We start from the raw sequence: 144,179 nt of genomic DNA, 5'->3' as shown, positions 1-144,179 counted from the left end.
TTTTGGACACAGAAATGTATATAAAAGTGGGTTCAATACATACAACATTACATAGGAAAGTTACAGCAACACATTATGTGTTACATGCAAACAGTTTCCACCCACCAAATACAAAATGGAACATCCCGTGTGGTGAATTTCTTTGAATCAAAATAAATTGCTCAGAATCTGGTGAATTTGAAAAACATCTCAAAGCCTCAGAAGAGAGATTCATAGCCAGACAATATCCAAAGAAATGTATTAGGATGGCTAAACAAAGTATTAATCAGGTCTCAAGAATGGAATTAATTCATAATACAGGATCTTTGCCAAAAAGGGAATCATATGATCAGATACGCTTTATTACCACATATTCCAAAAGTGCTACAGAAATTCAAAAAATCTTAGTAAAACATTGGCCAATTTTACAAATGGATTTATCAGTGAGTGAAATTGTAGGCAATCATCCAAAATTGACTTTTAGGAGGGCAACAAATTTGCGAGATAAAATAACAAGAAGTCATTTCAGTTCTCAAAAAAAGAAAAATTGGATTCAGAAACTTGGATTTTAGGAGTGTGGTAATTGTAAAGCACGTAAAATGGCTAAAAACACAAAAGAATATCCTATTGGTAATGGAGGTGTAAAACGAGTGCAACAACATATCACTTGTAAGAGTCGATTCACAGTCTATGTCATTGAATGCCCTTGTGGTTTGAAATATGCAGGGCAGAGATGAGCACGCAGCAAAGCAGAGAAGCAGTTCCTTGGAACAGTCAGTCCAGGCAGAGTGGCAATCCCTACAGCACAGCAGCCATTATCCCAGCAGAGTTACTCCCAAGTCCAGTAGCGATCTGATTTCGTGGAGTCAGAGCCCCAGTACTTATACCCAAAACCTCCTTTGAAGTGGGGGTGGCTTCAAAACAGCTCCTTGAAATGCACAGCTTCCCCTTTCATGCCAGCCCTGGCCCTAGACTATCAGCTGAGGGTAATCAGCCATTTGTGTGGGGCTCAGGCCACTACCCTTTGAAATGTAAATGTGAGCCCTTCCCATTCTCCCTGCTCAGGACAAACCATCCGTATGGAGATTAATGCAGATGCAGTTGAGTGGCCTCTGTTGTGACTGTCTGGAGGGAATGCACAAATGTAGCTGCTACTTAGCCCATTCCATTAGATTATTGGTGGCAGGTTGTCAGGTACACAGAGCAGTGAGAGCAAAAAAATACCCGCTTTCGAAAAGTGAAATTTCTAAAATAGTAATAAAATTTGACTTCATCAGTAAAGAGGGTTTATCATTACCATTCCAATGATATGAAACATGAAGTAGCTAATCCTTTCTGATCACAAACTACAGCTTAAAAGTATATTAAGGAATCCCCAATGCTGGCCTGTGAGAGTAGTAGACTTCACATTAATGAACAGCTTTGGGACACCAGGACATATAAATTTCAAAAGTACATGCCCTGCCTTTTATTTACGTAGCACCCTGCCCTATGGGCTATCTAGGGCCAAAGCTTAAAGATGACATATGTAAATAAAGGGGAGTTTAATTTCTTGGCAAGAGGTTTTAAATGCAAAGTCATGGCAGTAGTGAAACTCCACACACAGGCTCTGTAGTGCATGCCTGAGACATGTTTACACAACTACTTGGGTAGGTGGCAGGGCCCCTAGTAGCATTTAATTTATAGGCCCTGGGTAAATGGGAACTTAGAGATAAATAAAATATGCCCATTGTGGATACAGTGATGTTACTATGTTTAGGGGAGAGCACATGTACTTAAGCACTGGTTAACAGTGGTAGAGTTTTCAGAGTCCTAAGTCCAACAAACAGATATAGCAAAAACAGGAGGTGAAAGGCAAATAGTCTAGGATAAGCACATCCTAAGGATCCCATGTCGGACACCTGTCTTGCAAGTTAATTAAGCTTGTTGGGTTAAATTACATTGAATGTACCATAGTTCAATAGTATGTACCCAAATATAAGGATTTTTTATGTAATGTTTGATAGTTTCCTTCTAATCAAACAACAGATGTGTGGCCAATTCATCTGTGACTGTAGAGTTTGCATTTCTCATCCACAGGACAAGCCTACACCTAGCCGATCGGTAAAGGCAGAACAGCTGCATCACACTGTCAGTACAGGTTGCAAGCAACATCTGGCACGATCATGCGTACAACATGTTCACAGCCATGTAGTTAGCCTAACTTTTACCTCCCCAGTAGCACATTTAGATTAGACCTGGGCTTTGAACTCCGCTGCACCAGTGGAGTTTGCGGAATTCGGGCACTTCAATACATGAAGTAGCATTGAACTCCCCATTTCCACTCTCGCACATGGAGCAAACTTAGTTGGTGCTCATGAGATAGGGTTTTGGAGCTCTCTCGTGAGTGCGATGATTCTCCAGGACGCTAGCGAGCACATACGAGACCTCGCATTCTCTTGCGATGCTTCCAGCTGCACCAGCAGACAAATCGGACTGCTCATGAGAGTAAACTCACTTTTGAAGGATATTTTCTACTCCAGAGCTGCTAAATCTAGTCAAAAAGATCTTTTTTGGACTAGATGTTCTTCTCCAATGGACCCTTCAATTTGTTTTCCAGATTGAGAAGCCTTTCTTTTTTTTCAGACAGGAAGGAAGTATGTCAGAGACTTCAACTTCCTGTTCCTGTCCCGCAGGCTCCTCCCATGGTCACTTTTCACTTGGATTTCGAGGTGGAAGGATCACTCTCTTTGTTTCCTGGACGTACTTTTGGATTTAAGGATTTTGGCATATATTTATGCTTTTTTGCACCCCATTTGCATAATTTTTTTGACACAAAAGCGGTGCAAACTTACAAAATATAATTGTATATCTTGCCATACCTCCTTGTTATTATTTGCCCCTTGTGGCTGGCAGCCATTTTCTTCATGCAGCCAATGTCCCTTTGCCATAAGCTTACATGTGTTCTCCTTTGCTCTCCTTGCTCCTTCTTGTTGTTGTTTGAGCATGTGGCTGGCTGCCAGCCATTTTGTCCATGCAGCCAGTGGCCCTTGCCATAGGCTTGCATGCGTTCCCTGTTCTCCATGCTTCCTCCTTGTTCCTTGTTGTTGTTATTTGACCATGAGGCTGGCTGGCAGCCATTTTGTCCATCAAGCCAGTGTCCTTTGCCATAGGCTTGCATGTGTTCTTTGCTTGCCATGCCTCCTTATTGTTGTTGTCTGCCCATGTGGCTGGCAGCCATTTTGTGCATGCAGCTAGTGTCCCTTTGCCATAAGCTTACATGTGTTCTCCTTTGTTCTCCTTGCTCCTTGTTGTTTTTTTATCATGTGGCTGGCTGGCAGCCATTTTGTCCATGCATCCAGTGGCCCTTGCCATAGGCTTGGATGCGTTCCTTGTTCTCCATGCTTCCGCCTTGCTCCTTGTTGTTTGACCATGTGGCTGGCAGCCATTTTGTGCATACATTGTGCAGCCAATGTGTCTTTGAATTGACATAGGCTTACATACAAACATTGTTAGTTATTGATCATTTGTTAGTGAATATTCTATTATTAGTTTTTTTCTATTTTATTTTTGACATTTTTATTTTTATTTATAATTTTATTTTAATTTTCAAGCCATTTTTTATTTCTTTTTAATTTCGCTTTTTATATTAATCTTTATATTTTAGTTTTATTTTCCTTTTATAATTGTTTTGCTTCTTTTACTTTTGATTTCTTTTTTATTGTTTTACCTTTTTATCTTTTAATTTTGATGATTTTTTTAATGTTAATATGTTATCTTTTTTTTTACAATTTTATATTTGTCTTCACATTTTTTATTTAATTCTGCATTTTATCTTGATCGATCTATCTGATCCGTTCCATTCCTCCATCCATCCACCAAAGCATTTCCCCTGGACTGCCTTGCCTATATAAATTATTTTATTTAAAGGATTATTCAATTTACCCATGCACCTCTCTCTGACTACCCCAAGTGTCTCCTAAAACAGATGTAACTAAAGCAAAGAGGTAGGTCTGTCTGTTGTGCTGTCTGATTTGAATTGTAATGTTTTTATGGTGTGGTAGTGTGGTTTGCCATTACAATAAATACAAAGTATATTACATAAGTAATCAACCTCACTAAGATTGCATTTCTCTGTACTATTTTGAACCTGCTGCAACAATGGCATGCCACATTTCATTAACTACATGTTTTTCTTGCATGATTGTTATTAAGTGTACACGAGAAGAGACCCCAAATCACGTGCAGTACTGCCCAAAAAAAGCCCCTACAGTTACTTCGGTCCCCAGGCACCAAACTCTTTCATTTGTGTATCTAAGTGCCTCTGCCAACCTAGAGGTAGTTAAGTTGCCCGCAAAGAAAGTTGCTCCCAAGAAAGTGGCCAGTGAGAAGAAGCATCTTCCCACCATTGGCGTGCCAACTGCAACCTTTTTCGGGAGACATGTGCCTGCTGCCACACCGGCCTCCAGGGAGGAACCTAGGAGCATCAACAGCACCACACCAACCCAAGCCGAAGATGATGTCTGTCAGTGAGGCAGCCACGGCAATCATGGTGACCCCAATGAGCAGTGATGTTGAATTGGATTTGTCCCTTTCACAAAGTAGTACCCAATCGGTTAAGGAAACCGAACAAAGTGGACAGCAGCTGCAGCCAGATCTTCCCAAAGTTGGAGCAGAACAGGCGATCAAGATTTCTGTCAAGCAAGAACCTTCTCTTTTAGAATCAAGGGCTTCCAAATCTCCAACAAGAAAAAGGAAGGGTACTACTCTACCGTCTTCTCCAAGCATCACTTCTAATGACGATGAAAGGGACATGGAGTGGACCCTGGCCGAGTGTCGGAGATGCCAGGAGAGGCAAGGGAAAATAAGAAGTTCCAGAAAGCCTTAGAATCATGGAAGGGGGTGATGATGAGGATGATGACAACGAAATAGTACTTGTAGAAGCTGGCACAGAGGAGTCCAACATTACTATCCAACCTGCTCAGAAGGATGTGGCACAGACAGCACCACCCACTCCCAGATACCTTAACCACTCCTACTTCAGTACCAGTATGCACTGCAGAGGCATTCAATGACCACTTACATCCAGTTCTTCTGCAGACATTGACAGTGGCCCAATAAGAAAGTACACCTCCCCAGCTTGAGAATTTTTACAATTAGCAAAGAGGAGAAGAACATTGCCATATGCTCAATTTGCCATGTAAGTGTTCGTCAAGGTAAGCCTAGCTCACATTAGGTATAGGGGGCCACACGACCCATATGAAAAAACCTCACTCAATCCGGTGGGAGCAGCACCTTGAAAAAATGGATCAACATGCTTGAGGTGGTGAAGGTAAGGAGAGCCAAGAAACATCAGCTACACCTGGTCAAATCACGGTGGAAGGTGAGCAAGAAGAGGGTAACATCATCCTCACACAAAGCAGCGATGTCCCCGGCAGTGTGCCAGAATCACCCGCCTCAGCGACCTCACAATGGCACAGGAAGACTAAGAGTTAGATGGACACACCACAGCATATGGTGACTGCAGCACCACAACGCAAATTTACTCTATCACCACCTATGTCAGAAAAGTAATCTGCGTCAGTGGCCAAAGAAGAAAATCCAGACTACAATTACGGGCGGGTTTAGGCAGAAGGGGCAATATGAAATCCTAGCACTGGACCTCCTCCCTTTTTCTTTTGTGGAGGAAGTTGGGTTATTAGAGCTTGTGGCAGCCCTCTGCCCAAAATGGAAGGTTTCAAGCCAGATCTATTTTGATAGAGTTGCTCTTCCACCACTGCATCGCAATATGCTGCAATTGGATGGACAATCTTTGCAGCAAAGTGTTGTCCACACTATACACCTGATGACAGACATGTGGACCAGTTGTCAGGTGACTGATTACATGTGCAGCACTGCACACTGGATCTCTTTTTTGGGGATAAAGCAAAAGCTATCTACAGGTCTTGGCCCTGAAGAAATTTTTAAGAGTGTTAGATGGCATGCAACCATAGCCATGTTCGCCATGGAGAAGTCACACATAGCTGCAAACATTTTGGAGGAATTTTATAATAAGGTGTCTGAATGGCTGTAACACAGACATCTTCAAGTTGGATTTGTTGTCATGGACAATGGCAGTAATATAGTCAAGGCCATGGTAAATGGTGGCTATTTCAGGGTCCTGTGTTTGGAGCTCTGATCAACCTGGTTATGGAAGACGTTCTTAAAAAGGAAGCCATAGGCCCTCATTACAACATTGGCGGTAAATGCCGCTTACCGCCATGCAGAGGACTGCCAACACACTGCCACGGCTGCAGAATTCCACCACAGCTATTACAACCCACAGCTCAGAATCCGCCAAAATCTAGACACCCACACAAGTCCACCACACCAAAGGTCAGTGATAAACTGGCGATAACAAAACCTCCACCATCACACCAACAGGAATACGCCCACACTATCACGACCCAGGAATCCACGTGGCGGTCTCTCAACCGCGGTATTCCATTGGCAGTACACACCGCCGCACTCAAAATACACACACATTTACAAAACACAACCACATTGGACAAATCAAAATACACACATCTGATACACATACACACACCACTCCCACACACCCAATACAATATAAAACACACACCCATATTACCCACAATCCCTTACTACCAAAAATTTTGAAGAAGGCCAGAGAGACAGCAAAACAAAGACAACACCAGCATACAGAGGAACACAACACCATCACACATACACATCCATGCACAAAACACCACATACCCCTAAACATCACCCCACACATTACAACACACACCACCTCACACATCACCCAGACCACCCCATGGCACCGCAAAGACACCCCAGGTTTTCTGAGGAGTAGCTCAGGGTCATGGTGGAGGAAATCATCCGGGTAGATCCACGGCTATTCGGATCAGAGGTGCAGCACACCACCATAGCTAGGAAGATGCAGAATCGTGGACAGGGTCAAAGCAGTGGGACAGCACCCAAGAACACAGGATGACATTAGGAAGGGGGGGAATGACCTACGGGGGAAGGTGCGTTCCGTGTCTCAAGACACCACATTGTGGTTCAGAGGACTGGTGGTGGACTCCCACCTCCTCCCCCACAACTAACAACATTGGAGGAGCAGGTCTTGGCTATACTGCATCCTGAGGGCCTCGCAGGAGTAGCTGGAGTAATGGACTCTGGTAAGTCAAAGCTTTAACTACTTCATCCACCACCCTACCTGCATGCTATCACATACCCCCACCCTCGCCCTCACCATCACCCCATCACTCCAACTCCTCACATATGTCCCACTATCACAAACCACACATCCCAACACCAAGCCTTGCATGCAACAACAGAGCATGGACACCCATCACCAATGCATGTCCACTACACATACCCACACAGACCCCTAAACAATTATCACACAAGGTCCTACATAGGAATGGAAGCACAGGGGTACAGGGTCACCCTCCAATTGCACACCATGGCACACACAGATGCAATAATCATGCCTTTAGACCCCTGCAGGACCACTACCCAACGTCACCGGACTGGAGGTTCCAGACATGTCCACTCCACCCACAGAAGAGGCCCACACTGATGACAGCAGCTCTGTCCAACTGGATCTAGATGACCAGCCCGGACCATCTGGGACCTCGGGACAGTCGGTTCCCCACACACTGGCACATGCCACCACAGAGCCTCCCCCCTCATGAAACACCAGCACAGCACCCACCCAGCGGGCCCATACCTCTGTCCACAGGACATGTCAAGCAGCAGTGTGTCCACCACTACAGGGAACCCAGGCTAACCCACCACCCCAAGAACAGCAGGGACATGGGGGCAGTGGTAGTGGGCACACGGTTCAGGAGACAGAGGCCCAGGAAAACTGGGGAACTGGGAGGGCTGCTGTGCAACAGGGGGAGGACAGGCCCAGGGAACCCACTCTCCACGAGGCCCTCTCCAACATCATTGGAGCCTACCATCATTCCCAGGAGACGATGGCAATGGTACTGGCCAAGTTTCAGGAGTCCCAGCGGCTGCAGGAGGAACAGTATTTGGGGTTCAGGGAGGAACTCAAGTCCATCAATACCACCCTGGGCACCATTGTAGGGGTGATGAAGGACCTCATGAACACCATGAGGGACACTGTGGCACAACAAGGGGCCCCTGACACTAGCCTGGACGATGAACTGCCCACCACCTCCTCTGGCGCTAGTGGACAGGAGGCACCGCCACAGGACCACAACACCAGCACCCCACCCCCTGCAGATGGAGAACCACCCCGCAAGCGGTCCCTGACATCCATGACAAAGACAGAGAAAAATGCCAAATCCCACGCCAAGAAATGAGACCACCCTGAATGTCATCCTTCTGTCCCACTTTGTCACCCTGTCCATCCTTAAACTGCCCTAGCTCCACTTCCTATGCCCCTTTGGACAATGCACCTGTGTGACTAATAGACTGGACTCTGCCATGGACATTCCTCCACCACCACCCCTGACCATTTTACAACCCCCTCCACTATTTAGCACTTAAACAAACACCCTTAAATCACAAAAAAATCTGGAGTCAGTCTGTGCTTTCACAATTGTGTACTTGCAATAACTGAGGGAAATAGCAATGTCCATTGTATTGTCAACATACCTATATCACACAGCTCTAGTCCATGAGGTAACATAGCAGAGGTCACACAGTGGGACCCACAACTGTGAAATTGCAAGGGAAAGTGACAAATCAGGGTCCATACACTGGGTGAAAGTGACAGACAGATGAGAGGTCGAACAATATTATCAGATGTAGGAGGCAGTGATGTCTTCTTACCTGTGTCTCACTGGAAGTATTGATGGATCACGGTGTTTCTGTTGTCTATGTCCTCTTCTTCTGCCTCCTCTTCTTCACTGTCCACAGGCTCCACAGCTGCCACAACACCTCCTTCAGGACCATCCTCCTGCAGAAAAGGCACCTGTTGTCGCAAAGCCAAGTTGTGCAGCATACAGCAGGCCACGATGATCTGGCACACCTTCTTTGGTGAGTAGTATAGGGAACCACCTGTCATATGGAGGCTTCGGAACCTGGCCTTCAGGAGGCCGAAGGTCCTCTCTATAACCCTCCTAGTTCGCCCATGTGCCTCATTGTAGCATTCCTCTGCCCTTGTCCTGGGATTCCTCACTGGGGTCAGTAGCCATGACAGGTTGGGGTAGCCAGAGTCACCTGCAAATGTCGAGGTACAACTGTTAGACACACACTAACCCTTAGGGACAACCCCAGACAACTATTCATACTGCATAGGGTCCATGCCCTGACCTAATAGCAACACACAGTGCCTCTGGAGTTTCCCCATCACATAAGGGATGCTGCTATTCCTCAGAATGTAAGCGTCATGCACTGAGCCAGGAAACTTGGCGTTCACATGGGAGATGTACTGGTCGGCCAAACACACCATCTGCACATTCATAGAATGGTAACTCTTCCGGTTTCTGTACACCTGTTCACTCCTGCGGGGGGGACCAAGGCCACATGTGTCCCATCAATGGCACCTATGATGTTGGGGATATGTCCCAGGGCATAGAAGTCACCTTTCACTGTAGGCAAATCCTCCACCTGAGGGAAAGCGCATGTGTTTCAGCAGGGTAGACAACACTCTGGACAACACGTTAGAGAACATTGTCTGGGACATCCCTGATGTAATGGCCACTGTTGTTTGAAAGGACCCACTTGCCAGCAAGTGGAGTACTGACAGGACCTGCGCTAGAGGGGAGATTCCTGTGGGATGGTGGATAGCTGACATCAGGTCTGGCTCCAACTGGGCACACAGTTCCTGGACTGTTGCACGATCAAGTCTGTAGGTGACTATTACATGTCGCTCTTCCATTGTCGAGAGGTCCACCAGCGGTCTGTACACCGGAGGATGCCGCCATCTCCTTACCTACCCCAGGGGACGTGCTCTATGGATGAGAACAGCGATCAGAGGGTCAGCCAACACTGAGGTACAAAATAAACAACTTTATTGCACACATTTGTCAATCCGCTATGTGCCTGTCTTAGTGTGTATGCAAAGCCTATATATGTGTGACGCATTTAAAATTAATGCCATGTGGCCCCCTGAAATGGCGGCTACCTGACCTGTAATGTGGGACAAGGGGATATGAGATAACTGCACTGGCGCTGTACACCGTCGCGGTAGGTGGTCGAAGACCACGGCGCAATCCTGCATTGGTTAACATTGGACCCTATGGGACCCAGGAGCCAATGACGATGTACGCCTGCGGTGACTGTACGCACCGCTGTGGACGTGACCGCCATTTTCTGTCTGTTCACTCACTTGATGCCTGATCTTCGACAGGAGAGGACCTACACTGCAAGTGCTGCTGTGACCTCAGTCTGGAAGCGACAATGGTTCAAGTGTCTGGGGAAAGGGCCCCTGCCTTCACATCGGAGGAGTTGGAGAAACTAGTGGATGGGGTCCTCCCCCAGAACACGCTATTCTACGGTCTTCCAGACAAACAGGTGAGTACACTGTGAGCATGCTGTATGGGCAATGCCTGTTTGGAGTGGTGTGGATGTGAGATGGGGGGGAATGAGGCGTGCGTGAAATGACGGTGAGTGGATGTGCGTCAGGGCAAGGGTGGGAACGTTGGCCAATGACTGTGATGGTCCGGACGGTTATTGTTTTTCCTTTACCCCTGTACTATTCCTGTAGGTCAGCGCCCAGTATAAGAAGGATATTTGGCGTGCCATCGCCAAGGACGTCCGGGCCCTGGGGGTCCATCACAGACGGAGCATCCACTGCTGGAAAAGATGGGAGGACATTCGCCGCTGGAGCAAGAAGATGGCAGAGGCCCAGATGGGGATGGCCTCCCAACGTGGGAGGGGTGCCCGTCGCACCATGACCCCCCTGATGTTCCGGATCCTGGCGGTGGCATATCCGGAGTTGGATGGGCGCTTGAGGGCATCACAGCAGCCACAAGGGTGTGAGTACACTCACATTCATCTGATTCAGCGCGCATTGGAGGTGTCTGGGTGGGGGAGGTGGGCTGTGGGTTCCCCTAGGCTAGGGCGAGCCTTGTAGGCAAAGACCCTTTGTGAGGCAGGCTCAGTGGCACCCCATCCCCACCATTGGTAAGAGCCATCTACACCTAGTCAGGCTCCTGTAACTTGCATGTGTGCAGCAATCGGGCATAGGCCTTGTACCCCATGTCCCTGTGATCAATTAGGGAACTCAAAGTGCATGGCTGTGTGCAGAGGGCTGCTGTGTCTGTAGTGACCGCCAACGGTAGCGGTATTGCATGCACTGAACATGTCTTTCTACTTTCTTCCACCGCCTCTTTGTGGTCTCCCTGTTCTTGTGTGCATTACCATCATCAGGCGGGGGAGCTGTGCCACCGGAGCAGGAGAGAGCTGTATTCCACATGGCCCTAGAGGGCGAGACTACGGACTCAGAATTCACCAGTGGGACGGAGTGCGACGGGAGCTCCACGGCGGGGACAGGAGCTGAGACCAGCGACACTGATTCCTCCTCTGATGGGAGCTCCCTTGCGGTGGCGGGCCTCTCTGTGCCCACCGCATCTACAGGTACAGCCGCCACCCCCTATACCAGCACCGCCCTCCCAGCAGCCCCTCAGCGTGTGCCCTGTGGCCGTTCACCCAGGAGAGTGAGCATCTCCTTAGCCCCAGGCACCTCAGGCCCTGCCCCAGTCACCCCTGCTGCCTCAGTAAAGAGGCCATTGACCTCCTCAGATCCCTCACTGTTGGGCAGTCTACCATTCTGAATGCCATCCAGGGTGTAGAGAGGCAGTTGCAACAGACAAATGCATACCTGGAGGGCATTCATTCTGGCCAGGCAGCCCAACAGCGAGCATTGCAGACCCTGGCCTCAGCCCTGATGGCAGCCATTGTCCCTGTGTCCAACCTCCCCCCTCCAACTTCCTCCACCCAGACCCAATCACCAGTACCTCAGCCTATCCCAAGCACACCATCAGACCAGCATGCACACACCTCAACACACAAGGGTAGCTCTGGCAAACATAAGCACCACACATCCCACAGGCACACAAGCATCATACCCATGCAGACATACCAACATCCACTGCCTCCACTGTGTCCCCCTCCTCCACATTTCCCTCCTCCCTACCTGTCACGTTTCCACTCACACCTGCATGCACTACGTCTTCAGCCACTACCTCCATCACCAGCACGCCCATCACCACACACCGCTCACGTGCACTCACCACCGCCACTACCATTCACACATCCCCTGTGTCCTCTCTCAGTGTGTCTGTGAGACCTCCTCCCAAAGTACACAAACGCAGTCACACACCCACCCAACAGCCATCCACCTCCAGCCCATGCACCTTCACCCAAAGTCAGCAAACAAACACCTCCTACAACCACTACCTCTTCCTCCACTCCCAAACCCCCTCCATCTACCCATCCCAGTGTGTCTAAAAAACTTTTCCTGTCAAACCTTAACCTCTTCGCTTCACCTCCCCCACCCATTCCGTCCCCTAGGACCCGCCTTTCCAGGTCCCAACCCAGCACCTCAGCCACCACATCACCGGGAACAGTGGTGCCAGCAGTAACCGGCTTCTGGAGTGCGCCAAGCAGCAGGGCAGCCAGTGTCTCAAGGAGCGAGGCCAAGGACATTCCCCTACCTCCAAAACAAAAGAAGTTGCCCACAGCCCGGAGGGAGAAGGGCAAAACACCTGCCACTAAGGGCTCAGCCAAGACAACAGTTGGGAGTGGCAAGACAGCCGCGCCACCATCCAAGGAGGGGAAGGGCCAGTGAAAGAAAGGGAAGTCGCCGCCATCCTGCATGGCGGACAAGACCGGCACCGCCACATGCACCGCCGCTACAGGCACCGCCGCCACCACCCAGGATACTGTGCCCTTCACCTGCACCGCAGACACTGTGCCCTTCAGCAGCAGCAAGCTCAGTGAGGCCGCCACCAGCACCGCCGCTCAGGACACCGTCCCCAGCAGCACGCTCAGTGAGCCCCCCACCAGCACCGCCGCTCAGGACACCGCCGACAGCAGCACGCTCAGTGAGCCCCCCACCAGCACCGCCGCCCAATGAGCGCCGCAAGCACCGCCGCTACTGAGCCAGCCGCCAGCACCGCCAGCGGCCACGCCACATCCTGTGCCAGTGGCACCACCGCAGACATGGCTGCCATCCGCAGTGGTCATTTGTACGAGGCTGGTGGCCAGTTCCAGGGGCCTGGACTGCTTCCATGTTGCCCCACCGTCAGTGGAGTGTCAAATCCACTACCTCAGTCCTTGGCAGGATGAAGCACTCTGGGCACAAAGCCCCCTCCAGAACCAGTGGAGAAAGGCATCCACTACCTCAGTCCTTGGCAGGATGAAGCACTCTGGGCACAAAGCACCCTCCAGAACCAGTGGAGTATCACATCCACTACCTCAGTCCTTGGCAGGATTAAGCACTCTGGGCACAAACCCCCTCCAGTACCAGTGGAGTATCAGATCCACTACCTCTGTCCTTGGCAGGATGAAGCACTCTGGGCACAAAGCCCCCTCCAGAACCAGTGAAGACTGTTGTCCACTTGAGAGACTGTGGCTTTGCACTCCCCAGGATAAAGCAGTGGGCAAACCACCCACTGTAGAGACTTGGGAGACTGTGGCTTTGCACTCCCCAGGATAAAGCAGTGGGCAAACCACCCACTGGAGAGACTTGAGAGACTGTGGCTTTGCACTCCCCAGGATAAAGCAGTGGGCAAACCACCCACTGGAGAGACTTGTGAGACTGTGGCTTTGCACTCCCCAGGATAAAGCAGTGGGCAAACCACCCACTGGAGAGACTTGTGAGAGTGTGGCTTTGCACTCCCCAGGATACATCAATGGGCATGGAGCCCCCCGTGGAGCTGGCGTTGTGCACTCATACGGCTGAGGTGCCCTCCCTTCCTTTTTCCCCGAGGTGCCTGTTTTATTTCGATCTGATGCCCCTGCAGTGTTCTCTCCATTTGGATCGGGTATCTTGTGTGGGCCTCGCCCATGCATTTTGGGCCCAGTGGTCCACGGACTATGTAGGTGCAGTACATGGACTGGAATTTTTGGGGTACATATTTGTTAATAGTGTATATACTTTTTTGAGTAATGGATTTTTCATGATTACAATCGTTCAACTGATTTCCTTTTGTACTTGCTTTTTTCAAGGAGGGGTTGGGGGGAAATGTAACATTTCAACATGTATTGGTGTGTGTGTTGTGTGTGAGGGTGGGGGTGGGGGTGTTGCGTGTGTGTGTCACTCTCTTTTCCCTCCCCCCTCCCCTGTGTTGTAGGTGCATTACTCACAGTGGTTGTCGCCGCAGTCGGTTGTGCTCCCGGTAGAGGAGCAGGAGAACTATCGCAGGGAGAATTTGGAGTTCTGGCTCCATGGCGTCCTGGTTCCTCGTGGGGTGTGTAGAGGTGAGAGTTTTCCCTTCCAAGTCCTGTTTCCACCGTGTTTTTGTTTACGTTGAATCCGCCCCGGAAAAGGTGGCGGATTGGCCTCTCATAATGGTGTGGGCAGTACATTGTCTTCCGCCGGTCTGTTGGCTGTGACGGCCATGCTGTTTGTTTGTACCGCCGTGGCGGTCGGAGTATTAAAGTGGCTGTCTATGTTTGCAGTTTCCGCCGCAGTCATAATTCAATTTTTTTTTACCGCCAGCCTAGTCAGCAACATAGTCAGCAACATACCGACCACCTGCAGATGCATCTGCACTCATTTCAGCCATTCTTTTAAAGCCTGATACAGTTCTAGATTATTCAGCGTCATAACAGAGTAATAGTTGAAGCCCTGATACAGGAGGTGCCAACACATTGGAACTTTAACCTATTATATTTTGTAATGTCTGTTTAAGCCATAAAAATAGATCAGTGACTACGTCATTGATAGAGGAGCTGATGTAATTGGGAGAGCCATGACTATGGATGAGGAAAAATGGGGTCTAGTCAAATGCCTCACACAGAGTCTGCTCCCTTTTGAGATTTTCACATGAGAAGTTAGCAAGGAGGACAGTACAATGGGTCAAGCTATTCCGTCATTGCATCTGCTACAGGAGCAACTAAAGAAGGTGTCTGATAGGTTCACATTTGGGGTTGCAAACGAAACACAGAAGCGCTGCCTTGGTTAGTAGCCTAACCTATCGCTTGACTTGTAATGTAATGCTGCAAAATTACATCATCTCGTCCAAGGAGTACATCTGTGCCAGCCTACTTGATCCATGCTTCAAAAAAATTCTTCTTGCTAGCATTCCTTTTTTCTGAAGGGGATGTTTCACAATACAAGAGGTGGATTGTTGAGCAGAGGAAGAACTGGAAGAAGAATGGCTGGAATTTAGAGTACCACTCCACAATTCTGTGGTGCCACATTCAACTTCCAGAGAGGGCAGCCTTGTATCACATCCACCAACCCCACCAACAAGAAAACTGGGGACAACAGTGACAGCGTTATTAGCTCCAAACTCTGCATTTGCTTGGTTTCAAGTGACAGGCCTCTAGTCCAGTGCATAGGGGAAGGAAAAAACAGCTGAGCAGGTGGCAGCACCAATGACCATCCAGAGGGTGTTCCAGGAGTTTCTGGATGACCCAAAAGAGTTGTTTGAGGATCACAACCCATTGGTGTGTTGGTATGGAAAGATGCGCCAAAGGCCAGAGCTCAGCAGGCTGGCAATAACGTTTCTGGCTTGTCCTGTTGCCAGAGTTCATGCTGAACATGTGTTCAGTGCAGCTGGAAAGTGAGAAGGACCAGTCTCTCTCCTCAAAACGTGAAGAGATTGACCATGATCAAAATGAACCAGCATTTCATATCACCAGATTACACCATTCCTGAAACACCACAGCAGGATAATTGGTCCGAATCAAGGGTGTTAGTTGACCAACTCCTGGGTGAACCACCAGAGTTTGAGGACTCCATTTCTCAGATAAAGTATGCCAGTGCCACCACAGAACTTTTTCATTATTTCTCATTCAGCTTATTCTTCTCTTTCTTTGTTTAAAAAAAAATGCTAGTGCAACAGTATGTTTGTGTTGGATTCATGCTGCCAAACCATTGATGTTATAGTCACATACAAGCCTGGAATGGAGTTGGACCCATGTGCAGTGAAGAAGCCCCACATACCCTTCAGGATGTTGGAGATGCTGCCTGCCTTCCTCACATGCCATTACCTATCTTATACAATCACCTAGCAGAGCTGCCCTAAAAAATTATTGATTAAAAGAGTGCCAGTGCCATTGTCTAATTCCAAAGTGTGAATACCATCAAAGAGGAGGTATCTTGTTCAACCACTGTGCTAGGATTGGAAGAGGTAACTAAGTACCTATTGCACCAATGAGTGACGATATACTGATTGATCCTGATTGGGAATTTTTAAGGGAAAACTGATGTATGTGTGGCTGACAGTGAGGGGGCGAGTTCAACAAAATTGTAAACTTGTTTCTGATGATTTGCAATGTTTAGGGGCTGATGGGTGATCATTTTTTCCTGAAAGTTAATGGCATTACAAAAACTAGCAACATTTACTTGCAGGGTCTACTACTTTTTTCAGGTTCCTCATAACAAACCATCCACTTTACTTACAAACCACAAATCTACACACAAAAAATACTACAGTTCTGTTTCTCTAGTAGTTCTTCAACAGTAATTCACCTCACAAGTCTAGGATTGGGACTGGGATGGAGTTACTCGGAATCTTGAGGAGGAAGATGGAAGGACTCAGGGAGGCACTACATCAACAGCTAGAAAGGAGAAAGTTATGGACTTCCAAGAGAGTGATGGTGAAGACTCTGAGGCCTGCTACTCACTCAGCTCTGTGAACTGGAGAGAGGTGCGAAACTCCTCTTATGTTATTGCTCTGCCTCTGAGTCTTCTTGGTACACTTCTTACTCCACATGAAGCTTACCTTGCTTTCCCTTTTCATCCTTTTCCTTTACTCTATAATACAGCTACTGGTTTTTTTCAATACACAGGCCTTCTTCTAGTTCTCTCCTGCACAAAGAAAACTTGGAAAGCTCAAGACTCCAGCTTACCTACCAGACAGGTTCAGACAAGCACTAGAGTGACGGACATTCCAAGAAGAATGAAGATGCATGACCCAATTTGGCAATACAGTATCATTTTCTTTCTAACAATAATACTTTTTAAAACTAGGTGGTTTACATTCAATCTTCCATATTTCACAACTAGAAGACGTGGTCTCTCTGGGGCAGAAGGACTGTTTCCAATGAATTTACTGAACTATGTCATACTTCCTTACTTATCTCTTTGTTTCCTTCCACAACAGATTGATGATGGTGTGCTGTTCAGCAGCTCAACAAATATTGTTGCGGTTTCTTTTGTGTAGTTTTTGTCTTTGTCACACCTTTCACCAAATCCCCTTTCCCATCGATTAATTGAGCCCCTAACTTTCTTCCCCCAGGCTGTGTGATTTATTGAGGTGTGACCTAATTTTACACCATAAATGAATCGCACACTTGCTGGGGTGGATGTGGTGAAAGCAAGTAAGCAACACCAACTCACTGCATGACCTTCTACTTTCTATTACCTGAGCAATATTCCACGCCGGCCCCATCAACAGTTCATTCATCCCTTGTGTGTGTGTTCTGTAAATGCTCAACCTGGTCCAAACACTCTTGAGTCTGAGCCCACATCTGACTCAATGATCTAATTTCCTAGGGTTAGTTTTAATATACTATAGCTCTCAACCATTACTCAATAGAAATTGATATTCCTACATTTTACTGTCATATCAGGTCTTCTTATTTGCTATGTGTCAATACTGCCATTGTGGTAGTCTGGTCTCAGTCTACTTACAGTTATGATATATGATGATGACTATCTATTTTCTTTCAATCAAGTTGATAGTGATGGATTCATTCTGTAGTTGGAGTTAGCATAAGTGGAGTTGTACTTTCTGTCAAGTTCTGTCTTCCCTGTAAGTGTGCTAGCCTGCTGCTGCTGCTACTACTACTACTACTACTACTACTACTATTACTACTACTACTACTACCTACCTACCACCCCCTAAGATCCCATCCTGGGAAAACCCTGCAATAAGAAGACTCCCTCACTTCATCTAATAAGGTAGAAGAAGTACTATGGATTGAAGTAAACATGTTTAGTTAGTATTCAACTCCTACTGAAAAATATGTTAACTGTGTGTACTGGGTTTTTGTAAGTAAAATAGGCAATGGTAATCATCCCCTTGTGGTCAATAATAGTTGCAGAGGGCAATAGAGAAAGTTCCTAGTAACTGACATACTCTTTTTTATCAGATTGAAAATAGCAGGCTACACTAAAGGCAGCAGTGCAAACTAAAAGTCTAAAACACTAAAATAAAAATTTGAAACACAATTGAAGTACAAAAATAATATTCCCTGTATTCTTTACAAATATAAGATCCTCCCTCTCCACCCACAAAAGACCCACCCCTACCCTTGAACAAATATAGCCCCATCTCCCAAAAGTCCAACAAAAAGTCCAAACTTGAAATCCAGCCTGTTAGAAATGGGGTTTTTGGTTGACAGTCAGGTTACCCCCTGTGCAAGCAAGGACCCTCACTCACTTGGTAGCTTGGCACGAGCAGTAGGCTTAACTTCAGAGTGCTATGTGTGAAATATTTGCACCAACACACACAGTAACTTAATGAAGTCGCTACAAAATGACACCACACAGGTTTAGAAAAATAGAGAATATTTATCTAAACAAAATAAGACCAAAACAACAGAAATCCACAATACACAAGTCAAGTTATCAATTAAAAGCAAAAAGAGTCATAATGTAGTTTTAAACACACACTAACACTGTTAGTGTGAAAATGTACCTTGGTGCATCAAAAAAAAAAAAAACGGGTGAGTGTGCATCAAAAAGGGCTTGCGATGCGTCGATTTCACTCACAAGCGAGACCTTGCGTTTTTTCTCCTTTTATAGAGTCGGTCGCATTGTTTCTTCTCTCCGCAGGAGAGCAATGCATCGATCCGGTCAGCACTCTCGGGTCCAGGCAGTCCTTGCATTGTTTTTACACACCCAGTGGTGCTTGCGTCAGAAATCCAGCCGCGCGATGATCCAAAAACTACGCAGCGTGGGTTGTGATCTCCCAGCCTCCGTCAGAATAGCTGTGCATCATTTCTCCTTCTCCGTGCATTGAGTCTTTGGTCGCGTTGCAGGTGAGTGTCGATTTTCAGCCGCGAAGCCGGCGGCATATCAATTTTTTAGCTGCAGAACAGAGTTGTGTCGATCTTTTCCATGCACGGCGTTCTGTGCGTGGATTTCTTCCTCCTAGGCTGCCAGCTTCTCCTTTCAGGGCCCCAGGAACTGGATGGGCACCACTTGGCAGGGTAGGAGTCTCTCCAGAGACTCCAGGTGCTGGCAGAGAGAAGTCTTTGCTGTCCCTGAGACTTCAAACAACAGGAGGCAAGCTCTAAATCAAGCCCTTGGAGATCTTCAGAAGATGGAAGGCACACAAAGTCAAGTCTTTGCCTTCTTACTCTTGCAGAAGCAGCAACTGCAGGATAGCTCCACAAAGCACAGTCACAGGCAGGGCAGCTCTTCTTCCTCAGCTCTTCAGCTCTTCTCCAGGCAGAGGTTCCTCTTGGTTTCCAGAAGTGTACTAAAGTCTGTGGTTTTGGGTGACCTTCTTTTACCCAATTCCTCCTTTGAAGTACGCCTACTTCAAAGTAAAGTCTCTTTTGAATGTGAAATCCTACCTTGCCCAGGCCAGGCCCCAGACACTCACCAGGGGGTTGGAGACTGCTTTGTGTGAGGGCAGGCACAGCCCTTTCAGATGTGAGTGAACACTCCTCCCCTCCCTCCTAGCACAGATGGTTCATCAGGAAATGCAGACTACACCCCAGCTCCCTTTGTGTTACTGTCTAGTGTGAGGTGCAACCAGCCCAACTATTAAACTGACCCAGACAGGGAATCCACAAACAGGCAGAGTCACAGAAATGGTATAAGCAAGAAAATGCTCGCTTTCGAAAAGTAGCATTTTCAAACACAGAGGCCCTCATTCTGATATTGGCCGCCGAATGACCGCCCCGTGGTCAAAAGACCGCGGCGGGCATTCCAACTTTCCCGCTGGGCCGGTGGGCGCCCTCCAAAAGAGCGCCCGCCGGCCCAGCGGGAAAGCCCCTGCAACAATGAAGCTGGCTCCGAATGGAGCCGGCGAAGTTGCAGGGGTGCGACGGTTGCAGTGGCACCCATCGCGATTTTCACTGTCTGCTAAGCAGACAGTGAAAATCTTTGTGGGGCCCTGTTAGGGGGCCTCTGCACTGCCCATGCCAGTGGCATGGGCAGTGCAGGGGCCCCCAGGGGCCCCATGACACCCGTTCCCGCCATCCTGTTCCTGGCAGTAAAAACTGCCAGGAACAGGCTGGCGGGAAGGGGGTCGGAATCCCCATGGCGGCGCTGCAAGCAGCGCCGCCATGGAGGATTCCCTGGGCCAGGGGAAAACCGGCGGGAAACCGCCGGTTCCCCTTTTCTGACCGCGGCTTTACCGCCGCGGTCAGAATGGCCCTGGAAGCACCGCCAGCCTGTTGGTGGTGCTTCCGTGGTCCCCGGCCCTGGCGGTTTGAAACCGCCAGGGTCGGAATGACCACCACAATCTTAAAATCAACTTAACCAAAAGATGCATTTTTAAATTATGATCTCAGTCCCCAAACTCCACATGCTCATCCGCTCCCAAAGGGAATCTACACTTTAATCAGATTTAAAGGTAGCCCCCATGTTAAGCTATGAGAGGGACAGCCCTTGCAACAGTGAAAAACGAATTTAGCAATATTTCACTTTCAGGACATATAGAACACATTACTATATGTCCTACCTTAACCATACACTGCACCCTTTCCTTGGGGCTACAGAGGGCCTACCTTAGGGGTGTCTGACATGTAAGAAAAGGGAAGGTTTAGGCCTGGCAAGTGGGCACACTTACCAAGTCGAATTTACAGTTAAAACTGCACACACTGACACTGCAGTGGCAGGTCTGAGACATGATTACAGAGCTACTTATGTGGGTGGCACAACCAGTGCTGCAGGCCCACTAGTAGCATTTGATTTACAAGCCCTGGGCTCCTCTAGTGCACTGTACTAGGGACTTACTAATAAGTCAAATAAGCCAATTACATACACATTTTGTAAAGGAGCACTTGCACTTTAGCACTAGTTAGCAGTGGTAAAGTGCCCAGAGTAACTAAAACAGCAAAATCAGAGTCCAGCACACATCAACAAACTGGGAAACAGAGGCAAAAAGTTAAGGAAGACCACGCCAAGGACGAAAAGTGTAATGCAACCCATCTCCCTCCCCATCCTCTCCATCCACAACAAGTCCCTCCAACCAAACAAAAACAAATTTAAAAGGGCTTAAAAAAGGACACTGTCTATATGGGTCCAGAGCTGGTCGATGCTCTGCTCTATCCTGGCAAGCCGGCTCTCCAAATGGTCCCTCTGCTGCAGGATGCATCTTTGAAATGCCATGGTGGAGCGGGAGGGTGCAGCAGCAGATGCAGTCAGGGATCATGACTGCTGGCAGCAGCGATGTAGTGGGTGGTAGGCTGTAGTCTGTCATGCTTCTGTTGGGTTCTGGGTCTGAGGCAGCTGTTTCAGCCTCTTCCTCCTCCAGGATCACCAGGCACTGGTACTTGGCCCAAATGTTCCTCAGCCTCAGCTGCCACAGACAGGCCACTATCTCCTGCCTAGTTGGTGGTGGTCTTCAGGTAGAAGTAGCTATATTGAGAAAAAGAAGAATAACAAAAGACAAATTGAAAACAATGGTCTAAAAGAACACGTATTCAAATGATAGAGAGTGGGTAGCACAGTATCACTACATTGCTGGTCCCTTAGGGACGATGGAGTTTGATGTGATTATTATTTATTATTAGGAGAGTCACAGGGCCAATATTGTATTTGCTTACCTACACATGCCTCACATAAGAAGCACTTAGTCCCATATTTATACTTTTTTTTACCGCCGCATTGCGTCATTTTTTTATGCAAAAGCGACGCAAACTTACAAAATACAATTTTATTTTGCAAGTTTGCACAGTTTTTGCGTCAAAAAATGATGCAAATTCAGTGCTAAAAAAGTATAAATATGGGCCTTACTGTCTGGTAGAAAAGAATTAAGGTAGAATAAGACCAGATTAAAAAGCTGGTGATTACATTTTTTTTTCTTATAATGGCTTTTCTAGTAACTAATTAGACACATTTAGAGGAAAAATAAAAAATAATTACCTCTCATAAGGCATTATGCACTATGGAGTGCAAGTTGCTGTGTCAAATTATTGGAGGCATGCTAGCCAGCGCTTTAAGTATGTTGCTACTGTTTGCAGCTCGGGCAGCTGTAGCTGACAATTCTTTCATTCCAATAGACCTGCTCTTCCCCAAATGCCTTTCACTTAGTTTAGTTTCTACCCTGACTTCAAAGAGGCAGATGAATAGATATAAGATACATCACACTTGTCATGTTTAAAATGCAGTCCTACTTTACTCACTGGTCTTGCCCAATATCACAAATTCTTTCCAGCAAATTGATTTGCTGGGCAGTAAGGAAAGTAAAGTAACTTGACTTACTCTACTGCAGAGTAAGGCAGATGGATTTGGCAGGCAGGTAGAGCTTTCACTATAGAAGAATAGAGCAGCGTCACAGATCTATCTACAAAAGAAGAACTCCCTTCTTTATTCATCAAAGCAATTATTCAATCATCTTTTCATTCTTCCCCATATACAGTATACACCCATAGCCACCATGATTTTAGCTTTACATTACACTATCCGGTCTTCCACCCAAATTCAAATCCTTTATCCATCCATTTTGTACCCATAGTATCTACCCTTTCTTTCAATCAGCCTTTCAATAATCTATCTATTTACACAGTACCAATACTCACCCAGGCATCCTTTTTCATCCACCCACGCATCCTTTCCCTCTTTTCACACATCCTTTTCTTTTAACATTCCGTTCTTTCCTGTTTCCATCAAGCCATCATTTTTAGCATACATTATGGGCCTGATTCTAACTTTGGAGGACGGTCCATTATATCCTATGGAACTCGTAATACGGTAGGTGGTATATCCGCCACTTTTGGGACGGTTTAACACCGTCCTCCAAAGTTAGAATCAGGCCCTATGTGTGCTTTTGCTGAGTTGCAGATAGAAGAGGCCATAATAACCCAACCAGGGCTGTAGCTTTAATGCAGGGGGTTCATGAATCCGATCACGAAAACACTCTTGTAGCTAGTGGGTACGAGTAACTGTCATCATCCAATACTTTATTCAGTTCATATAGACCATAAAAGCCATCCAATATATATATACTTACAAATTTCTTGAACATTTAATAAATAACAATATAAATAAAAGTTTTGAATGCTGAAAGCGGCATACATATAGTTTAACACAGCCTGTATTGTCTCAACGTCTCCCAAGTTATGTAAATAAGAGAAGGCAAGATGGCTAATTCAAATGCCTTTAGCTAAAAAGATAGGGCGTAAAAACCTTTTTCTTGGAGTATTATAAAAAGTGCAAAAGAGAACAAAGTGCAAAGTGCTTTGGGGTGTTTTTCCATCACAACAGCTCGGCGGGAGATTCTTAAACCAAGTTCCGCGGGTAGGAAATGCTACCAAATAATGTAATATATTCAAACACAGCCTGGTGAGTTAGAACCTTTGTCACTCCGAACTAATAGTAGCCAAATATAACATTGGATATGGTTGCTGTGACTGCTTCCTCTACTGAATTCTATCTATAACTGTATTTAACTTTGAATCATGTATTTGGTGCCAGTATATTTCCTTTACCCTTTTTATGTCCCGTTTTGCCAGGAGGTCTGGCGTGAGGAAAAACTCCCCTCCCCCAAGAGAGAGAAAAAGAGAGTGAACATATCTGAGCAAGGGTATGTCCATTGACAGTGATAATGAAAGACAGTCCTGGATCACTGTTCTACACAAGTGGGCTTCGGGATTTAGCCAAATTGTTAACCATAACAATACAGGTTGAATCTTTATATAATCAGATATACCTCTCAAGCCCACTTCTTCGTGACAAAACGTTACTGAGGTTGATTGCGGGACTGCTAATAGCCTCCTTAAAAACTTGTTTTCAAAGACCTGGAGGCTCGAGCCTTTAGCATGGCCCCAGACCAATGCTCCAAATGTCGCGATAGAGAGACATTTACTAATAAAAACAATCATCATCTCTTTGACAGGTTAATGTCCCAATGTTTTCAAAAATCAAAGTAATTGTCAATAAGCAAGCAGTGGGATTTACTAGTGCCCGTCCCTGCAGCCGCGCCTCCCCCTGCTCCATCAGCTTCTGCAGCGTTTAAACTTCAGCCAGGTCCTCCTAGTCTACCTATTCTACTGGTGGTTGGTGTGGCTATAAAACAGTTTAAAGTTTTTGAATGCCAGATCCCAGTCTTAATTTTGAAAATAAAACAATTGCAACCACAATTGTTACAGTTTAGTTAGCACTGCAGTATCTTCTGTCAAAAAGATCACTCTGGGAATTTTTTGGGAATGTTGGAATGCCAGAAAAGCTTCACATGATAGAGGGAGAGACAAGCCAACCAACAGCTTCACATAATAGAGGGGCTGAGCTATAGTCAATGATTGACGACGACTTGGAATCATTGAAGAGCAATGAAGGGGTGGAATACAAAATGGTCAATGAAAGATAGAAAAATATATATATTGCAGGAATGTCAGGAATTAATTAAACCAAAGTTGGATAGAGGAGTTGGAAAAAAGGGAGACAGTATAGAAAAAGTAAGCAAGGCAAAATTAAAGTAGTATAAAAGTGGAGAGAGGAAAAAGTTCGATAAATATTAATAAAAAGAATAATAATATTAAATAATAGGACTTATTGGGAGGAGCAGAGGCATCAGCCTTTGTGCTTGTGGTCGGCACCTCCCCAGCTCCTGCCGGACCCGCCGGTGCAGTGCCCTTCTTCTTGCCCTTGGGTGCTGATACAAAATTAGAAAAAATAAAATAAAATAAGTTAGTGGTACTGTTAATCTCCACAAAATTATTATATAACAGGCAAATGCAATAACATTGTACTTAAATCAGATCGCCTATTGTACTATACTAGTATAAGTTGGCTATTCCAAATTTCCTTAAGAAAATCTACATTTAGAACTAACACATTGCAATGAACCATCTTTCTTTCTATTCTCATTTCACAAGCTCCTTGATGGACCAACTCAGTCTCCCTTTTTTGCATTGCATGCATTCGTCAATGTGAAATTGCTTGGGACTGTACGCGCTACATAAAGTCAGAGAGAACGCTAACTGATATCACTGATTCACTATGGAGTCAGGAGGAGAACAGAGGGGTCTATGTTGCAATGGTTTCTTAAATAATCAGCCAAAGCAAGCGCCTACCTATGAGCATAAAAATCAATGATGCAGCACCGAGCACCTGGCTAGCTTTAACTGGATCACATAATAAATAATAATTTAATGTAAACTAAACATAACTTACCTTTGAGTGGAAGCTGCATGCTATTCACCAACAATGTTAGCATTGTAGAAAACAAACACAATAAAAATATAATACTCACTAAGCCCCGGAATCTCCATGCCTAGCAGGTCAAGCAGGTCATGCTCGCGGTTGGTGATATCCGCCCATCTGTGCGTCACCTGCTTGGTGGTATGCTGGACCTGGGTGGCGACCCTGACCAACCGGCGCACCTTAGCCCAGTGCTGCCGACGCTCCAGCATGTGGTACCCACTTCCAGGCCTGCTGCTAGCATGGAGGGGAGGTGGCACTCCACATAAAAAAACAAGTGCTGCCACCTCCTCCTCACTGAAGATCAGGGAAGGCTGCACCCCTTGACGGCGGCGCTGCTCACAAGGCAGGCGGCCGCTGCTGCTCTGCCATGGTGATGGGAGGGTAGGGTAGGAGAAAAGAAAAAGAAACAGGAGGAAAAAGAGAAATAAACAAAAACAGTCACAAAAAACAAAAAAAATTAAAACAACATAAAAGTTATGAGACAAAAAAAAACACTAATACAATAAATAAAAAAGTAGGGCTAGATGAAGTATAGGGTAGAGGATTGCAAAGATTGAGGGCAGATAGAAGCAGAAGTCCCAGCAACAAAAACAGAGTGAAAAAACAAGATGGCCGAGCCCTTACAAATCACGTGGTGCGGTTTGCACGAGATTTTGAATGCGAGTATGCACTTCACATTGCGTGTCATGTTAGATGCAATGCAAACGGACACAATGGAGAACTCTGCCCGCTAGCGGAACTCTCCGTAGCACTGCAGAGTTTTTTTACCACTTCGCTGAGCTTCCCGTAGCAAGACTCCGCCCACTTACACCAGGCCTAATTTAGATCAACTCATCCTCACATATTGGTGCATGGAAACATGGCACAACATACTGCCAACACAGCAAAAATAAATGAAGAAACAATCTAAAAAAGACATACCTAATGGATTTATCAGGGGATGCTCCTATTTGTTTTAAAAGGCAACGTTTCTAATTTCCCCACGTTTGATTTTTTTTCTTTTTTCTCATTTTTAGTAACATCTTATCACTTACTTATCAATTACTGATTGGTCCGCACAGACAAAGATAGGAGAGGCGGATCAAAAATAACTTTTGTAATAAGTTGGTATTACGACTGTACTACTAGTAAACACACTACAAAATGCAGTTTGTTACCAGAACGTAATATGTCAATGTTCCTTTCATTTACACTGTTCAACGGTTAACTTCCCAATACATACTTGAAACATTTTGTGGTATACAGTTCATGCAGAGGAGTCTTTGCAAAAGTTCAATTGTTGCACAAATAAAACCATTGAACTCATTGCATTAGAAAAATATACTGAAATATTTTAAACCTTCATGAATTTCCCTAATTGCGGGCTGAAGGTATCCAGTTAATCAAGTACTTTTCTATTGAAATAGAACAAAGGCAGAATAATGGTTTTTTTGCTTCAGAAAGAAAGCCCATTTCAGCTTGGCATTAACTCCTATTATTCACGGAAATAAGCCACATTATAGTCAGATTGTTTTCATTTTAAATTCTAGAGTTGTGCACCAGATAGGTTAGTGTGAGCATACGCTGGCATCTGTCAGACACAGCAGCAGAACTAGAATGATGATGACCTTGGAGGCAGAATTTCAATTTCCAGGTACCTGTGCGCCAGTTTAATGACTTTTATAGAAAGCTTAGACAAAGGGATCCAATCATAGAGCGGCGTGGCCCACATGCACAAGCGATGGCGATTCCAATGCAGGCGCTCGCTGTCATTAAAATGAAGGCGCGCGGGCAATTGCTATGCACAAAAGAGTGAGGGAACCAGCGCAGTCCCACAAGTCAGAAATCTTTTCGTCTCCTGCGGTAAATTCATAAAGTTTGCCCTTCATTAAACATGGAGGTAATGCAGAGTGCCTCTGCCAACTTTCAAGATTTGTGCCTTGAGTGACAGGGACAGATGAAATGTTTCTTTGGTAATTAGGACTGCATTTCTTAGTTTTAGGTGGATTATGGGCTTTTGATGTTAATTGAACAAAATTTAGGAACTTCTATACCCTTTTGCACAGTAATATCGTATGCCTGAAGGAACCTAAATCGCTTTCCATTCACTTGGCACCTGTTCGTGTTTAAAAATTGTTCGACTGCACGTCCACATCGCCATCGGTGGAAGCTAGACACTTGGCAAAGCTCTAGGCATGCCCAGGATACAAGGGAACAAACTGTCTTTTTTTTGCAAAAGCTATTACATCTGACAAAGCATGGGGGCAGAGCCATTAAATACCATAACCTTGAGACTTTTTAAACGGATTTGTAACCTGTACACGCGTTCGGCACATTTCCTTCGGGAATTTTGCAGCCGTACTGCTTGCAACTTCAGCAACCTTAAATATCCCAAGGAGAAAGAGTGTGAAACATATGTGTACGCTAACAGAATGTTACAAGCTAATTCCGAAAGGTTTCCAAGCAGCCAGGTGCTTGCTATATTTAGAAATGGCGAACAATTTAAGCCGGCTGCATTGCTTTTCCTTGCTTTGTGCGATCTTTGCAAAATAAAGATCTCTGCTGGTGGGTACTCCAGGATCAGAAGGGACACTTGAACATGTGGGCATTTAATTCTTTTTGGAATAAGGTGAGGGAGGGCTGGCGTCTTCATAAGAACTTTACCACAAGCTTTATATGTGGTATGATGCAAGTAGTGCCCGATACTACACGTGCGTTCGCGCATTCAATTATAAATAGTTACTTTTTATGAACGTTAATATTACAATTGATGCTACTGAATATCGACATAAAAAATGTCGAGAGACAGAAGGCCATATTTACAAAAAAGTCGTGCATCACTAGTGTCACGCCACTTTCCTTGCGCCCCCTAACGCCAGGATGGTAGCGCCGTATTTACAATGCGGTGCAGCATGGCATATGGTAGGGAAAATAGTCATTTTTTTCACACTATTGCAACGCTATACTGGATTAGCGTAAACAAATTATGCTAATCCATTATAGTGATAAGAGGTTCATTGAAATCAATGGGAGCCTCATTTTAATGCCTGCTTTAAGCAGGCGTTAAAAATGACACTAGAAATGGTGCAGTGGAATCTTGAAGATTTCATTACTCCATTTTTAGTGATCCTCTAACGAGGGAATGCCCCCTTTGCCCACATCATGCATTTATTATCCAGGATGTGGCGAAAAGGGTTTACAAAAAGCCACAAACCATATTTGCGCCACCTTGTAAATATGGCACTATGGTAATGGCCCGTTAGTGGCACATTCGTGGCAAAAACATTGTCGCAAACGTGGCACTAAGGGGGGTAAGGGCCGTGTAAATCTGGCCCAAAATGTCGACAGGTAAGTGCATATAGAGAAGTAACGATTTACTATTCCTAACTCCAGATCTACGTACCTTTAAATTGTATGTACCCCTGGGGTACATAAATGTAGAGTTAGGTATAGACAATCTAGGCATACCAGTCAATATTTGTTTTCTATATTCTGTCCTTGATATTTACTTCCATCGATATTTTGACTTAAGTATTTAGTAGGCACATCATTGAATAGTCAGAATACAACCAGGCATATTTACAAGAAACTGGCGCATCTGTGTTGTTGCACCAGTTTTCTTGTGTTGCCCCTGACCCACCTAACGACACCATGTGTGCGCCATAATTACAATCCAGAGCACAATAGCACATGTACGGCCAATAGCATCAACACTTTTGCAGCAAAGTCCAAGGAAGCCCATTGATTACAATGGGTGCGTCAAAATCACTACTTCTTTGAGCAGGCATTAAAAATGATGGCAAAAATGGCACAGTGAAAGCTTGTAGATTTCACTGCACCATTTTTTCAGGCCTCCTTATGCCAGAATGCCCCCCTTGCATACACTATGCCTGACGCAGGCATAATGTGGTGCCAGGAGTCGCAAAGTGACACAATTCATGCAATGCAACACTTTGTAAATATGTCATGGTGACAAATGCCTCCTTGGACCACATTAGCGTAATAAAATGATGCTAGTGTGGTGCAAGGAGGTGCCAGGGCCTTGTAAATCAGGCCCGATGTGTTGGAAGGGGACTGACAGGGCAAGGCAGGTGTAGCAGCATTTCACCATCTACCCCTAATTGTCTAGCCGTTTATCATGTTTATGCTTTGTAGGGGATAACTTACCATGTGAAATCCTGGCAGTGTTGTTGAAGCTGCAGTCAAAGTGTATGAGATTTCAACATTTATAGGTGTTTCAGACTCAAGAGCCGACTCCAAAAAGTAGAAAGTTAATCCACCCTCCTGTAGGGAGGGTAAAATGACCACACAAGGAGGCTGTTGTTCAAAGCTATATGGCATTTTATTGAGCCTGGAGTTCAACATTCAGCCTTACAGCTACCATCTGCCGGGCTTGCAGCACCAAGAATTATACTGTTTGACTGTTTCCATGATGAGTGATACTACAAGAAGTCAGCAGTCTCAACACACCTTCCGCTGAACAAAGACACACATACAAGTTACTTTGGTGAAACACAAATGAAAAAAGAACACAGGAAAATGTATTTCATAACTTAGTGTAAACCACTGTGAGAGCCAATATTGAGTGTTATATGTACAGTAATACAGCTTGATTGAAGGTCGACAATCCCAGACCTCTAATCCCACACCCACTCCACTCCTGTTAACCATATGGTTAACAGGAGTGCAAAGTACTCACCTTTTGACAGTCTTCCAAAACACCACCACGCTCCACCATTTACCCTCACTTCATTGCCTCGCGCTTGTCTCATACACACAGGATCATCACATCTAGTCACCCTTTCCTCATTAACATAAGTTACAAGACCCTGATCCACTCTCTACTCTCCATACTCTACCAATTCCTTTACCTGCATGCACTTTCGCTTCACTTTATACATCATGCACTGACATATCCTCCACTCTTATGGTATGAATCCAAAATGGACTTGATTCTGAAGACACTTTTCTGCCTCTTAGTAATTCAAATGATAGTCATGTGTAGAGCTGATCGATAAGCCAACAATAACTCTTTTAGAGCTGCAAGTCACATCCTTCCATATCCTTCATGCACTTTGAACACACTCTAGCAGTAGCCTAATAAATCTTTTCACCACATCATTATTTTGAGACCTATATAATGGCATTTCTTAATGTGTCACAGCCCGCTATCTTAAAAAATCAGTCATGACCTTGGACATATATTCCACCCCATTGTCAGTAAGAATGATATCTCCCATTCCATCACTCATGAAAAACCATCCTATTTCTTATCTAATCTGCTACATGAATACAATATAAATGTATGCATGTATGCAGATGATGCTGTCCTTGATCTCCAAGACACTGAAAGTAGCTATCAATGTATTCTTGAAAAATACTTGCTCAGGATGGAAAGGAGTTTATGTAAAACTGAATCCTTCAAAAACTGAGATCCTACTCATTATAAAAACACTATCCTTACTATAACTGCAGACTCTGACGCATACCTATTTGCAACTCTACAGCATCTGCTGAAATCTTTTCATCCTTGATTTTGACAGATAACTCCCATCTGTCTTCAAGTCTTGCTTTTATTATCTTTGCCTACTTTAGTATTTCCCCATTTCTCACTTCCCCCATCGCATCAACCTTAATTAACATATTTATGCAGTTACACATTCATTTTGGCAATACAGTGTATCTTGGTCACCCTGCCTCTGACATGTGTTGCTTTCCAGTGATACAAAATACAGCTAAGGATTTCTTTGAGCTAAACAAATGTGAGCAAATCTATGCTCACCTTGAAAAGTATCATAATATGTCTGTAGCAAAGGGTATCACTTTCAAAAGTACATGCATAATGCACAACATTTTCTATGACAATGGTTTTAAGTCCCTGTCCAAGAAATTTGCTGAAGACATTTGTTTATGTAACTTAAGGTATAGGTCTAACTTAGTCCCTGTATCTAGCTGGCGCTCCATCAGGGTCAGCTTCAACTTGCAACGTTGTTGTGGTCTGGTACCACCAGATAAACAAAATTGGAGCTATGTGCTTTTGAGCACTATTTTTATCTCAAACTTGCATATCTCCGGTTCTACTAGTTAGAGTTTTGCCAATTTGGTATCTGTTAGACCTGGCATCCTTGGCGTGGTTTAATCCTTAACTTTTTGTCTTCATCCCTCCTGTTTGCAAACTTTGTTTTTGGTAGCTTTAGGATTCTGCTCACTTTACCACTGCTAACCAGTACTAAAGTGTTTGTGCTCACTCCTTAAAACACAGTAGAATTGGCTTAAATCCAATTGGCATATTTAATATACTTGTAAATCCCCTATAAAGTGACACCACCTATGCCTAGGGCCTGTAAATTAAATAGTGCTAGGGGGCCAGCAGCACTGATTGTGCCACCCACTTAAGGACCACTTTAACATGTCTCAGGCCTGCCATTGTAGCCGGTGTGTGCAGTTTTAAACTGCCAATTCAACCTGGAAAAATGAACCTTTTGCCAGTCCCAACCCTCCCTCCTTAATATACTTCGGTTAGGCCCTGTACATCCCAGAAGGCAGGGTTCACTGAATTAAAAAAGTAGAGAACATCCCGCAATGGTCCACAATAGCCTGCACGTTCATTGAGTGTGTGTGTTTCCTGGTTCTAAATAGGTGTTCCCTAGCAGCACGGTGGACTAGTTGGACATGTGTGCAGTCCATTACACCCAGCACATGTGGGAACCCAGCAATTTGGTAGTATCCTTGTTATGTCTCCTGCTGCAGTTGCTGGGTGTTGGGGACAGGATGTGATGGGGAATGATACGGATGATGGTGTCCAGTGGGATAGGGTGGAAGGCAGAAAGGGATGGTTATGAGGTACCACACACTAGTGATGGAGGAGTATGAAATGATCCAGAGGCCAGCATGTGTAGCACAGCAAGGAGCTTGGTCATGGGTGGTATGGTTGTAGGACTTTCCACTCTTGCCGTGATGTTGGGAACAACGTGGTGTAGCAGCAGTAATATTGACTCCCGCTTGAGACAGTAGAATCTGATGGCCTCTTCTTCCCTGAGGCCACGGATGAATGTGCATTGGTGAAAGGTTCTCTTCCTCCTCCTGCACTGCCTTTGTGGCTGCAGTGGTGTTGGTTGAGGATGCTGCAGTGGTGCTGGTGGCACTTAGAGTCGTCACTGTCACCATCTCTGGGTGCCAAGCTATAGCGGTAACAGATCCGTGTTGCCACTTGTTTGCCAGAGTTCCTTCTGTGTTTGTATCTGTGCATCATTTTAAAACATGGTTGGCTATTCCGAGTTAGCACCATTTTTTTCTGGGTGATCCTAGGCATACATCATTTTTCTATTGGCTTGTAAATATGTCACTGGTGGGTTAGCGTAATTTTTTATTAGGGAATGCCTACCTTGCAAATCTTTGTCGATAAACGATGCAAGGTGAAGCAGTGCGCTTGAAAAAATCTGAAAATTGGAGCTAACCTGCTCTACTGCACTTTATAAATATGGCACTGGGTTTGCGCCTCTTTTGTGTCATTGAAAATGGTGTAAAGGCGAAGCAAACTTTTTGTGAATATAAGCCTTAATATTTTACCTAAAAAGCTAATGGAGTAAAGGTTAGCCTTGGTATCATTGTCGAAGTAAGCCTCAGCAAGGCCTACTAGTGCAAGGGGTTCGCCCTTCTCTGCACAAAGTCCTCAGACCATATAGGAAGAAGTTGGCACAGAAACTGAAATAAAAGACAAAGTTTATTAAACCTCATGAGGTGGTACCACAGTTCAAACAGCACCATTCGGTAATGTTTGAAGTAGCACACTGAACTAAGAGAGCATGGTCCTTTTATACCCACACAGGGGGTAAAAGAAGGTGGTACAATTATTGAAGCAACACTTATATACATATAAGGTCATATGGAAATGCACAGTCGACAGGTAGGAGGGGCTAACAGTTTTCAAGTACTAGTAGACACATTACTGTCGGTTACTAATTACCAACAGCTGCAGACCTTCCTGGGCATGTGCAAAGTGGGAAATGCTAAATATAACTTGTTACTAGACAGATTTTCAAGAGTAGTTAACAGTAAGGTAGGATAGAGCACATGGCGAGCACATGGCAGCACGTGGCAGAGATAATGGCTGCCATGAATACAAAATGGATTCCGCGAAATGTTCACAATAGTTGCTAAATACAAGATGTCTTCTGCTAATGCTTAATCTAATCGCTACAAAATTACAACAGACGACCCTTTCAGCACTAGCTGAAGACATTCGTCTTTCTGGGATAATCTAAATATTCATCTTGTATATTTATGCTCATCATTTCAGCTATTTCCTTATTTAACATGTGTTGTGCTTTCATTTCTGTAATATTTCTTTTGGTAGGCATACAAGCAGTAATACACATGGAGCAGAACATTGGACCACACTGAATACAGATACAGCATGTGAAAAATATTGCAATCATTACACACAGAATAGTCAGTAGTTTTCAGCCCCAAGTGGAAACAAGAGCCCAAAACCATCCAGAAAAAGTCCAAGTACCAGTCTTTGTGTGAATTTCTGCAGCAATTTTATGCAATTTAGATATTGCATCATATACTGAAGGTGAGTGATCTGGAATGAAAACGCAGCAACTACTACCAATGATGCGACATGCACCACCTCGATCAGCTAATATCACATCTAGTACCATACGATTTTGGAGCGCTACAATCCTCACAATTTGCAGCTCCTCTGTAATATTCCCAAGTGCCAGAACTGCCTGATTGGTAAATGCTTCCACAACCCTAGTCAATCATCTCACTTTCCTACTGTTTAACGCAGCACCCACAAAGGAGAACAACCATAAATTAAAATCAACATATTGTTGCAGGCTAGTGTCCGTTTGGTCTACCTTATTTGTACTCATTGTCCTTTTATATCTATTTTTAATGATGTCATTGAACAGTTTAAAATCTCAGTGATATGATGCAGGTGCCAAAAACAGAGGGGGTAATAGAAAAGATACTTAACACATACCTGACCACCCAACAGGTAGTTGGTAATATCCATAGTTACCACAAACAAAATATGTATTATGTGAAGCTGTAAAACGACTATTATTTACACCCTCAATAGTTAAAATCAAGGTACAATCGTTTGTCCCCACTGGAATTCGCCCAATGCTACGTATACATAAATCTGCTTTAGTTTTTGTAACAGAAATCACAAATTGTTCTTTCTTGTCAGAGTCTCTTATATTTGTGAAGACATATGGTATTGAAACATTGTCCGGTTTATACTCTTTCCATTCCCATTTAGTTCCTTTGGCTTGGGGATACCCATCTTTGTCTTGGTAGCATACTTTATTAAGGTGAAAAAGAAGTCCGCCCTCTGTACGTTTTCCAGATGCAAACAAAAGCGTATACTAAGCTTGACAAGAACCATTGTGTGAAAAAGGAAGAGGAAGGAAAGGTGTTCTTTCTTTTGATGTGCAGGTATCATTCCACATACCCAACAGTTAGTAGTATTTGTAGCATTATGAGTATAATGCAACATCTGAATGAAAGTATTATTGAAGTACGATTGACGGTGCTTCTGCTACTGATAGGGAAGCGTAAAGTAATAGTGATCCTCTGGTACTGGAGTAGTGGCAACAAAAAACTCACGAGCAGGAGCCTTCTTTTCAACAAACAAGGTGATTATTGCTATAACCACCAAAACAACAACAAACCCCATAGTACTAATGATCACTTTGTTATTCATTTTAGCAACAGTGATAATCAACCCTTCCAGAAATTAATTAAAAACAATCGTTGGAGCTCTTATCCCTGGGCAGCCGCTGATTTCTTCACCATGGGCCAAGATGGGTGTCACTACTCTAATGCATGACTGATCCCACCCCCCTGCCACATTGGCTCTCCATTTCACTAACCCAGGGCGGTAGCTCAACCAATTTTTTTCAGCACTACATATTCTTTCCTCGGTCTCAAATTCGATCGCGATACTCCAGAAATCGTATGGTCCGGGAAGAACTCCGCAGATTCGTCAGGTGATATAGCACGGCCTTTCTCCGTAGTCAAGATCTCTCGATGATCGGTCAGCACAGCAGGCTCCACCAAGGTAGGTAGCACTCTCTTGCAGTGAGTACTATGGACCCAGTTCTTTCGGTTCCTCACTCGAACTGCTGTCCTTGTCGCAAGGAGCACCTGCTCTGGGCCTCGCCACCTTGGTTCCAAGCTGCTTGATTTTTCAAAGGACTTAATCATCACCTGGTCACCAGGTCGGAGTTCATGGCCTTCACCTGTAGATCTGTCAGGAAGTGCTTCTCGAACCTGTTGATGAATAGAAACCAAATTGTCGGTTAACTGTGCCAAATAATCATTCATCCAGACACAAGGTACATCATATACAGAATTTGGCTTAGGAACTCCTCAAATGTTCATTGGCCTTCCAAATACTATTTCATAGGGGGTAAGGCCTGTTCGAGAGTGTGGCAGTGACCTAATAGACAATAATGCCAACGGTAATGCATCCGGCCAAGTTAAAGATGTGGAAGCCTGTATCTTCGCTAACTTCAGCTTCAAAGTAGCATTAAACCTTTCCACCAACCCTGCTGATTGTGGGTGGAAAACCGCATGGAACTTCTGTTTGATCCCTAATCCTTTTCCAGGATTGTATTGTAAACAGATCAAACAAGACTGTACTACTCTCTTAGCTGTACTGGAAATTTCTGGATGCTCCCAAACTTGCGTAAGCAACTTCGTTATTGTTGAAGCTCCAACATGTGCCAGCCCATGTGCCATCTGAACCATAGATTGTACAAAAGCTATAGGCAATTTCCATTTATCCATCTGCTTATTCCGCCAACAGCCCTCATCATCCAATTCTCCTTCTTCAGACCATTGCTCACGTTCTTTCACAGAAGCAGATTTCTGTATATCTAATACGTCTTGTCTAGCATTATGCCAACGTTCAGCTTGTGACTTCACTACATACATAGAAGTAGTACTTCGCTGCATCGCAGTCTCACGTGCTACGCGGTACGCAAGGGCATTACCTTGCCCTATCTTATCGGTCACTCTCTTGTGTGCACTACATTTCACAATAGCTATTTTCTTTGGATATGTCAATGCAGTCAAGAGGTTATGCACTAATTCTTCGTGCATTATCTGCATCCCGTGGGATGTGAGAAAGCCTCTCTCCTTCCAAAGCAAACCAAAATCATGAGCCACTCCAAAAGCATAGCGGCTGTCTGTATAAAGGTTCACACATAAGTCAGTACTAAGTTCACATGCTTGTGTCAAAGCTATTAGTTCAGCTGCTTGAGCTGACTTCTGTGGTATACGAGCTGTCTCCATTACCGTGTGTATTGTGGTGATTGCATATGCAGCTGAGGTTGTACCATCTGGCAACTTCAAACAAGACCCATCAACCCACAATTCCGCGTCTACATCTGGAAGGGGCGTATCTTGCAAATCAATACGACCCTTTGTCTGTTCTTTGGTAAGGAATATACAATCATGTGTTTCTTGTGACTGAGGCACTGGATATGGCAACAAAGTGGCTGGGTTTAGTGTTGCACATCTCTTCAGTGTAATGTGAGGAGCCAACAATGTCAATTAATATCCTGTCAGGCGAACACTAGTTAAATGTTGCGTCTTTGTTTTATTTAAAAGAGCATCAACCGCATGAGGTATGAACACCAACAGCTTATGTGAAAAAACTATCCCTTCACTCTGACGTATTGACACAGCTGTTGCTGCAACTGAACGAAAACACCCAGGCAACGCTCAAGCGACAGGATCAAGTACTGCTGAAAAATATGCACAGGGACGCTGCTTATCGCCATGTGTCTGTACTAAAACTGACAATGCACATCCATCTTTCTCATGTACGTAAAGTGCAAAAGGCTTTGTGTAATCTGGAGTACCTAACACTGGTGCTGAACAAAGGGCTTTTTGTAGCTGCCGGAAAGCAGTCTCACATTCATCTGTCCATGGGAGGGGCATTGGAGTATCTTTAGTCAAAAGTGGTAACAAAGGTTTGACAATGTGTGAAAACCCTAATATCCATTGCCTACAAAAAGAAGTAAGACCAAGAAATGCACGAACATCTTTCTGATAGAGGGTACTGGTGTGTCTAAAATTGCTTGAATACGATCTGATGTAATTGCACGGCCCTCCTTAGACAAAAGGTGACCTAAATAAGTTACCTTTGGTCTACAATATTGCAATTACTTCGTGAGACTTTATGATGGTGTGAAGCAAGAAAAGAAAGAAAGGACAAAATGCACTTTTCACATTGCTCAGGGGTATCAGCTGCCAACAAAATATAATCGGCATACCGTATGAGAGCCACACCTTCAGGCGAAACAAAAGAATCAAGTTGTCGTTTTAACGCTTGACTATAAATACTAGGACTCTCAGTATAGCCTTGAGGAACTCTGCAAAATCTAAATGATTGTTTATTCAAAGTAAAACCAAACAAATATCGGCTGTCAGGATGAATAGGAATCGAAAAGAAAGCATTCTTCAAGTCTGTCACAGAGAACGTATTTGATGTCGGGGAAACCAAAGTAAGAAGTGTCGTGATGTCAGATACCACAGGATATTGTGGTACCACAATCTTATTCACTTCTCGTAAATCAATAATGAATTGGTAAATCCTAGTATCAGTATCCTATTTCAGAATTGGAAGAATTGGACAGTTACAAACATTATACGGAACTTCCTCAACAACTGCAACTGCAATAAGATCATGCACAATTCTTGTGAGTGCTCCTTTGCTCTCCTGTGAAATTTTGTATTGAGGAAAACGTGGCAATACAGCTCCCTCCTTGGCAGTAATATGTACTGGTGGAATAATCATTTGTCCCACATCAGTATCTGAAGTAGCCCACAAAGTACTAGGGAGTGAAGCTAATGCAATATCCTCTTTAACAAGACAAACTCTTTCCATCACAGGATGATTATCATTCAAAATAACACGCACCCTTTCAGGAGAGCATTGTATTGTAGCCCTGAAATACTTGAGCATATCAAGACCCACAATATTGTCTGGTGTATTTGGAGAATGCATAAACGGACATGGTGCAGTAAATTTATCAACATGGAATGCAAGTGGTTGTGACAATGGGCTAGGGAAGGTGTTCCTTCGAAACCTATCGATGTAATGGTTAAGCCAGAAAGGGGAGCCCTTGGAACCAATTGTTTAGACAAGGCACTACGAGTAGCTCCTGTATCAACCAGAAACTGATCAGTAGAACCCAAAACATGTGCTGTAACATAGGCACCCTTCTGATCTACTGGAACTTCAACTGATTCCTTACCCCATCCTAGGCAATCCTATGCATAAGCAGAATCTTGGAAATCAGGCTGCACATAGTTAGACATCTGGTATTGGTTCAGTCTATCAAAAGTGTTAAACCCATCCTGCCCTCGTACATTAGCATCAACCCTAGCATGATCAATCGTGCTTCTTCTAGGCCCTGAATAGCCTGAGCGATTTCTCATTTGTCCCCGACCACGTGAACACTGCTGAACACATAGTGCTGGACAATCGGCAGCCCAATGCCCAAATTTCTTACAATACGCACACTGATCAACAGACAAATTCTAACGAGTGAAAGAAGAACCATAAGATCCCCGTCCACCTCTATCACAACCTCTAAAAGGCGGACCATAAGCTTGAGCCAACATAACCTTCGTCTTTAATTCTTTAATCTTTTTATCCTCGCTACCTTTTGCTTCTAATTCCTGACGTTCATAATACTGAGCCATAGTCAAAAGAGAAACCGGAGTAGAGGTAGTCCATGAACTTTCACTATCTTTTAGATGACTAGCTATTCCTGGTAACAGATTTGCGACATATTTATCGACGAACAAATGTCTGCCCGTGTCATCTGACAATAACTGGCCGCTAAAATCATGAAATGCTTCTTCAAAGCGTGTAAAGAAATCAGAGACCGAATCCTCTGCCTTTTGCTTACAAGACGCTAAAACAGTCCAATCTATCTTTTTAGGGGGAATAATCGCTTTTAACTTAACTAATATGGCTGCGGGAAGATCTAAAATCAACTGATACAGCTTTTTCGCAGGTCCCTATCCCCATCCATCAGTTCTAATTCTTTCCATGACGCCCCAAAAACTACACGATCATCAACTTTACGAACAGTTCTTCACATGTCTGGCGGTAATATCAATCCGAAAAATAAATCAATGTCAGCCAAAGTCATAGTACAAGAACTAATTGCTCCCTCAACTTCCTCCTAAAAGGCAGCTGGATTTTTCCGCGGGTCAGGTAATGCTGTTTTAAGTGCCATTACATCTGCCCTATTCCAAGGAGTATACACCCAATTATAAATAAAATAACCCTTAGCATCAACAGAAGTTTTATCATCACTTGTACCCAATCCTTTAGGAGGAACATACAAAGGCGTGGCCTCCCGCATTGGTTTCATGTGAACTATCATAGTCTTATCTGTTCTGAAGATGGAAGCTTGCACCCCGCCGGTCTGAGATGTCCGTGCAACTACGTCCACAGCCCTTTTCTCCTCTTGCAAATGGACTGCCGCAAAACATAATTTCACCAAACGCCTGATTGCATCAGCCACCTGGGAGATAAAAAAGACCATCTTGCATTTGCTCATGATCAGCTGCTACATTATCGGGCTCTAACTCATCAGAATATTTCTGAAATAGTTCTATAACCTCTGTGCCAAATGCCTCAGTAAAATATAGCTGCTCCTTTTCCGTCCACTCTTTCATGTTGTCTAAAAGTTCAGAAGCAGAGACAACGCTACGAATTGTTTTACGAGCAGTAGATCTAAGCTCAGACGCACGGTCAGCAGACAACATAGAGCGACTGTCTCGTATCTTCTGTTGCTCCGTACTGGAAACCTCAGCTAACTCATGAGGGGCAGAAGGAACGACATACGGAGGTGGAGGGCGATCTAGTAACAAAAAATCATTGTGCGGTTTATTAAGGATAGGATAGAGAGGTTGCCGAACAGTGTATTAGCCAGTTACCTGTAATTTACGTTCTTTCTCTTCTATCTCCTTTAAATAGTTTATTTCTTTCTTTCTCATTTCCAATGCTTTCACATATACATTCTTCCGCTGCTCTTTCTCAAGCAAGGCTTGCTCACGCTTCACTCGTCCACGCACTTCTTTCTCCCACATTCATACACAGTCAAACATATCTTGCCTAGACCTTCGCTTACACATACATTGTTCCACATGCTCAATATTTTGCAAATCAAATGACCCATGCATAGGCCAATGTAACTCAGGATCCGCATGAGTGTATTTATTCCATAATGTGCTGTACATTATAGAAGAAAGACCATGTTTAACATACATATCTCTATTGGGCGTCCCCTCTGGGGGTGCCGGTTGCGATTCTTCCAGTCTCAAATTGGTACCATTACAAAAGCAACACATCCTACGAAGTGAGCTAAAAACAGGCATACCACAAATAGTGCAGAATATGCAATATTATAATCAAAGTAGCACTTAAGGTGCCGTTCAAATCAAAATTAAATTGGAGAAAATTATCCTCATTACCTGCCTATATAAATTGCAATTTATATATCAATTCAAAGGACACAAATTGACTAGTCACCCAAAACACGAGAGCCACAGTAAGTGGTGAAACAAAGGCATCAAAACCAACAGCATGTGCCGTAAAACGGCTCTTACCAATCACAGGGCGTCCAGGTTCCAACTGCCAAGTTCTAAAATCGACCAAATGGTCACTGCACGACGAATGAACAAAAAGGATCTCAGTCGAGGACCGGCGCCACCTGGATGGTCAAATCAGAAAGAAGGGAAAAACGCTGTGGTTGCCAAAACTCGGGTCTCCTCAGTAATTGATGGTCCGCAGCGAAATCCCAATCCTTCGTCGCGACCAATCCGTCGGGCGTCCGAGTCGCTGATGAGTCCCTGTTCGGACACCAATTTGTCGAAGTAAACCTCAGCAAGGCCAACTAGTGCAAGGAGTTCGCCCTTCTTTACACAAAGTCCTCAGACCATATAGGAAGAAGTTGGCACAGAAACTGAAATAAAAGACAAAGTTTATTAAACCTCATGAGGTCATACCACAGTTCAAACAGCACTCTTTGGTAATGTTTGAAGTAGCACACTGAACTAAGAGAGCATGGGACTTTTATACCCACGCAGGGGCTAAAAGAAGATGGTACAATTATAGAAGCAAGACTTATATACATTTAAGGTCATATGGAAATGCACAGACGACAGGGAGGAGGGGCTAACAGTTTTCAAGGACTAGTAGACACATTACTGTCGGTTACTAATTACTAACAGCTGCAGACCTTACTGGGCATGTGCAAAGTGGGAGATGCTAAATATAACTTGTCACTAGACAGATTTTTCAGAGTAGTTAACAGGAAGGTAGGACAGAGCACATGGTGAGCACATGGCAGCATGTGGCAGAGATAATGGCTGCCATGAATACAAAATGGATTCCGCGAAATGTTCACAATAGTTTCTAAATACAAGGGGGCATATTTATACTACGTCTGCGCCGATTGTGTGTAAAAAAAATTGATGCACAATCAGCGCAAACGTTGCCCCGTATTTAAACTTTGACGCCCGAGCCTGCGGACGACAAAATTCTGGCGTGTGCGTCATTTTTGGGATGCAGCAACCCGCCTTGCTTTAATTATATGCAAGGTAGGCGTTCCCATCCAAAAAATGGCTTAAACGGTCGTGCGTCGTATTTATGCTTTCGGGCAAAAATGACACACGGCCAGGAGGCGGAGCCAGAAAATGACGCACAGCCCGATTTGCATAAAAAATTAACGCCTGGGTCAGGGCAGCCGTTAAAATGTGGCAAACACACCTGTATTATATCAGAACACACAGAACAAACAGCAGAGCAGCAGAGCAGCAACAGGGAGCCATGGAGGTGATACTAATCCAGTGTGCATGCAGTCGCAGAGCCCAGCAGCAACAACAGCAGCTACAACAACACCAGCAGGGACCCCAAAGGCAGCGCAGAAGGCAGGAGAGGATATTCCGCCCAAGAACAACCCTTCAGGGCCTCAGGGAACACAACATCATACAGAGGTACTGGTTGAACTGGCAGGCCATTCAACAGCTGCTGCAAAACATTGAACAGCAGTTGGCCCCCACTTTGGTGACACCCCTCACCATCCCAACAGAAACAAAGCTGCTTGCCGTACTTCATATGCTGGCAAGTGGCTCTTTTCAAACAACTGGTGCCCTGGTTGGCGGAATATCACAACCATCATTCTCCGCCTTTTTGCCCAAAGTACTGGACGCCATCATTCGACTGACACCCGCCACATCTGCTTCCCTAACACACTGCAGAAGCAGCAGGAAACTAAACAGGGGTTCTACGCAATCAGTGGCTTCCCACACGTCCTTGGTGCAATCGACTGAACACATGTACGCCTTGTGCCACCTGCTGCAATGGAGCACCTCTACCGCAACAGGAAGCACACAAATTCAATCAACGTGCAGGCCATAGTCGATCACCAAGGAATGTTCACAAACATCGTGGCTAAATATCCTGGAAGTGTCCATGACTCATTCATCTTCCGTCACTCTACCATCAACCAACACTTCCAGGATGGACGGTGTGGCAATGGACTACTTGTTGGTAAGTACTAAAACCTACTTATTCACACACTGCACAGCAACCCTCTAGGACACACAACACATACACCACAACAGCAACATGTCGACAGGAACACACTGAGGTCGTGACATCGCTAGCCATGTTTCTTAAGTCACCATTGAACCTGTCACACATCGGAATTTACTGTACAGCCTAATGTGAAGACGTCAATGAGTGTGGTTGCCGAAATGTCACCTTGCAAATTGTAAGTGTCCCAATGACCTTTACATTAATACATTGCATAAGTCTAAAGGTATGGGATGTCCAGGGTACTTTGATATGAACGTGTTAACAACACTCTCAATTTTAACTGTGCATGGAACTATCATCTCACCCCCAGTGAAGACACACGGACACCTGTATCACAAGTCACAATGCTAGGGATGGCACACTGTACTACAAATCGCAAAACATACTGCTGACAAACGGTTAGCAAACAAACACTTGTTCAGCCAAGGAAACAACACAATGCATATGGTATAGCCTACAAGCATAGGATGTCACATTAGTACACAAAAGAGTCACAGACAACACAAGACAACTACTGCCATTAAAGGTCTTTTCAATAGTGTCATCTACATCAACATGATCCCATTCATTTTCTCTTGCAGCTGATCAGGGATATGGCATCCAGCCATGGATTATGACACCATTTGGCAACCCGAGTACAGCTGCAGAGCGTGCATACAACGAGGCCCATAGGAGGATACGCAGCATTGTCGAGCAGACCTTCGGCATCCTCAAGTCAAGGATCCGCTGCCTCGACATCACTGGTGGTAGCCTCCTATATTCCCCCGAGATGGTCTGTAGGATCATCCTCACATGTGCAATATTGCACAACATTTGCATCAGAAGAAACATTCCCCTCCTGGAACCAGAGCCACACATGCCTGAAGAGGAGGAAGAGGAGGATGCTGGCCTGCAACAGGAGGGGGAACTACAGAACACAGCTGCTGGTATACGCAGGCGGCAACAGATTGTAAATAATTTCTTCTGAATATGTTCACCTTCACCACTTTAGTTAACTATTCTAAATAAACACCTATTATAATCACCATTTCATGGTCTGGCTATTCCTTTTTACACACCTTCATCTCTACTTATCAAAATAAGAGTGTTGCCTCATGGAGCATTGCTGAGATACTGAGTAGGACACGGAACATCCCAGAGCTTATGTGATGCTTAACATACAATGGTCACATACACACACACTCTTAATGACATATATCATGTACATATCTCCTTTGAAGGCAATAGCAGAGGACCACAACTATTTCACACATACATGTTGAAAGCAAGGTCCAACGCAGCGTATGGCACACAACTATGACACCATCACTCAATAAGGGGAAAACAAGCCTCATACATGAGGCAGTCAATGTGCTTTGGCATCACTAACAGGAATGTCTGACAAGACCCTTGACAGCAGTTAGTCCATCTGCATCCAATATTTGCAAGGAATATCTGTGACTAGAGTTCCATAGAAGCAGAACATAGACAGCACAAGTGCCACACATATGACATTCATTGCGCACATGACATTCCATGCACATGTCAGCCCATTTCCTAACTCCTGACACACCCATGCACCTGGTCACAACCCACCTGTCGGAAGAGGTCCCTGGAATACTAAGATGTGTACCCTGATAATACCTCCTCTACACACACAGACCAACATTAGCAAACCAGTGCGCTACACCCTTTCCTAAGGTATGCCATTGTCATAGAACATCTGACTGCATGGACGTCAGGTCAATTTATACACTGACTTTTAGTTTCAAAGCCCTGTTAGCACTTGTAGATTGCTTCCCCTTGTGAAAATGTCTGTTGGCCCTTAGAATGCAAGTCTCACCTACAGGACTGGTGAGAAACAGATGCAGCCCACACCTGTGATCACCTCCATGCACACCACCCATTTAAAAAAGCACTGCCCCTGATGATGCCTGGAACAGCATAGGAGTCGCCATCATGTCAAATACATCGTCAACCATTGATACTAATTAAGCCGTGTAACACAGCCACTGGGTTCATTTGTCACCTTCAAAAACACAGGACGTAAACAGATTGACATGTCAACTGTCTAGTTTGTCCTCCAAACAGTCTCAGTCAGACCACTGATTATGTAACTTGTCCAGTAGCTGGCTCCTGAATCATCTTGCATTGTGTCAGCCTGACTGGCAACTGTCTGTGCGTCACACTAAAGTATCCCTGTGTTTACATATGTACCACACTTGCGTTAGCAAACCTGCCATTCATCAGGGGGCATTAGGCATGGGCTTCTTCCATGCATACACAAATACATTGCATAGCATCATCTGTCTTTTAACTGTACCATTTGAGTTACATCCTCTTGGAAATGCAAAATTCATGGCCCTTTCCTTGTCTGGGTTGCATATATGCATGAATGACAAAGTGTGACAGTGTCCCAGGGTCATAGGCAGGGATTGGGTACGGGGCTTTCAGCACAACCAGCAACCTCTGATAATGTACATGACGAATACACAAATGTCAGAACCATGACAGTTCACACACAGCATCACAGTGCGCACAACATAGTGATGGGCCGTGTGTGGTGAATAGCTGGGAGAATAAACAGCACAGAGGCTATGATATTCCCAGATGCAGTGGGAAGTGCAGAGGCCAACCTGTGTACAAATGTTGTAATGACACCTGCCGGAACATGACAATTGAGACATTATCTCACTCAGCACACCAAGGTTGCCCTGTTGACTGTCTCATTACACGTCTTTAGTGACAGGGTGGGACCATCCACATGTTGGTTCACATGTCCACATCTACTTTACTCACATTGATCAACAAAGGATACTCAGTAGTTACAGGAATAGCTGCCACTGACTCATGATGAGTCCTGGTCCGAACTGTGACAAATTACACCCCAAACAATCTACAGGATCATCATTGGACCACACACATGAACAAGACACCTATGTGCAATTGATCACTGGAAATATGTGGACACGTGCTGTCTTGTATGCTGGTCCACCACAGCCACTTGATAGTTGGGCCTTACTTCTATGGCCTCAACTGTGGTGTCATCATACATATGAGATTGACCCTTGTCTGTCTGTGCAAACAACATGGTACCCACTTCCTCAATGCATGTGTATGACTCACTGTGGGATTCATCAACTAGTGCCTAGGAAGCTCTTACCAATACTCTAGGACATAGGATGCAGAAATTGTGGACCTTTGACATGACCATGCATCTGCCATCCATCTGGTGCATGCTATGTCACATGTGGTGTCTACGTGACCCTAAAACTTGGAAGTATACTTTGCGGGTGTTGTTACATGTATGACTAACACATGCCCTTGCTCATTCCAATTTTTACTTGCATCTTAGGGTTGGACACATGGACGTCACATTCATACAACCAAATGTACAATAATGCTTCATGTGATGTACACACACACTTGGTCAACCAACAAATTAGTTGCCAAAGCAAACACTTTGAGCCAAAGGCAATTAGGTATTGTACATATGTGCGTCACATTGCTATCCTCTCCTTATGGCAAACATGCACAATTATGCCACACATATATGTAGGGCACACTTATGACCATCTATGACGTCAGCCAACTGTGAACATACTATGAAGGGTGTAGTGGATGATGTTCCGCTGCAGTATGATGTCACACATGTGAACATACACCATCAACACCATACTGTCTTCAATTAGCCAATCTCTGATGTGTTCCAAATGTAAAATAACCAAAAAAGAAGTAAAAATGCCCCAAACCAGTTAATGCACTGTAATTTTGACGTCCCTAGCGGTGTGCGTCATTTTTTGTTTGCCAAAACTGTATTTGCGTAATTTTTTTTGACGCACAGGAGTGAAATTTAGCCCGCATCCAGATATTTGTACAGTCCATGTATCATTATGTGGATGCGGGTTAATATTCACGTCTGTGCGTCCAAAAAAATGACGCAAATACAGTTTTGTGCAACAAAAAATTACGCATAACGCGAAATAATCGGGACTTTTCATACAGGAAGTGATGTAATAGGATATCCGGTTTACAGATCATGTACAGAGGGTGTACTTTCACTTTGAAGTCTATGATCCTTCTAGACTGTGTGGCTGTGTAGAGAGTGTTGTCCAGAGATTTTGTGTTGTATTTGTCCTGTGTGCTATCTGTAAAGTCCTTTTGTGAAATAAATATTGTTTGTGTATACTGTAGTACTGTGTTTTGTCTACATTTGTCCATTTATCTTGTGTATTTCTTGTTTGTGGGAGTCTGTTGTGGGTAGTGTTAGTTTGGGGATAGTTGGGCTCTTGTAGTGTTTAGGTTTACTTTTTGTCTGTCTTTTTACCCCTACTTTCACCCATTTCCCCTTTCTATTTCTTTTACCCCTATTCCTTCTCTTCAATTATAAGTATGTCTGGTAGGCCACGTCTTGGCAGGATGGGGGAAGAGGAGTTGGGGGGCTTCATCTGGCTGGTGACACATTTCTTGCCACTCATGATCCAGGCAGGGGGCAGGGTCATACAGGGGTACCCGACAGAGGCGCGCAGAATCCGGTGGGGAAAGGTGCTGCATCACCTGCAGCCTGTGTATGCCAGCCATGTGTGACCACCAGCTGAAGCACCGGTGGGCTGACCTCATCACCAGGGAGCAGGATCTCTTGGACCACCTGGGAATCATGATTGGTGGCACTGTTGGTGAGTACGACTATTGTTATTGTTCACGATTAAATGCTCTGTAGTGACATAAGTGGATTAGTGCAATGTCTACCAGCTAACTTGATGACTGTGTGTAATTTTGGGGAAATATAAGGGGATCATTGATGCACTATGGCAAGGATCACAATTGCTAGCTGTCAGGTAGCACGTGCTCAGCAAACTTACAGGTAACTTTACCATGAAGGAAATTGGTGCGGCCTTTTTGTCAGCACAGCTAACAAAATAGGAGCCAATCATGTCTATATAGGGTGTTATTGACAGAGAAGTACAGATATACCAACATTTAGGCCAACAATGTTGACACAATTGCTAGACTGACTTTAGAATCACTACATGATGCTGAAAATGAGTGCTGCCTTCACGTCAATTGATAATAGCAATGTGGCTCAAACATTGGTCTCATGTTAGTCTGGTGAGTGTGGAAGGAAAGCGTTCACAGAAGTACTATGAATGTGTGGGATTATTGTGTTTCTTGATCTTTTTGGATACATGTCAGTTAATGATTTTAAAACATCGTGAAAAGGTGTAAGGTGCCCTCAGCTAACATCTTAAGATGTTTGTTGGAATCGGTTGAGCCACAATCCAAATATGGATGGCAGTCCAAGTGTATGCACATGGCTTCACATCTCCATGGTTGGTGCAAATCACCATAGCTGGGCCACATCAATTGACTATACTGTAACAACAGGATGGTTTACAGGAGTCCCTGCCCCTCCCTCTGTACATTGGGCCTATGTGCACTAAATGTGTCATGGCCACAAGGCATGTTTGACTGGTAATGCAGTCCTCAAGTAACCAGGCGTTGGATGTTTCTCTTGGATGCACATGATGAGACGATTACACTCCATATTTTTTAGTGCTCACCAATTATGGGGCAAGTTTGCAACCACATGATAGTTAGGGCCAATGTATGTGTGCAGATATGTGTGTAACTGTCACAGGAGACCCATGCTATGTACAAGTTGGCCGTGAAATATCAGATGCAGTACCATCATGTCTGAATGGCTGCCATGTTCTTATTCAGCCTACACATTGTATATGTGTATGAATTTGTTGCACTGTGCACAGATTTTGAGCACATTTCTTCCTTCCATACCTTACAGGTGGACCGGCGCACTACACTGTGGGAGAGGTGGCGACATTTGAGGACCCCGACCACTACAGTAAGTGTTGATATGTCTGTTATGTGTTGTGTTTGCTGGTTATGGACTCGTGTGAGTTGGACGCATAGCAAGGTGTGATGCGTTGGGAAAGTTTTTCACTTGTTCCATGAGTGGGAATGCAGTTCTCACATGCTTTGAGTTAGCCAATGCGTATCCAATGGTATCATGTAGGGATTGTAGGACATCCCTGTAGGCCCCACTGTGAGTACAGGGGACAGTCATGTCTCTGACACTTGTATCACCAAGAGTCGCAATGGAAGTCAGCCCCTATTTAGTCAGCCTGTCAGACCCACATTCTCTAAGATTGGTGGAGCTAATAGCTTCCCAATAGACATCTGCTTCACTATTTACCTACGTAAGTTTGAAACAGTAGGTAGAACCTCCTAGCAGCATTTCCTTCCACATGTAGTGCATCAAGTCTGTGGAACCTGAGTGTAATGGCCTAGTTGTGCATGCAATTCATGATCATGGGTGTTCTAGCAACCCTGTGTCTGATGTAAGTCAGGCCTCACTGGAAGTATATGTTGTGTACTAAGTTCTGATTTTCCTGACATGTCTGACCCTATGAGTGCTCTAGGGTTTGCTGACTCCAAATTGTAGATAGACCTTACCTGTGGTGTGTCTGTAGAGACAAACATGTGTGGATTAGCCTATACACTCCTCGGTGTACATGTTGTTGGCAAATTATAGTTGTGTATCCACCGCCCCCCCTCAAACACGGCCATGGGTTTGTGAATGGGGCACTTGGTACCATACTGGACAGTCCAGTTACAACTTGCAGACCATGTGGCTTTAGTTTTGCTTTCCGTGCACTGACATTTGTAGCCCAGCTCTTGGTGGAGGATATGCAGCATGATTCTTAGATGTTAACTGTCAGAACTCAGATTGCATGTCAAGGCCAGTTGTTACCCATCTTGTGGGTTATGAATGTGCTTTGTGTGATGTGACCTTTGTTGTCTGTCCTGCCATGTACTTCCTCAGGGACATTCGATGCTCTGTATCGTGATATGAGCTGTTAGAAGTACAGTAGATGTAATGTCTGATTAACTTGCTGTGCCGTTTCACACAATGCAGTTACTAATGTGGCATATCTGCATTTGTCTTCACAGCAGCTAACATGACTCCAGACCAGGTCCGTGAATTTCAGCGTCTGGCCATGCAATACCAGAACATCCTGCTGGTGGAGTTGGGGTTCCGGAGGATGGCCCGGCGATATCGCCATGAACGTGCCTCCGGGGCATGGTGAGCCTTCCCACAGGGTGGGCCTACTGTGCCCACCACAGCCACCACAGAAACAACCACCAATCAGAGCCAGGTGGCCCCACACACAGCTGCCTCTGTTGATTCTACATCTGCTGGACTTCCTGGCCCCAGCATTGCCACTGGTGCAGGACAGCCCACACAGAGCTCCTCCACCGGTACCCAGACTGCCACTGCTCCAGCTGTTGACCCTGCAGCCTTCAATAGACTTGAACACAAGATGGACAAAGTGCTGCGCAAGGTGAGACACCTGAGCCGGGACGTGCAGCACATTAAACGGCGGGTCAAGGATATAAAGAGGACCCTCCGGAGGGCCAACCTCTAGACAGTTGAATTGATGGACATGATACCCTCCCCTCCCTCCTCTTTCCTTGTTCTTATAGTTAGTGGGCTTAGTGGGCTTAGTGTTAGGTTAGTATAGGCTGTTAGTTTAGTCAGTGTTAGTGGGTGGGGGGTAGGGGGTCCTGCTTGTTTCTTTTTTGACTTATTACATGTGTGGGTGGGTGGGTGGGGGGCTATGTTGGGGTTCTTGTGTGTAAAAAAAAAAAAAAAAAAAGCAAAAAAATGTAAACAAAAATTACCAAAACAAAATATATTTGTTTAGGATAGTATAGTATGTGTTTAGGTTAGTATGTGTTGTCCTCAATGTGTCCCGTCTCATAAGGGGGGTGGGGGGTAGATGTTTAGAACGTTTCATTACATGTGATAAGTAAGTGTAGCTTAGGTTAGTTAGGGACAGTTGTGGGTAATGAGAAGTCAGGGTAGATTAGGGTAGGTAAGATTTTTCCTTCAGTTTCCTCAACTATGGTTAGCTTTTAATAAATATTTGGTTACCCCTTAATAGTATGTGTTGAATGGTACTTGATCGTGGGTTTCGATTCCGTGTACATCTCTTTTGTACTATAACATCTGTGTCCAATGCTACAAACAAATCCCAACTGAGCTGTACGATTGGCAGCTAACCCAGAGCTACCTTGCAAAGTGTCTACCCTTTGTTGCAACCACCAATCACAGTTAATATGGTACCCAATGTGTTTCTGTTGATAATTGTGTTTTCAAAGTCACTAACAGTGCTTCCAGACTTGATATTGGGGAAACAGTTTTAGGTCTGACTGCAGTGTGATGATCATGCACACCCTTATAAGATGAGTTCTCATTGGCAATCTTGTAATCTTGTCTTCATGACCCTCATACATCATTTGTGACACAGTTCGGCATGATTACCTATTTGTATGTTAACTCAGACACCTTCAATTGTGCAGTTTTTTTTTTGTATTTACTTAGATTAGTGTGGCATGTTTATAGTGTTATTTCTGCATGTTGACAACATTTAGCAGGCACTTTTTGATGACGTAGTTATCCCCTGAGGAAGCATTCTTCTGTCCTACACAGCATGGTGGTGTATGGTTTCACACTTCATCAGATTATTCCCTCAGGATGGGCAGAGTATGATGCAATCATGGTCACTGTGCAGATTTCTCTAACTACATAATATCTGGACAGTTGTATTGACAAGCTACGTTATTTGACAGTAGGGACATTTCAATTATCTACTGCGCAGTTGATATGTCACATTACCCAGAGACAGATTTGTTGTGTAAGTGCTATTTATTGAAAAGTGCTGTAGTGCTATATGTACATTGTCCATGATTGTGAGTCAATTATAGTGATATCTTCCATTGTGATCCAACACAAGGGTTTACCAAAATGCTTTGGTCATGCTGGGGTTGCTGTTTCAGACAGTGCAGAGGGACAGACTTAGCCAATGAGTAGGAGAGAGACAATCACTGGGCTGGGTGACAAGATATACAGTGGTTAGCAGAACAGTGCTTGAGTACAGTTGTTGTAAGACTGTCATGTTTCAAAACGCAGGACTTTGGTAATAGTTGGCCATGTGGCAGGGACTAGTGCTTCTGGGTCATTTTCCTTGTGAATGTGATCTGTTCCATGTCTTCTTCTTCTGATGTGTGTGTTGCCTGCTTTGTCCTTGTTGTAGTTGGTTGTGAAGGGGCAACACACACCTCAGTGTTAGAAGACGTGGAGTCAGACATCCCGGTCGCTGCTCCCTGTGAAGGTCTTAAGGGCAGTACTGCTGCAAGGAGGGCCTGCTGGTTCTTGAGAATAGCAGCCACATCACGATGGTAGGCAGCCAGGTCGGCCCTGAGGGGTTCAATGTTGCATTCGTGCACGCATTGACAGGATTGCTGTTGTAGGTGTTGGGTCAACTGTATTACAGCTGTGCTGATTTCCTTCTGGGTTTCCTGCAGTTCCTGCAAGATAGATGTTAGGGATTGCATAGCTGCTGCCTGATCTGCAAATGACATCATGCACGAACGCACCCCCTCAAGGCTGGCTGCCATATTTTGCATCCCCACCCGCACCTCCTTGGCCAGCTCCCGCTGTACTCCAACTACAGTTCTCTCAATGCTGGTGTCAGTGTCGTCTGAGTCCTCAGCTGTATTGGTGCTGGCAGGTCTTACAATTGGGGTGGTGGGTGGTTCCTCTGCAATGGCAGCTTGTTCTGTGCTCCTCCTTGTGACTGAAGTTGGGGTCTGGAGGGTTTCAAGGACCTTTTGGATAGTCTCCTGGGGAATATTTATCGGCTTGTCATCCATGTCATCAGGGAAATCTGGGACAGGCATATCGGCAGGAGATCCATCTTCCTCTGCAATGAAACAGGGCACAATTAGTGTGTCTGTGTTGTGACAATTTTGACGTGACGTGCCTGCCTTTTGATGAATTCACTTTGTGATCTTGTTTTGTATTAATATCTGCAGTCCTTCAGATGGGCATTGTTTCAGGCCTATGGCCCACCTGTGTGTCACATGTATGTTATTGAGTTATCAGACTTGTCAGCCTCATCGCCTCTAGGTGTTGGTTTATGCCAAAAAGAGAATTGCCACCTTCTTGTCCTACTCGACCCTCCGTGTATATCCATTCTCATGGTGAGACCTTTCACTGGCTGTGGGTGTTCTGATGGCCCTGGCAGCACACTTAACAATCTGGACCTGCCCTAATCCCTGATCGTTCACATTGACTTAAACGTAATTGACATGTTGCATATCCTATGCATGGCAATGTTATGATCTGATATGGATGTTGACATTGTTAATGTGTTCTGCTGATGTTGGGTAATGTGTGTTACATTGGATTGCCCTGATAGTCGTATCAGTGTCCTATTTCCTCCTCTGACTGTGCAGGTGTATTTCAGTGACCAGTTACATGTGTCCCCTCCTCAATGCTGTTGTCTGAGTAGTATGACATTTGGGATGTTGCCTTGTTACCCAGGCACAGGATAGACCCTGGCATATGCAGCATGGGTGTGTCCTTAGTGCTGTGTCGCTCCTATTGTTGTTTACTTTGGCTGATGTTTGTGACAACTATGGGCATTGACATTTGAGTGTACTTGGGCCTTTGTCTTGTTTCAGGGGATTGTTGCAGATTTCATCCTCACCCCCTAATTTAGGTGTGTATGTTCCATGGGGAGGTTACTGCCATTGGCTACTTGAGCTGCACACAGATGAGAGGTGGTAGTGGCAACTGTTGTCGCAATTACATTGCAGTTGTCGGTTTGGCTAGAGGATTTCTAATAGGGCCCTAGTTAATGTAGGAATTATGTTGGCTGACGAGTGCCAGGATGTCAGTTTGACGTAGTGGCCTTCCCTCCTGTCGTGGCTTTCCCTTTGCTCCATCGTTGGTATGACAGCATGCCCCCATGGGACTGTTGTTGGTGTTGTGTAATGGTGTGCCCCAGGTCTTCTCAGAATGGTCCATACTCCCATGCCGTGCCCCTTTACCCATGCCACTCCATGTATTAGATGACTTACATGCATTTAGTGGTCGGTATCCCATGCTCACAGTTGACATTATTGCATTATAATTCCCCATGCGACTTACCCTGCATGTGTGTTGTCTCCTGGTAGTCTGCGCTGTCCTGTCCTTGAATCCCTGTGACGATCTCCTCAGGGATGATGGCTGCGACAATCTCCTCCATGTGGTCCAGGGCCTCCTGGTGTGCTGGACTCCCCCCTTCAGTCTGCAGTGCTGCCCTCCTGTTCCTGGCCATCTTTTCCTTGGTCCTGCGTTTGCAGTCATGCCAGCGTTTCTTGCACTCAATGACTGTTCTGCGTACTTCAGCCACACTGTTAATCTTGTCGACAATTTGTTGCCATATAGCCTCTCTCCTACTGATTGGCAACTTTGATGTGACAAACAGTTGGTGCTGGAGTTCCGTCACCTCTTTAACTAGGATTTCCTGCTCCCCTGCACTGAAGCGACACTTTCTTTTCTTCTTAAAAGTGTCCTGGTTCTTGTGTGGGTCCTCCTGGCTGGTTCCTGATCTGCTGTCATCTTCCTGGGGTCTGTAGTGGCATCTGGGATCCATTTTGGCTCTCCTCTGGTGAAATGGCTGTGTTCGCTGTGTTTTTTGACGCTATTGCGTAAAAAAAAATGGCGCATATCCGGTTTGCGGTGTCGTAAATCGACCCACAGTCATTTCCGCCACGTTAACGTCGTTCTCCTGTACGACTTGACGCCGCGGTGTGCGTCAAAAATAATGACTCCCACCTGTTGTTTGCGCCGCCGTGCTTCAAAGTATAAATCTGACGCCCGCACGGCGCACCAAAATGGCGTTAGCCGGCGGTAATATTTTTTACGCAAAACTGCACCGGCGCAGTTTTGCGTCAAAAAGTATAAATATGGCCCAAGATGTCTTCTGCTAATGCTTAATCTAATCGCTACTAAATTACAACATCATGATTAATGTGGTTTTGTGTGGACTAACAATTGCTGGTATGCCTAAAGAATACCAGTTAGGCCTAGTGATAATTCAAGTTCATGAGTTCACCTCAAGACATTTGAGGCAATTATTAAGAGCCTATATTTAGAGCACAAGTAAACTCAGAATCACAGTCTTGAGTTTTCTCGTCTTACCCTTTCTGGCATTGAATTCACGACAGCAGTGTGAATCTTTAAAAGCAAGTGCTAGCTCTAACAATGAGCACCAAGTTACAAAACACTTTTATCTCTGTGCTAATCAAGAAATCAATAGTCCAGATAGTTTTTCCAACAAACACCTTCCAGTGCTACATTACCCAAAAGTAAAATGTCGTGCACTGTTTTTACTGTGTCCAGAACAGACTCAAGATCACTAAAAAGACTGAGGGTAAAATTTCCTAATAAAATTAACATCCGAGCACAACACACCTATACGTTCTTCAGAACACAACCACAAATGACAACAAGTAACCCCAAGCAACAGCCAAAACATCGCTGGCCTATGAACACGCTCGGAAAAAGAATTGAACTTAACCGCTTCAGTGCCGGCGTCGGCCACTGGCAGAAGCCCGTACTACCTCCATGGGGTGAGTCACAACCAGTGGCCGACACCAGGGAGGGGGGTAAAAAATCCTCATGTGCGTCGAACCAGAGGATTTTTTATTATTTAAAAAAAAAACAGGAGACACAGAAGATCTTCGTGCCTCCCCTGAACCCCAACCCCAAACCTGCCCCTTTGTGACATCAGCACGGCCCAAGGCACGCTGACATCACTATTTGTTTCCCCCACCGAAGCAGCCTTGCAGCCGCTTCCTGCTCCGGTGGGGAAAACGGGCCCAAACGGGCCTTCCTGACATTCCGGAAGGTGTCGTTTGAAAGGGAAGATAATCCCCTTTCAAACGCTTCCTGAACCAGTTTCCTGGCCCACGATTGCAGCACAGCTGCGATCGAAAGCTGGAAAACCCCACTAGACACCAGGGATTTCACTTGGCGGGATTGGCCCCCTCGGAAATGGGCTGGCCCCCCTCACACGGGGGCATTTTTTTGTTTTTTTAAAAAGGTAGGTTTACCCCGGGGGGCGGGGCGATTGTACCCGATCGTGCCCCCCACGGGTTTAACAATAAAAGAATAACAATAATTTAAAAAATAATAATAAAAAAAAATTACATTGACAGGGGGTCGCCCATGAGCAGGGCGACCCCCTGTGGAGGCATTTTTAAAAGTTGTATGGCTTCCCTGCCCCCCAAGGAAACCTTAAAGCTATTGAAAAAATATATAGATCTATATATGCACATATATATAGATCTATATATAGACATATCTATGTAGATATATATAAATGTCTATATATAGATAGATATATATGTATATATATATATATACATATATATATATAAATATATATGTGTGTATATATATATATATATATATATATATATAAAGAGAGAGAGAGAGAGAGAGAGATCACTTCTGTCAACACGTGTGTTGTTTCCCTGGGGGCTGAGATCGGCCCCCAGGAAAAACACACCCACATATAAAAGTGGTATCTCTCTCTCTCTCTTTATATATATATATATATATATATATATGTATATATATATATATGTGTGTGTGTATATACATATATATTTCTATGCATATATATATGTATATAAATATATATATATATATATATATATATATATATATATATATATATTTATATATATATATATATATATATATATATATTCGTCACCTGTTCTCTTGCAGTTGCAGCTTGCGTCTTTAAAGCAATGCACATACTTCAACTGACGCGTTTAAACTGTAGCTTTTAGGTAGCAATAAAAAAGTCAAGTAAGTGTTGTGATTATGTTTTTACTACAAAAGGATCTGACTTTTGTCTAGTGGCAGTTTTGATGCCATAAAGTAGCGCAGAAGGTTTATATGCCTGCTGCAAAGATCTAATCTGTACTTTATGTAAATAGCTGAGAAGATTAGTAAAGTCAGATATTACCTGCACTATAATACAAATTAAATGTATGTGCGGGGGGATATGGAGAGATGAAGGGCACTTTTGCTGGGTACTAGTGAGGGAATCCGAGGAGGAGGTCATGGGAGTGGGAGCACCAATAATAATTGTTGGACTTGGTGCTAGAGGCACTAAAGACTGTGACGATTGGTATGTGACAAGGTGAAGTAACAGTGTTTCTTTTTTTGAGTGTCTTGAAAAAACGTCCTGATTGAGGGAAGAAGAGAAGGGAAGATGACCTCTACTGTTGCATGTATCACACACACCCACCAGCAATTTTGTGACTGTCTACGTAGGCTAGTGTTTTAGAGCAACAGTTTAGCCAGTAGCAGAGATGGCATCTCGTTGGATGACTGCTGATCAAGCCATGACGTAGGATCAGAGACAGAGACAGCAGACACTGAGACAGCATCTGAGGGATAGGACAATGGTGCAGACTCTGGGAGTGATTTTTCAGTCGGAGGAGTCCCATTCGATAACTCCTCTTCTATTGATCATGAGGGAGGTGATGAGGACAGTCCTGCTGTCCCTTCGTAAGCTCAGTCTGTGCAGCGGGTCAGTAGCGTGTTAGCCCAACGCAGAGAGCAGGTGCATGTGGCGGCATGCAGAGAGAGTGCTCTCTTGGGATCTCCCCAATTTAGTTCAGTCCCAAATTCCACCGCACCAATCGTATTGCGGATACATCAAAATTATCTATCACAAAGCAACCTGGTTTCGTAAAGTATACGTTTTTGGTCCTGGGCTCGGCGGCCATATAGGGAAACCTACCAAACCCAGACATATCTGGAAACTAGACATCCGGGGGAGTCCAAAGAGATGAGACTTGTGTGGATTTCCCAAAGTTTTTGTACCCAGAATACCCTGCAAAAGTGAAATGTTGAATAAAAACTCAATTTATTCTTGCATTTCTGTCACACAAACGACAGGAATATGCTGGGATCCATCCAGTGTTTCCCCACCTGTCCTGATAAAAACGCTACCCCACTTGAGTGCCTGTACCTAGTGCCTGCGTCAGGAATGGATCATCCCAGGGTCAACAGTTGCCCTCGTGTAAGGGCCAACATTGACCGTTGCGTGATCTACTCCTGTCGGGGGCACTAGGCCTACCCACACAAGTGAGGTACCATTTTTATCAGGAGACTTGGGGGAATGCTGGGTGGAAGGAAATTTCTGGCACCTCTCAGATTCCAGAACTTTCTATCACCAAAATCTGAGGGAAAAATGTTTTTTTTTTGGCCAAATTATGAGGTTTGTAAAGGATTCTGGGTAACAGAACCTGGTGAGAGCACCACAAGTCACCCCGTTCTGAATTCTCCTCCGTGTATAGTTAAAAAATATATATAGGTTTGCTTGGTTTCCCTAGGTTCCGGCTGAGCTAGAGGCCAAATCCACAGCTAGGCACTTTGAAAAAAAGTGCGTCCATGTTCATTGGAAAAATGTGATGTGTCCATGTTGTGCTTTGGGGCATTTCCTGTTGTGGGCCCTAGGATTACCCACACAAGTGAGGTACCATTTTTATCAGGAGACTTGGGGAAATGGTGGGTGGAAGGAAGTTTGTGGCTCCTCTCAGATTCCAGAACTTTGCAGCACCGAAATCTGAGGGAAAAGTGTTTTTTTGCCAAATGTTAAGGTTTGCAAAGGATTCTGGGTACAGAACCTGGTGAGAGCCCCATAAGTCACCTCATCCTGGATTCCTCTAGATGTCTAGTTTTCAAACATGCACAGGTTTGGTAGGTTTGGTAGGTTTCCCTAGTTGCGGCTGAGCTAGAGGCCAAAATCGACAGCTAGGCACTTTCCAAAAAACACGTCAGATTTCAGTGTGAAAATGTGATGTATCCATGTTGCGTTTACTGTCACGGGCATTAGGCCTACCCGCGCAACTTGGGGGAACACAGAATATCAGAACAGTGTTATTGCCCCTTGTCTTTCTCTACATGTTTTCTTCCAAATGTAAGACAGTGTGTAAAAAAGACTTACATTTGAGAAATGCCCTGTAATTCACATGCTAGTATGGGCACCCAAGAATTTAGAGATGTGAAAATAACCAATGCTTCTCAATACCTTATCATTTGCCCATTTTGGAAATACAATGGTTTCCTTGATACCTATTTTTCATGCTTTATATTCACCAAATGAATTGCTGTACACCAAGTAAACAATGAAAACCCATTGCAAGGTGCAGCTCCTTTATTGGCTCTGGGTACCTAGTGTTCTTGATGAACCTACAGGCCCAATATATCCCCACATCCAGCAGAGTCCAGCAGATGTAACAGTATATTACTGTTGAAAATATGGCATTGCAGGAAAAAGCTACAGAGTCAAACATGGAGAATAATGGCTGTTTTTGTACCTCAATTTCAATATGTTTTTATTTCAGCTGTTATTTTCTGTAGGAAAACCTTGTAGGATCTACCCAAATGACCCCTTGCTGAATAAGGAATTTCATCTACTTTTCAGAAATGTTTAGCTGTCCGGGATCCAACATGGGTTTCACACCCATTTCTGTCTCTAACTGGAAGGAGGCTAAAAGCACGAAAATAGTAAAAACTAGGTATGTCTCAATAAAATGCCAAGATTGTGTTGAAAAATGTGGTTTTCTGATTCAAGTCTGCCTGTTCCTGAAAGCTGGTGATTTTAGCATTGTACACCCTTTGTTGATGCCATTTTCAGGGGGAAAAACCACATGCTTTCTTCTGCAGCCCTTTTCCCTCTTTTGTTTTTAAAAAAAACCAAGTTTTATCTGTAGTTTGGCTAATTTCTTGGTCTCCTCCAGGGGGACCTGCAAACTCTGGGTACCTTTAGAATCCCTAGGATGCTGGAAAAAAAGGATGCAAATTTGGCATGGATATCTTATGTGTACAAATTGTTAGAAAGCCTAGGTGCAAACTACCACAAATAGCAAAAAAAAGGCTCAGCACAGGGGGGACAGCCGCTAAGTGGTAAAGTACAGTGCTGCTAAAAAGGTGCTCTATTTTTTCTAGTGAGACACGGGTGACAGAGTCTCTGGTGCACAAAGGAATTAGTGGATGCTGTGAAACAACAACAAAACTAGGAGTGAACGTGGTAAAAGCAAGTGATACATCTATCTTTTATTAAGGGTGTTACACTTTTCATCCTTGGCGTGGTCTCCCTTAACTTTTTGCCTCTGTTTCCCAGGTTGTTGATGTGTGCTGGACTCTGATTTTGCTGTTTTTGCTACTCTGGGCACTTTACCACTGCTAACCAGTGCTAAAGTGCAAGTGTTCCTTTACAAAATGTGTATGTAATTGGCTTATCCATGATTGGCATATTTGATTCATTAATAAGTCCCTAGTACAATGCACTAGACGAGCCCAGGGCCTGTAAATCAAATGCTACTAGTGGGCCTGCAGCACTGGTTGTGCCATCCACATAAGTAGCTCTGTAACCATGTCTCAGACCTGCCACTGCAGTGTCTGTGTGAGCAGTTTTTAACTGTAAATTCAACTTGGCAAGTGTACCCACTTGCCAGGCCTAAACCTTCCCTTTTCTTACATGTTAGGCACCCCTTAAGTAGGCCCTAAGTAGCCCCAAGGGCAGGGTGCAGATTATGGTTAAGGTAGGACATATAGGCCCTCATTACAACATTGGCAGTAAATGCCGCCTACCGCCATGCTGACGCCTGCCAACATACCGTGACCGCCGCAGTATACAGTTACGGGTATAATGACCCACACAGCGAAATCTACCATTATACAGACACCCACACAAGTTCGCCTGACCAAAGGTCAGTGATAAACTGGCGGTACCAAAACCCACACCGTTACGTCAACAGAAATATGCCCACAGTATCAGGACCCACGAATCACAATGGCGGTCATTCAACTGCAGTAAACCATTGGCGGTACACACCGCCACGTTCAAAATACACACACACAAACAAAACAACACCACATTGGACAATTCAAACTACACACACCTGACACACATACACACACCACACCCACACACTCAGACCACTATAAAACACACACCTACATTACCCACAACCCTTTCAATGAAAAAAAAGATTGCTAACTCAGAGAGAGACAAGTCAGGAGCACCCACTCAATCTGAGCCACAGAACACCATCACCCATACACCATCCACGCACCTCACAGCACACACCCCAACACATCACCCCACATACCCTCACACATATCACGCACACCAAATCCATGGCACCCCAAAGACACCCCAGGTTTTCAGAGGAGGAGCTAAGGGTTATGGTGGAGGAAATCATCTAGGTAGAGCCACAGCTATTAGATGCAGCAGACGTCCATTGCTAGGAAGATGGAGCTGTGGCAGAGAGTTGTGGAAAGGGTCAACGCCATGGGACAGCACCCCAGAACAAGGGATGACATCAGGAAGAGGTGGAACGACCTACAGAGGAAGGTGCGTTCCGTGGTTGCAAGACACCAGGTAGCCATACAAAGGACTGGCGGTGCACCCCCACCTCCTTCCCCACAACTAACAACATGGGAGGAGCAAGTCTTGGCAATAATGCATCCTGAGGGCCTCGCAGGAGTAGCAGCAGGACTGGACTCTGATAAGTCAAATCTTTAATATTATATCCCACACCCTACCTGCATGCCATGACAAACCTCTACCTCTACCCTCACCCCCATCACTCAACCACCTCACATATACCCCACTATCACAACCCACCAATCAGAAAACCAAGCCCTGCATGCCACACCAATGCATGGACACCCATCACAGACCTGCATGGACACCCAACACTAAAGCATGCACATTAGAGAGAATCACCTAGCCCACAAAATCACCACTCACACAATGCAAAGCTGACAGGGCAATCACAACCATACAGGGAAACACACCCATGCACAAGATGGTACACACAGATACAATAACACTGTATTTACATCCTCACAGGGCCCCCACTCAACGTCACCGGAGAGGAGGTACCACCAACATCCAGTTCCCCCCAGAAGAGGCCCACAGTGATGACAGCAGCTCTGCACGCCTGGATCACGATGACCAACCTGGCCCATCAGGGACCTCTGGAAAGTCGGTTACCCTGTCACAGTCCCATACCACCACAGTGCCTCCCCCCTCAGGAAACATCAGCACAGCACCCACCCAGTGGGCCCATACCTCTGTCCCCAGGACACGTCAATCAGCAGTGTGTCCACCACTACAGGGACCCCAGGCAACCTCACAAACACAGGACGATCAGGGACTTGGGGTCAGTGGCAGTGGGCAGACGGTTCAGGGGACAGAGGCACAGGACAACAGGGAAGCTGGGAGGACTGGTGTGCGACAGGGGGAGAACAGGGCCAGGGAACCCACTCTCCACGAGGCACTCACCAACATCCTGGGAACATACCACCATTCTCAGGAGGCGATGGGCCAGATACTGGACAAGTTAAAGGAGACCGAGCGGATGCACAAGGGACAGTACCTGGGGATCAGGGAGGACCTGAGGGACATCCACACCACCCTGGTCACCATTGCAGGTGTGCTGGCAGACATGGCCAACACCATGAGGGAGGCAGTGGCACACCAACGGGCCCCTGAAACTAGCCACACCGATGAACAGCCCTCCACCTCCGCTGACACTAGTGGACAGGAGGCCCCGCCACAGGAACAACAGGCCACCAGCACCCCTCGCCCTGCAGAAGGAGAACCACCACGCAAAAGGTCCCTGCGATCCAGGCAGAAGCCAGAGAACATTGCCAAGACCCCGGCAGGAAATAAGACTTCCCTGAATGTCACCCTTGTGTCCCACTCTGTCACCCTGTCCACCTTGAACTGCCATTGCCCCACTCCCTATGCCCCCTTGGACAATGCACCTGTGATACCAATAGACTGGACTCTATCCGGTACATTCCTCCATCACCAACCTAGCCCATTGCAATACCCCGTACACTTATTATCACCTAAATAAACACCCTTGGAACTAATACAAGTATGGAGTCTGTCAATTGATTGAAATATGTATTAGTTTAACAAGCTATAAACATTGCAATTAAAATGTACAGTTAGATATACATAGGTATGACCTGTTGTAGCAGTAAACACACCAGGAGCCAGAGTGGGGCACAGATATCTGAAAACAGAGATGCCAAAGGGTACAGTAAGTGGCCATAGAAATTGAAAAATCAGGCTGCCATGCACAATGTCCAACACAAAACAGCAATGGAAGGTGAGATTACAGTGTCTTACCAGAGTGTCACTGGAAGTACTGTTGAATTATAGTTGCTCTGTTGTCCACATCCTCTTCCTCTGCCTCCTCTTCGTCACTGTCCACAGGCTCTGCCCCTGCCACACGACAATCTCCAGCCTCATCCTCCTGCAGAAAAGGCACCTGGCGTCTCAAGGCCAGGTTGTGCAACATGCAACATGCAACGATGATTTGGCACACCTTCTTGGGTCAGTAGCACAGGGATCCACCTGTCAGATGAAGGCACTGGAATCTGGCCTTCAGGAGGCCAAAGGTGCGCTCAATATTCCTCCTTGTTCGCCCATGTGCTTCATTGTAACGTTCCTCTGCCCTTGTCCTGGCATTCCTCACTGGGGTCAGTAGCCATGACAGGTTGGGGTAACCAGAATCACCTGTAAATAATGAGGGATACCTGTTAGCCAGATACTCGCCCTTAGGGCCAAACCCACACCCATATACCAACAGGCACTGGGTGGGGACTATGGGCTCACCTATTAGCCACACCATGTGCCTCTGAAGTTGAGATCACATATGGAATGCTGCTATTCCTCAAAATAAAGGCATCAAGCACAGACCCAGGATACTTTACATTGATATGGGAGATGTACTGGTCCACCAGGCACACTATCTGCACATTCAGAGAGTGAAAGCTCTTTCGATTTCTGAACACCTGTTCATTTCTCTGGGGGGGCAAAGACAATGGGGGTCATTACGACCTCGGCGGTCTTTTCAATAGACCGCTGAGGGACCGCCGTACGGAAGACCGCCAGTGCTGGCGGTCTTCCGCATGGGCCATTCTGACTGTTGGCAGCGCTCCGCCCGTTTCCGGACGAAGAGCCGCCAACAGCCATACTGGCGGCAGGCGGGAAGTGGAGGTAGCTCCGCCTCCACCGCCACGCCAACAGAACACCGCCCAGTGAATCACGACCTGTGATTCGCTGTGGCGGTGTTTTGTTGGCGTGTCGGTGTCGGCGGAGCTGCCCGTTCCCTCCCGGAGGATCACCAGGAACAGGTAAGGGGATCGTCCGCTCGGGAAGGGGGGTGGGGGGGTGTTGTGAGTTGTGTGCGTGCATGGGGGTGTGCGTGTGTGTATATTGAGGGGGCGTGTGAATGCGTGCATGAATGCGGGGGGGTGTGTGTATGTGCATGAATGCGGGGGTGTGTGTATGTGCATGAATGCGTGCATGAATGCGGGGGGGTGTGTGTAAGTGCATGAATGCGTGCCTGTATGTGTGTGTATATGTTGGGGATCGGGGTGGGGGACGGGGGTCCTGCAGCCTTTTGGGGGTGGCAGGGGTGGTGGGGGGGGTAGGGGAGGGAGTCGGGGTGGGGGTTGGGGGTGGGGGAGACCCCTATCAGTGCTAGGGAAGGGATTCCCTGGCACTGATAGTGCTTACCGCCATGGATTGCATGGCGGTCCCCAACCGCATGAAATCCATGGCGGTAAGCCGGGTCAGGCGGGTTGGAATACCGCCGGCGGTATTTGACGACCGCCGGGCTGGAGACCCAGGTCTCCAGCCCGGCGGTCGTTACCGCCGTGGCGGGCGGAACGGTGAAGCGGTGGCTGTTACCGCCATGGTCAGAATACATGAAAAAAGACCGCCAGCCTGTTGGCGGTCTTACCTCCGCTTCACCGCCGACCGCCAGGGTCAGAATGACCCCCAATATGTGTACCATCAATAGCACCAATGATTTTGGGGATATGTCCCATTGCATAGAAGTCAGCCTTCACTGTGGCCAAATCCTCCACCTGGGTGAATACAATGTAGCTGCGTTTCATCAGGGCAGACAACACTGTGGTCAGCATGTTTGAGAACATAGGCTGTGACATCCCTGCTGCCATGGCCACTGTCGCTTGGAAGCATCCACTTGTCAAGAAATGGAGCACTCACAGGACCTGCCCAAGAGGAGGGATACCCGTGGGGTGCGGATAGCTGAGATCATGTCTGGCTCCAATTGGGCACACAGCTCATGGATAGTGGCCCTATCCACTCACCCCCTCCTTGCCAGGATGAAGCACAGAGGGCACGAGGCCCCCTCCAGAACCAGTGGTAGCAGGCATCCACTCACCCCCTCCTTGCCAGGATGAAGCACACTGGGCACAAGGCCCCCTCCAGAACCAGTGGAAGAAGGCATCCACTCACCCCCTCCTTGCCAGGATCAAGCACACTGGGCACGAGGCCCCCATCAGAACTAGTGGAAGAAGGCATCCACTCACCCCCTCCTTGCCAGGATGAAGCACACAGGGCACGAGGCCCCATCCAGAACCAGTGGAAAAAGGCATCCATTCACCCCCTCCTTGCCAGGATGAAGCACACTGGGCACAAGGCCCCCTCCAGAACCAGTGGAAGAAGGCATCCACTCACCCCCTCCTTGCCAGGATGAAGCACACAGGGCACGAGGCCCCATCCAGAACCAGTGGAAAAAGGCATCCATTCACCCCCTCCTTGCCAGGATGAAGCACACTGGGCACAAGGCCCCCTCTAGAACCAGTGGAAGAAGGCATCCACTCACCCCCTCCTTGCCAGGATGAAGCACACAGGGCACGAGGCCCCCTCCAAAACCAGTGGAAGGCATCCACTCATTCCCTCCTTGCCAGGATGAAGCACAGTGGGCACGAGGCCCCCTCCAGAACCAGTGGAATAAGGCATCCACTTGAGAGACTGTGGCTTTGTACTCCTCAGGACTAAACAGTGGGCAAACCACCCACTAGAGAGACTGTGGCTTTGCACTCCCCAGGACCAAACAGTGGGCAAACCACCCACTTGAGCGACTGTGGCTTTGCACTCCCCAGGACCAAACAGTGGGCAAACCTCCCACTAGAGAGACTGTGGCTTTGCACTCCCCAGGACCAAACAGTGGGCAAACCACCCACTAAAGAGACTGCGGCTTTGCACTCCCCAGGACATCGCAGAGGGCATGTAGCCCCCTCCAGGAGCAGTGATGTTGTACCATCTTCCGGCTGAGGTGCCCCCCGTTCCCCTTCCCCCTGAGGTGCCTGTGTATCTTTGACTTGATGCCCCAGCAGTGTTTTCTCCGTATTGAGGCAGGAGTCAAGTGTGGCCTCAGCCTATGTGTTATGGCCCTGTGGGCCACGGACACTTTGGAGTGGGCATTGTGCCTCCATTTGTATATATTGTACATACTGTTTGGTGCTTTAAGGACATACTTATCTAAATATTTAATATTACACTCACTTTAATCAATTCCTTTTGTCCTTGCGTTATTCCTGAGGGTTACAGGGTGGATATGTCATGTTGTTGAATCTGTTTGTGTGTATGGTGTTGGGGGTGGGGATGTTGCGTGTCACTCTCTTTTTTCTCCCCCCCTCTCTTGTGTGCTAGGTGCAGTACTTACCGTGGTAATTTCCGACGCCGTTCGTGTTCCTGGTGTAGGAGGAGGTAGACCAGCATTGGAAATATGTGCAACTCGGGCTCCATGGCGTCGTGGTTCTTCCTTGAGTGTCGAGAGGTGAGTCATTTCCCTTCTGTGTACTGTTTCCACCGTGCTTTTGATGGCGTTGGTACCGCCCCGGAAAAGGGGGCAGATTGGCCTCTCATAATACAGTGGGCGGTACATTGTCTCCTGCCTGGCTGTTGGCGGTTTCCGCAGCGGTGCTTGTTGCTACCGCTGTGGCGGTCAGAGTGTTAAAGTGGCTGTCTGTGTTGGCGGTTTCCGCCGTGGTCAGAATTCCATTTTTGTTACCGCCAGCCTGTTGGCGGTATTACCACTGCTTTATCACCGACCGCCAGGTTGTAATGAGGGCCATAATGTTGACCATGACAAGCACAGCAGGCCAAAGTAGGGGCAATAAATGAAAACTTTGAATTCGGTATTATAAGCCAATCATCAAATTTTTCTAACAATAGTCATGATCTAGAAGAGCATCTTCGTAGCCATTGAATGAAAAGGACCTCAGGAAAGAGGCCACACCATCAGATGTTAGATCGATCACAGGATAGGCAGATGGATCCACAGAGCAGTAGTGTGTAGTAGTCTCTTGTGTAGGTCCACCTGCAGGAGAGGCACTCTCCACAGTGCCAAAAAGAGACAGATTGTTCACCAAGGGGCAGCTCATAAGTGGCCTTGTGAATCAGCCTTAGTCTCAAGGGGCACAACTGTGAATGAACCCTCATCGGGGACATCAGCAGTGCTTGGTCCAGGAGCCACCGGCTTAACAGCAAGACACACTCCTATTAAGCACTGGCTTAACAGCAAGACACACTGTAGGCAAGTGTTTGAAGAGGCACCATATGCAGCGAAAGACTGGTTGCACACACCATAGGAGTGGTCGGAATGACAATAATCAATCACGCTCCAATTCCTCCAGCAACGGAGCATGAAAGACCTGAACCATGAATTCACAGCACAGCTTAGCTAGTGGCAGTGGCTCCATTGCTTTGCATAGCTGGAAAGACACAACCACTGCGAATCAGAAGAAATAGAAGCAGTATTCCGCCAATCAATGCCAAAATTATAGAAAAACCGCCAAACACACTTGGAAAGAGTGAATGGATGGCCGATGGAATGACTCTGAAGACAGTCTGTTAGATGGACACAAATCCAGACCCAACAGCCTTAAAGAAATGGACAATCCCCGTAGTGCTCGAAGTGTTGACAATTCTGGGCACCAGCTCTAGAAAGTGCTTGGGGAAGTTGGCATTTAATAGGGATTGTATCTCACGGCTGATGATCTCGCAATCTGGAGAGCATACATCTCTCTAACCGATGTCAACGTGACTTGTTTTTAGAACAGTAGTGCTTTTAATCTGCTCAGGTTGTCATAATTTACATTAGCAGTATCAATGTGAGGCCACATTTCTGATACTTTTATCTCTTGTGTGGGGGAATAAAACTTGTCCACAACACGTAACGACCTTAGATACTGAAATTGCGTAGGCAATTGCTGATCGCATACTGCAACAGCTTTGTTCGTTCAGCACCACATTCCTTCCATTCAAAAGTACATGACATGCTGGTCGAATCAAAGGGACGGGAGTACTCTTTATAAAACTGGCCAAGTTCGCGACCCCTGCATTGCAAAGGCCATGAAGGGACACCTACTTGTAGATCATTGAATGATTAACAGTAGTCTCGCATTCGCTTCCGCTGAGAAAGACCTCTGTTTCGCCATTCAGACTTTCGTATTCAAAGGGAAACTCCCACTCTTCTTTAGTATAGCTATCGCCTAGTTGCTCGTACCTGCCCACAGCAAGTTTCAGGCATTTTGAAAAACAAAAAGTGGAAATGGGCAGATTAATAATGCCATGTAGGAGCCATACTGTTGCAAGACTCTATGCAACTGTGAAATGCAACTTTTCTAACTTCTCTATATGAAGCATGGTGAAACTCGCTTCCCTTTTAGCCATTGTCTGTTGATCCCTGGATACATTAAAAGCAGTGAACAATTCACCACCGTTAATGTACTTCCATGGAACTCAGCAATTTTTCAAAGCCTGTAATGTCCAACCTAACTGCATTATTTAAATGCAGATGACTTTGCCCATGATATAAAAGGGACATGTCTGTCTGAATGATATCTATCGCAGACAGTAGTATGGGGCATATTTATACTTGTTTTGTGCTGAATTTGCATCATTTTTTTAGTGCAAAACTAACTCCATATTCATACTTTGGCATAGGCCCGTCTAGCCCCAAACTTATGGAGTTAAAGGCATTTTGGGGATGTGGAAACCTACCTTGCATCAATGAGAAGCAAGGTAGGCATTCCCGTGCAAAAAATGACTCTATGGCCTTAGCGCCATATTTACCCCCTGTGCTAAAATCACACACGGGGAGGAGGGGTCAAATAATGGTGCAAAGCTTGCTTTGCACCATTATTTAACGCCTGGGTCAGGGCAGACATTAGGGGAACTGTGGGCCTATTTCCCTGGTAGGACACCATGGAATAAGCCCACAGGGGGCCCTCCCCAGGCCCCCGGGACACCTCCACCCACACCAGAGGGATAGTGGAGGATGGGGTACCCCATCCCAGGTAAGTATAGGTAAGTACAGGTATTCTTTTTAAAATGCCATTGGGGCCCTGAAACAGGCCCCCCACATGGCACTGGGTGCAATGGCCATGCCCAGGGGACCCTGGACCCCTGTGCTGGCCATTGAGGTGGTGGGCATGACTCCTGTCTTTTATATGGATATGGTATGGATGGTTTTACACCAGAAAATGACTCTAGGCTGGTTAGAGTCATTGTTTTTTACTCTAACCTGCCTAACTTCATTTTTTGATGCAAACCCCCCTTCTCCCATACCTCCACCCCCACCCAACTAACATAATTGTTTTTACGCTAGCCTACCCTTTGCGCTGGCTTGTACCATTCTATAAATATGGTGCTCGGCTGGTGCTCAAGAATGGTGCAAGCTGGTGCAAAACTGCGTTAATGCAGTTTTGCACCAAAAAGTATAAATGTGCCTCTGTGTTTGTCAGGGAATAAATCCTGTTGGACAAAGTGTTCATGCCGTTGTTGACAATAGCTAAAGCCTTTTCTAAGTTTTTCTTATATATTTGTCTTAAACGCGCAGCAGCTTCTATCGGAGAAAGCTAGCAGATCTCATTATACATAGCATAGATGAATCTTTTAGAGTGCAGCTTTCTAGGACTTAACAAAAAGTCCTGCAAGTCTATATCCTCAGAAAGAGTGTTAAGATGTTCTTTAACTTTGGCTAACATGTTAGACTGTACCCATTGTTGACACAGTTTACCCACACTGTATGTTGTAACTATACCCATATGTTGGCCCGAGACAAAACGAGGGTCTGGCCGGCTAATCTTGAACCCCCCTGAGGAATTCACAAAACGTACCTGACACCCACTTGTGTCCATTGGCCATAGTAACCACCCACCAGGACTGGAAAGTGAAGAGTTATAGGTACCAGCCTGAACCTTTGCATCTAGATCGTCCTCAGTGACAGTCAGGAAGTATTGCCAGTTATCAAACTTTGCCAGTGTGGGGATACTGGGCGTGTTCATTTATTTTATTTTTGCTAACCCTAGACACAATGTCTGTTGAATGATGTCATTTAAAAAGATAATTTGCACAGAAATAAGGCACACTCTAAAAAAGCTTCCCTACCCTATATCTGCCAATCTTACGTTCCACATACACTCTTTAAATCAATAGTGTTCCTCCAGTATTCGTAACCTTCAAATGCAATACAGGAAACAAGGGAATATGAATAAAATAGCTTTGTATCAGTTAGCAAAAGTTTCCTAGTTTTTGAAGGAGGTAATTTGAAATAATATGACTCTGGATGTTTTGTGTCATGCTCAGAAATTTATCTGAATAACATTTTGGACTCCCCACAGGTGGTGTTGAACAGTGTTCCCACTGTGTGTAGTTAAGTACTGGTTTATGTCTGTTAGCACAGTGCAGGTAGTAATGTCCCCAGTTGTTATAGCAGAACATTTTCCCATAATTCATTGTATCTGTATACACATCATCACTTTCAAACACTGAATAGTCCTTCATTTCAGTTAACAAAGAATCAACTGTCTGGACATCCTAATCATCTGATACAACACCAGGTGCAATTAGATCAGTCAGAGAAAATTTGAATACATATGGAATCTGAATGACCTCAGTCGGCCCGTGTATATCAAATGGAACATTGTCCCACACAATCCCATCAGGAATAGGTACAGCTGAAATGTTCACAAGAGGCAAGTCTCTTCTGACCTTATGTGATGAATGATATGGAGTTCAGACTTATTCCACAGGCTCAACAAAGGAGCGTTAGGAAGGTAATGACCAAATACAAGTAAAAAGAAAACAGTCACAAAACCATCCATAGAAACAATGCAAAAAGTGTCAAGCAGAACCATAAATAGTTCCATGGGTGAATTAAATAGTTCTGTTTAAGCCATAGGCACAGCTTATGTATCTTTGATACATTTTCAATAACTGGAGTGGATTAGTCTGAAGAAAAGTCATCAATGTCGATGATATAACCAGAGGCAGTCTCTGCAAACGCAGGAACAGGTGCATTACTGGTGGATGGATCAACTTCGCATGGAGGCTCATAGTAGACGGTGCCTTCATTCTGTGTAGTGTTGATGTAGAAAATGGCCAAATCTTGGACAGGTGCTGTCGTTGAAGTGGTAAATGGAATCAACAAGAGCTCATTTTCCGCCCTCCCCACGGTGGTGGAGGAGGTATTTGTAGCATTGTTGGACATTGTCGTAATGTTGTTATGTCTGCCTTGAAGAGGTATGTCCTGTTGGGTTGTGAGAGGGGACTGGGAACTACCCAAGGGACCTCTGGGTCTACTGTTCAGGATCGGCCACATGGCGAAGTTTGACATCATCAATGGAAATGAATCTGTTTGCTTTGGAACCAGGCAGCAGTAGCAAGATGACAGTTCTGGTACCTTGTACTCCCAGGACTTGGACCGGTGCTCTGTAGGATGGACCAAATTCCTTCCTCACAGCGATCATCTCACAAACCAGATCCCCAACTTTAGGAATCCAGCCAGTGGAAGTTGTTGGTAAATCCCTTATTCCTAATGTGGCAGCACTGGCAGATTATTTATCATCACGAAATTGCGGAAGCTCCTGTAAAACAGTGAGATGTTCATTTATGTCAAAAGGTGTATCTGCTGCCACCAAGCCAGGGCCATCAAGATATGGAGCATACATAGGTATCCCAAAGAGATCCTCATAGGGAGTGAGTCCCCCCAAGGACCGTCTTGGCAGATTGTTCAGTGCTCTCTGGACTCCATATAGGTGATGGAGCCACCTGCGGCAAGGACCTAATACTCTAGCTGTTAAGGACTGCTTTAGATCACAGTTCCTCCTCTCCATGACCAAATTTCCCTCAGGATGGTATGGTGAGAAGTAATGGCGTTCAACACCCATCATCCCCATGGTATCCCTGAATGTCTTAGAGGCAAAGGCAGGGCCCTGGTTCGAATGGAATGCTATAACCGCATATGTAACGATAAAGATCAGCAAGTCTTTTATAACAGTCCTTGGCGTCAGCCGACTGCTGAGGCCATACCCACAGGAATCTAGAACAAGAATCTACAGCAACAAAGATGTACTTGTATGCACCATCAGGCTGGAGCGGACTGCAATGGTCCAGGTACACGCATCGAAGTGGCCTACTGGACACTAAGAGAGATGTCTGCAGTGGGCATTTGATGTTGGAGCCCTTAATCTGCTGGCAAAAGTCGAAACAAAGGATGTACTGTTTTGTCTGTTTGTATAGACCTGGCCACCAGAAGTGTTTCTGTAAGAGTGTTACTGTGGCCGAAATACCAGCATGAGCAAAAGCAACACCCTCATGCGCTGCTTTGACGAGATGTAATCTCTGGTCTTGATTGGGGATTGCTCAAGTTCCAATCCTAGGAAGTGTTGCATAGGCAACATTCTGTGCATTGATGTTGCAAGAATATTTTGTAGGGTATGCTTTTGGAAGAGACTTGCCTTTAGCTGAAGCTTTCACAGCAGTCAGAATTTCATTATCCAATCTCGTCTGAGAATGAGTTCGTGCAGCCACAGAAGCCATAGCTACTGCAGATTTGGCTGCTTCATCAGCCAAAGTATTGCCGATAGTGTGCACTCCTACACATTGGTGGCCAGATCTATATACTACATGGACACAAGGTAGCTTATCCTTAAGATCAGGCACCCTCCCCCACAGAGTTCTATGTTTTATGGTGTTCCCTTCAGAGTCTCGTAACCTGTTTATTCACCAATGATTAAGATAATTATTGTAGGGCTGGATGCAGTAGCATGAGTCACATACAATTAAAGTCAGCAATCCTGGCTCTGTGTGTTCTAGCGCTAGAATAAGGTCTTTAAGTTCAGCCAGCTGAGTTGTGCAGTCCCCTAAGGTCTGCGTGTAGGTATTGTGAGGATGGAAGACTCCATCCTTCATCACTCCACTCACAGCTGCACAAGCAGCTGAATATTGATGTTTGGTACCTACAGGTGGTTGTGCTGAACCATCAGTGTAAATGACAGTATGGTATCTGTCAAATGGTAAGATATCTAGAGGAGCGGGGTAGGTCATATTAGAGAAATTCTTGTGTCTGATGTTTTGGATCAAAGATGTAATCAACATCGGTGGCAGTCAGGGAGGTTGCCCACTGAATCCAGCACGGATGTAATGCTTTAGCATCAGGAACGCTTGCTTTGGTGACAGTCTCTATGACTGGTACCGGGGTAACAACAATGATGCGTTTCCCCTGGGCTCGTGGTCTCTCCTTGATGACAGCCATCTGAACTGCAGTTAGAATTTTTTCCATAGGGACAAAGGGCCTGATTACAACTTTGGAGGAAGTGTTAATCTGTCCCAAATGTGACGGATATACCACCAGCCGTATTACGAGTTCCACAGGATATAATGGACTTGTAATACGGCTGGTGGTATATCCGTCACTTTTGGGACGGATTAACACCTTCCTCCAAAGTTGTAATCAGGCCCAAAATGTTGTTCTGCATTGGAGTATAAACGTTTTTGTGAGCCAAATGAGAATGCACTCAGGTACCGACTTTCATGTGCTAAGTTCTGGCAGAAAAAAAAGTTGGAGATATCCAAGGTTGTTTTGTATTTTTTGCTCACTATGGCCCTCATTACAACATTGGCGGTAAAAGCCGCTTACCACCATGCAGAAGACCGCAAACACACCGCCGCGGCCGCGGAATACCGCCACAGCTATTATGACCCACAGTTCGGAATCCGCCAAAATCTAGATACCCACACAAGTCCGCCACACCAAAGGTCAGTGATAAACTGGCGAAAACAAAACCTCCACCGTCACGCCAACAGGAATACGCCTACACTATCACAACACACGAATCCACGCGGCGGTCTTTCAACTGCGGTATTCCATTGGCAGTACACACCGCCGCGCTCAAAATACACACACTTTTACAAAACACTACCACATTGGACAATTCCAAATACACACACCTGATACACATACACACACCACTCCCACACACCCATTACAATATAAAACACACGCCCACATCACCCACAAACCCCTACTACCAAAAATTCCGAAAGAAGGCCAGAGAGTGACAGCACCAGCAAGAACAACAGCATGCACAGGCACACAACACCATCACCCACAGAACTTCCACGCACCTCACACAACACCCCATTACATATCAGCACACTTATCACTACACACTCCACCCCACACATCACCTACACCACCCCATGGCACGGCAAAGACACCCCAGGTTCTCGGAGGAGGAGCTCAGGGTCATGGTGGAGGAAATCGTCCGGGTAGAGCCACAGCTATTCGGATCACAGGTGCAGCACACCTCCATTGCAAGGAAGATGGAGCTATGGCGAAGAATAGTGGACAGGGTCAACGCAGTGGGACAGCACCAAAGAAATCGGGAGGACATCAGGAAGAGGTTGAACGACCTACGGGGGAAGGTGCGTTCCGTGGTCTCAAGACACCACCTGGCGGTTCAGCGGACTGGCGGCGGACCCCCACCTCCTCACCCACAACTAACAACATGGGAGGAGCAGTTCTTGGCGATTCTGCATCCTGAGGGCCTCGCAGGAGTAAGTCGAGGAATGGACTCTGGTAAGTCAAATCTTAACTGTTACATCCCCCACCCTACCTGCATGCCAGCACATACCTCCACCCTCACCCCCAGCACTCCAACTCCTCTCATATGTCCCAACATCACAAACCACCCATCCCAACAGAACCATCAGCTCCACCCTGGGCACCATCGTAGGGGTGCTGAAGGAACTTGTGAACACCAGGAGGGACACTGTGGCACTACAAGGGGCCTCTGCAACTAGCATGGACGATGAACTGCCCACCACCTCCGCCGGCGCTAGTGGACAGGATGACCACAGGACCACCACACCAGCACCCCACCCCCTGCAGAGGGAGAACCACCCCGCAAACGGTCCCTGAGATCCAGGAACAAGACAGAGCACGATGCCAAGACCCCCGCCAAGAAATTAGACCACCCTGATTGTCATCCTACTGTTCCACTTTGTCACGCTGTCCATACTTAAACTGCCCCAGCTCCACTTCCTATAACCATATGGGCAATGCACCTGTGTGACTAATAGACCAGACTCTGCCATGGACATTCCTCCGCCATCACCCCTCACCATTTCACTGCCCCCTCCAATATTGAGCACTTAAATAAACACACTTAAAGCACAAAACAATCTGGAGTCTGCCTGTGATTTCAAAATAGTGTATTAGCAATTACAGTGACTAAATGCTCTTTCAATTGTAATGTCAACATACCTATGTCACACAGCTCTAGTCCCTGAGGAATCTAAGCAGATGTCACACAGTGGGACCCACATCTGTGAAATCGTAAGGGAAAGTGACAACTCAGTGACCATACACTGGGTGAAAACGACAGACAGTAGAGAGGTAGTAGTGTTAAAGTACATGTAGTAGACAGGTCTGTACTCTTACCTGTGTCTCACTGGAAATATTGCTGGATCACTGAGTCTCTGTTGTTCATGTCTTCTTCCTCTGCTTCCTCGTCTTCACTGTCCACAGGCTCCACAGCTGCCACAAAACCGCCATCTGGACCATCCTCCTGCAGAAAAGGCACCTGTCGTTGCAAAGCCAAGTTGGGAAGCATACAGCAGGCCACGATGATCTGGCACACCTTCTTTGGTGAGTAGAATAGGGATCCACCTGTCATATGGAGGCACCGGAACCTGGCCTTCAGGAGGCCGAAGGTCCGCTCGATCACCCTCCTAGTTCACCCATGGGCCTCATTGTAGCGTTCCTCTGCCCTTGTCCTGGGATTCCTCACTGGGGTCAGTAGCCATGGCAGATTGGGGTAACCAGAGTCACCTGCAAATGGCGAGGGACAACTGTTAGCATATAAGGGATGCTATTCCGCAGGATGTAGGTGTCATGCACTGAGCCAGGGAACATGGCATTCACATGGGAGATGTACTGGTCTGCCAAACATACCATCTGTACATTCATTGAATGATAACTCTTCCGGTTTCTATACACCTGTTCACTCCTGTGGGGGGGGGGGGTACCAAAGCCACATGTGTCCCATCAATGGCACCTATGATGTTGGGGATGTGTCCCAGGGCATAGAAATCACCTTTCACTGTAGGCAAATCCTCCACCTGAGGAAAAATGATGTCGCTCTGCATGTGTTTCAGAAGGGCAGACAACACTCTGGACAATACATTGGAAAACATAGGCTGGGATATCCCTGATGCTATGGCCACTGTTGTTTGAAAAGACCCACTTGCAAGGAAATGGAGCACTGACAGCACCTGCACTTGAGGGGGATTCCTGTGGGATGGCGGATTGCTGACATCAGGTCTGGCTCCAACTGGGTACACAGTTCCTGGATTGTGGCACAGTCAAGCCTGTATGTGATAATCACATGTCGCTCCTCCATTATCGACAGGTCCACCAACGGTCGGTACACCGGAGGATGCCGCCATCTCCTCACATGTCCCAGCGGACGGTGCCTATGAAGGACAACAGCGAGCACAGAGTCAAACAACTCAGAGGTATGTACCCACTGTTTACCCAGAACACCATTCATACACAAAAGGTGGCCTGTATGTGTGTTGAGTCTAGGCCTAGTTATGTGTGACACAGTTGAAAATGAAGCCATGTGGGCCCCTGAAATGGCGGCTGCCTGACCTCTAAAGTGGGACAATGGGATGTGAGGTAACTGCGCTGGTGTTGTACACAGTTGCGGTAGGCGGTCGAAGACCGCGGCGCAATGCTGCATTGGTTAACATTGGACCCTATAGGTCCCAAGAGCCAATGACAATGTACGCCGGCGGTGACGGTACGCACTGCCGCGGACGTGACCGCCATTTTCTATCTGTTCAATCACTCGATACCTGATCTTTGACAGGAGAGGACCTACACTGCAAGTGCTGCTGTGACCTCGGTCTGGAAGACACAATGGCTCGAGTGTCTGGGGAAAGGGCCCCTGCCTTCACATCGGAGGAGTTGGAGAAACTCGTGGATGGGGTCCTCCCCCAGAACACGCTGCTCTACGGTCCTCCAGACAAACAGGTAAGTACACAGGGAGCATGTTGTATGGGCTATGCCTGTGTGGAGAGGGCTGGATGTAAGAAGGAAGGGGGGAGAGTGCTGCATGCATGAAAGACGGTGAATGCATGTGCCACATGGCAAGGGTAGGGATGGGGGCCAATCAGTTTGATGGTGCAGTTGGTAATTACTTACTCTTCCCCCTGTACATTTCATGTAGGTCAGCGTGGGAGGGGTGCCCGTCGCACCATGACCCCCCTGATGTTCAGGATCCTGGCGGTGGCCTACCCGGAGTTGGATGGGCACTTGAGGGCATCACAGCAGCCACAAGGGGGTGAGTACACTCTCATTCTGCTGACTTTGCGCGCAGTGGAGGTGTCTGGGTGGGGGAGGTGGGCTGTGGGTTTCCCTAGGCCAGGGCGAGTTCCGTAGGCAAGGCCCCTCTGTAAGGCAGGCCATGTGGCACCCCAACCCACCTCTGTAGAGTGCCAAGTACACCTAGTCATGCCCCTGTGTCATCTATGTGTGCAGATGTCGTCTATAGCCTTGTAGGCCATTTCCCAGGAATTGAACAGTGGAGCCCAAGAGCGCGACGTAGTGCAGGGGGCTTCTGTGTCTGTCGTGTCTGCCAACGGTAGCGGTAATGCATGCACTCAACATGTCTTTCTTCTGTCGCCCCCCCCCCTTTTTGTGGTCTCCCTGTTCTTGTGTGCATTAGCATCATCAGGCGGAAGAGTAGTGGCACCGGAGCACCAGGGGGCTGCATCCCACATGGCCCTGGATGGCGAGACTATGGACTCGGACTTCACCAGTGGGACGGAGGGCGAGGGGAGCTCCACAGCAGGGACAGGAGCTGACACCAGTGACACGGACTCGTCCTCTGATGGGAGCTCCCTTGTGGTGGCGGCAACATCTGTGCCACCCCCATCTACAGGTACAGCTGCCACCCCTCCTTCCAGCACCGCCCTCCCAGCAGCCCCTCAGCCTTCGCCCGTGCCCGCTCACCCGGGAGGGTGGGCATCACCTTCACCCCAGGCACCTCAGGCCCTGCCCCAGTCACCACTGCTGCCCTCAGTGAGGAGGCCATTGACCTCCTCAGGTCCCTCACTGTTGGGCAGTCTACCATTTTGAATGCCATCCAGGGTGTAGAAAGGCAGATGCAACAAACAAATGCATTCCTGGAGGGCATTCATTCTGGTCAGGCGGCCCTTCAGCGAGCTTTTCAGACTCTGGCCTCAGCACTGATGGCAGCCATTGTCCCTGTGTCTAGCCTCCCCCCTCCAACTTCCTTCACCCCAACCCAATCCCCTGTACCTGAGCCTATCCCAAGCACACCTACAGACCAGCATGCACACATGTCAACACACAAGGTAAGCTCAGGCAAACATAAGCACCACACATCCCACAGGCACTCACGCAAGCATCACACACATGCAGACACACCAACATCCACCCCCTCCTCCTCATCTCCCTCCTCCCTCCCAGTATCATCTACACTCACACCTGCATGCACTACCTCTACAGCCACTACGTCCCTTTCCAGCACACCCACCACCACACCCGCTCACGTGCAGTCACCACCTCCACTCCCATTCACACGTCCCCTGTGTCCTCTCCCAGTGTGTCTGTGACGCCCCCTCCCAAGATACACAAACGCAGGCACACACCCACCCAACAGCCATCCACCTCACGACAGCCTCCAGCGCATGCACCTTCACCCAAAGTCAGCAAACGAACACCTACTACAACCACCACCTCTTCCTCCACTCCCAAACCCCCTCCAGCTACCCGTCCCAGTGTGTCCCAAAAACTTTTCCTGTCCAACCTTGACCTCTTTCCCACACCTCCCTCACCCCGTCCGTCTCCTAGGTCCCGAACTAGCACCTCAGCCACAACATCTCCGGGACCAGTGGTGCATGTAGTCACCGGAATCTGGAGTGCACCGGCCACCAGAGCAGCCAGTGTGGCACGGAGCCACAGCACAGACAGTCCCCCACCTGCGAAGCATCAGAAGTTGGCCAGTGCCCGGCGGGAGAGGGGGAAGACTCCAGCCACCAAAGCCGCTCCCAGGGGTCCCGTTGGGAGTGTGGAGTCAGCTGTGACACCATCCAAGGTGGAGAAGGGCCACAAGAAACCCGGCAAGTCTGGGAAGAGCAGTACGGCGGAGAAGACCGCTGGGCCATGAAGGACCGCCAGCAAAAGCCCCGCTGGGCCATGAAGGACCGCCAGTAAAAGCCCGCTGGGCCATGAAGGACCGCCAGCAGCTGAGTCCCTGCAATGGAGACCGCCATCTCAAGCACCACTGAACAGGGCACCGCCGTCTCAAGCACCGCTGAACAGGGCACCGCCGTCTCAAGCACCGCTGCACAGGGCACCACCATCTCAAGCACCGCTGAACAGGGCACCGCCGTCTCAAGCACCGCTGAACAGGGCACCGCAATCTCAAACACCGCTGAACAGGGCACCGCCATCTCAAACACCGCTGAACAGGGCACCCCTGTCTCAAGCACTGCTGGCCCATGAGCGGCAAGGGCACTGACGCAACTGAGTCCGTCGCGGGGTGAATGATGCACTCTGGGCACAGAGCCCCCTCCAGAACCAGTGGAGACTGTCATCCACTACCTCTGTCCTTAGCAGGATGAAGCACTCTGGGCACCATGCCCCCTCCAGAACCAGTGGAGACTGTTATCCACTTGAGAGACTGTGGCTTTGCACTCCCCAGGATTGAACAGTGGGCAAACCACCCACTTGGGAGACTTGAGAGACTGTGGCTTTGCACTCCCCAGGATTGAACAGTGGGCAAACCACCCACTGTAGAGACTTGAGAGACTGTGGCTTTGCACTCCCCAGGATTGAACAGTGGGCAAACCACCCACTGTAGAGACTTGAGAGACTGTGGCTTTGCACTCCCCAGGATTGAACAGTGGGCAACCCACCCACTGTAGAGACTTGAGAGACTGTGGCTTTGCACTCCCCAGGATTGAACAGTGGGCAAACCACCCACTGTAGAGACTTGAGAGACTGTTGCTTTGCACTCCCCAGGATGGAACAGTGGGCATGTGGCCCCCTCGTGGATTTGGCGTCGTGCACTCAAGTGGCTGGATCTTGTGTGGGTCTCGCCCATACCGTGTGGTCCCAGTGTTCCACGGACTTTATAAGAGCACTACCTGGACTACTATGCTTGGTATATATTTTGTACATGGTGTATATATATATATATTTCTGCCTACTTGCTTTTAATATATTACAATGGTTACACTCATTTTCTATTGTCTTTGCATTCTTCCGGAGGGTTTGGGGGGTGTAACTGTGATGTATTGATATGCATTAGTGTGTGTGTTGTAGTGGGTGAGAGTTGGGGTGTTGCGTGTGTATGTCCCTGTTTTTTCCCTCCCCCCTCCCTTGTGTCGTAGGTGCAGTACTCACCGTGGTCTTCGCCGCCGGTGTTCGTGCTCCTGGTAGAGGAGCCGGAAGACTTTTGCAGGTAGAATTTGGAGTTCCGGATCCATGGCGTCCTCGGTCCTCGTGGGGTGTGTAGAGATGAGCGTTTTTCCTTAGGGATTCCTGTTTCCGCCGTGCTTTTATCCGCGGTGAATCTGCCCCAGAAAAGGTGGCGGATTGGCCTGTCATAATAGTGTGGGCGGTACATCATCTCCTGCCTGTCTGTTGGCGGTGACCACCGCGGTGTTTGTTTGTACCGCCGTGGCGGTCGGAGTGTTAAAGTGGCTGTCTTTGTTGGCGGTTTCCGCCATGGTCGTAATTGCAATTTTTTTACCGCCGCTTTAACACAGTCCGCCAGAGTTGTAATGACCACCTATATTATTAATTAGTGCTGTGTTATGTGAATTTTGTAGAGCATATGTGCGTGTATTCTACAGGAAGGGTCTGGCTTTGCAACGGGGAATAACAGGTTATTCATTTCAGAGACACAGGACTCAATTACTTCCTGTACTCAAGCTGAGTGAGGATCTCCCTCACTGCAGCTTTTGCTTCATGTTTAACAGGATATTGCAGCTGAGGTTGGGGTATAGACCTGATACGTATTAAATGACACGGAGAGTCCTTGTCCCATCCTGCATGATTGCGGTACAGCACAGGTGCCTGCACTAAAACCCAATTGACAGCGTAGGCTTGTTTTACCGCTTCTGGAACAGGATCAGAGAAAGAAGGCAAAATGACATCTTCCCCATGTGGGAGATTAAGGACAGGCTCGGTGGCCAGTCCCTTTCACCAGCAAGATATCACAACTAAGTTCCTCGCAGAATATCGCACCAATGGTGCACTCCATGTCACCCTCAATTTGGATATTTAAATCATAAACCCTGTCGGGTGGGAGAGCGAAGACACCCGCAGTCTTAACTACAAAGAAATCGCTAGTTGCTGCCGCAACCAGATGATCTTTCAGACTCTGGCGACATATCGTGACCTCTGCTGCGCTGTCTAACAGTGTCATTGCCCACGTCTTGTTCTTCAGCAATGTTCTCAAGTGTACTGGCATTTTAAATTGACAATGCTGCCCCCTTTTTCTCATTGAACTGTGGCTTTTGTTGTGGGGACCTATCTTCTTTTTTGTCTGAAGACTGTGGCAAGTCTTTCTTCTGTTTCACGTATTCAGGACGTCAATTGTGACGGCCCCCTCTCTCGCTATGTCTATCCGGTGGGTCCTGAAAGGAACAAGAGGGACATGAATCAGTATATCTGTCAGGAGCTTTTATATTTTCTCTATTTTTGAGAGTATGGCCCTCATTCTGACCCTGGCGGTCGGCGGAGAGACGGCGGTCGGACCGCGAACAGACCGGCGGTATTAAAAATGGCATTCTGACCGCGGCGGTCCCCGCCGCGACCGACCGCTACTTCTCCACTCCGACCGCCGCGGCGGTCATGACCGCGGGGCTGGAGTTTGCGCACTCCGGCCCCGCGGTCGTCCCAAGACCGCCAAGGGTATTATGACCCTGCCTACCGCCGCGGTTTCTTGCGGGCGGGAACCGCCGTGCGAACCATGGCGGTAAGCACTATCGGGGCCAGGGAATTCCTTCCCTGGCACTGATAGGGGTCTCCCCCACCCCCCACTACCCACCCGAGTCCTCCCCCCACACCCTCCACCCCCCTGCCACCCCCCAGAGGTGGTACGAACCCCCTCCCCACCCCCACCCCGACATGTACATACATGTACCCCGACATGCACACACCCCCAACATGCACATATACACACCCCCTACACACACATACACAACGGGGACACATACCCGCACACATACATGCCGACATGCGCACCTGCCGAACAGCACACATTACCCATAGACACAGCAGCACCCCTCTACACACTCACACGCACACCCCCATGCACGCACACATCACACAACACCCCCCCACCCCCTCCCCTCACGGACGATCAACTTACCTTGTGCGTTGGTCCTCCGGGAGGCGACGGGAGCCATAGGGACGTGACCGCCAACAGAAGACCGCCAACAGAAGACCGCCACACAGATATGTGGGTCGTAATTCTGGGGGCGGTGTTCTGCTGGCGTGGCGGTGGAGGTTGACCAGTCTCCACTTTCCCGCCGACCGCCAGTGTGGCTGCTGGCGGTATTCCGGCGGAACGCTCCCAGCGGTCGGAATACGCGCAGCGGCATACCGCCGCGGTCGGCGGTCTTTACCGCGGCGGTAACTCGGCGGTCTTGCGAAAAGACCGCCAAGGTCAGAATGAGGGCCTATATCTCCTGTCGGAGTTCTCCGAGTGTGGAGAATCATCTCTCTGATTTCATCTATCTTCAAATTTTATTTGTTTAGCCCAGCGCTTCTTAGAATGCTCCTGTGCTTGTTTAATACCCTCCATAGGGGTATTTCAAGCTTCTTCGTCTTGGCTCCCAGACTATCCCGTCCTATACTAAGATAGCTGTCAGAAATAATTTTCAGTTGCTGTTTCTCCTGGTCCAAGTGGTCGGAATCTCCCGGAGGCACTAGCGTATAGCCAGTGCTACCGCTTCCCCTTTAATATTTCTGAGTATGATTGAGGAGACTGCGTCGAAGTTACACATTAATTTCACCCCCAAATCTAGGGCTGGTGCAGCCCAGTGCTCTTTCTGAATTTGTTTTAACACTTCCGGTAAATTGGCAAGTGTTGCCGTACCACGTGTGGTAGTATAAATTGTAGCAAAGACTGCACCCCATGCGGCACAGTCATCCACAGAGGGAACCATCCCCAAGGGCAAGCACATTGTGAGAATTCTATGTTTTTCCTGTGGTCCCATATGCGGGAACACAGCTTCCAGCGGATTTGTTTACTGTGCTATCCAGAACTGGATTTTCTCTCGTTCTGTGGGTACCTTACCCATGATAGTATGTATTGTTTGTGGATTAATCCCAGTAGCCAATTGGTATCCCGCAGGTGGTGGGGATGCTGAATGTCATCTGTAAAGTGTTACTAGCTCAATGTATAAGTTTCACAGGTCTGCTGCCTGCATGTTTGTATACCTGGGTGAGGTGTGTATGTGGCAAACATAACCCAAGTTGGTCCTTCATTACCTAATGGACCTAGGGACAGATTTATACTTTTAAACACAAAACTGCGTTAGCGCAGTTTAGCGTGAAAATGTATAGCGCCGGCTAGCGCCATTCCAAGACGCTAGCCGGGCACTATATTTGTGGAATGGCACTAGCTGGTGCTAATACCCTGTTAGCGCAAACAGAGTATAAATATGGACCCTAATCTCACAGATTGTATTATATGTGGTAGGGCACCATTAAACCAGTTCTGATGTTCTTGATAAGTAATCGGGATTTCAAGATGCTGGTATGCTTGGTACCGTTGAGGTACATTAGCAATTCTGTATGTGTGAAATGTAAATGATCTTTGGTCTTCCTCAGGAAAGGTGACCCAAGAGTAGAATATTTCTGTTTGGTAAGCTTCACTAGCTTCTACTATGAATGTGACATCCCCGCTGTCATCTTTTAATCCATGCGCTACTAGGTGTAGTGTTAATGCTTATCTAGCATTCTCAGGAATGTGTATGGTGTTAGCCATATTGTAAAATGAATAAAAGAGATGGAACACCAAATGGGGTCCTTTTATGAATTCGAGCTCGAAAAACCTACAGCCTAATTAGGTGGTCCCTGTTCAGCTGAGGAGGATCTTCCCCAAGACCACGGATGTCTCCGTATAATGGTACTTAGAGTATCTGTTGTATGTGAGACAGTGGTAGTCAGGGTATCCATAAATTAGTGCCTAAACACCATCGTTGGTGGCGCTATGTTGTAGTTTGACTCATGCTCAAGGCAAGACTGCTGGTTTAAGGATGACAGTACTTATGTTTGTAGGCGACTGTGCCTATCCTACAACAAGTTGCAACTGTTGTCTCAACCTTCCCAGCTCACAAGCAGCACCTCACCAGAAAACCAAACAGTAAAAGGTGATTTGTGGCAGCCTATACCCATGGACTCAAGAGTGGAACATCTCTGGGAGTGTTGTGGTTAAACAGAGATTACCCCTTTCCCATATTAACAATGTGTCTCAGTAAAACAAGGGCAATGAAGAAGATGCAGTAAGGTTTCAATAGGTTTTATTTAACAAAACTGTAATCTATGAGAAATTGCATGGGCTGTAATGATTAGGATAATGAATAATGCAAGAAACAACATGGTAAAGATAAGAGTCATTAATACAGAGACCCCCACCATCTTGCAATGACATGAAATGACATCATATGTGAAATATGTCCTAATACCCTAATGTCATGTACCTAATCTCTAACCTAAAAGAGAGCTAGAAAACCCTCTGACCATCTGTGTAAGTGCATTTATACAGATCTGCTCTGACCCCTGACATAGGTCTGTTCCCAAACAACAGGCAACAAGACATGCTTGTGACGGCAATTTATGTTAACAATTCCCTCAAAGGCGTGAATAGGAAAAGTACGTAATGTAAACACCTACAGTTTGTTTATCTTTGTTGCTTGATAGTGACGCCTTAGCACGGTGGCACTGATAGCGTGAAACTAAAACATTGGCCTAACTAGAAATAAGGCAGCCATCTTAAAAGATATAATTAAATAAATGCGCTAAAACAGCATGTTGATCTTTTGTGTTTTAAATTGTTGTGAAATTGAGAATAGTATAGCTCAACTACAGCACTATTAGGACAAGAAAAATGGAAGGTTATCTAGGACAGATAATCGCACAGGGCTCAAAACAGAACCTATTACTAATCTCATATCAATCCCTGCCTTCCATGGAATGCTAACCCACTACGACTGCTGGAAAAGCACCATTCTCACAAGAACATGCACGGCCAATACACATTCAGAGTGCACACATGAGCAAAATTATTTAGCTGTCCATTTACAGTTGAAAAGTGTTACTGCCCTCTGAAACTAAGGGGCATATTTAAGAGCCCCTAGCACCATTAGTGTATTTGTTTTTTATGCTAATGTGGTGTTAGAAGGCCAAAAACGCCACACCAATTTGCAAAGTGGCACAATGCATGCATTGCGCCACTTTGTAACCCTTTGCGCTACATTATGCCTGCGCCAGGTATAATGTATGCAAAGGGGGTGATCCCCCATTAGGGGGGCCAAATAAATGGCGCAAGGAAATCTATGAGACTTCCATTGGTTACAATGGGCTTCTTGGTTCTTTGCAGGATTAGTGTCAGAATTATTTAAAGCGTTGGACTAGCATAAAAAATTCTGACGCTAGTCCCCTAACTACCACCATGGTGCACCGTATTTTAAATACGGTGCACACATGGTGGTGTTAGGGGGACGCTAAGGGGCTCAAGAAAAGTAGCGCTTACTGTGTGCAGCACCACTTTTCTTAAATATGCCCCTAAATTCCTTATCTATTAATTTATATTGTGCATGTAAATAGTACTGCATACCTCCTGTTAGTTCCTTATATACCCAGCTAGATCGTGTACAAATTACAACATATGCATGATTGTACTTTGCTAATATCTCAGTACCCTTTCAGTTCTCAGTATCGTGGTCTGATTAAAACAAATATGATCCACTCTCTTTCAACTCTCTGGCACGTATGTTGCTCCAGTAGCAACTCTTCTACAAATAATGAGCACACATTAGTGTGCATAAGTGGTGTGACAACTAAACTAGTCTATAAGCCTCTTTACAACTACTATTTTCATGACAATTATAGGAAAGGATCTATTTTTGTATGATAAACCATCCCCACCCCCAAATCTTTTGACTGATGCTGCTCATGCTGCTCTTTTTGTGACTCTGTAGTTCACTGGGCCCTGCTGCCCAGACCCCAGTTCATGTGCTCTGACCCCCCATAGCATGTGTACAATTGTCTAATACCTGATTAGTTTGTTTAATTTACCCATATGTCCCTGGTGTATGGTACAAGAGTTACCCGGGGCTAATAAGTTAAATGCCACAAATACACTGCAGCACTTAATTGTGCCACCACTACAGTGACAATGAGAAAACTTGACTCCAGGCCTGCAACAGCTTTAAAGGTGTCAACTGGACATGGCAAAACAAACCTTTTTCCAGGTCAAGTTCTTCCTTTTTACTATTAATAAGCCCCTCTTAGGGAAGACCTTGGTAGTCTAACAGGCAGGATGCTTCATATTAAAAAGAAGGGATTGTTTCTACTGTTCTTAACGTGCCCTCACAATGAAAACACAACATTGCCATTTTCAGTGTAACCAAAAGGGTAGTCCTGTTGAAGCGCCTGTGGAAGTCTTTTGACTGCTTCGGGCTCAGAAACCACAAGCCCTCTGGTGAGACACCATCACTATTCTCACCACTAGAGGTCCACTGAATCTTTGAACCTGGCAAAGAATGTAGTTCTCAGAATTATTCATTAGAAAATCAATGACATGAACCATAAACAATTCTAGACACTATGAACAATTTAACACTGACTCAAACTCCAAACTGCAGAATGTTTCAAAGCTCAAAATCAATGTCAACTATATGGTACACAAAACTAAATTATAAACATACATGAAAAGCATTGGCTGGCCAAACATCTGAAAAGATTTAACCTCAACATCAATACTGTTAAACACTACAGAGGAACAACATAGATCAGTAACAACACAATATGGACATTATTATTAGATTTCAAAGCAGATGATGGTGACATTGGCAAATCATCAAAATACAAATCTAACAATCGAATTTCAGAGCTGGGTCATGTTTATATCTATTTCGAATTAGGATTTGCATGTGTGGGAAGGGGCTAACAGATGCGGACAAAACAAAAATAAAAATAAGACAAAATAATTTGAAAAATCATCTAACTAGGGCAACTCACAATAAAAATATACTGGTGCAAGTGACTAAACTAAAAGGAAACAAGAAACCACATTTAAATATACCTTTTCTCATGACACAGCAGACAGGAATGCTTCAGCTGACAGCAGCATAGTTGGGCATATTAGTACTGAACAGCATACATGAATAGGGCAATAAGAATAAGATGAGAAAACTCACCAGGAATTAGACATGTGAGGGTGACAGAAGACTTAAGCAAAAGCCAATGGACTCCAACATAGTTCTCGAAAGCTTCGAGACAGGGGAAAGACTGACTGTAAATTTCAAAGCACAATCTATTCATTGGTCCTTCAGGCAACCTCACCTCAGACATCAAATTCAGTGTCCAGTGTCTGTTGGTGGCAACATTAAGGGCCTCATTACAACATTGGCGGTATTGACTGCCTACCACCACGGCGACGGCCGCCAACATACCGCGCCTTGGCTACCAGCTGTCTACGCGTATCATGACTGCCGACGGTATTCCGCCAGAATGCAGGTGGAACAACGCCGATGGTCATGGCGGTGGATGACGGTAAGGCGGTGCTGCTGACAGCAGCACCACCACGCCAGAAAAACACCGCCGACCGTATCATGAGCAATGATACGGCCTGTCGGTGTTTTGCTGGTGGACGCTGCTGCTGACAGCAGCACCGTGGACCGTCTCCAGCCGGAGGACCCTCTGCAAGCAGATAAGTCGGGTTCTCCTACCGGAGAGGGGGGTGGGGGTTGTTTTGTGTATGTGGGTGTGTGTGTGTGTATGTTTTGGTATGCGTGCATGCGGGTGTGAGTCACGTTGGATGCATGCGTAAATGAGTGATTGTGAGTGTTGTGTGTTGTGAATGCAAGTGTGTGACAAGCTATGTTGGTGTGTGTTGCGGTGTGTGGGTATGTATGTGTGCATGTGTATATATGGGAGCGTGTGTGGGTTTGTATATGTACGGGGGGGGCAGGAAAGGGAAGGGGAGGGGGGAGGACTCTTGGGAGGGGGCGTGGAGACCACTATCAGTGCCAGGGAAGGGATTCTCTGGCACTGATAGTGCCTACGGCCATGGTTTTCGTGGTTGTAGGTTTGGCACGAAAACCATGGCAGTAGGCCGGGTCGTAATCCAGAGGGTGGGATTGTGATGGCCGCTGGGTTGGAGACCGAAGTCTCCAGCCCAGCGGCCGTTATCACCCTGGCGGTCGATGTGTTAAAGTGGCTGTCTTTGGAGGCGGTAAGCGCCAGGGTCCAAATCCCATTTGTTTTACCGCCGGCCTGTTGGCGGTATTACCGCTGCTTTAACACCGACCGCCAGGGTTGTAATGAGGGCCTAAGTTTGAAACTACTCTGGATTTTCTCAGCAAAAGTGCATTGTCATTTCAATGATTTCATACAGGTACTGACAAAATATTGCCTTCTCTAATAAAATCACATGAAAATCACAAATTTCCTGTCCTGTGCAACAGCTAGAACAAATAATGCAAATTTGTTCATAGCAAACATGTTTCTTCTCTTTAATACAATAGGACATTCAACATCACAGGAAAGAATTCAGGTCAGAGAGAACAGAATAAACAAGTAATTTCCATAAAGGCTAAAAAATGAATCTTTTAGGCCTAGTCAAGCTAAAAGCCAAAATACACTTTATTACAATTAATACATTAAAGAACTTATTGCACAGCTTACAATTATATTCAAACATATAAAGCAGATTATTTCATTCTAAACATTATTCATGACAAGTTTGAACAACTTTAAACATGCATTTATTTTTCTGGCCACATATAACTCATGTTAATCGAATTTCTTTTAATTTCATAAGTATGTTTAATTCATATTCATTTTGTACTTTAATTCTTAATCCTCATTTAATAAGAAAACTCTTTACATTGATTCATTTCAATACTTCATTTAATATGATGGCAAAATCTCTCATGTTAAAACTTAGAGCTTAATATGAATGCCGGTCACATAGTCCACCATAATTCAAACGTGCACATTTTACATCTCCACGTTAATTTCTTTGTTAGACTTTTAAATGTAGGTTCATTTGTTACCATATGCTAACTTCTATGCCATTAATTTATCAATAAAAAATTGATCTCTCTCAGTCCGATTGGCTAACATGTAGGCACATATTTATAGTCTGTTTGCCATGAGATAATGTCATTTTTTTTAATGCTATTTCAGCGCAAACAGACTGTTAATATGCCCCTACATGTCAGCCAATCGGACTGAGAGGTCATTTTTTTAATGCTATTTCATATTTATATTATCTAGCATCAAAATATTGGATTTAAAGTCATTTTTTGCCTGCAGAAAACTACCTTGCATCAATGAGATGCAAGGTAGGGGTTCCCGGGCAAAAACTGACTCTAAGGCCTTTGCGCCTTATTTATCCTCCCGTGCAAAAATTGTGCACGGGAGGGAGGCGGGCCTAAATAATGGCACTAAGCTTGCTTAACGCCATTATTTAACGCCTGGGTCAGGGCAGGCCTTAGGGGACCTGTGGGCTCATTTCCATTGTGGAACACCATGGAATGAGTCCACAGGTGCCCTCCCCAGGCCCCAGGGACACCCCCACCCACACCAGATGGACAGCCGAGGATGGGGGACCCCATCCCAGGTAAGTTCAGGTAAGTAAAGGGAAGTGTTTACCTTTTTTTAAAGTGCCACAGGGGCCCCAGATATGGGCCCCCATACATGGCACAGGCACAATCACTGTGTTGCCTTACTCTGCACTAAGTAGGAGTTCCATGGGCATTGCTGTGGGTGTTCCCACGCAACACCCACAGTTTTTGATGCATCCCCAGATTTACAAGAACCTGTAAACCTCGGGCTGTGCCCACACCTCATGGTAGGCACAATGAGAAGAAATATCTTTATTTCTCCTCATTTGTTCCTCTTTCTATGTCTGCTGCATTATGCAGTACACACAGAAAGAGGAAAATGCTTTCCAGGATTGTGTTTGTGCAGGAAGGTGTCGTTGAATGCACAAACATAATCCGACAAGCAATGTGGACACCCTGCACCATGTTGTAGGGATGTCTACTTTGGGACTATGCATCCCCTTGTGGGCCAGTGCAGGGGGAAAGGGCATGAATGAACCATATACTATACACATGTCACATTGCTGCCCTTTCACTTTGATGCAGGACAGCAATTGCCCTGTACAAAATCCTCATAAATATACCCCTATTTGTCTATAAGGATCAACTCTATGCTCTGGCATGGCTGCAGGCTAAATGGAACATAGTGACACATGCTTTGAATAAATGCCTCCATGACAGGGATTAAAAGACTTTGCCAAAGGGCAGGATTTGAATATATTAGAAGAGGGCACTCTACATATTTTGGTTATTGTCCCCTCACAGTGAATTAAAAGCCAAAAACTATTTCACTGTGCAGGTCTTCACCAGACGTTTCCCTAAGTAAGTTTAGATTGAACAAAAATTTTAGTTCTCTATCTTTACTTAAGAAATGGCTAGAAAAATAGTAATTTCCTGTCTGGTTTATACAATTTGATGTAATGATGATGTTAGATTTAAGATAATTTAAGCAGAAGAGTAACACTGTAAAAATATTTGCTAGGCTGTCAGGGTCCAAACTGCACAAGCAGCTTTACAAACTCATCACACCTCTAGAGCTGGAATACGCATCCTTGGATGGGAGAGTTAATAACCCCGAATCAGAGATAATTTAGCAGGAATTAGCCATGCAGTTTTGCATTAACAACACCAAGTAAGGATTCACCTAATCATTCCTATGACCCTCCCAGACTGCTAGACTCCAGTCATAGTGTAAAAGAAAACCAGTTTTGATCTTGTCAGATAGGACATATCAATAAAGGAGTAGCACAGAACCTGTAGACAGGTTTGCCTAGAGGCTGATGGGCTTTGCTATCTTCAAACATGGGCCTCTGAGTAATTTTAGAGTAGAGCAAAAGGAGGTGGGGGGTGGCTGCAAATAAAGTGATAGGATTGGGTGGTAGAATCGATCGAATTCCAGGCTAATGCATAGGACAACATTGGCACCTCCACCACCACTGTCAGGATTTAGGGGTAAAATATTATCACCAAAAGCAGTCAATCAATCAATCAATCAGGAATTGGTAAAGCGTACTACTCACCTGTCAGGGTCTCAAGGCACTGAGGAGGGGAGGGGGGAGAAGGTGGGGGAGGTACTGCTACTGCTCGAACAGCCAGGTCTTGAGAATTTTCCTCAAGGTAAGGAGGAAGAGCAGTAAAGCAAACCTGTAGTTTGCAATCCTTCTCCTGTAGTCACAATCCTTCTCCTGTTACGATCCAAGTATACTCAATAATAATATGTAGGTCAGGAACTCTGTGTAATATTGGGGAATGGAAATGACACCAGAGATACTGGTCCGCATAGCACACACAACAACTAGCATTGTCCCAAAACCACTGCATGGATTCTTAAATAAAATAAACAAAAAACTAAATTTTTATATTTTACGGCAGAAATCATCAAACTGTAGTGTTTACAAGTCCAATATCATCATGATACGTACCTCTCTCTCAGTGATAGAAGACAGTGGCTATCCCCAGGTCCACACTGGGGCTGAATAGCTAAGGACAACTGAGATTGAGGCAGGCGGCTCACCAGAGGAGCAAGTAGGTATGCAATGTAGTTGCTGAAAGATGAAACATACACATGAAGAGGCTACGAATATGGACGGCAATAGTGCTTGTAGCAGCAAACACTAAGCGAGCGAAATAAGCAAAGGAAGGATTTAGAAGTTATGTGGGAGGCATCACAGGGAGAAGGGGCAAAGGGACTGAGGGAGGAGGGAACATAAGATATCAAAACATCAAAGGTGAGGTTTAAAAGGCCAAGTGATAAACTAAGAGATGTTTCCAGTCACTGACCAATGCCTGTATTGAAGTTATATTATAAAGGTGTCCAAGAAGCCCCGCTCACAGCCATGAAAAGTCTGTTAAGTTAATCTCTCAGATCTTGTTTTTGATATACACCAATTCCAATCCCTTCTAAATGTGAATTAGGAGATGAAGCTTAGATGCCTGTCTGTTGTCCCTTTATTGGTGAAATCTTTCTCACTAATACTACCAATCACCTCCTCAGAATATTTTTGGGCATGGAAGACTTCACCTGAAGATGAAAGCCCTGATGGAAGTAGACTCTTGCTGGGAAAAGAGGACTCATGTAAGGACCCACGGACTCCTAATTGATACTGGTACCCGGGGACTGGAAATGCCTCCAAGTATCTAGTCATTGACCCCTAGGTTTCCAGTTTAGGGACACAATAGTGGAAGAAATTGTGCTCCCCTCCCTGTCCATTGAGGTCGGGATCCTGCAAGAGACCTGGCAGGAGGAATACCACATGACTAGAGCTGGACTTTGCAGGCCCGACCAAGAGGGACTTGAAAGACTTGGACAAGGTGCTAAGTCGCACCGAAGGTGAGCAAGATATCCAGGTTTGTCCCACTCTAAATTGTTTTCCTTGCTGAAAACTGTTTCAGAGACCACCTCACTGTGATAGCGCCTGGCTTCATGAAGCTGTGCTGGAGGATTTTGACTTCCAGAAAGTGACTAAAATCAAAGATAAAAACTTGGCTTCAGGAGATGTAGAAAATCCATCTCACTAACAAAGCACCCTGTGCAGCAAATGCAGATTTGTCCTGCTCAGAGCTTTTGGTGCCAAAACAAAACCTTGGGCCAGAGGTAGATGAAAATATATCTTACTTTAAGAAACCCATGCAGTCTACAGCTTAGGATCCTGCCCTGCTGGAAGAGTCTGACTTTAATTTCAGACACCAAGAGCTTGATTTAAATATTTGCCGTCGGTGATGGATATCCTGTCTGCCATATCTAAATCCCATAGGAAATAATGGGAAATGGATATCGCAGACGGGATATCCACCACCCCCATCCGCCAATTTCTAAATCAGGCCCTAAGTCAGAATGTATCTTTGACAGGGATGTTATCATATTATTGGTTTATTTATATTGTTCTTGACATCCATGAGGTTATCCAGGTGCTATGTAGTGGGTTTGTGAGGCCAGCCCTCAAGGGCTTACTCAACAAGCCAGGTCTTCAGCTTCTTGCGGAAGTCGAAATGGGAGAAGGAGGCTCTGATGTGCTGGTGGGGGTCATTCCAGGGTTTAAGAGCCAAGTATGAGAAGGCCCGACCTTCCTGCTTTGGTTTGTGGGCTGTGTACTAGTGAGAGACTGGCAGAGCGGAGGTGTCTAGAAGGTTTGTTCAAATGAATCATGCGCTTCAGGTAGGCAGAGACTGTGTTGTGGAGTGCTTTGTAGGTGTGGGTGAGGAGTTTGAAATATGTGTGCTTTTGCATCATAAGCCTGTGGTGTTTCCTAAGGTGTGGTATGGTGTGGGCTTGGCATAGGAGGTAGATAACTAGTCTGACTGCTTTGTTTTGAACAGTCAGAAGAAAGAAGGAGGGGGTTGTCCATATAAAGGCATATAACTTGGTGTTCCACCATACAAAAATAAAAGAGTGGATTATAGTTGAGATCAATTATGTTAATTATGTTCAATCTTTATTAGTAAGAATGACACAATTTATTATCATTAGAAACTTGATCTAATCAAGTACAATATTCCAATTAATAAAAAGTATTAATCATACCAACCAACGATTACATCTAGAATACCCTGCAGTCCCTAAATATAAATATCTGTTACAATTTACATTAGTAAATAAACACAAATGCACTACAATATGCAGCCTTTTTATGTACCTATTGGTTATCCCTGGGTAAAAGGTGTTCCCATTGTCTTTTCAGATGGTGAGGAGGGCTTGGGTGATCATTTTCCTTATGTTGTCTGGTAGCCACTTGAAATTTCCTTCAGCATTCTTAGGGTGTTGAAGCAGGATGTGGCTACTGAGTTGACTTAAACCGCCATGCCCAGTTTGTTGTCCATGACGTTTCTTGCTTGTAAGCAAGGCTTGGGGGTAGACCAAGGTCTGTGGGTCACCTGCTGATGTCCCATGGCAAGACATCTTTCCGAAAGACTACCACTTACATTTTTTCTAAGTTCAAATTGAAGCATTTGCATTTCATCCAGGTGGTCACTTTAATCATGCATGTGATTAACATGTTGCACGAGAGGGACAGTATCAGTTGTGCTTCATCAGTGTGTGTTTTATGTGTTATGGATGCTTATGTTGTGAGTATAGATGATGTCAGCCAGTGGATCCGAGTAGATGATCATAGCATTCAGTCTGAAATAGCATCTAGGTCTCAATCAACTGAGAACAGTGATTTCTGATTGACATTTATACTTTTTGTTAGTTCCTGTTGTCCAAAAAGTGGACAAAATAATTTCTCTGGTTCTCCTTAAGCTACTGTGAGAATCTAGGTGGCCTTCTAATCATTATTTTCTTTCTCTATTTATGTTTCTAAATTGGTTTGGAAATGTCATTGTATTTTGTTCATTGCTTTAACACTCTTGTTACTGATTGAATTTAGCACACATTTTCTGTAGATTACCTGCTGCTTGTGTCATAGCTATCAGGGATTCAGCAGAGATTTTCTCAGAACAGTGTTTGGACCTAACCAGAGTGAGCCTATTATTTGACAGAGGTGACCTCTTCTGAATTAATTACTCAGTTTCTGAAAATAATGTGCAAGCTCTCTCAGAAAATCCAGTTCCTAATGAAAAAGGAATTCAGCACCTTAAGATTACTCGTTTTATTTACAGTTGCAGTGTCCCAAATTTTGCAATATCTCTCTCGCAGATTTAAGCCTCAGCAGCTCATAAAAGTGAACCTCACCTCATACATTTTGCAAAAAAAAAGAAATGCATAAAAGACTGAGGGCCAGATGTAGGTAGCCGTTTGCATGGTGCAAACTGCGAAAATCGCAGTTTGCGCCATGCAAACAGCCTAACACGATGCTCATTCCTAAATTGTGAGTCGGTACCAACTCGCAATTTGGGAATGCGACTTGCAAATAGGAAGGCGTGTTCCCTTCCTATTTGCGACTCACATCGCAATTCAGAATTGCTTTTGACCGCGAATGCGGTCGCAAAGCAACTCGGAGTTACCACCAGTGTCACACTGGTGGTAACTCATTCGCAAAAGGGAAGGGGTCCCCATGGGACCCCTTGTCCTTTGTGAATGTCGACAAAAATATTTTTTCGGAGCAGGCAGTGGTCCTATGGACCACTGCCTACTCTGAAAAAACGAAACTAAATGGCTTCGGTAGTTATATCAATTTGCAACTCGTTTTCCTTTAAGGAAAACGGGCTGCAAAATGAAAAAAAAACTGCTTTATTTAAAAAGCAGTCACAGACATGGAGGTCTGCTGATTTCAGCAGGCCACCATCCCTGTGAGTGCAGGGAATCACTATGGGGTCGCAAAATGCGACCCACCTCATTAATATTAATGAGGTGGGTCTTTGCGACCCCATAGCGATTCGCAGAAGGTGTCTGAGACACCATTCTGCATATGCTTTTGCGATTCTGAAATTGCGAGTCGCACCGACTCGCAATTTCAGAATCGCAAAAGCATATCTTGCTACATCTGGCCCTGAGTCCCTGATTAGGAGTACAGCGGTCCAGGGACCGCCGTATCCATGGTGGCGGTCTGACCACCGCCTTCTCAGCAGTCCGACTGCCAGATTATGAGGATGACGGTCGTACCACCACAAGACCGATGCAACCTCCAGGATCTTTGATCCTGTGGTGTTAGGGAAAGCTGTGGTCAAATGCGAAGAGCCGATGCCGGCACTGCTGTGCTGATGCCAACCTGCCTTTCCACCAAGTTCTTCATGGCGGGGACCCGGCCATAAAAAGCTTGCCAGAAAAGCAAGGTAGGGGCCCCAGACAGGCCTCCAGTACGAATTTGCCCATTGGACAGTGGGGCTGGGTGCACATGTTGCTCCCCGTATGCCTGCATTGTCAGTGCACACTGTTGCCAAGCAGAACATTGTGCATGGGAACAATGCGCCCAAGGTACATCTGGTTTCCACTGCAGCAGCATGTGTCTCAGGCTCACTTTCTGAGCCAAAGCATGCCACCCTAGTGACACCACTGAAGACACTACCACCAGCCCGGCTGGTGTTCCGACCACCAACTCCAAATCAAGGCCTGAGTATAATGAAAGCCAAATGGGCACACAGTGCATCCTACGGAAACACACAATTCTTGACACAAACTCAATCCTACCAAATGAGCTATTTCTATTGAACTTTGGATCCATCTCAGATGCTGCTCCTGACCTGACGATGACTTTACCTAGGTATGTGCTTAGACTTTCTTTCTAGTTAATTTAGCTGCTTACTTCTCCTACATAGCACAATATAAAACAAAGAAGTACTTTCTTTTTTATAAAGGAGTACATTCTGTTTGGTTTGTTGTATATTTCTCCATGGCCAATTTCTTCTCATTTCTCAGATAGGGAGCCCTGAGGACCCAGATCATATTCATATAATATCAACCCTGATGGTTCTTAAAAACCTGTCTCTCTCCTCCTTCTCTCTCCTCTTTAATATTTACCAAATTAGTGGATTTCATCGACAATAAGGGCCTGATTTATGAAAAGTTAGCACCGCCTTTGTGTCATTTTTTAATGCAAAAGCGGTGTAAACTTACAAAATCGAATTATATTTTGTACGTTTGCTCCGCTTTTGCATCAAAAAATGACATAAAGACGGTGCTAACTTTTCATAAATCAGTCCCTATGTGTCTCCAATTTAAATTAACATCAAAAGTAAGTCATAAATCAATATAGGAATTATCCTTTTCTAAAGCTACACCAACGGTCTTTCACTTCAGATTTTTGGGAAAATAGTCCTGATCTGCAATTATGAACAGTGGCCTCAATGCCAGATTTTCAACAAATTTGACATATTAGTCATGAAGAGCTCCTAGTCGAGCATAGTCTTGGCAGCCATCTGGGTACATCAGAAAGGATTATTCAGGCCAGTACTTTTGGGGGGATAGAGGTGTACCAAAAAATAATAATATTAATAATCCTCTCCATTAACAGATAGGGAAATCAAAAGGGAGGCATTATCAGTGGACCCTTTTATACACTCAAATGTGACACAGCATTTCCCCGGGAACAAAAACAAGTTAAAGAACTTAGGTCCACACGTACAAAGCTTTGTTCTTGTCGCACACAGCACAGCCACAGAATCAGGCTGTTTGCGACAAGAAAAAAGCATTTTGTGATGCACAATCCCAATTTTGTGATTCAGCAATTTCTTTACCGATTCCCAGGAAGGGTTTGCGAGCTGCAATCAGGAATGGGCATTCCCTTCCTAATTGCTTGTGGCAGCGCGATGTATGATTGCTTTCTGACTGTGAATGCAGTGACAAAACATTTGCATTTAGTACCAATTTCAAATTGGTGCTAACTCATTTGAAAATGGGAAGGGATCCCCAGGGGACCCATTCCCCTTTGTGAATGCATGCAAAAATATTTTTTCAGAGAAGGCAGTAGTCCCACTGACCACTGCCTTTTCTGAAAAAATGAAAAGAAAAAGTTTCATTTATGTTTTTGAAATGCATTCCATTTTCCTTTTAGGAAAACGGGCTGCATTTAAAAAAAAACTGCTTTATTTAAAAGCAGTCACACACATGGTGGTCTGCTGTCTCCAGCAGTTCACCATCCCTGAGAGTGCAGCCATTTCCAATGGGGTCACAAATTACAACCTATCTCATGAATAGTAATGAGGTGGGCCATTTGCGACCCCACCGGGAATCGCAAATAGTGTGAGTTACACTGTTGTGCATTTGGTATTGCATAATACAAGGCCTGATTTAGAGTTTGACAGCTGCCTATTCCATCACAAATATGATGAATGTCCTGCCCACTTTCTTACAAGTGAACTATTTCCTAGTGCACTTGGAAGAAAGGCGGATGGCATCTTTTTAGAGTGTGACCGAGTACCCATTTGCCAATCTGTAAATCAGACCCTTAGTATTTTTATGAGCACAGCCAGCCCTGCATCCATCCCTATCCTGGACAACATTGACCGTAATATCGGCCCGTCTAGAAGATTGCAGTCTGTCAATAAGACAACAATTACCTCCCTTTTTATCCTAAGCAAACTTTTTATTAAAGAGAAATAAGTTAAGGTGTTTTGTTCTCATGCCCCCACAAAACCTCAGAGAGATCTTCAAGAGGACACTTTCCCTAATATTTATTACAAGGATTTTAAGTAATATATTGAAGAGGGATATTGGAAGAAGTTACTAGGATTACTAGTCCAGGAGATGACTTGCACTGCAAACATTGTTAAAGAATCTCATGAATAAAGGGAGTGTTAGAAATGGGGTCTCTGGTTGGCAGTCACTTTGCACTCTGTCCAAGCAGGCACCCTCACTCTAGTCTGGGTAATGGAGATACACACTTAGGCTAACCCCTGCTGACCCCCTTAGTAGCTTGGCACAAACAGTCAGGCTTACTTCAAAGGCAATGTGTAAAGTATGTGTACCAACACACCAAGTAAAACAGTGAAAACACAAAATGGACACCACACCAGTTTAGAAAAATAGGCAATATTTATCTAAATCAGACAAGACCAAAACGACAAAAATCCAACATACACAAGTCAGGTTATGAATTTTTAAAGAAAAAAGAGTATTACTTCACAGCAAACAATGGAAACGTTGTTGTCACACAAAGCTGCATGGTAGAGCGTTCATCGGAAAAGTTAATGATGCGTTGATTCTTTACTCGCAAGTGAGACCATTCATTGTTTCTTCTCCGGTCTGGTAGGCAATGTGTCATTTTTCTCTCCCGCAAGAGAGCAATGCGTTGATTTCCAGACGGGGCACCTCGAGTCCGCGCAGGTTCATGTTGATTTTGATGCTCAGTGACGATGCATGTGAAATGCGGCTGCACAGTGATGGAAACCACGCTTCATGGCGTTTTCAGCAGCCGCTAGTGGGTGTTGCTTTGTTTCTCCAGTTGCAATGCAGGGGATGCATTGATTACCCAGCCGCGATGCAGGTGGTGGGTCATTAAAATGTTCCCTCATGGCTTCCTGTGAGTGGATATCAGTCCTTGTTCTACCAGCTTCACAGGTCAAGGGTCCAGGGACTGGATAGGGCACCACTTGGCAGGGCAGGAATCTCAGCAGAGAGTCCATATGCTGAAAGGGGAAATCTTTGATGGCACTGAGACTTCAAAACAGGAGGCAAGTCAGTCAAGCTCTTGGAGACACTTCACAAGCAGGAATATACACAAAGTCCACTCTTTGTCCTCTTTCACGCAGAAGCAGCTACTGTAGGCCAACCAATCAATGCACAGTTGAAGGCAAAGGGGCAGTACTCCTCCAGCTCTTCAGCTCTACTCTTTGGCAGAGGTTCCTCTTGGTTCCAGGAGTAATCTAAAAATCTGGGGTTTTGGGTCAACTACTTATACCCTTTTCAGCCTTTGAAATAGGCAAACTTCAAAAGAAAGTCTCTGTTGCTGACAAGATCTTGCCTTGCCCAGGCCTGGCCCCACACACACCAGGGGGCTGGAGACTGTATTGTGTGATGACAGGCACAACCTATTCAGGTGTAAGTGTCAGCTCCACCGTCCCCACCCAACCCCCGGAGACTCATCAGGATTTGCAGGCTATAACCCAGCTCCCTTTGCGTCACTGTTTAGGAGTAATTCACAACAGCCCAACTGTCAGTCTGACTCAGACGTGGAGTACACAGAACGGTTAAAGCAAGAAAATGCCCACTTTCTAAAAGTGGCATCTTTAAACTGACAATTTAAAAACCAACTTTACCAAAAGATGTATTTTTAAGTTGTGAGTGCAGAGACCCCAAACTCCACTTCTCTATCTGCTCCCAAAGGGAAACTGCACTTATAAGATATTTAAAGGCAGTCCCATGTTAACCTATGAGAGAGACTGGCCTGGCAACAGTGAAAACCGATTCTGGCAGTATTTTACTGTCAGGATATGTAAAACACACCAGTACATGTCCTACCTTTAACATACACCCCCACTCTGCCCATGTGGCTACCTAGAGCCTACCTTAAGGGAGGCACACTTGCCAGGTCGAATTGGCAGTTTAAAACTGCACACACAGACACTGCAATGGCAGGTCTGAGCCATGTTTACAGGGCTACTCATGTGGGTGGGACAAACAGTGCTGCAGGCCTACTAGCAGCATTTGATTTACAAGCCCTAGGCACCTTTAGTGCACTCTACTAGGGACTTACTATTAAATCAAATATGCCAATCATGGATAAACCAATCACCAATACAATTTACTCAAAGAGCGTATGTATTTTAGCACTGGCTAGCAGTGGTAAAATGCCCAAAGTCGTAAAGCCAACAAAAATTGGTCAGAAAAAATAGGAGGAATGTGTTAAAATGTTTGGGGATGACACTGCAAAAAGGGCCAGGTGCAACAGGGAGGGACTAAAAGAGAATGATTATGAATAAATAGATGAAAGGAAACACAATCTGGCCCTGTGCTCTTATTAAAGAGGCTGCCCTTTTTGATTTTTTTAACTTCCCACTCTTCGGTTTGGTTTGTGTGTCTTGGGAAGGCACTGGGATGGTCAATGCCCTCTATATTGAGATCCAATAAAATGACAAAATGGTAAAGGCAAATGTCCTCTGAAATGAATGTTCATTGTCTGCCTTTGTCTCTTTTCCCCAAAAATCTTCCAAAATTGTCAATTCCAATCCCTGGTCCTATATGCAATATTTCATTGCTCCCAAGCTTTCAACTTATTATTCTACATCATCAATCAATCAATGAATCAATCAAGTATTTGTAAAGCATGGATTGTCACTCGTGCGAGTTTCCAGGAGCTAGTAACAGGTCTTCACTCAAAAAGACAGGTCTTGAGCCCTTTCCTGAAGTCAATCAGTATAGGGGAGGTACGGACATGGAGGGGAAGGGCGTTCCAGGCCTTGGAGGCAAGGTGGGGGAAGGAGCACCCTTCGGAGTGGAAGTAGCAAGTGTGGGGTAGCTGTGTTAGCACCAGGTGTGAGGAGTGGAGGCTCTTGTGGGGGTGGTGGAAATTCAGATAGGTGGATCCTTGGTCCTGGAGGGCTTTATAGGCATGGGTGAGGAGCTTGAAGTGGCATCTCTTCTGGACCAGGAGCCAGTGAGGTCTTTCAGATATTGGGAGATGTGGGTTCTCTTGGGCAGTTTGAGAATCAGTCTGGTAGTCAAGTTCTGTGTTGATTGGAGTCTTTGCATGAGTTTGGTGGTGGTGCCTGCACAGAGTGCATAGCCATAGTCAAGACAGCTGGTGAGGAGGGCATGAGTGACTGTCTTTCTTGTGTTGATGGGAGCCATTTGAAAACTTTCTGGAGTATGCATAGTGTGTGCAGCATGCTGAGGCGACGAAGTTGACCTGACATCTCATGGAGAATTCGCTGTCTAGGATGATGCAGAGGTTGTGGGGGATTCTTTCAGGGTGGGGTTAGGGCTGAGCTTCGACATCCACAAGGAGTCATTCTGGACGGCTATGTTTTTGCTGTAGATGAGAACATCTGTCTTGTCTTTGTTCAGCTTTAAGCAGTCATCCTTCATCCATGCTGCGACGTTCTTCATGCAGTTGTGGAAATTTGTCTTGGTAGTGTTGATGTTGGCAGAGAGTGATAGGAAAAACTGAGTGTTGTCAGCGTAGGAGATGATGTTGATCTTGTGCGATCTATGTCCGAAAGTTGAGTCATGTAGATGATGAAGAGTGTGGGGCTGAGGGACGAGCCCTGGGAAACACCGCATATGTTATGCTTGGCTCGCAATGTGAAGAGGGTGGCAAACTTTCTGGGTGTGTTCTGTGAGGAAGGATGCCATCCAATTGAGCCCGTCACTGGTGATTCCCATTTGGCGTAGGCGGTGGATGAGTTTGTGGTGGGAGATCATGTTGAAGGCAGCTGGTAGGTCAAGCAGGATGAGGGTGGTGGATTCTCCTTTGTCGATTTTGGCTCGGATGTCACCTCAGGCAGCGATCAGAGCTGATTCAATGCTATGCCTGCTTCTGAAACCTGATTGAGGTGGTTCTAATAGGTTGTTTCTCTCAACGTTTTTGGTGAGTTAGAGGTTGATGGCTTTTTCCAGGACTTTGGCGGGGAATGGTAACCGACTTCAGTGATTTCTTTGACATTTTGGTTTGTTAAAATGATTGTTAAACCACATCTAGTTACTCCTACCTATTTGCCTATTACTGTTATGAATTACGTTATTCCTCTGTATTAAAAAAAAATATTAAGTGCAAATGTTCAAAGGTTTTTGTGGATACAAACTCACTGATTTAGTAAAATGCATATTTTGAAATTGCAAAAACTGTTTTACATGTGTACTAACGCCATTTTGTGAAGTGGAATAGCTTTTTTAATTGCAAAATGGGTATTGCAACTGTTAACAAAATGAAATTGGAATTTAGAAGGGTTGTGCTAGGGATATACCTTCTAATTTGCAATTTGATAACCTATGTATCAATGATTTACAGCTGTATTACTGGAGTGATAGCTGATTCTTAAAGAGAAGTGAGTCCAAAGAGTACTTGACGCCCTTCCTCTTTGGGAATTGGAGTGACAGCTTCATAGGGAGCAGACAGGAGTAGTAGTATAAATACTTTATTCAGTCATCGATGACCATCAAATTGCAAATAACATTCATTACATTTAAAACGAATGTCAACATTATGAGCTTAAAAATCTTGTTTAAAACAAATTAATGTCCCTTAAAAGGCGAGGAATTTCTCTAGTACACTCTTTTGATCCTCTCAAAACTTAAAGTTCTCTTAACACCCTTATCCTCGGCGGAACTCATTTTTTCTGGTTACCAAGAACCCGCAAGAAAGTGCATTAAGTTGTGCAACAAAATCGACAGGTGTCAAGAAAAATGTGGTAAACTTTTCCAGTTAAATATGAATCAGTTTAGGTTACAAATTTATGGTGCCTATACCAAAATGTCAGCGGAAATCTTCTGACTGAGAGTACAATTGCTTCTGTTGTATCATATTTTAAAATTCTTAAGGCTTGCAGGTGGGGTGTTATCCCAAGGTATAAGCAGATTGGACGAATCCATCTCCTTCACAGCTCACTGCACTCTAAGCATGCTAATAGGACATGGTATTAGGTCTCGTTTGTTAAACCACATGCAGAGCACAAACTCGAGCTAGTGCCCCTATGCCACCTGCTGGTACGGGGTGGTAGAGGGAGTGTGCCAGTCCTAAGTTGAATTACAAACTTTTGGCAAGAGCAGGAGTGATCTTATTGAGAAAAGGTTTAAAACATGGGAACAACTTTATATCCAAGAACCTGCTCGTCAGTGCACCATCAACATCTATCAAAACTCGTTGCTCATTTATATACTCCCAATAACGTTTTTTGAGTACATGAATAATAGCTTTGCGTAAACAATCTGGCTCATCCCAACATCTATCCAGGTTCAGTTTACTAAACCAGTCATGCACTGACTTCATCCAGGGAATGCAGTTGATGTTAGCTGAAATGGTAAAATCCCTTAGGGATTGCCTATAATTCCTTAGTTCGTTGGTGGACCACAAAAAGCGAACCCAGTAGGCCAGGGGCCCACAGTTGCAATTTCTCTAGGATTTGTCTGGCAAACATTTTCTGGAGGTTGTTGATGAGACTTATTGGTCTATAATGTGAGGAGCAACTGGCGTCTCATTTTTTTGTAGATCGGAATGACCTCAGCACCCCTCAATATCTGAGGCATATCCCCTCCCCTAGAGAAAGCGTTAGATAATAAGTTTATGTAGCTACTCCAGACTAATGTCTCAGATTTGTACAGGTCACCTGGCATTTTATCTGGACCAGGTGCTTTGGCACATGTCAAGGCATTAATTGCTCTGGCTGTATCAGCTAGGCTAAACACTACTGGGCCCGTCTCCACCCTTGCTTTCTGGCCAAAGACAAATTCCCCAGTGGGTGCTTCGTGCTTGTTACATTCACTCTCAGAAGAGCTTTCAGGTGCCTAAAGATTAGTAAAATGGGAGACCCACTATCAGGGTTTATATGATAGTGATGAGGGTTCGTATCATCCGACCCTACTGCGGCTGCGAGCTTCCAGAAAGTCTGTGCATCTTTCCTTTCCACTGCTTTTAACATATCACACCAGATCAAGCCATACCTCTCTTTTTTACAGTGTGGAGAACTCTCTATCACCCTACTGTATGGCCTTTCTCAGGTGGGCTTTTGCAGCTTTACATTCTGCATTGAACTAACTAGTTGTTTCGCCCCTTTCCTCCTTCCAGTGATTATCTCTTTAAAACAGTTCCTTCAGTTTTATGAATAACTGGTTATGCACTTTTAGGGTGGGGATATCTGAGGGTTGATATCCCTCATATCCGGAGAGATGGAATACAAAAAGATCAAAGATCTTTGAAAACATGTTCTGATTGGACATCACAGCAGGCCAGGAGAGATAGCAGCCATTGCTGGCCACAATGGGCTCAGGAGTTGTCATCTCGTAGGTGTTGTTGCTTTCCTCACTAAGGCACTCATTATGACACTGGCGGTAAATACCACTTACCGCCATGCTGAAGGCCGCCAACTTACCGGCGCGGTGGCGGATATCCGTTCACCATATTATGACACACACACACCAATCCGACAGAAATCAGCCTCATACAGAAATCCGCCAGACCAAAGGTCAGTGCTAAAGTGGCGGTCCCAAAACCCACACTGTTACGGCAAAAGAACAACGCCCATCACGTTATGACCCACGAATCGCCACAGCGGACATTCAACGGCGGTAAACCATTGGTGGTACAAACCGCTGCGCTCACAATGGAGACCCATCTACAAAACAACACTACATTGGCCAATTCAAACAACACACACCTGACACCCATACACACACCACATCCACACCATTACAAAACACACACACACATTACCCACAACCCCTTCCGAATACAAATCATTGGCACAAGTCTGACACCAATGCTACTGCGACAACTAGAGCCACACACCACGCAAAACTTTACACACCTCACACAATCCACATCACACACCCCATTTACATTACCCAACACACCATCACCAACAAACACCGCACAACTTCCATGGCAATACAAAGGCACCCCCGTTTCACTAAGGAGGAATGAAGGGTCAATGTAGAGGAAAACGTCAGGGTAAAGCCACAGCTATTTGGAGCACAGGTTCAGCAAATATCAATAGCCAGGAAGATGGAGCTATGGCAGAGAATCATGGACAGGGCCAACGCTGTGGGACAGCACCCAAGAACAAGGGACAACATCAGGAAGAGGTGGAACGACCTACGGGAGAAGGTACGTTCCGATGCAGCAAGACACCAGCTCGCTATACAGAGGACTGGTGATGGACCCCTCCACCTACTCCCCCACAACTCACAGCATGGGAGGAACAAGTTTTGGCAATACTACATCCTGAGGGCCTGGCTGGAGTCGGAGGAGGACTGGACTCTGGTAAGTCAACTTTCAACAATTATCACCCCCATACCTGCATGCCATCACATACCCTCACCCTCACTCCATCACTCTACTCCATCCCACACACTCCACCATCACATCGCACTAATCCCAATGCCAATCCCTGCATGCTGTACCAACGCATGGACACCCCTCACAGCCCAGCATGGACACTCATCACTAAAGCATGCACAGCATAGGGAAACTAACAATACCACCATATACCAACATACTCAAGTAAAAGCTGGCAGGTCAACACCAACCATAGAGGGGAAGCAAGGGATGTACAACATGTCATACACATGAAGCACAATACATCATTTACATCCCCAGAGGAACCCCTGCCAATGTCACTGGAATGGAGGTGCCATCACTATCCAGTCCCCCAAAAGAAGAGGCCCACAGTGATGACAGTAACTCTGGTCTTCAAGATTTGGATGATCTACCTGGCCCATCAGGGACCACTGGACAGCCGGTCACCCAAGCCCAGTCACAGACCACCACAGAGCCTCCCCCATCAGGAACCAACATCACAGCACCTACCCAGCGTCCCCAAACCTCTGTCCCCAGGACACGTCAATCAGCAGTGTGCCCACCTGTACAGGGACCCCAGGCTACACCTCACACACAGGGCAATCAGGGACCTGGGGTCAGTGGCAGTGGGCACACGGTTCAGGGGACAAAGGCACAAGCCACCAGGGACACTGGGAGGACTGCTGTGTGCCAGGGGGAGGACAGGAGCAGGGAACCGACTCTCCAGGAGGTGCTCTCCAAGATCCTGGGAGGACTTGCAGGCCATCAACAACACCCTGATTTCCATAGCAGGGGTGCTAGCAGACATGGCCAACATTATGAGGGAGGCAGTGTCACACCAGCGGGCCCCTGCCACTTGCCAGTAATCTGAACAGCCAGCCACTTCTGCTGCTGCTAGTGGCCAGGAGGCCCTGCCACAGGACCAACAGGCCCCCAGTACCCCTCCCCCTGCAGAAGGTGAACCACCCCGCAAACATTCCCTGCGAATCAGACAGAAGCCAGAGACACTTGCAAAGACCACCGCCAGGAAATGAGACTCTCCTGATTGTACCCATTGTGTCCCATTCAGTCACCTTGTCCACCTTGAACTGCCATTGCTCCCCTTCCTATGTCCCCTTGGTGCTACAAACAGACTGGAACAATACCCTGGACTTTCCTCCATCATCACCCTATCCCATTGCACTTTCCCCTCTATATATTAGCACTACAATAAACACACTTTGAGAAAAATCGACTTCAAATATGTCATGTATTTCAAATATGTCTTGATTGAAACAGCTACAACCATTGTAAATTAACTGTACATAGAATGAGCATAGAATTAATGACCTGTAGCTGGCTGTTGTGAACACACCAGGAGTATTTGTCAAATCACCAACATCTGCAAAATGAATAGCCAGCGGTAATTGTAAGCGGGCATAGAAGTGGGAAATACCAGCATGCCAATGCCACACAGAATACTACCAAAGTCATTGAAATGTAAAGTTGCACTGTCTCACCTGTGTGTCATTGGAAGTTATGACAGATCACAGATGTTCTGATGTCCACATCCTCATCCTCTGCCTCCTCATCCTCACTGTCCACAGGGTCCACTGCTGCCACAGGGATATATCCAGTCTCCTCCTCCTGAAGAAAAGGTGCATGCTGTCTGAAGGCCAGGTTGTGCAACATGCAGCATGCCACTACTAACTGGCAGACCTTCTTGGGTGAGTAGCACAGGGATGCACATGTCAGATGGAGCCTGGCCTTCAGGATGCCAAAGATACTTTCAATGATCCTTCTGGTTCGCTCATGTGCCTCATTATAACGTTCTTCTGCCCTTGTCCTGGCATTCCTCACAAGGGTCACAAGCCATGATAGGTTTGGGTAACCAGAATCACCTGCAGCTATTGAGGGTCAACATTTAGCCACAAACTATCCTATATGGCAAACAGCATAGGCATACACCAACATATACTGGGTGGGAACCAGGGCTCACCTATTAGCCATACCCTGTGCCTCTGTAGTTGGGACATCACATTTGGAATGCTGCTATTCCTCAGGACAAAGGCATCATGCACAGACCCAGGATACTTAGCATTGACATGGGAGATGTACTGGTCCGCCAAGCACACCATCTGCACATTCATGGAGTGGAATTGCACCAATTATATTGGGGATATGTTCCATTGCATAGAATCATGCCTTCACAGTGTCCAAATCCTCACCCTGGGGGAATGCAATGTAGTTGCACATGTGTTTTATCAGGGCAGACAACACTCTTGTCAGCACTATTGAGAACATTGGCTGTGACATTCCTGCTGGCAAGCCCACTGTCACTTGGAAAGAACCAGTTGCCATGAAATGGAGAACTGATAGCATTTGCACAAGAGGGAGGAACCTAGTGGGCTGACGGATAGCAGATATCAGGTCAGGCTCCAATTGGGCACACATCTCCGTGATTGTGGCGGTAGGCGAACGTGAACCACCGTGCAACTCCTCATTGGTTATAATTGGGCTCTATGGGGTACAGTGGCCAATGGTGATCTATGCCGACGGTGATGGTATGTACCGCCGCAGACTTGACCGCCATTTTCTATCATATTCATCACTTGTTTCCTGACCTTCCATAGGAGAGGACCTACACTGCATGTGCTGCTGTGAACTGTGCCTGGAACCTACCACGGCCCGTGTGACCAGGCAAGGGGCCCCAGCCTTCACTTCTGAGGAGTTGGAGCGACTGCTGTATGGGCTTCAAGACCAACAGGTGAGTACACTCTGGGCATGATGCATGTGGCATGAATGCATGGAGTTGTGTGTGAAGGCATTGTGTAAGGGGGGGTGGGTGGATCTCCTCTTAGTGGTGTACACATTGTGTGCTGGGCTATGTGTGCCAATGGTGATGGAAACGAGTATGGTGGGCCATTCGTGTTACTGGCTGGACTGTTTGTCTAATGGTGTTCTCCTGTCTGTATTGCCTCTGCAGGTCAGTGCCCATCAAAAGAAGGGTATATGGCGTGGCATCCCCAAGGAGGTGCAGAACCTGGGTGTCTATGGCAGGCAGAGCACCCACTTTCGTAAACGGTGGGAGGACCTGAGACACTGTGCATGGAAGACTGCGGAGGCCCAGCTGGGAATGGCCTCCCAAAAAGGAAGGGGTGTCTGTCAGACCCTGACCCCCCTGATGGCCCACATAATGGCAGTGGCCTATCCTGAGCTGGTGGCGGTTTGCACCCCTCCTCATTCCTTGTTGAGTATCCATTTCACTGGTAGTGGAATGCATAGGGCGTAGGCCTGTTGCCTGTGTGTGAGTGTGCTGTGTACTCCAACGGTGGTGTTGGTGCAGTCATTGACCCAGTGTATCCTTTGTCTCTCTCCCCCTTTCTTGATTTGTCATCCTGTCCTTTTGTGCATTAGCATAATCTGGCGGAAGAGCAGATGCACCGGCGACAGAGGGAGCTGCATCTCACAGGACCTTGGAGGCAGAGTCCACTGATGCTGAGGGCACCAGTGGGACCGAGGACGAGGGGAGCACCATGGCGGAGACTGGAGGGGACAATAAAGACTCTGATACCTCCTCCGATGGGAGGTCACTGGTGGTGGCGGACACCTCTGTGACCACCCCAGCTGCAGGTACAGCTGCAACCCCTGTACCAGCACCACTCTCCCAATAGCCCTTCAGCAAGTTTCCCGTGCCCGCTCACCCAGGAGGGTGGGCATCTCCTTTGCCCCAAGCACCTCAGGCCCTGCCCCAGTGAGCCCTGCTGTCCTGAGTGAGGAGGATATTGACCTCCTGAGATCTATCTCTGTAGGGCAGCCCAGATGCAGCAATCTAATGCATTCCTGGAGGGTATTCACAGTGGATTGGTGGCCCAACAGAGATCGATTCAAGCTCTGGCCTCCTCTCTCATGGCAGCCATTGTCCCTGTTTCAACCATCCCCCCTTCAACTTCCACTTCCCTGTCCCATTCTCCTCAACCCCAACCCATTCCAAGCACACAAACAGACGAGCATGCTCACAAGACAACACCCAAGAGTGTCACAGGCAAACACAAGCACCACACTTCATCCCATAGGCACTCACACAAACACCATTGATTTGCAGACACAACAACATCCACTATTTCCACTGGCTCCCTCTCCTCCTCCTCCTCGACCTCCCACCCAGTTACGTCCACACTTACACCTGCATGCACTACATCACATCCACTGCCAACATCATCACCACACCAAGCAGAACATACACCTCACTGGCAGACACCTCCACAACATCCATGCACACATCCCCTGTGTCCTCCCCCACTGTGTCTATTCCTCCCTCCTAAATACACAAGCGCAAGCACTCAGACACCCAACAGCCATCCACCTCACAACAGCATACAGTATGTGCACTTGCACCCAAATCCAGCAGACAAACACCTCTAACAACCACTCCCTCATCCCTCACTCCGATTACTCCTCCCTCTTCCCTCCCATATGTCCCCAAAAAGGTTTTCCTTTCCCAAATTGACCTCTTCCCTACCCTTTCACCCCCCGTCCTGCACGTATGGCCAGGGTAGCAAGGACCCAGCCAAGCACCTCAGCCAAACAGTCCACGGGCCCAGTGGTAGCGCACCTACTCGTGGTGGAAAGGATTCCAGGCCACAAATACTGAAGGAGCCTGCACCAGCCACAAAGAAGGGGAAGGAGCCTGCACCAGCCACAAATAAGGGGAAGGAGACTGCACCAGACATAAAGAAGGGGAAGGAGCCTGCCCCAGCCACAAAGAAGGGGAAGTAGCCTGCACCAGTCACAATGAAGGGGAAGGAGTCTGCACCAGCAGCTGTCACGGAGCCCTCACCGCCAGCCATGGTTGTGCAGTCATCAAAGAGTGCAGGGGCTGAGCAGGAGCCTTCCACAACTACCACCGCAGTGCAGCCATCTGAGGGTGCAGGGGCTGAGCAGGAGCCTCCCACAACCACCACCACAGTGCAGCCATCTGAGAGTGCAGGGGCTGAGCAGGAGCCTCCCACAACCACCATCATAGTGCAACCGTGACCGCCGGCAGATGCCATCTAGTCCAGCTGCTGTGCGGCCTGGCCCCACCAGAACCAGTGGGCTATTCACCCACTTGAGAGACTGTGGCCTTGCACTCCCCAGGACAAAGCACAGGGCATGTTGGCCCCTCCAGAACCAGTGGGCTATTCACCCACTTGAGAGACTGTGGCCTTGCACTCCCAGGACTAAGCACAGGGCATGTTGTCCCCTCCAGAACCAGTGGTCTTGTTTCCGCATCCGGCTGAGGTGCCCCCCTCCCCCTGAGGTACCTGCCTATTTGCCATCTGATGCCCCTGCAGTGTTCTCTCCGTATTGGGGCAGGATTCAAGTGGGGCCTTGGACTTTGCCCTGTAGCCATGTGGACCCTGTGAACTATAGACTGGGCAGTGTCCCTTTTTTGTACATTTGTGCATATCTGTTGCATTGCCACATCAAATTATTAACTTTGATGTTGATCTTATTACAATCTCTTTAGTCAATTCCTGTTGTCCTTGCATTATTCTGCCGATTATCATGGACAAATTGATTTTCTTGTGCAGCTGGTTGTGTGTATGGTGTGTGTGTGTCGGGTGTGTGTGGTGGTGTGTATGTCACTCTCGTTTCCCTACCACCCTCCCTCGTGTGCTAAGCGTATGTACTCACCTTCGTCGTCTTCGCCGGCGTTGGTGTTCCAAGTGGAGTATGACGTAGAAGATCATCGGGAAAACTTGCAGTTCTAGTTCCATGGCGGTGTAGTTCTTCCCTGTGTCTCCAATGGTGAGTTCTTTCTCTTCTGTGTTCTGTTTCCGCCAGCCTTTTGATGGTGTTGGTACTGCCCCGGAAAAGGTGGCGAATTGAAGGGTCTTAATATGGTGGGCGTTACTTTGTCTTCCGCCTGGCTGTAGGTGACTGTTGTTGCCGCCCTCGCGGTCGGTGTGGTACATTGTCTGTCTTTCGGAGATATCACCGCCATGGTCATAATTTGGCGGTAGTTACCGCCAGCCTGTTGGTGAAATTACCACCACTTTATCACCGACCGCCAGGGTCGTAATGAGGGCCTAAATCCCCTGATAACAATAAAAACAATGAATTATGGTCGCTATCCAAGCGATTTTGGACTTTCATATCTCCTAAGACAGCCCACAATCTCTCATCTAGTAAAATATAATCAATAACACTAGAGTTGATACCACTCTTCAAAGTTTTGGCCATCCCATGATCCGATACTGGACGGCCATTACAAGGTCTTAATCCCCTTCTAACCATCAGGAACACTATCTTAAGGGCAGTGGCTGAATGATTACTGAAAAATATTCCAGTTATAGGGGGCATATTCCACAGTTCATCCTCTAAATCAGTATCCTCCTTCAAAAGTGGGGAAGGCTCAAATGTACTATTAAAATCGCCTGCCAGTATAATCTTTACGTCAGTGTTAATATTTTCTAATGTTTCCTCTAGTAAAGATAGGTTTGGGGCTGCGTTGCTCCCTATTCCCTGTGGTACATAGATATTAATATAAGCGATATGTCCACCAGAGGGAAAAGTTATAATAACACCCAAAATATCAGGGGAGTCTGTCTGCACGATCTAACGGAGGCTAGGTAAATCATTCTTCAGCAGAATCAACAAACCCCCACTAGTCCTCCCAAACGTCTGCGGTGCTTTGGCCTCTATGCAATAGGAGGTGAAGCCAGTAATTAATATTTTCTCTCTGGCCTGGGTCTCTTGGAACATACAAATATCACATTTCTCTATGTAAGATAACCATTCAGCATCAATTATTTTATGTCTAATTCCAGCTACATTCCATGACATCAGTGTAAACTGGTTGCTAGGGGTGACCATTACTCGCCAACTCAGATTGCTTCCCAGGTTGGGGACAACCTGATATAGTTGTGGCTTTGTGGACTCTCCCAACCAAGGGGGGCTATCAGAGGCTCTTTGAAAGGAGACCACTTGTGATGCAGTTAAGTGGTTTGTCAGCTAGGGCATCAAATCTCATCTACACTGTGATATAATCGTTTGTTGCCTGTTTAGATGAGGATCTCTTCACATAGATGATGTCAGACCTTATTACAGACAAGCAGTTGCATTGAGTCCTAAGCCAAAATATGACTTTATCAATCAAGGACTCAGTGTTCACACAAGAGCCCTCTTTTAATTTGGGCACCTGGGTTCAGTAAATCAAGCCCCTTGCCGTCTGCAAGGTTGTTCATTAGCCTTTGATGATCTCTTCCGGCTGGAGCATGATGTTCTTCTGGGTAGTGGTTCCCCAAGTCAAAATTTTGTTTTGGACTTAAGCAGTCTAAGGGATTCATTTTCATCAGATATCCATTGGTGCCTGAATTGTCACTGATTTAGTACAGCCCTCCCTACGGGATGCGAGTTTGAATTTAGTTCAAGTGGCTTATTTGTCACCAAGGAAACCACCCCATAAACATGGCTTATACTTAGGCAGGGAGCCGCCTTGCTTCTCCTCGTGGCAGGCCCCTCTCTATTGGAATCATTACAGCCGCCTGACATAGACATCTGCACTCTTCCAGTATTGCTGTCAGGTTATCCATCCTGCTATCTAAGGAAACAACCAGTGTTTTGAGTTTGTTTAATTTATGGTGTAGGGGTACACAATCAATGGTGTGTTATTCAACTGTAGCTCCATCATTGGGCTTTTTGTGAGGTTCATCCCTGTCTCTAGTGGACCTGGCTATACTGTCAGTTGTAGCCAAGGCGGAAATCCTATTTGAGCAGTGTATGGTCTTATTGTTTATTACTTTTGGAGAGAGGGGTATGTTTGACGGGCCGTGTCAGCATTAGGAGCCTCAGCTACTTCAAACAAATCACAGCAGTTATTGACACTAGGCAATAACAGGACCTCAGTGCCAGCTTGGGCGAGCCTTGCAGTGGTCCTTGATTTAATACAAATGTCAGGGACCCTACTTTGTGCTGCGCTCCTTATCCCTTTAGTCGATTTACCATTCAACAGTGATTCCACCTCCTCGATAAGATTGTCAATATAAAAGACCGTGCCTACATCAGCACTCAAGGATGACCCCTGGGTTTTAAGTCAAGCTGGCTTTTTTGTTTTTTTGGCGCTGCTTACTGATGACTCTATGTTCCCTGCCTTGCGCTTGCCCATGTCTATCACCCCACACTCCTGCGACTCTCCTGTTGCACTAGTTACTCACTTGTTGAATGTCCTTCCACCTTTCGACCACTTCACAGTCAGAAGACTGAAAGAGAGAAGGCCCAGCAAAGCCTCTGCCGGCCAATGATGGGCAATGACAGGCCCGGTCTTGGTCTGGTCTTCACCTGGGCATGCGCCTGAGTGTAACACGTGCACGTCCCTTGCCGCATGTGTGTGTCTGCTGTATATAGTGTCTCCTGATGCTCTTTGCAGCAGCGCAGCCCTCCTGCCACTCTGCTTGCTGGGAAATATACGTGAGTTCAGGCTCCCCCCTGGGAGTTCAAAGTCAGCGTGTCACATGCTACGGGTACATGCCTGGTGTATATAGCCTCTCCTGATGATCTTGGCAGCAGCGCGGCCCTCCTGCCGCTCTGCCCATTGGGAAATGTAGGCGAGTTCAGGCTCCCCCCTGGGAGTTCAGAGTCAGCACGTCCCTCGCAGCGGGTGTGTGCATGGTGTATTAGCGTCTCCTGCTCCTCTAGGCAGCAGCGCAGCCCTCCTGCCCACTGGAAAATGTAGACAAGTTCAGGCTTTCCCCTGGGAGTTCTGAGTTAGCGCGTCTTGTGCAATGGGTGTGTGCCTCCTTTATATAACGTCTCCTGATGCTCTTGGTGGCAGCACACCCCTCCTGCTGCTCTGCCTACTGGGAAATGTAGGCTAGTTCAGGCTCCTCCCTGGGAGTTCAGAGTCAGCGCATCCCACAATGCGGATGTGTGTCTGCTGTATATAGCATCTCCTGATGCTCTTGGCGGCAGCGGAACCATCCTGCCACTCTGCCCGCTGGGAAATGTAGGCGAGTTCAGGCTCCCTCCTGCGCTTCCCAGTAGTCCAGGGGACCTCTGCTTGCTCTCACAGAATTTTTCCAAAATGAAAACTTTTTTTAAATTAAAGGAGCCCTGGTTCTTTTAATGCTGCTGTTAAAAAAATAATAGGTAGGTATTATTTGTTAAAAAATATCTTAACATTAAATAATATATTTGTTACTATAGTTAACTATTTTAAATAAAATAAATTAACAGCTTTATTTAATTTGAGAGTTTATTCTCAGTCTGTATCAAAATTATTTTCTATGGTACAATGTTGCAGTACCAGAGGTTGTACATGTGTGGCACTGGACTTACCTCTGCTCCAAGTTGGAGGAGTCTACTACTGTTTTTAGTCCATTTTTACTGTTGCTGTTTTAGAAAAGCAGTTTGTTAATAGCAATAGACTTGCTCTTTTGTGGGTGGTTGCACATCCCTCCCTAGGGTGGAGTTAGAATAATCATAAAATAACCAAAAATTACTACTGTTTAATTCCTAAATGTAACTTTCAACCATATTTGAGCTTTCTATAATATACAAAAAAGTGAAGGATGGAATGTCTGGATCTCAGCCACTGGTAATTTGGTAATTATTCAGACGTCATCCCTAGCCATCGGTATTTTGCACACAATGCAACCTCAGTTTGTATCCAGTCATATGCAAACCAGCTTTGTCCCTGCTACAATGGGGACAATTCAGCCCAAACTTCCAGCCCAGGTCTTCTCTGAACCAGATCACAAGCAATGCAGGGCTGGTTTCATCATAGTTAGGGCTTATCAGCCAGATGTAGCTTGGTCCAGTGACAGAGTGTGCATTAGACCCACGTCTTGGCATACCAATCCCACTTAGGGAGACAGACTAAAGTATAAAAACGTGATGGTTGGAAAGCTTGCATTAGTTTCAGCCACTGGTACTTAATTCGCACCACATCCTAATCCATCATTATTTTGCGCACCATGCCGCCTCGGTTTGGACTCAGCTACATGCAACCCAGGAACAGTTATACCCTGGTTAGTGCTCATCAGCCAGGTATAGTTTGATTCTAGTGATACAGTGTGCATGGGACCCACATCTGCGCATACCCATCCTACTTAAAGAGACTGTTAGAAATAGGGCTCTCTAGTTGGCAGTGTACACCATGTCCAAGTAGGGACCCTCACTCTGGTCATATCGTATGGGAGTTACACAACTAAGATAATCCCTGCTCATCCCCTTGGTGGCTTGACATGAGCAGTCAGGATTTTCTCTGAGGAAATTTTTAAAATATTTGTACACACACACACACAGTAACACAGTGAAAACACCACTAAAGTACTCCACACCAGTTTAGACAAATAGCCAAATTTTATCTGATTAAAACAAGACCAAAATGGCAAAAATCCAACATACAGAAGTGAAGATATGGATTTTCTAAGACTAAGGCCCTCATTACGACCTTGGCGGGTGGCTGAAGCCGCCCGCCAAGATCGGACCCCTGGGCGGCCGCCAATGCGGCCGCACTCCCGCCGCAGCCATCAGGAGATCCCCACTGGGCCGGCGGGCGGAAACCTGGTTTCCGCCCGCTGGCCCAGCGGGGATCTCGGCTGCAACACAGGAGCCGGCTCTAAATGGAGCCGGCGGTGTTGCGGAATGCGACAGGAGCCCCGCGACCCCCCTACCGCCAGCCTTTTCCTTGCGGTTCAAACCACCAGGAAAAGGCGGGTGGTCGGGGACTCGTAATCCCCTGGGCAGCGCTGCAAGCAGCGCTGCCCAGGCCGATTATCACCGCCGGGGCAAATGTGGTGGGAAACCGCTGGCCCCGGCGGTGCGACCGCAGCGCTTCTGCCGTGGTCAAAATACGCAGGATTGCTCCAGTGGCATGGGCAGTGCAGGGGCCCTCAGGGGCCCTCAGGGGCCCTGCGACTCCCCGTACCGCCAGCCTTTTCCTGGCAGTTCAAACCACCAGGAAAAGGCTGGCGGTAGGGGGACTCGTAATCCCCTGGGCAGCGTTGCAAGCAGCGCTGCCCTGGCGGATTAAAACCGCCGGGACCAACGTGGCGGTAAACCACCGGTCCCAGCGGTGCGACCGCAGCGCTTTCACCGCGGTCATAATACCATGGGAAGCACCGCCAGTCTGTTGGCGGTGCTTCCGTCAATACAACCCTGGCGGTCTTTGACTGCCAGGGTTTTGTAATAACCCCCTAAATCTTAGTAAAGCACTTAGAAACACAACAGCTCTAACTGGGGCTATTACTGCGTCTTGACTGAGTCATTCTCAACAGTCCGTCTCCACTTGCAACGGAGTGCAGGCCAGTCACTGAGTTGCACGGACTGGAAAACAATGAGGAAACAAAGACGTTAGCGTCGGGCAGGCGAGGCATCGCTGGAGCCTGTGTATCTTTGGTTCCTTACTGCTACAAGGGAGGTGAGGCATCGGTTCCTTACTGCCATGCCAGGGAGGTGAGGCACTGGTTCCTTAAGGTTGCAGGGAAGGTTATGTGGTGTTGGTGGTGAGGCGTAGCTTCCTTATGACCTGACGGGGTCGATATATCCAGCAGGTCAAGATGTGAGGTGTTGACTTAGCAGTGTTGAGATCACACCACAGAGCCAGGTGTCATGGATGTCAATGACATGGCACTCAGGACTTACGTGGCGGGCCTTCGAAGGCGCAGCAGTAGCATCAAGACCTGTGTTGCAGGTTGCGATCATTGCATTCAGCGGTGACCATGGCTCCAGTTTAGGCAGTGCCACCAGTTCAGAAGTCGCTCTGGAGTCGATGTGCTTGCTTTCTTCTTAGTTGCATCAGAGCTCACTTCCAGGGGCCCAGGGACTGGATTTGGCACCACTTGGCAAGTCAGGATTCTCAGCAAGAGAGCCCAGGTGCTGGCAGGTGAAAGATATTTCAATGATATCCAAATGTTACCCTATGGGAGAGATAGTCCTTGCAATAGTGAAAAACAGATGTAGCAGTATTTCACTATCAGGACATGTAACACACACCTGTACATGTCCTACCTTTTAAACACACTGCACCCTGCCCATGGGTCTATCTTGGGTATACTTTAGGGGTGACATACATGCAGAAAAAGGTAAGGTCTTGGCCTAGCATGTGGGTGCACTTGCCAGATCGAAATAGCAGTTTAAAATTGCACACACCGACACTGCAGTAGCAGGTCTGAGACATGAGTGTGTTTGACTGTGTTCACTTGGATCCTGCTAGCCAGGACCCCAGTGATTATGCTCTATCTCCCAAACTCTGTATTTCATCCACAATGGGCACACTGGTGCCCATTATAAGTCCCTAGTATATGGTAAATAGGTACCCAGAGCATCAGGGTTGCAGGGGATGCCTATGGGCTGCAGCATATATTTTGCCACCCATAGGAAGCCCAAGCAAAGGGTAATGCAGGACTACCATTGCAACCTGCGTGAAAAGTTGCAAGCAGCCTCTCACTGCCACTTTTCACTAGACCAGGTCACTTATAAGTCACCCCTATGGCAGGCCTTGTAGCCCAGAGGGCAGGGTGCAAAGTACCTGTCTGTGAGGGCACCCCTGTATTAGCAGAGGTGCCCCTACAAACTCCAGGCCCATTTTCTCGGACTTCGTGAGTGCAGGAACGCCATTGTACACGTGTACTGGACATAGGTAAATGGTAGCCTCCCCAAGCCACTGGCAATGCTTTGAAGGGCACATTTGGTGCCCTCCTTGCATAAGCCAGTCTACACCAGTTCAGGGACCCCCAGTTCCTGCTCTGGTGCGAAACTGGACAAAGCATAGGTGAGTGACTACTCCCCTATCCATCACCACCACAGGGGTGGTGCTTAGAGCTCCTCTAGAGGGTCCCTGGGTTTTGCCATCTTGGATTCAAGGTTGGCAGGGAACTCTGGGAGTATCTGAGTGGCCAGTGCCAGCAGGTGACGTCAGAGCCCCCTCCTGATAGGTGATCACCCAGCTAGGTGACGAATCCCCCTTTCAGGGCTACTTAGGGTCGCTCTCTTGGGTGGTTCCTCCGGTTCAGATTGCAAGACTCCATCAATACTCTGCACCCTCCACTTCAACTTCTGAACCGAAGAACCTGCATCTGGACTCTTCAGGACCCTTCAAACTGCAACAAAGAAGCAAGACGCCTCCTGCAACATGGTATCTCTGGCTCCTTACAGCAACTGCAACATTTTCCCCATTTGTGCATCCTCTGTGGACAGCCTGTCTTCAGCCTACATCATGTCAGGCATTTCCTGGACTCTGCTGTGCTTCCTGGACTTGGTCCCCTTTTTCCCACAGGTCATCTTGTCCTGGAATCCTCTGTTGGTGACTTGCAGTCTCTTCTGGGTTTTGCATTGTTCTTCTCCTCTACTCTGTGGGTGTTCTAGGGAATTTACAGTGATTTACTCCTGCTTTCCTGGTCACAGGGGTGGGTTGTGGTACTTTACCTTTTGGCTTTCCTGGTACTCCCAACTTCCCTATACACACTACACTTACCTAGGAGTGGGACTGACTTCCGCATTCCATTTTTTTTGGTATATGGTTTGTGCTCGTCATAGGGCCATTTCTCCCTATTGTAATTTTCACTAATTGCACTGTTTTCTAACTGTTTTTATTCCTAATTTTGCATACTAGTTTATATAATTTGGGTATTACTTACCTCCTAAGGGAGTGTAGTATCTATGGTATTTTTGGTATTTGTGTCACCAAAATAAATTACCTTTATTTTTGTAACACTGAGGGGCATATTTATACTTTTTGGTGCAAAACTGCACTAAAGCAGTTTTGCATGAAAAGGTTTTGCACTGGTTTGCACCATTCTTGAATGCCAGTAGGGCACCATATTTATGGAATGGTGCAAGCCGGCGCACAGTGTAGCCTTGCGTAAAAAAAAGGACATTAGTCGGGTGGGGGGTGGGGGGGCGGTATGGGAGAAGTGGGTTTTGCACCAAAAAATTTCGTTATGCAGGTTAGAGTAAAAAAAGAAATGACTCTAACCAGCCTAGCATCATTGTCTGATGCAAAACCATCCATAACACATGACTTCTGTCTTAGAAAAGACAGAAGTCATGCCCACCTCCCCAATGGGCAGAGGGGACCAGGGTCCCCTGGGTATGGCCATTGCACCCAGTTCCATGAAGGTGGGCCCATTTCAGGGCCCCCAATGGCACTTAAAAAAAAAAAAACACTTACCTGTACTACCTATACTTACCTGGGATGGCGTCCCCCATCCTCTGCTGTCCCTCAGGTGTGGGTGGGTGTTAAAAATGGGGTTTCTGGTTGGCTATGGTATGCACCTCAGCCAGGCAGAACCCACCCACTTTAGTCAGGGCAAGGGAGTTGCACATCCAAGATAACCCCTGCTCACCCCCTTGGAAGCTTGGCACGAGCTGTCAGGCCTGTCCCAGAGGCAATGTGTAAAGCGTTTGCACACACACAAAACACACGTGACGCACTATCCCCACCACAAAGGAAACACAACAACAAGTTATATGAAAATATACTGTATTGTACACAACAAAATTATTAGACCAAACATCACATATCAGTACTATCCTGCTACCTTAGCAGTTTTCAGAATGTTACACATTAGTTACTCTGCAAACTAGCAGTAATCACATATCACACACAGGTTACTCAGTATTCTGCAACATAAGCAGAAGTCAGGAAACACGTTATTATACCAAAGCACTTGTCATAAGAATATCATAAATGCCCATAGTAGGACATTATAAACCATATGGCAAGTCATAAAAACATATTAGTATGGAATGCCCATAATAGGAACATTAGCATACAGATATAGAACATCAAAAACAGGTAGGCAATATAGAAATTAGCAGAGTCTGTAAGAAGAACTTAGAATATATATATTGTTCCTTTAGGGAGTACTTGGTTTAATAATGAAGGCACCTCCAGTGCCTGGAAGATGAAAAAATGGGGGCCCCGGGGGCTCCTCTGTGCCAAACGGGGGGCCTCTACTACTTTGAGGCAGAGGAGGGCGGCACACACCTCCTCTGTGCTATGGACAGGCCCCTCCAGGGTCCCGCAATCACTGTGGGCCCCCCCGGGCCTCAACCAGCCCTCACAAGGGGGGGCCAAAGTCCTCAAGATAGCGTAGGGGGCGCCATGCACCTACTCTGAGTGGTGACAGTTCCCTCCTGGGGCCCACGATGGCTTGGGGTCCCCCCCGGGACTGTACTGGCCCTCCGAGTCAGGGGGGACCACAACACTGGCACCAGCCCACAAGGGGCCAAAAAGGGGTCTGCGGCGCAGGCGAGCCTCGGCTGAGGCTGTCAGCCCCGCCCGCAGATCAACAGAGAGCCCTCCGGGGCTCAGCAGGTGAAGGAGAGGAGTCCTCCTCTCCTTCCATCCTCTCGTGGAGTTCCGGCCCAAAGCAGGGCCTTCCGGTGCCCCGGGGGTGCTCTACGGAGTGGTCCTCACCCCGGGGCCACCAATAGGAGGACGCTTGCTCCGATCCAGGAAAGGATTTCCTTCGTGCCCCGGGAGCACTGCGAGGAGCGCTCCCTTGCGCTTCAGCTGAACAGCCTCCCCAGGCTGCGGTGGTGATTTCTGCCACCACAACGCTCTTTTAAAAGCGCTTGAGCACTCAATTACGCCCGGGTCGCAGCAGTGAATTTCAGTCACCAAGACAGCTGGAGAGCACTTTTCCAAAGCGCTGGAGGAAGAGCAGAGGAAGCATTCCTTGTATAAAAAATGGATGCAGTGGTCAGGGCCACAGCACCCTTCCCCTGGGGGCAATTTTCTGGGAAAAGGCCCACAGGTGGAGGGGCCCAGCAACAGGCCAGCACAGAGGATGTAAGCAGGTGGCAAGTCCTTTACAGTGACCAAGCACATAACAGGTCAGCACAACAGCAGCAGTCCTTGGCGGTTCCTGGTGAGTCCTTCCAGTCCTTGGTGTCCAGTTCCAAGATGATTCCAAGAGTATCCAAATTGTGGGGAAAATTCCCCTGTACTTATACTCAGTCTTTACAGTGTTTTACAATGGTAGGGAGAAGAGGTTCCAGACAGTTACATTTGGTTCTGGGAGTGCCCCCTCTCTCTTTCAGCACAGGCTCCAAACATCAGTGGGGGGTAAACAACCCTATTGTGTGAGGCCAGGGCATAGCCTTTACAAATTTAAGTGTGCCCGCTTCTCCCTTCTCTCAGCCCAGGAAGACTATTCAGTATGCAGATGCACCTCTGTGACACCTCCACCCTCCCCTTGTATACACTGTCTGAAATGTATGCACAAAGCCCCAACTGTCACTCTGCCCAGACGTGGATTGGAGTCAAGCTGCAAAACACCAGAGTCATAAGCACAATGAAATGCGCACTTTCTAGAAGTGGCTTTTCTGTAATAGTAATAAAAAGTACACTTACACCAGTAAGCAGCATTTATTATCACCATCACAATCATACCAAACATGCCTAAGATACCCATCATAAATCAGACAATACCCCTTACACATAAGGCAGGGCATTTCTAATGCAATCCTATGACAAGGCAGCACTCACAGCAGTGAGACACCAGGTTAGGCTGTTTGTCACTACCAGGACAGGCCACGCAACCTGGCACATGTCCTGCCTTCTACATGGCACCCTGCCCATAGGGCTAGCTAGGGCGTACCTTAGGGGTGACTTACATGTAGTAAAAGGGAGTTCTGGGCCTGGCAAGTAAATTTAGATGCCAGGTCCCTATGGCAGAAAACTGCGCACACAGGCCCTGCGCTAGCAGGCCTGAGACAGGTTAGAACGTCTACTTCAGTGGGTGGCGCAAGCAGCGCTGCAGGCCCACTAGTAGCATTTAATTTACAGGCCCTGGGTATAAAGATATCACAGTACAAGGGACTGACAGGTAAATTAAATAGGCCAATTAGGTATAAGCCAATCATACCAACTTTAGATGGGAGAGCACCTGCACCTTAGCACTGGTCAGCAGTGATAAAGTGCTCAGAGTCCTAGAGCCAACAGCGAGAGGTCAGAATAAATAGGAGTAAGGAGGCAAAAAGACTGGGGATGATCCTGTATAAGGAAAAAAGTCCAACAGTGGGGGTGTCCCTGGGGCATCGGGAGGGCACCTGTGTGCTTATTCCATGGTGTTCCACAGAATTTGCGTAAAACTAAATGATGGAAATTTGGTGCAAAACAAGTATAAACATGCCCCTGAGTGTTTTCTTTCATGTGTGTAAGTACTAAGGGGCATATTTATAGAACCCTAGCACCACTTTGCGTCACATTAATGTCATTTATTTTTACGTTAATGTGGCCTAATGAGACCAAAATCCCCGGAGCTGTATTTAAAGGGTGGCGCAATGCACTCATTGCGCCACCCTGTAACCCTTTGCGCTGTATTATGCCTGCACCAATATTTATCTATATGAAACAAGACCAAATGCGATAAAAATCCAGCATACAATAATAAAGATATGAATTTTGCAAGAATTACTCCAAAATACAGCTCCTTGAAGTTGATAGCTCCACCTGGGGCTATCACAGCGTCATGATCAACAAAACAAACAGTTCAGACAAGCCGGGGTGTCATGAGCCAGCTACGGTGTCGGGGAGAACCCCGAACAGTACCTTTGGAATTTGCAGGGCGTTGTGATCCTCGCAATGAGAGCAACGTTTCTGGTGTTGCAGTGTCGGTTTCGGAGTCGGTGTGGGAGACTTCCGGCCCTTGAAGTCACACGTATTGCGGATCAAACTCCGGCTGATGAAGTCAGGAGCTCTGGCGTCAATGGCGTCGGGGCTGCGATGCGAAGCGGGACGATGTGACGTGCAGTGCTCTCAGGTCACAATGCAGGCAGCGACTCTGTGACGGTGTCCAGTGGCACCGGTGAGACCAGGACTGTGGCGTGAAGCGGAGCGGTGTGACATGTGGTGTTACCAGGTCATGGTGCAGGTAGCGGTGCTGTCATTGTTGAAGTGCTGTCATTGGTAGGACCAAGTCACAGTGCGGCACAGGACACGCTCCATGCGGTGTCCATGGGTTGCGGTGCAGACAGGGATTCCTGGTGGCGACATTGGAGCCGATGTTGCTGGTGTCGGTGGAGTGGGGCAGCAATGCGGGATGGGACAGTGCTTTTTGTACCTCACGAGTGGTGTCAACAGACCACGGTGCAGGCAGCAGCGCTGATGTCAGCAGGAGCGGTGTCGTAGGGGATGCCCAGGCTGCGGTGTGAGCAAGGCGATGTTGGAGTGTGTGGCCCACAGGTCACGGTGCAAGCAGCAGCTCGGTGGGGGCGTCAGATGGCGGCGCCGGTGAGACCAGGGTTGCGGTGCAAAGAGGGGCAGTTCGGCTCTGTGTGGCGTCAGCAGGTCACGGTGCAGGCCAGCTGCATTGCTGGTGACATTTTGTTGGTTTTTCTCCTTGAACAGCACAAAAAACACAGTTTCCAGTGCTGCACACAGATGAAAATGAAGTATTTGATGTACCTGAGACTTCCCACAGGAAGCAAGCTCTACTCCAAGCCCTTGGAGAACTTTCTCAAACAAGATACACAGCAAAGTTCACCCTTTGCTCTCTTTTCAGGCAGAAGCAGCAACTGCAGGCCAACCCAGCAAAGCAACACAGCAAAGGGGGAGTACTCCTCCTCCAGCCCTTCAGCTCTTCTCCTTGGCAGAGGTTCCTCTTGATTCCAAAAAGATTCTAAAAGACTGGGGTTTTGGGTCCACTACTTATACCCCTTTCTGCCTTTGAAGTTGCACAACTTTAAAGGGAAGTCATTGTTGTTGACAAGATCCTGCCTTGCTCAGGCCAGGCACCAGACACACATCAGGTGGTGGGAGACTGCATTGTGTGAGGGCAGGCACAGTCCTTTCAGATGTAAGTGACCACACCTCCCTCTACTCTAGCTCACATGGCTCATCAGGATATGCAGGGTACACCCCATCTCCCTTTGTGTCACTGTCTGGAGGAGAGGAGTAAACAGCCCAACTGTCAAACTGACCCAGACAATGAATCCACAAACAGGCACAGGGTGGTTTAAGCAAGAAAATGCCTACTTCCTGAAAGTGGCATTTTCAAACTAATAATCTAAAAACCAACTTCACTAAAATATGTATTTTTAAATTGTGAGTTCAGAGGCCCCAAACTCCATATTTCTATCTGCTTGCAAAGAGAATCTGCACTTTAAGGTTATTTAAAGGCAGCTGCCATGTTAACCTATGAGAGAGATAGGACTTGCAACAGTGAAGACAGAATTTTTGCAGCATTTGACTGTTAGGACATGTAACACACATCAGTATGTCTCACCTTTAACATACACTGCACTCTGCCCATGGGGCTACCTAAGGCCTATCTTAGGGGTGCCTTACATGTAGTAAAAGCGAAGGTGTAGGCCCGGCAAGTGGGTACACTTTCCAAGTCAAATTGTCAGTTTAAAACTACGCCTACAAACACTGCAGTGACAAGTCTGAGCCATGTGAACAGGGCTACACATGTGGGAGGCACAATCAGTGCTGGAGGCCCACCAGTAGCATTTGATTTACAGGCCCTGGGCACCTCTAGTGCGCTTTACCAGGGACTTACCAGTACATCAAATATGCCAATAATGGATAAACCAATCAACCATACCATTTACATAGGGAGCACGTGCACTTTAGCACTGATTAGCAGTGGTAAAGTGTACAGAGACAATAAACCAGCAAAAGCAGAGTCCAGTATACCATAAAAACAGGAGGTCAGAATGCAAAAAGACAGGGGAGACATGCCAAAAAGCTGCCAGGTCTAACACCAGCCAAGATCATAAACCCCCATTCTCTGCTTCCCTACTCCTAGTAGCTAGCTCCCTCGTTCCATGTGTGAAAAGGTAAGGCAGTTGTTAGAAATGGGGTCTTTGGTTGACAGTCAGGTTACCCCCTGTTCAAGCAAGGACCCTCACTCTAGTCAGGGTAAAAGAGAATCACCCTCAGGAAACCCCTGCTTACCCCCTTGGTAGCTTGGCAGAGCAGTAGGCTTAACTTCAGAGTGCTAGGTGTAAAGTATTTGTACCAACACACACAGTAACTTAATGAAAACACTACAAAATGACACAACACCAGTTTAGAAAAATAGGAAATATTTATCTAAAGAAAACAAGACCAAAACGACAAAAATCCAACATACACAAGTCAAGTTATGAATTTTTAAAGATTAAACAAAAAAAATAGCGCTTAGAAACAAAAAATGCTTTGATGAGATGTTAACACGGCGTCGTGATGGAGTCGTTCCCAACAAGCCGACACCAGCGGCGCCGGACACGGAGCCGTGTAGACCCCCAAGTACAGTACCTTTAGTGAAGAGTGAAAACAAGCTGATGCACGAAGTCGGGGATCGCGGCGTCTGTGCGAAACGTTGAATCCGCACACTTCGAGCGGCGTCGGTCACGACTTGGTGCGGCGACTTCCACGGAGTCGCGGACTTCAGCGGGCTGCAGCGGTGTCGGGCCTGCGAAGAGCGTCGCGTTCCAGCGAAGGTTACGGCGTCGGGTGCAGGCGGCGTCACCGGATTCAGCAGTGGCGTCGATCCGGAGTCGTCCGAAGTCGATTTCCTTGGATTTCCACCAGCTTTCCTTTCAAGGGCCCAGGGACTGGATAGGGCACCACTTATCAGAGCAGGAGTCTCTCCAGAGACTCCAGGTGCTGGCAGAGAGAAGTCTTTGCTGTCCCTGAGACTTCAAACAACAGGAGGCAAGCTCTAACTCAAGCCCTTGGAGATTTCTTCACAAGATGGAAGGCACACAAAGTCCAGTCTTTGCCCTCTTACTCTGACAGAAGCAGCACTGCAGGAAAGATCCACAAAGCACAGTCACAGGCAGGGCAGCACTTCTTCCTCTGCTATCAGCTCTTCTCCAGGCAGAGGTTCCTCTTGGTTCCAGAAGTGTTTCTAAAGTCTGTAGATTTAGGTGCCCTTCTTATACCCATTTTAGTCTTTGAAGTCACCTTTCTTCAAAGGGGAATCACACCTACTTGTGAAATCCTGCCTTGCCCAGGCAAGGCCTCAGACACACACCAGGGGGTTGGAGTCTGCATTGTCAGAGGCAGGCACAGTCCTTTCAGATGAGAGTGACCACTCCACCCCTCCCTCCTAGCAGAGATGGCTAATCAGGAAATGCAGGTTACACCCCAGCTCCCTTTGTGTCACTGTCTAGTGCGAGGTGAAAAACAACCCAACTGTCAAACTGACCCAGACAGGGAATCCACAAACAAGGCAGAGTCACAGAATGGTTTAAGCAAGAAAATGCTCACTTTCTAAAAGTGGCATTTTCAAACGCACAATCTAAAAACCAACTTCACTAAAATATGTATTTTAAAATTGTGAGTTCAGAGGCCCCAAACTCCATATTTCTATCTGCTTGCAAAGAGAATCTGCACTTTAAGGTTATTTAAAGGCAGCTGCCATGTTAATCTATGAGAGAGATAGGACTTGCAACAGTGAAGACAGAATTTTTGCAGCATTTGACTGTTAGGACATGTAACACACATCAGTATATGTCTCACCTTTAACATACACTGCACTCTGCCCATGGGGCTACCTAGGGCCTATCTTAGGGGTGCCTTACATGTAGTAAATGCGAAGGTGTAGGCCCGGCAAGTGTGTACACTTTCCAAGTCAAATTGTCAGTTTAAAACTACACCTACAAACACTGCAGTGACAAGTCTGAGCCATGTGTACAGGGCTACACATGTGGGAGGCACAATCAGTGCTGGAGGCCCACCAGTAGCATTTGATTTACAGGCCCTGGGCACCTCTAGTGCGCTTTACCAGGGACTTACCAGTACATCAAATATGCCAATAATGGATAAACCAATCAACCATACCATTTACATAGGGAGCACGTGCACTTTAGCACTGATTAGCAGTGGTAAAGTGTACAGAGACAATAAACCAGCAAAAGCAGTGTCCAGTATACCATAAAAACAGGAGGTCAGAATGCAAAAAGACAGGGGAGACATTCCAAAAAGCTGCCAGGTCTAACACCAGCCAAGATCATAAACCCCCATTCTCTGCTTCCCTACTCCTAGTAGCTAGCTCCCTCGTTCCATGTGTGAAAAGGTAAGGCAGTTGTTAGAAATGGGGTCTTTGGTTGACAGTCAGGTTACCCCCTGTTCAAGCAAGGACCCTCACTCTAGTCAGGGTAAAAGAGAATCACCCTCAGCTAACCCCTGCTTACCCCCTTGGTAGCTTGGCAGAGCAGTAGGCTTAACTTCAGAGTGCTAGGTGTAAAGTATTTGTACCAACACACACAGTAACTTAATGAAAACACTACAAAATGGCACAACACCAGTTTAGAAAAATAGGAAATATGTATCTAAACAAAAGAAGACCAAAACGACAAAAATCCAACATACTCAAGTCAAGTTATGAATTTTTAAAGATTAAACAAAAAAAATAGCGCTTAGAAACAAAAAATGCTCAGATGAGATGTTAACACGGCGTCGTGACGGAGTCGTTCCCAACAAGCCGACACCAGCGATGCCGGACACGGAGCCGTGTAGACCCCCAAGCACAGTACCTTTAGTGAAGAGTGAAAACAAGCCGATGCGCGAAGTCGGGGATCGCGGCGTCTGTGCGAAACGTTGAATCCGCACACTTCGAGCGGCGTCGGTCACGACGTGTTGCGGCGACTTCCACGGAGTCGCGGACTTCAGCGGGGCTGCAGCGGCGTCGGGCCTGCGAAGAGTGTCGCGTTCCAGCGAAGGTTACGGCGTCGGGTGCAGGCGGCGTCACCGGATTCAGCAGTGGCGTCGATCCAGAGTCGTCCGAAGTCGATTTCCTTGGATTTCCACCAGCTTTCCTTTCAAGGGCCCAGGGACTGGATAGGGCACCACTTGTCAGAGCAGGAGTCTCTCCAGAGACTCCAGGTGCTGGCAGAGAGAAGTCTTTGCTGTCCCTGAGACTTCAAACAACAGGAGGCAAGCTCTAACTCAAGCCCTTGGAGATTTCTTCACAAGATGGAAGGCACACAAAGTCCAGTCTTTGCCCTCTTACTCGGGCAGAAGCAGCACTGCAGGAAAGATCCACAAAGCACAGTCACAGGCAGGGCAGCACTTCTTCCTCAGCTATCAGCTCTTCTCCAGGCAGAGGTTCCTCTTGGTTCCAGAAGTGTTTCTAAAGTCTGTAGATTTGGGTGCCCTTCTTATACCCATTTAGTCTTTGAAGTCACCTTTCTTCAAAGGGGACTTACACCTACTTGTGAAATCCTGCCTTGCCCAGGCAAGGCCTCAGACACACACTAGGGGGTTGGAGTCTGCATTGTCAGAGGCATGCACAGTCCTTTCAGATGAGAGTGACCACTCCACCCCTCCCTCCTAGCAGAGATGGCTAATCAGGAAATGCAGGTTACACCCCAGCTCCCTTTGTGTCACTGTCTAGTGCGAGGTGAAAAACAACCCAACTGTCAAACTGACCCAGACAGGGAATCCACAAACAAGGCAGAGTCACAGAATGGTTTAAGCAAGAAAATGCTCACTTTCTAAAAGTGGCATTTTCAAACGCACAATCTTAAAATCAACTTTACTAAAAGATGTATTTTTAAATTGTGAGTTCAGGGACTCCAAACTCCACATGTCCATCTACTCTCTAGGGGAATCTACACTTTAATCATATTTAAAGGTAGCCCCCATATTATCCTATGAGAGAGACAGGCCTTGCAACAGTGAAAAACGAAGTTGGCAGTATTTCACTGTCAGGACACATAAACCACATTACTATATGTCCTACCTTATCCATACACTGCACCCTGCCCTTGGGGCTACCAAGGGCCTACCTTAGGGGTGCCTTACATGTAAGAAAAGGGAAGGTTTAGGCCTGGCAAGTGGGTACACTTGCCAAGTCGAATTTACAGTGTAAAAATACACACACAGACACTGCAGTGGCAGGTCTGAGACATGATTACAGGGTTACTTGTGTGGGTGGCAACCAGTGCTGCAGGCCCACTAGTAACATTTGATTTACAGGCCCTGGGCACCTCTAGTGCACTTTACTAGGGACTTAACAGTAAAACAAATATGCCAATCATGGAGAACCAATTACGTACACATTTTAAACAGGAACACTTGCACTTTAGCACTGGTTAGCAGTGGTAAAGTGCCCAGAGTCACAAAAACAGTAAAATCAGAGTCCAGCACACATCAACAACCTGGGGAACAGAGGCAAAAAGTTAAGGGAGACCACGCCAAGGATGAAAAGTCTAACACGTGTCCCCCCCAGCTAAAAGTGGGGAGCAACTACCCAACCTCATGGGAGTTCTCATCACTAAGGCGGAAGAACCTGGACAGACCATCAGCATTGGCGTGCTCTGTACCAGGACAATGTTCCACCGTAAAGTCCTTCCCCTGTAGGGAAATGGACCACCTCAACAGTTTTGGATTCTCACCCCTCATCTGCATTAACCATCTGAGGGGCCTGTGGTCGGTCTGAACTCGGAAGTGAGTCCCAAACAAGTAGGGTCTTAGCTTCTTCAGTGCCCAGACCACAGCAAACGCTTCGCGTTCTATGGCACTCCACCTACGCTCCTGGAAAGGAAGGCTACGGGTTGATCTAGGCCCTCTTCACTGCTCCACGGCGGGTACTGCTCCAATACCATGCTCTGAGGCGTCTGTTTGCACAACAAACTCCTTGGAGTAGTCAGGTGCCTTCAGCACAGGTGCTGTGCACATGGCAGCCTTCAGGGCATCAAAAGCGCTCTGGCAAGCCTCTGTCCAGATCACTTTCTTGGGTTGCTTCTTAGAAGTCAACTTAGTTAAGGGGGTAACAATGGTACCATATCCCTTAACAAACCTCCGGTAATATCCTGTGAGACCTAAAAAGGCTCTCACTTCAGTCTGGGTCTTGGGAGGCTCCCAAGCCAGAATTGTGTCAATCTTAGGCTGTAGGGGTGCCACCTGGCCACTCCCCACCTGGTGTCCTAAGTACACCACAGAACCCTTCCCTATTTAGCACTTGCTCGCCTTAATAGTGAGGCCTGCCTTCTGCAGGGCCTCTAACACTCTCCAGAGGTGTTGCAGGTGTTCCTCCCATGTGGAACTAAACACAGCAATGTCATCCAGGTAGGCGGCACTGAACTCATCCAGTCCTGCCAACACCTGGTTGACCAACCTCTGAAAGGTGGCAGGGACATTTTCAGCCCAAAGGGCATCACGTTGAAGTGGAAGTGCCCATCTGGGGTAGAGAATGCTGACCCCTCCTTTGCCCCCTCAGTTAAGGCAATCTGCCAGTACCCAGATGTAAAATCAAACGTACTGAGGTACTTGGCAGCTCCTAACCGATCAATGAGCTCATCAGCTCGGGGGATGGAGTGTGCGTCAGTCTTGCTGACCGCATTGAGACCCCGGTAGTCCACACAGAACCTAAGTTCTGGAGTGCCACCAGGAGCAGCAGCCTTTGGGACCAATACCACTGGGCTGGCCCAAGGACTGCTGGAGTGCTCAATAACCCCTAGGGTTAACATTTTGGAGACTTCCTCCTTAATGCAAGCCCTGACCCTGTCAGTCACCCTGTAAACCTTATGTTTAACAGGTGTACTGTCCCCAGCGTCCACATCATGTGTGCACAGGTGTGTGACTCCTGGGATCAGAGAAAACAGCGAGGCGAACTGTCCCAACTCGTGGCGACAGTCCCTCTGCTGTTCCTCAGTCAGGGAGGGGGAGAGGATCACTCCCTCCACAGACCCATCTTTCTCTCCTGCAGACAGGAGGTCAGGAAGAGGCTCACTCTCTTCCTCCACCCCGTCATCTGTCGCTAGGAGCATGGATAGCTCAGTTCGCTCAAAGAGTGGTTTGAGGCGGTTGATATGTAGGATCCGCAAAGGGTTCCTGGGGGATTGCAAGTCTACCAGATAGGTGACCTCGCTCTTTCTTTCCACCACCTCAAAAGGCCCAGTCCACTTATCTTGGAGAGCCCTAGGCTCCACTGGTGCCATGACCCACACTTTTTGTCCAGGCTGAAACTCAACCAGAGTGGCATTCTGGTCGTACCACTGTTTCATATCCTCCTGGCTTGCTTCCAGGTTCTCCTGAGCGAGACTCCTGAAGCGGGCAGTCTGGTTTCTTAGTGCCAGCATGTAGCTAAATACATCCTGTGGTGGTTTACTAGGAGCTTTCTCCAAAGCCTCCTTCACCAGACTGAGCGGTCCCCTCACAGGGTGGCCATAGATGAGCTCAAAGGGGCTAAAACCAAGTCCCTTTTGAGGCACCTCCCTGTAAGTGAACAGAAGGCATGGCAAGAGGACGTCCCACTTACGCCTCAAGGGCTCTGACAGGCCCCGAATCATGCCTTTCAAGGTGCGGTTGAATCTCTCAACCAGACCATTACTTTGGGGGTGGCAAGGTGTGGTGAACTTGTACGTTACCCCACACACCTTCCACAGAGACTTCATATAAGTGGATATGAAGTTTGTACTCTATCAGATACCACTTCCTTGGGGAACCCCATGCGGGTATAAACTCACATCAAGGCACGTCCCACCACGGGGCAGTGACCGTCCTTAGAGGAATGGCTTCTGGGTACCGTGTGGCATGGTCCACCAAGATCAGGATGAACCTGTTGCCCATGGCTGTCTTGGGATCCAGAGGCCCCACAATTTCAATTCCTACCCTTTCAAAGGGAGTACTGACTACAGGTAAAGGTTGGAGGGGAGCTTTGCATTTCCCCCCACTCTTGCCACTTGCCTGACAAGTCTGACAAGACCTACAATAAACAGCTGACTGCTTGTGCATCAAGGGCCAGTAAAAGTGGGAGACAAGCCTCTTATAGGTCTTGTCCTGCCCTAGATGTCCTGCCAAAGGCACATCATGAGCCAAACCCAGTAGGAAGGCCCTGAAGCACTGGGGTACAACCAGCATACGAGCTGACCCAGGCTCAGGAACCTTAGGCTCACTATACAGGAGGCCATCCTCCCAATATATCAGGTGAGTACCTGGCGCCTTGCCAGCCGCCTGGGCTGCAGCCTGCTGCCGCAGCCCCTCAAGAGTAGGGCACTCCTTCAGCGCTGTGCAGAATGCTTCCCTGGTGGGTCCCCCTTCCTGCTGCCACTGTGACAGCTCAGGGACCTCCCACAGTTCAGCCACCTGTTCCCCTGTAGGCTCCGGGGCATCACCCTCAGGCTCTGCCTCCTCCCGGACCGTGGGAACTTCTGGGGCCGGTTTCCCGCGCCCCCTGCCCTTCCTCTTCTTGGCGGTCCCCTGGGCCACTGTTTCAGGCTCCAGGGGCTCTTGACTACCTTGATTGGCTGCCAAAGACCGGGTGGATACGCATACCCACCCAGGCAGACCCAACATCTCCAAGTGAGACCTGTGTTCCACCTCCTTCCAAGGGAAATCCTCTAGGTCATTACCTAGCAAACAATCAACAGGCATGGTTGGACTCACAGCTACTTTCCAGGAACCTGAGACCCCCCCCCCATTCAAAGGGAACCTGCGCCACTCTGCAGAGGCGCTCAGAGTTGTCTACCGCAACTACTTGGTGAAGTACCCGGGGATCAATCTGCTCTTCAGACACCAGGTGACTCCTCACTGTAGTCACACTGGCTCCTGTGTCTCTCAGAGCCTCCACCCTCTGTCCATTGATGGTCACCCATTGCCTGTCCTTTTTAGTGTTATCAGGCACTAGGTTTCTCTGGACCATCTCACTGTCCCCTAGTGAGACAAGGGTCATTTCTGCTGGTTCCCACTCACCTGAAACCAACTCCTCCCCAAGCGCTACACTGGCCAAACCCTGGGACGGTGCACCAGTGGGTGCCGGTGTACTTTTGGGGCATTTGGGGTCCCCCCTCACATGACCCACCTGGTCACATGCATAGCACTTACGTGGGGGACCACCTGCCACTGGCTTCCCTTTGGACAACCATGGTTTCTTTTCACTGGGGTGTTGGGAATCCTTACCCTGGGAATCAGTTTGGGGCCCTTTAGAGAACTCCCCCTGTTTGCCCTTATCCCCCCCTTTCTTCTGAGAGGGACCCTGCCCATCCCTGGTGTGGTCTCCCCCATACCTCTTTTGGACCCTGGTGCTCTCCCAGCAGTCCACTTCCTGCGCAAGCTTCCTGGGTCAGTCAGCTTGCTGTCAATGAGGTGCTGGCGCAGCTCTGGAAAACATAAACTGTACAAGTGCTCCCAAGCAATTAAATTGTAAAGCCCCTCATACGTGTTTACCTTACTGCCCTGCACCCAACCATCCAGTGACCTGCAAAAAGAATCAACACATTCCAACCATGTTTGGGATTCCTTTCTCTTGTAGGATCTAAACTTCTCCTTGTACTGCTCAGGAGTGAGACCATACCTGGTGAGTAAGGCCTCCTTCATGACAGGGTAGGTGAGATCCTGAGCATCCCCTAAGGCTGTCAGTGTGTCCCTCCCCTCTGCCTCAAAATGCTTCCACAGGGCTGCCCCCCAATGAGCTTCAGGGACCAGGTTCATGTGGAGAGCTGACTCATAACCCTTGAACCACAAGTAGATATCAGCCTCCCTCTTATAATCCCTCACAAGGTCTTTTGGGATGTGTACCCTTCTCTCAGGCTGCACTGTAGGATTGCTGCCACCATCCCTACTGGACTGACTCCTCTGATCTATCTCTTTTAAACTGAGCTCATGAGCCATTGCTAACTTCCTTTCCTCAATGGCCAGCCTTCTCTGTTCCATCTCTAGACTGAGCTTTTTCAGCTCCAATTGGTACTCCCTCTCTGCCTGTCTGTCCTGTAACTCTTCAGGTGTCAGACCCTTGGAGGACACATTGCTACTTGCCCTGGAGACTCTCTCCCTGGGAATAACAGGTCCCCCCACTATACCATTATGTACTGATTGCCCTACCTCCTCATCCTCATCCTCCTCCTCATCCTCAGTGTGCCCTCCAGTGCTTCTGGTTGTCACCCAGTGCCTCAGCGCCTTTTTCAGCTCATCCTCCTTGGAAGAGCTCTTAATGGGATAACCAAAATGTTTACAAAACTGCTTTAGCTGAGCCTTGTTATAACTATCCAATTGCTTCAGGTCAAAAACAGCTTCAACTGATGCATCTCCAAGTAGAGACATGATGAAAGGTAAAAAGAGTGCAAAGTTCCAAATGCAGAAACAAGTTCCTAAATGAAGTTCCAGAAAAGTCAATCACATGATCAGCGAAAAAAGAAACTGAATGCAGAGCAAAAACAGTCCAAATAGAAAAAAAACAAAAATCACAAGACTAGTAGTATGTGGTCACGTAGTGGTCTGAACTCAAACAGTAGTGTACACTTAATTACTGCATGTTAAGTACAAATACAAGTCCAAATCCCAACCGCTGATCACCAATGTTAGAAATCGGGTCTTTGGTTGACAGTCAGGTTACCCCCTGTTCAAAACGACAAAAATCCAACATACTCAAGTCAAGTTATGAATTTTTAAAGATTAAACAAAAAAAATAGCGCTTAGAAACAAAAAATGCTCCGATGAGATGTTAACACGGCATCGTGACGGAGTCGTTCCCAACAAGCCGACACCAGCGGCGCCCGACACGGAGCTGTGTAGACCCCCAAGTACAGTACCTTTAGTGAAGAGTGAAAACAAGCCGATGCGTGAAGTAGGGGATTGCGGCGTCTGTGCGAAACGTTGAATCCGCACACTTCGAGCGGCGTCGGTCACGACGTGGTGCGGCGACTTCCACGGAGACGCGGACTTCAGCGGGGCTGCAGCGGCGTCGGGCCTGCGAAGAGCGTCGCGTTCCAGCGAAGGTTACGGCGTCGGGTGCAGGCGGCGTCACCGGATTCAGCAGTGGCGTCGATCCGGAGTCGTCCGAAGTCGATTTCCTTGGATTTCCACCAGCTTTCCTTTCAAGGGCCCAGGGACTGGATAGGGCACCACTTGTCAGAGCAGGAGTCTCTCTAGAGACTCCAGGTGCTGGCAGAGAGAAGTCTTCGCTGTCCCTGAGACTTCAAACAACAGGAGGCAAGCTCTAACTCAAGCCCTTGGAGATTTCTTCACAAGATGGAAGGCACACAAAGTCCAGTCTTTGCCCTCTTACTCTGGCAGAAGCAGCACTGCAGGAAAGATCCACAAAGCACAGTCACAGGCAGGGCAGCACTTCTTCCTCAGCTATCAGCTCTTCTCCAGGCAGAGGTTCCTCTTGGTTCCAGAAGTGTTTCTAAAGTCTGTAGATTTGGGTGCCCTTCTTATACCCATTTTAGTCTTTGAAGTCACCTTTCTTCAAAGGGGACTCACACCTACTTGTGAAATCCTGCCTTGCCCAGGCAAGGCCTCAGACACACACCAAGGGGTTGGAGTCTGCATTGTCAGAGGCAGGCACAGTCCTTTCAGACGAGAGTGACCACTCCACCCCTCCCTCCTAGCAGAGATGGCTAATCAGGAAATGCAGGTTACACCCCAGCTCCCTTTGTGTCACTGTCTAGTGCGAGGTGAAAAACAACCCAACTGTCAAACTGACCCAGACAGGGAATCCACAAACAAGGCAGAGTCACAGAATGGTTTAAGCAAGAAAATGCTTACTTTCTAAAAGTGGCATTTTCAAACGCACAATCTTAAAATCAACTTTACTAAAAGATGTATTTTTAAATTGTGAGTTCAGGGACTCCAAACTCCACATGTCCATCTACTCTCTAGGGGAATCTACACTTTAATCATATTTAAAGGTAGCCCCCATATTATCCTATGAGAGAGACAGGCCTTGCAACAGTGAAAAACGAAGTTGGCAGTATTTCACTGTCAGGACATATAAACCACATTACTATATGTCCTACCTTATCCATACACTGCACCCTGCCCTTGGGACTACCAAGGGCCTACCTTAGGGGTGCCTTACATGTAAGAAAAGGGAAGGTTTAGGCCTGGCAAGTGAGTACACTTGGCAAGTCGAATTTACAGTGTAAAAATACACACACAGACACTGCAGTGGCAGGTCTGAGACATGATTACAGGGTTACTTGTGTGGGTGGCACAACCAGTGCTGCAGGCCCACTAGTAACATTTGATTTACAGGCCCTGGGCACCTCTAGTGCACTTTACTAGGGACTTAACAGTAAAACAAATATGCCAATCATGGAGAACCAATTACGTACACATTTTAAACAGGAACACTTGCACTTTAGCACTGGTTAGCAGTGGTAAAGTGCCCAGAGTAACAAAAACAGTAAAATCAGAGTCCAGCCCACATCAACAACCTGGGGAACAGAGGCAAAAAGATAAGGGAGACCACGCCAAGGATGAAAAGTCTAACAGCAGTCCTATTTTATTCTATGAACTTGGGGCTTTTAATTCTGTGTTTATGCTGGAATAAATAAGACTAGATGTCTCAGATTTCCAAGACAAATCTGGCACTGGCTTGTTGGTCACACATGGACCTGGAAAACCTGACAGCTAAGTATCTATTTCCATAAAAAACAAATATACAAGGGCTCATCTAGCTGTCCTTCACTCATTCCTGCATTGTTAGACACATATCATGAATATACCTCTCATAAGTGCCTTGTAACTATAGCCCTAAAAATGTATCTATGTTGTGTTAGTGTTTATTATTCTACTATTCACACAGCTGAATTGAATACTTCAGCTCGGACAGAAGTCAATGCCACTTCAGCCGGGCAACACACATGGTAAGTCATACAATTTAAACTCCTGCATAGACAGGTATGCCCCAATGCAAACAAGTTGACTAACACACTGTAGAGGATTGTCTCACTTGATTTTAACATGCAAAACAGGAATATCAATATGTCTTTTGCCATGTCTTTCAGTAACAGTTTATAAAGTATTGTTCACACTTGTTTCTTTTGTATCCAGAACATAATGGCAATATGTGTTTTGCTATGTCTTTTAATCGTACTCAAGTGTCACCTTCTTGTGTAGATTGGTACACTAATATATAGACATGTTTGCTTTTTACCTTCCGCTGATGTGCCATCCATCACCTTCCACAGCATAATTTTTTGCTCCTAGCAGTGCTACAACTCCAGAACTGGAATGACACAGCAGACGGACTGCACACAGACACCTTCCTGCACATAAACAAACATTTATGGCCTTTTACTCTTTCTATGTGTATTGCAGAATGCAGCACACATGGAAAAAGCAAAAACAAGGAGGAATAAACGTATTCCTCCTTGATGCGCCAGCAGGCTAACGCCACCCCTGGGGTGCTGTCACAGATTTACACCTTCTTGTATATCTGGGGCAGCTTCAAAAGCAATGGGTGTTGCTGTGGAATGCCCACAGCAACACACACTGCATGCCCCTCTGACGCAGAGGGGCCCATATTTACAAGGTGACGTGGTATTCTGCAGCACACATAGAAGGAGCAAAATGCCATTAAAGATTGTTTTTATGCAGGAAGATGTTCCTTCCTGCACAAAAACAATCATCCCGGCAACACAGGCACCCTTGCACCATAGTACAATGATGCCTGTTTTGGAGCTAGGCAGCTGATTTAGTGCTGGCGCAGGGAAGAACACAGGGATGCACAGTCTTCTTGTAAATACGGCACATTTCTGCATTCTGGAAATGATACTGTTCGGCACAGCAAAATTACTGTGGCACCACTCTGCACCACTTCATTGTAAACAAGGCCCTAAATGTTCAAGGCCAACTCATGTAGGAGAATATAAACTGAAAACTTCACCACCTCCACGGCCACCTGCACTGGCACCAGCTGCACATCTATATTCACAAACTCCCAGAACATGAGAACAATCTTAAAGACTGTCACCACCAGCATTGCTTCAGCAGGTTTGTAGGGGAAAACACCTGTAATAAGTGTGTTCACTCGCAATTTTTAACACATTCACTGTCATCATTTTTGCTTACTAAAAATATGTGCACAATTTACACCACAAACTTGTGACAATCTTCCATCTGTGTTGAATATTTTCTGTTGCATTTACCAAATGGAATAGTGGTAATTATGTTTACTTCTTTGTTCATTTTTGAAATCTAAGGCATTAAAAATTGCTCTAAGATATATAAGGCATCTTCTAAATAACAAAACCTTTCCTTTGCCTTGGCATACAATGCAACATACTCTATGATTTGTAAATGCAAGTAAGATTGTGTTTGAGTTCAAAAGATTTATATATAAACTGAAACCGATTTTAACATATTTCAGGTGGTAACAAAAACTTTCCTTAGGAAGGGGCCAAAAGGAATGAAAATGTAGTCTTAACTTAAGAGTGGAAATCTTAACTTGGAGAGTGCTGGGTAAATAATAAAAACACATCAGGAAGTGTCAAGTGAGTCAGTCTTTATATATACAGGAAACAAACAAGTCTGTAGACCATAGAGTCCAAAAACAAGAGTTTACTGTTCGAAATTAAAATAAAATATGACTCCCAAGCCAGAGAATGTGCCCAGTTCAGGTTCCTGGCATGGGGGCAAAGTCACTGGCCAGCCTAACTCTCTATTTTCACAGTGATGCTGAGGTCCTCCTCTGATGCAGATATCAATTAGATGGCCATGGTAGAATCAGACACCCACAGAGAGAAAATAAAACAAGGAATAGCAGGGAAACAGTGAGGGAAGAAGAATTGGGAGATGGAACTTTGGGAAGTGGGACAGGCTGGAGAGGCAGTCAAGATGTAACAGCTGCATTAAAGGAGGTCATGGTGCCACTTACATTTTATAGTTATCCTGAGGTCATCTCTCAGAGCATCCAGACCTCTCCACTTAGTCACAGATATACCAAGAGAATGCTCCCTGTGCCCCTAATTTGGTGTTTTAGCCTTCTTGAAAGCAGCCACTGACACAGATTCTGATGGGCAGTGCAAGTGGGAAGTGCAGTGTAAGGGCAGAAGTGTCCTTTGACTCAAGCCCTTCTGGAAGGGCCCTGGGATGAGGATGCGATGCAGGGGTTGCAGCTAGAGTCCCCAATAGAATGGGGCCCCAGGAGTTAAGGAGGGAGTAGGGGCAGGTTCAGATAGTGCTGAGGTCTGCTCTTTGTATACCACATGTAGTTCTTTTTCAAGCCAGAAGGAGAACCAATAAGTTCTTCCCTATGGCTGATGGTGCCAACATCAACTGCCCTCCCAGCTGGGTTTGTCTTCTTTGATGGTGGTATTAAGTGGTCATGCCTGCCTCTGAGCAAAGGATCTTTGTTTGTGGCCCTTGTCATACTCTTATATTTGTTGTCCAGTGAGTCTGCTGAAAAGGAATGTAAAACAAAATAAGAACTTGGGTTAAATTGTCAGATCAATAATGCATAACTATATAACCTTAACGGACAATGTGGTGACTTTAACAAACCTTCAATTGTCCTGTGCTTTAAATTAATTAATTCACAATATAGCTGTGGAATCAGCCATTCCAAGTAGGTGAAAAGGTTGGCAATAATTGAAGAGTGTCAACAAATATTTCTAATCTATTGGAAATGTAGGCTCAGTACAGGTTTTATAAATTTGTTAGCTGGGAGGAGACATTTTTCCAACAGACCTTTTAAAAGAAGGTTGAACACATTTTAAAGAAGGTTGAACTGGTCTATGTTTTGGACAGCAACTATTTGTCACAATATTCAGTAATTGTGTGAAGTTGGAAAAGTAAAACTTTGCATACGTATGATGTGGTTAGGTAGTAAGATTATGGTGCACAATGTCAGTATTTTGAAAATGTCAAAAACAGTTAATAGCTAAGGCAAAGAAACAAACAATAAGCATACATGTTATTAACCCTAAACTTTCAAAACTTCCATACAACAACAAATCATATTAAATAGACAACGTAAGGTTATGACAAAGCTCATTGTGAACACATGACAGGATACCACTCTCAAAACTCACATACACCTATGTGCTAAATACTAATATACATACTAGTATCTGTTGCTCAGGCTCCTCCAGCTAGACATACATGGTCAACCAGGCAGCTTTAAGAACTCTCCAGTACGGTGTCATGTGGAGGTGCTGGTTATTCTGTATGTGGCTGAGAGGACAAATAAATAATGTCTTGGGCCATAATAAGGTTCTTGTGACAAAGGTCCTCCCATTGCTTGTGATACAGCTTCCCTGGCCAGGCTTGGACAGTGACTGCACAGTTGTCTGAAGCTGAGGCTACTTGGCAATAACCACCTCCGTGATGATGAGCAATTCACTTTTAGAAAAAGAGCAGGACCTTCTTCTCAAGGACCTTCTTCTCAAGTCCTTTAGCCATGTAGGGGGCACAATTGTGGCAAAAAGAATCTGAATGGAGGAGAATGTTGTTTGGAGGAAAAGATTGTTCCGAACAAAAACTAAATTATTAACTTTGTCTTCCTGCATGCCGTTTCCTCCTTATTTGTGACAGGCAGAGATCTCTGCCCCTCTAGTGGAGGAAAACCTCATGAACACATCATGAATGTAGCACATGACCTCCAAATGTGAAAGGGACGTGCACAAGGTGGCGGCTGGTGCACATCCAGTCTCACCACGCCCTCAAAAGCTCCCCAGAGCTGACATCATATGTTGCAGAGTGTTCCCTGACACTGCGACGGAGACAGAGAAGGGTGATCCGGGAACCGATTGAGAGCCGGGGAGCTTGGCCACGTGAATCAACCTGGAGAACGGCTAGCTGCCATGATGCAGGAACGTCTCGGCTCTGGCATGCGCTGGGCACAAGGATCCCTCTGAATGAGAGCATTGCGGGTGAACTATTCACTCCTCACTGCACAACACAGCAAAAAGAGACCAGTAGCTATTGCAGGGGCTGCTCTAAAGCTAAGGGACCACCTGGGCCCACCAAATTGGATCACGGCCTACTGCAATGGGTGGTGCCGGTGGGCCCTCCCCCCACTGATAAGGGGCACAACAAGCTGGGAGTGCAGAGGCGAGTCCAACTGTCTGCCAGTGGGGAACCGGGTAGATCCCAACCCTATATGGAACAAGTAGACTAGCAAATCTTGTCTTCACAGCTGCCAATTTTTGAATGAAGGAGATGCCACCAAACGGGGTACAAGTGTTCTAATAGGGGGTACTTACTGCAGGGCACTGGGCCCCATGCCCTTCCCTCCTCCCCCACTGATTGCTCCTACCCCAACCTCTAGATCCTATTTGTAGAGAGGGGGTAAGGACAAGGCTCCCCCAGAGGAAACAGAGACCTCACTACCTTACCAACAACAAGAATTCACCTGCTGTGCACAGGGACTGTGGTGAACTCAGACACATAAGGGTGGCTGGAGCTGGTAGATTGTGTAAGTAACGGGTACTAGGGAGGAGTTACTGGCCTGTAGGAAAGTACAATTTTTCTTGGCATGTTACCCCAATTTCTACCTGATTGTCAGTGTGTTTTGACTGTGTCACTGGGATACTGCTAGTCAAGACACCAGTGCTTATGGTTTGTGGCCTGCTTGCCAGTTTACTTGCACTGCTTTCTAAATTGTCACTGGAGTCCTGCTAATCAGAACTCCGGTGCTCATGCGCTCTCTGTTTCTAAATTTGTCACAAGTGACTCCATATTTCACTCCAAAGTGGCATACTGGACCCCCCCTTATAAGTCCCTAGTATATGGGGCATTGGGGTTCCAGGAGATCCTTATGGGCTGCAGCATTTCTTTTGCCACTCAAAGGGAGCTCATACAAACACTTCTTCAGGACTGTCATTACAGCCTGAGTGAAATAGTGTAAGCACTATTTCACAGCCATTTTCACTGCACCAGGTCACTTATAAGTCACAGATATGTCTAACCTTCAGACCCTGAAGGTTAGGTGCATAGTACCTGTGTGTGAGGGCACCCCTGCACTAGCAGAGGGACCCCCGCATCATCCAGGACCATTTTCCCGGACTTCGTGAGTGTGGAGACGCCATTATAAGTGTTCACTACATATAGGTCAATAAATATATGTAGCTTCACAATGGTAACCCAAAATATGGCCATGTGAGGTGTCTGATTCCAGTATTGGTTGCACAATCCCATGCACTCTGGGGGCTCCACCATGACCCCTAGTACTGCCATACCAGCCTTCTGAGGTTTCCACTGCAGTCCCAGCTGCTGTCACCTCACAGAGAGGCTTATACCCTCCTGGCGTTTGAGCAGCTCAATCACAGGAAGGCAGAACAAAACATTTCCTTTAGGAAAGGGGTGTTACACCCTCTCCCTTTGGAAATTGGTGTTACGGGTATGGAAGGGGTACCCTCCCATACCCTTCTAGAGCCTCTGGAAATGCTTTTAAGGGCACAGATGGTTCAGGACCCACAGTCTCTGCTCTAGTGTGAAACTGGACAAAGGAGAGGGGAGTGACCCCTTCCCTGTCCATCACCACCCCAGGGGTGGTGCCCAGAGCTCCTCCAGGGTGTCCGTGGGTTCTGCCATCTTGTTTTCAGGATGGTCAGGGAACTCTGGGAGCACCTGAGTGGCAAGTGCCAGCAGGTGATGTCAGAGAGCCCTCCTGATAGGTGATTACCTGGTTAGGTGACCAATCCCCCTCTCAGGCTATAGGGTCTCTCCTCTGGGTGTTTTATCAGATTCGGATTGCAAGACTCCAGCAGGACTCCTCTGCATCCTTTGAGTCACCTTCTACTGTCGGGTCAACCGCAGAACTGCTCCAGGAACTCTACAACTTGCAACAAAGTATCCAAGATGGCTACTGCAACTCTGTAACTCAGCTCATACCAGCACCTGCAACATTTTTCAGGTTGTGCATGCTCCGAGGACTGCCTGTCTTCACCCTGCACTAGAAGAACCACAGGAATCTCCCGTGGAGTGATGGAGTCACTTCCCTGCTTCAGCAGGCACCTCTCTGCAGTGACAACTGGTATTCTGGGTCCCCTCTCCTGATGACGAGCAGTGGACCAAATCGACCCCGACTGTCCAAAGGTCCAACTGTCCAAATTTGGTGGAGGTAAGAGCTTGCCTCCCTGTACCAGACAGTACCCCTGTGCTCCAAATGTTTTGCAGCTCCTAGGGCTTCTGTGTGCTTCTCCAAGGAATCCTTCATACACAGCCTAGCCCAGGTCCCCAGCACTCTATCCTGCGATGCTCAGCTCTCTGAGTTGTTCTCCGGCAGCATAGGATCCCTTTGTGTAGTTCTGCGATGACCGCCATTTGCAACTCCTTCGTCCCTGTGTCCTGGGACTCCTGTGGGTTCTGCCTGGTCCTCTGTGGGCTCTTTGAAGTTCTGAGAGCCCCTTCTGTCTTCTTGTTCTGAGTTGAGACCCCTAGGTCCCTCCTGGGCCCGGGTAGCACCTTTTCCTGCCAAACGCATGTCTTGCGTAAGCCAAGGCTTGTTGGCGGAATCCAACAACGAAAACCAGCATGAATTCATTGACTCAATGTGGGACATCTCTTGCACCAAGCAGGAACCCGAAGCTGTCTTATTTGGTGCATTTCTGATTTTTTCTTCCAACCAGAGATTTCACTTTTGCACCTTCATCAGGGTTAGCAGGGGCTCCTGTTCCTCCTGGACTCTTCAGCTGTTCTTGGATTTGGTCTCCTCTCTCCGCAGGTCTTCAGGTCCAGGAACCCATCATTGGTGCCTTGCAGTCTT

The sequence above is a fragment of the Pleurodeles waltl genome, chromosome 1_2 (genome assembly GCF_031143425.1).
Source record: "Pleurodeles waltl isolate 20211129_DDA chromosome 1_2, aPleWal1.hap1.20221129, whole genome shotgun sequence".
NCBI classification, from domain to species: Eukaryota; Metazoa; Chordata; class Amphibia; order Caudata; family Salamandridae; genus Pleurodeles; species Pleurodeles waltl.
Note: the sequence above shows the minus strand (reverse complement) of the source record.